Source organism: Aquarana catesbeiana, linkage group LG13 (genome assembly GCF_042186555.1).
Source record: "Aquarana catesbeiana isolate 2022-GZ linkage group LG13, ASM4218655v1, whole genome shotgun sequence".
NCBI classification, from domain to species: domain Eukaryota; kingdom Metazoa; phylum Chordata; class Amphibia; order Anura; family Ranidae; genus Aquarana; species Aquarana catesbeiana.
This window is the reverse complement of record NC_133336.1, coordinates 229,156,009-229,300,187: the sequence shown is the minus strand read 5'-3', so window position 1 is coordinate 229,300,187 and position 144,179 is coordinate 229,156,009. Positions and strand designations below refer to the sequence as shown.

The 144,179-nt window shown below is 44.3% G+C and overlaps 2 protein-coding genes across 2 annotated transcripts; both read right to left on the bottom strand.

Moving 5' to 3' along the window:
* Window positions 1-11,143: 11,143 nt before the first annotated feature.
* Window positions 11,144-45,695, bottom strand: LOC141116906 (low affinity immunoglobulin gamma Fc region receptor III-A-like). Its single transcript, XM_073609401.1, has 5 exons — window positions 45,630-45,695; window positions 42,975-42,995; window positions 37,911-38,174; window positions 11,640-11,711; window positions 11,144-11,606 (listed from the first exon to the last, which is right to left on the bottom strand). The coding sequence occupies exons 1-5, from the start codon at window positions 45,658-45,660 to the stop codon at window positions 11,509-11,511; spliced, it is 486 nt and encodes a 161-aa protein (XP_073465502.1). The 5' UTR covers window positions 45,661-45,695; the 3' UTR covers window positions 11,144-11,508.
* A 4,979-nt stretch (window positions 45,696-50,674) lies between these two features.
* LOC141116685 (high affinity immunoglobulin gamma Fc receptor I-like) lies at window positions 50,675-114,710 on the bottom strand. Its single transcript, XM_073609076.1, has 6 exons — window positions 114,587-114,710; window positions 105,716-105,736; window positions 67,171-67,461; window positions 64,518-64,787; window positions 58,142-58,435; window positions 50,675-51,656 (listed from the first exon to the last, which is right to left on the bottom strand). The coding sequence occupies exons 1-6, from the start codon at window positions 114,708-114,710 to the stop codon at window positions 51,565-51,567; spliced, it is 1,092 nt and encodes a 363-aa protein (XP_073465177.1). The 3' UTR covers window positions 50,675-51,564.
* Between the last annotated feature and the right edge of the window lie 29,469 nt (window positions 114,711-144,179).

Below are 144,179 nucleotides of genomic sequence, written 5' to 3'. Positions count from 1 at the left end.
ATGAAACCCTCAAAATGTATTTGTATATAAATGTCTCGCCAAGTCGCCATCCTCAGCTACTTACCTCTGTGTCTTTATCTGGAGCTGAAATGCAGCCAACAGCTGTTTGTTTCTTGCTGACAGCAGAAAATGTTGTCTCCGCCCCCATCCATCCAATAATAACATTGATCCCCATACTGAGCCCTTCATCCATCCCCAGATCCCCGTACTATCCCCAGGATGTGCCGTGTTATAGGGACTCACCTTTCACAGAGAGCGAGAATTCATCTGAGAACTCATACGAATCAGATCTATCAGAAAGTACTATTTGTTTAGAACATTTATAATGTCCGGATGTGTTTAGATCCACTTTCTGAATACGGAAGTCAGAGTCCGGGAATTGTGATTTTATCTCTTCATTATTCTTGTAAAATCTTGTTTGAAAGCCACTAAAATCCTTATCATGATGACATCTCAGAGTCAGGGCGTCTCCTTCATAGATGGCAGATGGAGGTCTCTGCAGGAGGACAAAATCTGGAAAAATGTAAAAAAAAAAACATGAGTAAAGTACGCAGTGCAAAATATAAGAAAAATCGCAATATCTGAATAACAGCAGCCTGACTGATATAGAGAAATCCTCCAGATATCCCAATTATGACAAAAATACAAATAATAGACCAGCTGGAGCTTCCTCCTATAGACTAAGAAAGGGGGTAATGGTCCTGTAAGACCCTTTCACACTGGAGGCGTTTTTCATGCACTTTTGGGCTAAAAATAGCGCCTGTAATGCGCCTGAAAAATGGCTCCCCTGCAGTCCCAGTGTGAAACCTGGAGTGCTTTCACACTGGGGCGGTGTGCTGGCAGAATGTTAAAAAACTCCTGCAAGCAGCATCTTTGGAGCGGTGAAGGAGCATGGTATACACCGCTCCTCCACCTATTCTGCCCATTGAAATGAATGGGCACCGCTGCCGAAGTGCCAGCCAGCTGCAGCAGCACTTTGCAGGTCGTTTTAACCCTTTTTTCGGCCGCTAGCAGGGGTTGAAGATTTTACTGAAGAACCATCCAGCATATCCCCAGATCATTTGATCACTGCCTTTTTGATCCCAGACTGCGAAGCTGAGGATCCAATAATTTTGGTGAGTGGGGACACCAAAGGGGGAGCCGCTTCACCGATTCAAAAGTTTTGGAGCACCGTTGCACTTTTCACTGAAGCACCTGAGCACTTTATGCAAGTTGACTGTCGCCTCCAGGTATTTCATTTCTAATGAGATTGTGACTCCCCTGGATTGAAGGCTGTATTTATCTGTATTTTATCATCTGGGCGTCCGCAGAACTTTTTTCGGTGGGGGCATCTGTCACGGAACGTCCCACACTCCGCTTGAGTGTTTCCGTCAGTATACCACTTCCTCCCAGTCTGGATACAGATATCAGGTAATCCAACTGCTCCCAAGCACAAAACAAGGCGACGCTTGTTTCACTGCTATCATTGACTGTTTTATTATCACACATGGACACAACAGATAAAATAACTCAGAGACTCTTCCCCCCCACCCTTGGAAAAGAGGGCGGGTTAAACTGTCCAAAGACAATGGACACACAGGTCAGGTGTGTTTAACTTCTCATCAGTAAACAGTCTTATCAGCCGGGGGCTGCTGGAAGAATCCCCTCTCCCTCTACAGGGACACATATCCCAAATGATCACAGCAAAGAGTCCACAACAGAATGAGACAACATACATTATATACATATATACACGACTGAGTCCGACTAGTACAGATCAGACTGGATTTCTCATTCACCTCACAAAGAGTATTGTTCCCTTGAAAATCCAGGGCCCATAATCAAAAGGCAAGAGCCGTGCATTCAGTCCTCTCCAACAGCCTCTGTCCTGGCTAGGTCTGTCACAGCATCATTTTAAGGTCACCCATGCTCCGCCCCTTTTTGACTGTCATTATCACAGTCAGAGACTGCAGACATAGTACAGATACACCCAGATACATTACACCCCCCATACACACAGATTACACACAGATACATTACACCCAGATACAAACCCCCCCCCCATACACCCAGATACATTATACTCCCATACACACAGACACATTACACCCCGATATACACAGATACATTACACCCCCATACACACAGATACATTACACCCCGATACACACAGATACATTACACCCTGATACACACAGACACATTACACCCCGATACACACAGATACATTACACCCCGATACACACAGACACATTACACCCCGATACACACAGATACATTACACCCCGATACACACAGACACATTACACCCCGATACACACAGATACATTACACCCCGATACACACAGATACATATACCATAGTTGCCAACAATCCCGATATTCCCGGGACAATCCTGATTTTGGGACCCTCGCCCCGATCGGAGGCTGTCCCGAATCGGGATTTTCGGGAAAATCAGGAATGTTTGTTTTTTAACTTTCTGAGCAGCTGGCTCCAGCAAAATGGCCGCCGCCGCCACTAGATCTTCCCCCTTGTGTTCAGTGGAGAGAGGAAAGGAACTCGATCCGTGCAGCCAATGAATCGGCTTCTTTAGCTGCAGGGATCGGCCCCTCCCCTCTCCACTGAACACACTGTGCCGGCGGCCAGACACAGCACACAGCCACAAACACAATGACGGCTCCCGAACAGCCGTCAAGAGAGAGGAAATGGCCGCCATGGAGGTGGATGGGCAGAGCGAGTATCTGCAGCATGGCAACAAAAAAAAATTTACAAGTTCCTCCCAGGGGCCGTAGTGCTGCCAGTCAGTCCCGCTGTATTATCACATAGTGCTCCCTTCTGCTCTAATGGATATGTGCTGGGGGGCATTATGGGAGGGTGTCACGGAACGCCCCACACTCCGCTTGAGTGCTTCCGTCATATACCGCTTCCTAAGTTCTGGAACACGAGTCCAATGGATCTGGCTATAGGAACCCCAAGAACTAGACAACACCAGTCTTGGAGTACATCAGAACTACCTTTATTTTGAGATCTCATAGACCTTTATACAGCAGGGATGACTCAAAGCTAACCTAATTAACATGACCTAATTTACTACAAAATGTACCCAGACCAGATGACAGTCTTGTGGGCACCGAGCTTCACACATTAATACAATTAACAATACAAACAACAATCTCCCCCCTCCTCAGCCTAGACCATTCGTCTATTAGCCAGGGCTGGTGGCTAATGTGATCAGCTCTCTCAATTAACATAAACACATGTTGATAACACCAGCATCTCCTCACAGGATGTGTCCCAGCAGAATGAATCAGTCTTATCAGCAGGGGGCTGCTGGAGGAATCCCCCCTCCCTCTTCAGGGACACAAATATACAGTAAGGAGTCCCCATACAATATATACATGACTGAGTCCGATTAATACAGTTCAGACTGGATTTCTCATTCACCTCAAATGCTAGGGCCCATAATCGGTGGGCAACAGGCTTGCACACAGTCCTCTCCAACAGCCTCCGCTCTGGCCATGCCCGTGACATTTCTCCCCGTTCGGCAGGAGACTAACACAGGAGGAGACCCCAGACGGGTTGACTCCGAAGTTAGTAAACAGCTCCAGTCCTCTACTGCCTGTACCCACACCGTACCCCAAATAAATTATTCCAAACAGACTATCACTCACCCAGCCAACCTCTCTGTCATGCTGTTGGGGATCGGGGCCCACTGCCCAGCATCCCTGGGGTATACAGGTGGAGACTGAAGTCCCATCCACCTTCACAGGAAATCCATCCTCTGTTAGTTGAGGGCAGAGTCCAGCAGTCCTCGGCCCTGTTGCCAGCCCTTCTGCTGGAAACTCCACACCATCTGTTCCGGCTAACTGTTGGAGAGGGAGGCCGACTGCCCCGCCTCCCTGGAACTCTGTAGTTGTTGCTGGTGCTGGGCAGAGGTTGGTAGCACTCTGCCCTGTTGCCAGCACTTCTGCTGGGGACTCCGCATCCTCTGCTCCAGCTAACTGTTGGGGCAGGCAGCTGGCTTCCTCCCCTCCCAAACTGTGTAGCTGCCATTGGGGAGGTGAGCCGGCTGCTTCCTTTTCTATTCCCTCATCTGGCTGCTGGGACGACATGTCGATGGTACTGTCTCCCAGGTACACGGATCTTTGCTGGGGAGGAAAGCCCACTTCCTCCACCCTGGCCAACTGTTGGGGAGGGACAACACACACCTCCTCTCCCTTCTCCCCCTGTATCTGCTGCTGGGAAGTGATTGCCATCTTCTCACCCTGAGCCTCCACAATTGCTGCAGATGTGGGGCAGAGGTCTTGGACCCTCTGTCCGGTTGCCAGCACTTCTGCTGGGGGTTTGCTAGGTGGTTCCTCCTCTACAGAAATGTCTATTAAATCCCCAGTCTCTGGAAGTGGTAAAAGTGTGGGACAGAGGTCTTGGACCCTCTGTTCAGTTACCAGATCTTCAGCTGGAGAAGTTTGTTTTAACTCCATAGATGCTGCTGGCAGAAAATCACATGTCCCTGTCAGTGTTGTGGGAGAAAGGCCGACTACCTCTTCTCTCAGGAAGGCCGAAGCCATTGTTGGTGCTGGGCAGAACACAGTGAACTTTGGCCCTGATAGCAGCTCTTCTGCTGGAGGCTCATCAGGTTGTTCTTCCTCAGCAGAAAAGTCTATCAAATCCCATGTCTCTGCAACTGATGTTGGGGAATAGGGGTTCACCATCTCCTGTCCATGGAACCCAGAAGATGTTATCATTTCTGGACAGAGGTTAGCAGAGCTCTGCCCTGTTGTCAGCACTTCAGGTTTGGGGACGGCAATCTCCGGATTTTCCACTGCCGATTCTCTGGCATGCTGCTGAACTTGTTCTAGCAGTTTCCTGTATGCCCTTTCCAGATGCTGTTCCTTCCTTAGCAAATGGTCCAGATCAGGTTTGAGCTCTGAGACCCCTGCAAGACCGAGCATAGACTCTCTATAGTCTCTCATGTCCTCAAGGTCAGGTTCCCCTTCATCGCCAAACATAAAAAGATCTGTAAGGTTCTCCCACAGCAATCCAGGGCCGCCAAAGTCATATCCCTCCGGAGAGCATTCTGTTGTCTCCCCTAAATATCCCTCCTCTGCGTGCCATTGCAGAGCCCGATATCGATTGTCCAGCTCTATCTCCTGCTGGACCAACCTGTCCAACTCAGTCACCCATTGCTCCTGGGGCTGCTCTCCCAGGAATGCCATCCGCAATGCCCGTTGGTCACTGGCCCGTTGCTCTTGGGTTGGAAAGCACTTGCCCTGTTTTATACCAGCGAGGCGGAGGGCTGCAATCCAGAGCTCCACCCGAATCAGCTGCCTGAGCTCCAGGTATTCATCCTCAGACACAGTCCTGGTGTACGTTGAAAGGATGATCCGCAGCAGCCCCGGGAATTCTGATGCCAGGTTCATATCTCCGCTGGGGTGACTGAAGTCTGCTATGCTGATCTTGGATCCAGTTGGAGGTTTGGATGTCCCAGACTTCAGACTTCAGGAAGCTTTCCCGCTGCTTGCCACCAATGTCACGGAACGCCCCACACTCCGCTTGAGTGCTTCCGTCATATACCGCTTCCTAAGTTCTGGAACACGAGTCCAATGGATCTGGCTATAGGAACCCCAAGAACTAGACAACACCAGTCTTGGAGTACATCAGAACTACCTTTATTTTGAGATCTCACAGACCTTTATACAGCAGGGATGACTCAAAGCTAACCTAATTAACATGACCTAAATTACTACAAAATGTACCCAGACCAGATGACAGTCTTGTGGGCACCGAGCTTCACACATTAATACAATTAACAATACAAACAACAATCTCCCCCCTCCTCAGCCTAGACCATTCGTCTATTAGCCAGGGCTGGTGGCTAATGTGATCAGCTCTCTCAATTAACATAAACACATGTTGATAACACCAGCATCTCCTCACAGGATGTGTCCCAGCAGAATGAATCAGTCTTATCAGCAGGGGGCTGCTGGAGGAATCCCCCCTCCCTCTTCAGGGACACAAATATACAGTAAGGAGTCCCCATACAATATATACATGACTGAGTCCGATTAATACAGTTCAGACTGGATTTCTCATTCACCTCAAATGCTAGGGCCCATAATCGGTGGGCAACAGGCTTGCACACAGTCCTCTCCAACAGCCTCCGCTCTGGCCATGCCCGTGACAGAGGGGAGGGTCTGCACTGGCACTGATAGAGGGGGGGTCTGCACTGATGAAGGGGGGTCTGAATTGAGGGTGTCTGCACTGAGGGGATCTGTACTGATGGAGAAGGGTCTGCACTGAGGGGGTCTGCACCGAGGGGATCTGCACTGAGGGGGATCTGCACTGAGGGGGGTCTGCACTGAGGGGGTCTGCACTGATGGAGGGGGTCTGCACTGAGGGGGTCTGCACTGAGGGGGGTCTGCACTGATGGAGGGGGGTCTGCACTGAGGGGGTCTATACTGATAGATGGGGGGACTGCACTGAGGGGGTCTGCACTGAGAGGGTCTGCACTGAGGAGGTCTGCACTGATGGAGGGGGGTCTGCACTGAGGGGGTATATACTGATAGATGGGGGACTGCACTGAGGGGGGTCTGTATTGAGGGAGAGGGGTCTGTACTGAGTGGGTCTATACTGATGAGGGGGGTCTATGCTGAGAGGGGTCTAAACTGATGGAGGGGTCTGTACTTAGTGGGGGGGTCTGTACTGAGGGAGGAGTGTCTATACTGCTGGAGGGGCGGTCTGTACTTAGTGGGGGGGTCTTGACTAATGGGAGGGGGGTCTGTACTGAAGGGGGACCATAGTTGGTGGAGGGGGGTTGACACCAATTTTTTTCCGCACCGGGTGACACCAGCTGTAGTGACGCCACTGGCTCTTGTCTCTGCAGCAATTTAACTTTAATGTACAGGGGGTGGGTAACTATATACAGGAGGAGGGGGGTTACGTATATACAGGAGGTGGGTAGCTATATACAGGAGGAGGGGGGTTAGCTATATACAGGAGGAGTGGGGTTTACTATATACAGGAGAGGGAGGGTTAACTATATACAGGAGGGGGAGGGTTAACTATATGCAGGAGGGGGGTTAACTATATACAGGAGGGGGGTTAACTATGTACAGGAGAGGGGAGGGTTAACTATATACAGGAGGGGGGGTTAACTATATACAGGAGGAGGGGTTAACTATTTACAGGAGGGGGTTAACTATTTACAGGAGGGGGTTAACTATGTACAGGAGGGGTTACTATGTACAGGGGGGGAACTATGTACAGGGGGGGAACTATGTACAGGGGGGATACTATGTACAGGGGGGGTAACTATGCACAGGGGGGTAATTATGTACAGGGGGGTAACTAGGGGGAGAGGGGAAACTATGTACAGGGGGAGGGGGTTACTATGTACGGGGGGGTAACTATGGCTCTGCCTGGGACACTCATTTAAGGACTGAGGCCGGGAACACTGGTGTAAAGACTGACTCTGCTGGAGGCACCTGATGCAAGGAGGGACTCTGCCGGGGGCACCTGATACGAGGACAGACTCTGCTGGGGACACCTGATATGAGGACAGACTCTGCTGGGGACACCTGATACGAGGACATACTCTGCTGAGGACACCTGATATAAGGACAGACTCTGCTGGGGACACCTGATGCAAGGATGGACTCTGCTGGGGGCACCTGATACAAGGACGGACTCTGCTGGGGACACCTGATGCAAGGACAGACTCTGCTGGGGGCACCTGATGCAAGGACAGACTCTGCTGGGGGCACCTGATGCAAGGAAGGACTCTGCTGGTGGCAGGCGACGTGGCTAGTGACACGCTCAGGGATCCCACTGATTCGGTATTATGGTGAGTTGAATGATTTCATTTTATATTACAATAGTAATAGTAGAAATAATGCGCTTCAATCACCCTGACACAATAACAATCATGGTGCCGGAATGATTGAAGCGCTAACACCAGGTGTTTGGAGTATCTTAATCTGCTGATTGTTAAACTTTCTAGAATACACATACAGTGGGGCAAAAAAGTATTTAGTCAGCCACCAATTGTGCAAGTTCTCCCACTTAAAAAGATGAGAGAGGCCTGTAATTGTCATCATAGGTATACCTCAACTATAAGAGACAAAATGTGGAAACAAATCCAGACAATCACATTGTCTGATTTTTGAAAGAATTTATTTGCAAATTATGGTGGAAAATAAGTATTTGGTCAACATCAAAAGTTCATCCCAATACTTTGTTATATATCCTTTGTTGGCAATGACAGAGGTCAAACGTTTTCTGTAAGTCTTCACAAGGTTGTCACACACTGTTGCTGGTATGTTGGCCCATTCCTCCATGCAGATCTCCTCTAGAGCAGTGATGTTTTGGGGCTGTCGCTGGGCAACACGGACTTTCAACTCCCTCCAAAGGTTTTCTATGTGGTTGAGATCTGGAGACTGGCTAGGCCACTCCAGGACCTTGAAATGCTTCTTACGAAGCCACTCCTTCGTTGCCCGGGCGGTGTGTTTGGGATCATTGTCATGCTGAAAGACCCAGCCACGTTTCATCTTCAATGCCCTTGCTGATGGGAGGAGGTTTGCACTCAAAATCTCACGATACATGGCCCCATTCATTCTTTCATGTACTCGGATCAGTCGTCCTATTCCCTTTGCAGAGAAACAGCCCCAAAGCATGATGTTGCCACCCCCATGCTTCACAGTAGGTATGGTGTTCTTTGGTTGCAACTCAGCATTCTCTCTCCTCCAAACATGACGAGTTGGGTTTCTACCAAACAGTTCTACTTTGGTTTCATCTGACCATATGACATTCTCCCAATCCTCTTCTGGATCATCCAAATGCTCTCTAGCAAACCTCAGATGGGCCTGGACATGTACTGGCTTAAGCAGGGGGGGGTGACAGACTCACCCGGAATAGAGGCTTTTGGAGGGGACTGAATGTGAGCCTCTTGCCTACATATTATGGGCCCTGGCATTTGGGGTACTCTTGAGGTGTTGTTACTTTGGCTTCGGGTCCTTGTCCCCCAGGACACACAGACTCTGGGGACCCTGTATTTGCCATAGTAGCAATAGTGAATGAGTCATACTGTTGGGACTCATACTGTGAGAAGATGCTAATGTCATTAACTCCACTCACCTGTCTGATGTCAGCTATAATGTGTTTAATGTAAATGAGTTTAGTCTGGCTTACCACAGGTTCTAAGGGTATTCACCTCATTGTTGTTTGTTCTAATTAACCCTGTGTTGATGTTTATGGTAATGTGTGTTGAATAGTCAATGAGCTAGGAGACGTAGTCACTTAGTCTGGGTAAAAGGATTAGTTAATTAGCTCATGTTAATTAGGTTAGGTTTTAGTCATTCTGCTGTGTATATATTTGTGTGAGATCTCAAATAAAGAGTCAGTCCATGTTAGCAACAAGCAAGTGTCGCCTTGTTTTATGCTTGAGAGCGGTTGGAATATCTGATATCTGTATACAGACTGGGAGGAAGTGGTATATGACGGAAGCACTCAAGTGGAGTGTGGGACAGTGGTGTGACAGGTGGTACGTCTGGCACTGCAGGATCTGAGTCCCTGGTGGCGTAGTGTGTTACTGATGGTAGCCTTTGTTACGTTGGTCCCAGCTCTCTGCAGGTCATTCACTAGGTACCTCCGTTTGGTTCTGGCATTTTTGTTAACCATTCTTGTGATCATTTTGACCCCACGGGGTGAGATCTTGCATGGAGCCCCAGATAGAGGGAGATTATCAGTGGTCTTGTATGTCTTCCATTTTGTAATTATTGCTCCCACAGTTTCTTCACACCAAGCTGCCTGCCTATTGCAGATTCAGTTTTCCCAGCCTGGTGCAGGTCTACAATTTTGTTTCTGGTGTCCTTTGACAGCTCTTTGGTCTTCATCATAGTGGAGTTTGGAGTGTGACTGTTGAGGTTGTGGACAGGTGTCTTTTATACTGATAACAAGTTCAAACAGGTGCCATTAAAAGAGGTAATAAGTGGAGGACAGAGGAGCCTCTTAAAGAAGAAGATACAGGTCTGTGAGAGCCAGAAATCTTGCTTGTTTGTAGGTGACCAAATACTTATTTTCCACCATAATTTGCAAATAAATTCTTTCAAAAATCAGACAATGTGATTGTCTGGATTTGTTCCACATTTTGTCTCTCATAATTGAGGTATACCTATGATGACAATTACAGGCCTCTCTCATGTTTTTAAGTGGGAGAACATGCACAATTGGTGGCTGTCTAAATACTTTTTTGCCCCACTGTATTTCTATTGTTGTGTAGGATCTGGGGCTGTTGTCCCTTCATTCCTTTCTCCCCCTTTCCCTCTCCCTCCCTTATTCATCTCAGACTCTAACCACACCCCTTTGAGCCACGCCCATTAAGCCACACCCATTTTTCGCTGTGGCATGCTAAGCGCGCTGCAATTTTATTTTTTATTGCTAAGCCACGCCTACAAACACATGCCCCAACCCCCTAATTATTATACGGCTCCGCCTGCAGCCAAAAAAGTGTCCCACATTTTTTTTTTTGCAATGTTGGCAACTATGATATATCCAGATACATTATACTCCGAAACAGAAAGACACATTATACTCCGAAATAGAAAGACACATTACACCCCGATACACACAGACACATTACACCCCCATACACATAGATACATTACACCCCAATACACACAGACACATTACACCCCGATACACACAGATACATTACACCCCAATACACACAAACACATTACACCCCCATACACACACAGATACATTACACCCCCATACACACAGATACATTACACCCCAATACACACAGACACATTACACCCCCATACACACAGATACATTACACCCCCATACACACAGATACATTACACCCCCATACATACAGACACATTACACCCCCATACACTCAGATACATTACACCCCCATACACACAGATACATTACACCCCGATACACACAGACATATTACACCCCGATACACATAGATACATTACACCCCCATACACACAGATACATTATACCTCCATACACACAGATACATTACACCCCCATACACACAGATACATTACACCCCCATTGTCGGTAAAATTCCATTCTCTCACTGATCAGTCAACTCCGGTCATGTTGATTAGAAGACAGATTTATTACAAATGTACCGATACATAGGGGTGAGCTCTGTACACAGCAAGGAGTTTCAGCAGAGTCACACAGGAACCCTTTTACACATGTCATTTTATAGCAGTATTTGGCAAGCTGCCATTGGCTAAGGCACACTGGGGACTCATGGTGCATCGTCAGCTTTATTGTCAAAAAAACAGTGTGTCCTTTCACAATATGCCCTAATATGGTAAACTTTTGCTAGTTCTTTAAATATTGTTGTAGGTGTTGGTCGGAACTAAGCAGATTGCATAAACAATAAGTCAGTGCCATTTTAGCTAGAAAAAAGCATATAAGGAACAAGGCAAATGTTGATATCACTTGTAATTCTTTACATATTTCTTATCATTCCCTCCTCTGATATCTATATTTGCTTCCTCAATTTATTACTTCAGTGCAGGTCCGTTCCACAACTGGGTTTTCAGACCTTAGCAAGTCCTTGACCTTGGCAAGTCCAGTCCATTTCCCAAACCAACCTTCAAGCCAATTTGTGAATGGATCATCAGTACCTGAGTTTTCCGCTAATTCATTCGATAAAGCTGTCAATCCTTCGAGGGCTCTAGTCACGGTTCCTCCAGGAGCTGTAATGTTAGAAATAAAGGTGCAATACATACCACCAAACATTTTACAGACCCTTCCTCTTTCTGCTAGGACCATATCTAATGCCATCCTATTCTGCCATGCCGTCAGAGAGGTAGGGGCTAATTGCTCTGTCAATCCCTTAACTGCATCCCTGGTGTAGTTTACAAACCTTTGTTGGTTATAATATATATAGTTAATCCAGTCAACATTTTTTGTTTACTGTCACCCACCAGAGAAGAGACTCAAATCCAGCTGCCACTTGGTTCCTAGCCTTAAACTCGCTCGCCACTCTACGCGGAAACCCCAATCTCATCTATGTAGATCTGGGGGTCAAAAGACCCCGCAGGAGAGGTGTCCCTTCTGCTCCTCCGGTGACCCTTCTTCCAAGGGGACTCTGACAGTAAGCGCAGAAGCATTACCAGCTGTACCAGGGCACAATCCCCTCGGGAATTGGCTGGGATGCTCGCTCTGAGCCTCTTGTCTCCGCATAACCACCAGACGTCCGCCCTCTGGGTGTCGTGCTCAACCCAGTTGTCACCCTCTCCCTTTACTATTTTGTTAATCCTCTCCATGCAGTAGTCATCCGGTAAAGACCCCAAATCTTTGCCACTCTCATTCCCCAGAAGTGCAAAACAAGTAAAGTTGTCAGGGTATACCGTGACAGCAGGGGGTATCTGAGGTCTCTGAACCTGGGGAAACAACAAACTTAATGTATGACAGGGTGTGTTGGTGTCAGGTTTGTATGTTTTTTGATATAGCTTTAGCATACACCCTAAACCATCTGGATCTATATTGTTATTTAAGGGAAAATCACTGTAGCCAGCTGGGGTCTGGCCCCTGCACAGACCAAGCAGTTCTCTTTTTTAAGGGTGTTAGCAGTATATATTAACCATTCAAGCCATTCATTCTTATCCTGGTATCCTGTTTCTAATGTTATAGCTTCTTCCACTGTGAGATTGGTGAATCTCACTGTGGATCCTAATACCTCTACTTTAAGTCAGTCCTCATTATCTAATTCTTTCTTCTTGTTTGTCTCATTCTTTGGTTTGACTTCAAGAAAGAATTTTCCCAAAGGGTCAGTTCCTGATATCCAAGCTCCTATACGGTATAACCTCTGATCTTCTAGTTTGGGGTCCTTCAGGGAAATCAATAATATATTGCAATTCTTTGATTCTGTACAGGGAGAGTGGGCCGCTTTAGTTATGGTTAATCTATTCTTTAAATCTCCTGCTGCTGGGATCTCATATCCCCAATCCTGCTGCAGTTGTCCACATGACTGAATCCCAAGTAGTACACCCGGTAGTTCCAGCCAGGTAGCACACGTATTTATCTGCCCAGGTCAGCTTACTTGCTTCTACCTTATCTCCACAATCTGTCATCTGGCAGAAATCCACCTGTATAGTACTGGTGGTTCCTTCAACAAAGGTGAAGTTCAAATGCTCTTCCTGTCTCTTCCCAATTGATTGGTTCCACTATCCTCCCGTGTCTCCTACCTCCCCGTATAGAGGCCTCTCCTAGAGTCACCAATGCTCCCACGAGGAACAAAATCCCTACCATCCTATCTGATGTGAGGGGGGGCCTAAATAGGGCCTTTTCTTCACCAAGTTTGAGACAAGCAGACCTTTTATCTGCCTGCCTTTGTAGTTGGACTTTCCCCCTCCTTCAGTCTTTCTGTCCCTACTCTGCCTATGTTTACCTTTTTACAGTGGGATTGGTGAATCCAGATACTCCTTTCAGCAATTCTTACTGCAGTGGGAATAGTAAGGAGTACTTGATATGGCCCGTCCCACTTAGGGGAGCGCCAATGCTTCTTTTTGATCACCTTGATGAGCACCCGATTTGTACTTTGTCTTCTCCTATGGGCTCTCCTTCTGGAATGGAACACTCTTGGTTAATTTGTTTCTGTTTTAATAACCTTGACATGTATTGTGCTAAGGTTCTCTCCCCTTCCTCTGTGTGGGTTTCATTTGGTAATAAATGTATTTTATAAGGTCTACCATACATCATTTCAAATGGACTCAGCCCCTCTTTAGTGAGGGTGATGTGCATACTTAAAATAGCTAGTGGGAGACAGTACATCCAATTTTTCCCTGTCTCTTCCATAGCCTTTTTTAGCTTGCTCTTTAATATCCCATTATGTCTTTCTACGAGCCCTGCTGACTGAGGGTGATATGCACAGTCATTCTTTACTTCTATACCCATCACTTCTGTTAGGTGTTTTATGATCTGATTTCCAAAATGTGAACCATTATCACTATAAATCTTCTCTGGTATCCCAAATCGTGGAATGATATCTTTTAGTAAGGCTTTGGATACTGTTAAGGCGTTAGCACTTCCTGTGGGGAATATCTCTACCCATGAGGTCAATGCATCAATGATTTCCAAACAATATTTCTTCCTTTTCACATTTGTCTAATTCAATAAAATCCATGCAAATGTGTTGGAATGGATATTGCGGTGTGAGGAACTTCCCTTTCCGTGGTCTTATGCCTCCCTGAGCATTGTGTCTTGCACATATAATGCATTGGGAACAAAAAGTTTTTTTAGTAGTTTGTGAAGCCATAGGCTGTACATACCTTATTTAACATCTCAGTCATCCCCCTGTTTGACACATGAGTTACTCCATGTGTCAACACTGCTGCATACCTAAATAAGGATTTTGGCAATACCAGCTTTCCTTCAGGTGATGTGTAGATGTTATCTATTATTGTGCAACCTTTTGTTTTCCGATATTAATTTTCTCCAGAGGATATATTCTGCTGTATATCAGTAAGGACTGTATGATCTATCTCTATGATTTTCTGTTCTGACATGTGTCACTTCTGCTTATCCAGTTACACTTGTGCCACTGGATTTTTCGTACTGGAGCCATCAACAAAAAGTGTCATGTCAGGATTAGATAACGGTACATCTTTCCAATCACTTCATGGCAGTACCTTTTCAGCGATGGCAGCATTACAGTCAGGGCTGGACTGGGACAAAAATTTGGCCCTGGACTTCACCCAGACTGGCCCACTTTGACAGGTCTCTCCCATGCCGGCTTGCCACCCAAGCCCCCCCCCCCCACTAGCTATTAGCCGTTCTACATTATTTCTCTTATAGGCAGTACCAGTGGGGAAGCTAGACATTATTTCACCTGGGGCAAAGAATCAGTTTGGTGCCCCCCCCCCCCCAATGGAACAAGATTAGGCAGGAAAGTGAGGCCGCCCTCCTTCCAGATCGTATGATGAGCTTCTAAGTGTTGACTCCTGAGCATCATGTCTGTATTCAGGTGCGCTGCATAACTAGCCAGGGAGAGGAGGTGAGCACTGCGGGGGGGACAGAGGACTGGAGGGAGGCAGCGGTCCACTGTCACTGAAATCGGCCCACTGAGCCATCGGCCCACCGGGAAACTCCCTGTAGTCCCAATGGCCAGTACATGCCTGATTACAGTCATGTTTATGACCATCAGTAGGAAGTGGTAGCTGTGTGGATGGGTTTAATGTAGTACATCTCTGTATTGTTAAGTGAGGTTGTGTCAAAAGTATTGTCATACAGTAAAGGTGTCGTGCTGGGCTCAAATGTATGGACCAACGGGGCGCGGTCAGTTTTGAATACCCAGAAATCCACGTTCTACAAAAATTTGTCATGCCCAAAAAAGACATCATTTGTTTCTTTGTTTCTGGCTTTGGCACCTGGTGGAGGGCTCAAATTCTCTCCTCATCCAGGTGTCGACCTTCTTTTGAAATATTATACCCTAAGTATTTGACCTGCTGTTGCCACAACTGGAGTTTAGTTTTGTGACGGGAGGGCCCGTGGAACTCAGAATACATCTTATGTCTAAGTCACCCTGTGCCATCCTGGCACAGGGTGAGTGAGAAAATATATCTTGGACTACTTAAAATGGGACAGTAATATTTGTCCACAATATCTCCCAGGATGTATGTAGAGACTATTATTGGTTTGGTTGATTCTGAACTCAACCTGGTAATTGAGTGAGCTGATCACATTAGCCTCCAGGACTGGCTAGGAGACGAACTGTTGATGAATAGGCTGAGGAGGGGGGGAGATTGTTGTTTGTATTGTTAATTGTAATTAGCTCCAGCTATTGTGTTTATACTACTGTGTGAAGCTCGGTGCCCACAAGTCTGTTATCTGGTCTGGACACCCTTTCGCAGTTAGTTTACCATTGAATCCCAACTTCCTTTCCCACTTAGCACAATATTTAACAGATTTTGGTTATTTGCTATGCATACATTTCTTATCTCCTTCTAATGGGGAAACTATTCCCCATGTCTCTGTTTTTTTTCCTTGCGTTTAGAATACAAGACTGGTAATTCTACTCTCGAACTTTGCCAAAATCTATATAAAACAGCAAACAAAGTCCAAACTCTCCAAACAGGAAATAAACATATATATATACACATATACATACACATACACACACACACTTACATATACATATAAAACAACTTATACCTTTACCTTATTTACTACAAAGTACAGTTGGTCAAAACAGTATTCTTAACGTTCTGATCAGAATTTTTTTTTTTTTTTACACACACTCACACAAAAGAGGAAGTGCACTTAGGTGTCCGTGAGGGGGGGGAGGAAGGCGTGAGTGAGTCCAGTTTTTTTTTTAACCACAAGTTTGCAGCCAGACAGATCATAAAGCAGGCCTTTTATCAACCTGTTAACCACCAGACTAGCAACCCTTGGATCACAGTAAAGCAAAAATATAAGACTCCCCACACAAAGTTAGCAGTAATGTTAAACATGAGGAGGAAAGAGCAAGAGTTAGTCTCATGATTTAACAAATGCAGCAAAAGGAACAGTGCAGGAAATATTGCTCTCGAGAGAAAAAGAGAAAAACAATCGATCTATGGGGGAAGTGTTTCTGATCAAGTTAGATTGATTCCTGCTCGTACATTCACTTCCTGTTTGTCCCAACCACCACTCAGTTAGAAAAAAACCTGAAATGGCCACTGTGACTCTCTGTAATCTATCGAAATTACGTGTAGTCACTATTCACAACAATTATCAATCATCTATCATCTTTCGGTACCTTAAAATTTTTTTAATCTGTCTCGGACAGCGGGCTACGTCTATTTACCATAGGCAACGTCCCCAAGTGCCTCTGTCTTCGGCCCCTGTGTCAAATCAACTTACAGTGCCGGCATACTTAATAAAAACCCAAATCACCTCGAGTAGAAGAGAAAAGAAAAGATCTGTCTTACCTTTCACAGACTCGGAGGACTGGATCAGAAGTCCAGGAGTAGAAGTCAGGTGTGGATCCCGGAACCGACCAGACTCTTTTTACCACTTACCTTGAGTGGGAGGACCTAGGTCTCGGCGAGAGGTAGTCTGATACTCACCGATATTTTGGACGGAACCGTTCGATCCACCACCTAATCCTTACTTCCGGCTCGAAAGGACCATGATGTCGGTAAAATTCCATTCTCTCACTGATCAGTCAACTCCGGGCATGTTGATTAGAAGACAGATTTTTACAAATGTACCGATACATAGGGGTGAGCTCTGTACACAGCAAGGAGTTTCAGCAGAGTCACACAGGAACCCTTTTACACATGTCATTTTATAGCAGTATTTGGCAAGCTGCCATTGGCTAAGGCACACTGGTGACTCATGGTGCATCGTCAGCTTTATTGTCAAAAAAAACAGTGGGTCCTTTCACAATATGCCCTACTATGGTAAACTTTTGCTAGTTCTTTAAATATTGTTGTAGGTGTTGGTCAGAACTAAGCAGATTGCATAAACAATAGGTCAGCGCCATTTTAGCTAGAAAAAAGCATATAAGGAACAAGGCAAATGTTGATATCACTTGTAATTCTTTACATATTTCTTATCACCCATACACACAGATACATTACACTCCGATACACACAGACACATTACACCCCGATACACACAGACACATTACACCCCCATACACGCAGACACATTACACCCCAATACATGCAGACACATTACACCCCAATACACGCAGACACATTACACCCCAATACACACAGATACATTACACCCCCATACACACAGATACATTACACCCCGATACACACAGATACATTACACCCCCATACACACAGATACATTACACCCCCATACACACAGACACATTACACCCTAATACACACAGACACATTACACCCCGATACACATAGATACATTACACCCCCATACATTACACTTACAATCATTAGTATGGAGAACTCCCCTCCAATCAATTTCTATATTGCAAGCTTCAGACAACATTAGAGAGAATTAAATGGATTACTAACCCCAGATACATTACACCCCCATACACACAGATACATTACACCCCAATACACGCAGACACATTACACCCCAATACACACAGATACATTACACCCCCATACACACAGATACATTACACCCCCATACACACAGATACATTACACCCCCATACACACAGATACATTACACCCCCATACACACAGATTTATTACACCCCCATACACACAGACACATTACACCCCAATACACACAGACACATTACACCCCGATACACATAGATACATTACACCCCCATACACACAGATACATTACACCCCCATACACACAGATACATTACACCCCCATACACACAGATACATTACACCCCCATACACACAGATACATTACACCCTCATACACACAGACACATTACACCCTGATACACACAGACACATTACACCCCCATACACACAGATACATTACACCCCAATACACGGAGACACATTACACCCCGATACACATAGATACATTACACCCCCATACACACAGACACATTACACCCCAATACACACAGACACATTACACTCCGATACACACAGATATATTACACCCCCATACACACAGACACATTACACCCCGATACACACAGACACATTACACCCCGATACACATAGATACATTACACCCCGATACACACAGACACATTACACCTCGATACACACAGACACATTACACCCCGATACACACAGATACATTACACCCCCCATACACACAGATGCATTACACCCCAATACACACAGACACATTACACCCCGATACACACAGATACATCACACCCCCATACACACAGACACATTACACCCCAATACACACAGACACATTACACTCCGATACACACAGATACATTACACCCCGATACACATAGATACATTACACCCCCATAAACACAGATAAATTACACCCCCATACACACAGATACATTACACCCCCATACACACAGATACATTACACCCCCCATACACACAGATACATTACACTCTGATACACACAGACACATTACACCTCGATGCACACAGACACATTACACCCCCATACACACAGATACATTACACCCCCATACACACAGATACATTACACCCCCATACACACAGACACATTACACCTCGATACACACAGACACATTACACCCCGATACACACAGACACATTACACCTCGATACACACAGACACATTACACCCCAATACACACAGATACATTACACCCCGATACACACAGATACATTACACCCCCATACACACAGATACATTACACCCCCATACACACAGATACATTACACACTCCATACACACAGATACATTACACCCCGATACACACAGACACATTACACCTCGATACACACAGACACATTACACCTCGATACACACAGACACATTACACCCCCATACACACAGATACATTACACCCCCATACACACAGATACATTACACCCCCATACACACAGATACATTACACCCCGATACACACAGACACATTACACCCCCATACACACATATACATTACACCCCCATACACACAGATACATTACACCCCCATACACACAGATACATTACACCCCAATACACACAGACACATTACACCCCGATACACAAAGATACATTACACCCCCCATACACACAGATACATTACACCCCGATACAAACAGACACATTACACCCCGATACACATAGATACATTACACCCCCATACACACAGATACATTACACCCCCATACACACAGATACATTACACCCCGATACACACAGACACATTACACCTCGATACACACAGACACATTACACCCCCATACACACAGATACATTACACCCCCATACACACAGATACATTACACCCCCATACACACAGATACATTACACCCTGATACACACAGACACATTACACCCCCATACACACAGATACATTACACCCCCATACACATAGATACATTACACCCCCATACACACAGATACATTACACCCCAATACACACAGATACATTACATCCCGATACACACAGACACATTACACCCCCATACACACAAACACATTACACCCCCATACACACAGATACATTACACCCCCATACACACAGATACATTACACCCCAATACACACAGACATATTACACCCTGATACACACAGACACATTACACCCCCATACACACAGATACATTACACCCCCATACACACAGATACATTACACCCCATACACACAGATACATTACACCCTGATCCACACAGACACATTACACCCCGATACACACAGACACATTACACCCCCATACACACAGACACATTACACCCCAATACACACAGATACATTACACCCCCATACACACAGATACATTACACCCCCATACACACAGATACATTACACCCCATACACACAGATACATTACACCCCGATACACACAGACACATTACACCCGATACACATAGATACATTACACCCCCATACACACAGATACATTACACCCCCATACACACAGATAAATTACACCCCCATACACACAGACACATTACACCCCAATACACACAGACACATTACACCCCGATACACATAGATACATTACACCCCCATAGACACAGATACATTACACCCCCATACACACAAATACATTACACCCTGCATACACACAGATACATTACACCCCGATACACACAGACACATTACACCCCCATACACACAGACACATTACACCCCAATACACACAGACACATTACACCCCCATACACACAGATACATTACACCCCGATACACACAGATACATTACACTCCCATACACACAGATACATTACACACCCATACATACAGATACATTACACCCCAATACACACAGACATATTACACCCCGATACACACAGATACATTACACCCCCATACACACAGATACATTACACCCCCATACACACAGACACATTACACCCCGATACACACAGACACATTACACCCCCATACACACAGATACATTACACCCCCATACACACAGACACATTACACCCCAATACACACAGATACATTACACCCCAATACACGCAGACACATTACACCCCGATACACATAGATACATTACACCTCATACACACAGATACATTACACCCCCATACACACAGATATATTACACCCCAATACACACAGATACATTACATCCCGATACACACAGACACATTACACCCCCATACACACAGACACATTACACCCCCATACACACAGATACATTACACCCCCATACACACAGATACATTACACCCCAATACACACAGACATATTACACCCTGATACACACAGACACATTACACCCCCATACACACAGATACATTACACCCCCATACACACAGATACATTACACCCCATACACACAGATACATTACACCCTGATCCACACAGACACATTACACCCCGATACACACAGACACATTACACCCCCATACACACAGACACATTACACCCCAATACACACAGATACATTACACCCCCATACACACAGATACATTACACCCCCATACACACAGATACATTACACCCCCATACACACAGATACATTACACCCCGATACACACAGACACATTACACCCGATACACATAGATACATTACACCCCCATACACACAGATACATTACACCCCCATACACACAGATAAATTACACCCCCATACACACAGACACATTACACCCCAATACACACAGACACATTACACCCCGATACACATAGATACATTACACCCCCATAGACACAGATACATTACACCCCCATACACACAAATACATTACACCCTGCATACACACAGATACATTTCCCCCCCGATACACACAGACACATTACACCCCCATACACACAGACACATTACACCCCAATACACACAGATACATTACACCCCCATACACACAGATACATTACACCCCGATACACACAGATACATTACACTCCCATACACACAGATACATTACACACCCATACATACAGATACATTACACCCCAATACACACAGACATATTACACCCCGATACACACAGATACATTACACCCCCATACACACAGATACATTACACCCCCATACACACAGACACATTACACCCCGATACACACAGACACATTACACCCCCATACACACAGATACATTACACCCCCATACACACAGACACATTACACCCCAATACACACAGATACATTACACCCCAATACACGCAGACACATTACACCCCGATACACATAGATACATTACACCTCATACACACAGATACATTACACCCCCATACACACAGATATATTACACCCCAATACACACAGATACATTACACCCCGATACACACAGATACATTACACCCCAATACACACAGATACATTACACCCCGATACACACAGATACACCCCCATACATTACACTTACAATCATTAGTATGGAGAACTCCCCTCCAATCAATTTCTATATTGCAAGCTTCAGATAACATTAGAGAGAATTAAATGGATTACTAACCCCAGAAAAGGCAGATCGAAGGCTCCAACAACAGCTGCACATGCCAAGCAGCTCAAATGAGGCTGGGGCCCCATGCGGTGGGTGTTTTTGGGGCCCCTATCTAAAAGGGAGCGCTGGGCCTCTCACACATGTTCAGGCAGAGCACACAACAGCCGGCAGTCCGAGCCGAGGAGGAGGAGAGGAGGGGAGATAAATCATCAGTGATCTGGTTGGGCTGAGCATTAGCAGACGCTGTCCAGGCAGCAGGTGAAAGGTAACAGGCAAGCTGCGGGAGAGCTTTGTATTCCCTGCCTCTGGCTGCGCTGCCTTACTTCAGCTCAGGGGCTGCAAACACCATCACTCCCTGACACTCCATGTTGTGTATGTGACTCCTGGCCCTGGGACATGCAGCTCGGCACCCTCAACTGATTGTGCACACTTGCCTATAGGTAGCACCAGCCCTGCCAGGGGGGGGCACTTGACCCCCCTTGCCCCTACCTGCGGATGCCCATGTCTGTAATACATCTTTAATCGAAGCTAAGTAAATCTCTTTTATTACTATACTACTTGTGTGTTGTTTTAATCATTGTACTTCATACACAAATCTAAAAAGTAAATATAAATGAATAAATGTAACACAGAGTCTAACCCCTTGTTACACATATCAGAAGTGAGGCCAAGTGAACAGGCATGATGACACAATCTGCTGCTCAAGTTTTCTCATGCAGACCGTGAAAAGTTTATTTTCAGAGAAGAAACCACCAGAATAGTTACAGTACATAGTTAGTCTGGTTGAAAAAAGACACAAGTCCATCTAGTTCAGCCAACAAAAAAAACAAAAAAAATATACAATCCTATATACACAATCCTATACCCACAGTTGATCCAGAGAAAGGCAAAAAAACCCAGCAAAGCATGATCCGATTTGCTACAGCAGGGGAAAAATTCCTTCCTGATTCCCCGAGAGGCAATCAGATTTTCCCTGAATCAACTTCACCTTTCACCTATAAATGTCAGTACCCAGACATGAGTTGGCTGTTCGCCCGTTCGCCGAATAGCGAACAATTTGGGGTGTTCGCTGCAAATTCGAAAGCCGAGGTACGCCCTTTAAAAGTCTATGGGAGCAATAAAAAGTGCTAATTTTAGAGGCTAATATGTAAATTATTGTCATAAAAAGTGTTTGGGGACCTGGGTCCTGCCCCAGGGGACATGTATCAGTGCAAAAAAAAGTTTTAAAATTGGCTGTTTTTTCGGGAGCAGTGATTTTAATAATGCTTACACCCCCATACACACAGATACATTACACCCCCATACACACAGACACATTACACCCCCATACACACAGACACATTACACCCCAATACACACAGATACATTACACCCCCATACACACAGATACATTACACCCCCATACACACAGATACATTACACCCCCATACACACAGATACATTACACCCCCATACACACAGATACATTACACCCCCATACACACAGACACATTACACCCCAATACACACAGATACATTACACCCCCATACACACAGACACATTACACCCCCATACACACAGACACATTACACCCCAATACACACAGATACATTACACCCCCATACACACAGACACATTACACCCCCATACACACAGACACATTACACCCCCATACACACAGACACATTACACCCCAATACACACAGATGCATTACACCCCCATACACACAGATACATTACACCCCCATACACACAGATACATTACACCCCCATACACACAGATACATTACACACCCATACATACAGATACAATACACCCCAATACACACAGACATATTACACCCCGATACACACAGATACATTACACCCCCATACACACAGATACATTACACCCCCATACACACAGACACATTACACCCCCATACACACAGATACATTACACCCCCATACACACAGATACATTACACCCCGATACACACAGACACATTACACCTGATACACATAGATACATTACACCCCCATACACACAGATACATTACACCCCCATACACACAGATACATTACACCCCCATACACACAGATACATTACACCCCCATACACACAGACACATTACACCCCAATACACACAGACACATTACACCCCGATACACATAGATACATTACACCCCCATACACACAGACACATTACACCCCAATACACACAGATACATTACACCCCAATACACGCAGACACATTACACCCCGATACACATAGATACATTACACCTCATACACACAGATACATTACACCCCCATACACACAGATATATTACACCCCAATACACACAGATACATTACACCCCGATACACACAGATACATTACACCCCAATACACACAGATACATTACACCCCGATACACACAGATACACCCCCATACATTACACTTACAATCATTAGTATGGAGAACTCCCCTCCAATCAATTTCTATATTGCAAGCTTCAGATAACATTAGAGAGAATTAAATGGATTACTAACCCCAGAAAAGGCAGATCGAAGGCTCCAACAACAGCTGCACATGCCAAGCAGCTCAAATGAGGCTGGGGCCCCATGCGGTGGGTGTTTTTGGGGCCCCTATCTAAAAGGGAGCGCTGGGCCTCTCACACATGTTCAGGCAGAGCACACAACAGCCGGCAGTCCGAGCCGAGGAGGAGGAGAGGAGGGGAGATAAATCATCAGTGATCTGGTTGGGCTGAGCATTAGCAGACGCTGTCCAGGCAGCAGGTGAAAGGTAACAGGCAAGCTGCGGGAGAGCTTTGTATTCCCTGCCTCTGGCTGCGCTGCCTTACTTCAGCTCAGGGGCTGCAAACACCATCACTCCCTGACACTCCATGTTGTGTATGTGACTCCTGGCCCTGGGACATGCAGCTCGGCACCCTCAACTGATTGTGCACACTTGCCTATAGGTAGCACCAGCCCTGCCAGGGGGGGGCACTTGACCCCCCTTGCCCCTACCTGCGGATGCCCATGTCTGTAATACATCTTTAATCGAAGCTAAGTAAATCTCTTTTATTACTATACTACTTGTGTGTTGTTTTAATCATTGTACTTCATACACAAATCTAAAAAGTAAATATAAATGAATAAATGTAACACAGAGTCTAACCCCTTGTTACACATATCAGAAGTGAGGCCAAGTGAACAGGCATGATGACACAATCTGCTGCTCAAGTTTTCTCATGCAGACCGTGAAAAGTTTATTTTCAGAGAAGAAACCACCAGAATAGTTACAGTACATAGTTAGTCTGGTTGAAAAAAGACACAAGTCCATCTAGTTCAGCCAACAAAAAAAACAAAAAAAATATACAATCCTATATACACAATCCTATACCCACAGTTGATCCAGAGAAAGGCAAAAAAACCCAGCAAAGCATGATCCGATTTGCTACAGCAGGGGAAAAATTCCTTCCTGATTCCCCGAGAGGCAATCAGATTTTCCCTGAATCAACTTCACCTTTCACCTATAAATGTCAGTACCCAGACATGAGTTGGCTGTTCGCCCGTTCGCCGAATAGCGAACAATTTGGGGTGTTCGCTGCAAATTCGAAAGCCGAGGTACGCCCTTTAAAAGTCTATGGGAGCAATAAAAAGTGCTAATTTTAGAGGCTAATATGTAAATTATTGTCATAAAAAGTGTTTGGGGACCTGGGTCCTGCCCCAGGGGACATGTATCAGTGCAAAAAAAAGTTTTAAAATTGGCTGTTTTTTCGGGAGCAGTGATTTTAATAATGCTTACACCCCCATACACACAGATACATTACACCCCCATACACACAGACACATTACACCCCCATACACACAGACACATTACACCCCAATACACACAGATACATTACACCCCCATACACACAGATACATTACACCCCCATACACACAGATACATTACACCCCCATACACACAGATACATTACACCCCCATACACACAGATACATTACACCCCCATACACACAGACACATTACACCCCAATACACACAGATACATTACACCCCCATACACACAGACACATTACACCCCCATACACACAGACACATTACACCCCAATACACACAGATACATTACACCCCCATACACACAGACACATTACACCCCCATACACACAGACACATTACACCCCCATACACACAGACACATTACACCCCAATACACACAGATGCATTACACCCCCATACACACAGATACATTACACCCCCATACACACAGATACATTACACCCCCATACACACAGATACATTACACACCCATACATACAGATACAATACACCCCAATACACACAGACATATTACACCCCGATACACACAGATACATTACACCCCCATACACACAGATACATTACACCCCCATACACACAGACACATTACACCCCCATACACACAGATACATTACACCCCCATACACACAGATACATTACACCCCGATACACACAGACACATTACACCTGATACACATAGATACATTACACCCCCATACACACAGATACATTACACCCCCATACACACAGATACATTACACCCCCATACACACAGATACATTACACCCCCATACACACAGACACATTACACCCCAATACACACAGACACATTACACCCCGATACACATAGATACATTACACCCCCATACACACAGATACATTACACCCCCATACACACAAATACATTACACCCTCCATACACACAGATACATTACACCCCGATACACACAGACACATTACACCCCCATACACACAGACACATTACACCCCCATACACACAGACACATTACACCCCCATACACACAGATACATTAAACACCCATACATACAGATACATTACACCCCAATACACACAGATACATTACACCCCCATACACACAGATACATTACACCCCCATACACACAGATACATTACACCCCCATACACACAGATACATTAAACACCCATACATACAGATACATTACACCCCAGTACACACAGACATATTACACCCCGATACACACAGATACATTACACCCCCATACACACAGATACATTACACCCCCATACACACAGACACATTACACCCCGATACACACAGACACATTACACCCCCATACACACAGATACATTAAACCCCCATACACACAGACACATTACACCCCGATACACACAGACACATTACACCCCCATACACACAGATACATTACACCCCAATACACGCAGACACATTACACCCCGATACACATAGATATATTACACCTCATACACACAGATACATTACACCCCCATACACACAGATATATTACACCCCAATACACACAGATACATTACCCCCCGATACACACAGATACATTACACCCCAATACACACAGATACATTACACCCCGATACACACAGATACACCCCCATACATTACACTTACAATCATTAGTATGGAGAACTCCCCTCCAATCAATTTCTATATTGCAAGCTTCAGATAACATTAGAGAGAATTAAATGGATTACTAACCCCAGAAAAGGCAGATCGAAGGCTCCAACAACAGCTGCACATGCCAAGCAGCTCAAATGAGGCTGGGGCCCCATGCGGTGGGTGTTTTTGGGGCCCCTATCTAAAAGGGAGCGCTGGGCCTCTCACACATGTTCAGGCAGAGCACACAACAGCCGGCAGTCCGAGCCGAGGAGGAGGAGAGGAGGGGAGATAAATCATCAGTGATCTGGTTGGGCTGAGCATTAGCAGACGCTGTCCAGGCAGCAGGTGAAAGGTAACAGGCAAGCTGCGGGAGAGCTTTGTATTCCCTGCCTCTGGCTGCGCTGCCTTACCTCAGCTCAGGGGCTGCAAACACCATCACTCCCTGACACTCCATGTTGTGTATGTGACTCCTGGCCCTGGGACATGCAGCTCGGCGCCCTCAACTAATTGTGCACACTTGCCTATAGGTAGCACCAGCCCTGCCAGGGGGGGGCACTTGACCCCCCTTGCCCCTACCTGCGGATGCCCATGTCTGTAATACATCTTTAATCGAAGCTAAGTAAATCTCTTTTATTACTATACTACTTGTGTGTTGTTTTAATCATTGTACTTCATACACAAATCTAAAAAGTAAATATAAATGAATAAATGTAACACAGAGTCTAACCCCTTGTTACACATATCAGAAGTGAGGCCAAGTGAACAGGCATGATGACACAATCTGCTGCTCAAGTTTTCTCATGCAGACCGTGAAAAGTTTATTTTCAGAGAAGAAGCCACCAGAATAGTTACAGTACATAGTTAGTCTGGTTGAAAAAAGACACAAGTCCATCTAGTTCAGCCAACAAAAAAAACCAAAAAAATATACAATCCTATATACACAATCCTATACCCACAGTTGATCCAGAGAAAGGCAAAAAAACCCAGCAAAGCATGATCCGATTTGCTACAGCAGGGGAAAAATTCCTTCCTGATTCCCCGAGAGGCAATCAGATTTTCCCTGAATCAACTTCACCTTTCACCTATAAATGTCAGTACCCAGACATGAGTTGGCTGTTCGCCGGTTCGCCGAATAGCGAACAATTTGGGGTGTTCGCTGCAAATTCGAAAGCCGAGGTACGCCCTTTAAAAGTCTATGGGAGCAATAAAAAGTGCTAATTTTAGAGGCTGATATGTAAGTTATTGTCATAAAAAGTGTTTGGGGACCTGGGTCCTGCCCCAGGGGACATGTATCAGTGCAAAAAAAAGTTTTAAAATTGGCTGTTTTTTCGGGAGCAGTGATTTTAATAATGCTTACACCCCCATACACACAGATACATTACACCCCCATACACACAGACACATTACACCCCCATACACACAGACACATTACACCCCAATACACACAGATACATTACACCCCCATACACACAGATACATTACACCCCCATACACACAGATACATTACACCCCCTTACACACAGATACATTACACACCCATACATACAGATACATTACACCCCAATACACACAGACATATTACACCCCGATACACACAGATACATTACACCCCCATACACACAGATACATTACACCCCCATACACACAGACACATTACACCCCGATACACACAGACACATTACACCCCCATACACACAGATACATTACACCCCCATACACACAGACACATTACACCCCGATACACAGAGACACATTACACCCCCATACACACAGATACATTACACTCCAATACACGCAGACACATTACACCCCGATACACATAGATATATTACACCTCATACACACAGATACATTACACCCCCATACACACAGATATATTACACCCCAATACACACAGATACATTACACCCCGATACACACAGATACATTACACCCCAATACACACAGATACATTACACCCCGATACACACAGATACACCCCCATGCATTACACTTACAATCATTAGTATGGAGAACTCCCCTCCAATCAATTTCTATATTGCAAGCTTCAGATAACATTAGAGAGAATTAAATGGATTACTAACCCCAGAAAAGGCAGATCGAAGGCTCCAACAACAGCTGCACATGCCAAGCAGCTCAAATGAGGCTGGGGCCCCATGCGGTGGGTGTTTTTGGGGCCCCTATCTAAAAGGGAGCGCTGGGCCTCTCACACATGTTCAGGCAGAGCACACAACAGCCGGCAGTCCGAGCCGAGGAGGAGGAGAGGAGGGGAGATAAATCATCAGTGATCTGGTTGGGCTGAGCATTAGCAGACGCTGTCCAGGCAGCAGGTGAAAGGTAACAGGCAAGCTGTGGGAGAGCTTTGTATTCCCTGCCTCTGGCTGCGCTGCCTTGCCTCAGCTCAGGGGCTGCAAACACCATCATTCCCTGACACTCCATGTTGTGTATGTGACTCCTGGCCCTGGGACATGCAGCTCGGCGCCCTCAACTGATTGTGCACACTTGCCTATAGGTAGCACCAGCCCTGCCGGGGGGGGCACTTGACCCCCCTTGCCCCTACCTGCGGATGCCCATGTCTGTAATACATCTTTAATCGAAGCTAAGTAAATCTCTTTTATTACTATACTACTTGTGTGTTGTTTTAATCATTGTACTTCATACACAAATCTAAAAAGTAAATATAAATGAATAAATGTAACACAGAGTCTAACCCCTTGTTACACATATCAGAAGTGAGGCCGAGTGAACAGGCATGATGACACAATCTGCTGCTCAAGTTTTCTCATGCAGACCGTGAAAAGTTTATTTTCAGAGAAGAAGCCACCAGAATAGTTACAGTACATAGTTAGTCTGGTTGAAAAAAGACACAAGTCCATCTAGTTCAGCCAACAAAAAAAACCAAAAAAATATACAATCCTATATACACAATCCTATACCCACAGTTGATCCAGAGAAAGGCAAAAAAACCCAGCAAAGCATGATCCGATTTGCTACAGCAGGGGAAAAATTCCTTCCTGATTCCCCGAGAGGCAATCAGATTTTCCCTGAATCAACTTCACCTTTCACCTATAAATGTCAGTACCCAGACATGAGTTGGCTGTTCGCCCGTTCGCCGAATAGGGGTGTTCGCTGCAAATTCGAAAGCCGAGGTACGCCCTTTAAAAGTCTATGGGAGCAATAAAAAGTGCTAATTTTAGAGGCTAATATGTAAATTATTGTCATAAAAAGTGTTTGGGGACCTGGGTCCTGCCCCAGGGGACATGTATCAGTGCAAAAAAAAGTTTTAAAATTGGCTGTTTTTTCGGGAGCAGTGATTTTAATAATGCTTAAAGTAAAACAATAAAAGTGAAATATTCCTTTAAATTTCGTACCTGAGGGTGTCTATAGTATGCCTGTAAAGTAGCGCATGTTTCCCGTGTTTATAACAGTCCGAGAGCAAAATGAAATTTCTAAAGGAAAAAAAAGTCATTTAAAAGTACTAGCGCTAGTGCCGGCTATTAATGAATTGTCGGTCCCGATAATACACATAAAAGTCATTGAAAGTCATTAAAAAAAAAAAAAGGGGGGCCCCCAGAATTCCATTACCAGGCCCTTCAGGTTTGGTATGGATATTAAGGGGAACTCCGCGCCAATTTTTTTTTAAAAAAGGGCGTGGGGTTCCCCCCATAAATCTACACCAGACCCTGCAGGTCTGGTATGGATTTTAAGAGGAACTCCGCGCCAAAATTTAAAAATAAAAATGGCGTGGGTGTCACGGAACGTCCCACACTCCGCTTGAGTGCTTCCGTCATATACCACTTCCTCCTAGTCTGTATACAGATATCCCAACCTCTCTGAGCACAAACAAGGCGACACTTGCTTGTTGCTACCAAGAACTCACTTTATTTAGAATCAAAATTACAAGACTTTATATGCCGTTGGAACCTCCTCTAACAATACAACTGTAACTTAATTAACATGAGCTAATTATCTAATCCTTTATACAGCCTAGGTGACTGAGACATGACCTTTCGCCCAGACTTGTGGTCACCGAGCTTCACACAGTTATATCAACACAATAGCAGTCGTCCCGTCTCCTACATTGTATAGAGGACAATGTCATTAGCTCATTCAATTAACATAAACACAGGTTGATGACACCAGCATCTCCTCACAGGATGTGTCCCAACAGAATGAATCCATTGAAAATCCAGGGCCCATAATCAAAAGGCAACAGGCTTGCATACAGTCCTCTCCAACAGCCTCTGTTCTGGCTAGGTCTGTCACAGTGGGGTTCCCCCAACAATCCACACCAGACCCTTATCCGGGCACGCAACCTGGCAGGCCGCAGGAAAAGAGGGGAGATGAGAGAGCGCCCCCCCTCCTGAACCTTACCAGGCTACATGCCCCCAACATGAGGAGGGTGTTTTGGGGTAGCCCCCCAAAGCACCTTGTCCCCATGTTGATGGGGAGAAGGGCCTCATCCCCACAACCCTTACCCGGTGGTTGTGGGGGTCTGCGGGCAGGGGGCTTATCGGAATCTGGAAGCCCCCTTTAACAAAGGGGACTCCCAGATCCCGCCCCCCCGTGTGAAATGGTAATGGGGTACATTGTACTCCTAACATTTCACCCAAAAAAGTGACAAAAAAGGTAAAAAAAACACACACAGCTTGGCACAAGTCCTTTAATAAAAAAATAAAAAATAAAAAATTCCAGCGATGTAATCCTTCTACGATCCACGAACGATACAGCCTCCTCCATAGGAGGCATCCAGCAGAATGACGTGTGACTCGGTTGACAGTTCTTAAATTACCGAGGGCGGGGCCACCCGTGATGTGGACGGGTGACCCCGCCCCCCTCTGACGCAAGGGGAAATGCCAGGGTTACCCACTGACATGTACGGGTGACCCCGCCCCCTCTGACGCAAGGGGTAATGCCGGGGTTACCCAATGATATGTATGGGTGACCCCGCCCCCTCTGAAATAACGGGGGTTTCTCGTGATGCGTCAGGGGGGCAGGGTCACCCGTACATATCACTGGGTAACCCCGGCATTTCCCCTTGCGTCAGAGGGGGCGGGGTCACCCGTCCACGTCATGGGTGGCCTCGCCCTTGGTTATTTGAGAAATGTCATCCGAGTCACACGTCTTTCTGCTGGACGCCTCCTAACGAGGAGGCTTTAACTGTCACCTACCTGGTGGGTGAGCCTGACATGTAGAGGAAGGCCTCTCGTACAGCTCCGGCTCGAGAGCCCCTGATAGTGGGACAGCAGGCTCAGGAGCACGGCGGGGTAAGAGTGCCTACGATCAGTCCAGAGGTCTGTATCAGCAGTAGCCAGGAACTCACAACAGGAAGAAGAAACATAGCAGGTAGCAGGCAGGCAAGATGGCAGATGGCTGGCAGACTTGGCAGGAGATAGGCAGAGATGCACCACAGGAAGCAGGAGCTAGAAGCAGGCTGGATGGCCAGAAGCAGGGTCAGACAAGCCGGGTAGACAGCAGACAGGCAGGGCAGGTAGAAGCAAAGTCGGGTCACAGGCAGCCTTGGCAACAGACGGGAAATTTAGGCATAGACAGCAGGCAGAGGCGTAGTCAGGTCACAGGCAGGTTCGGCAACAGATGCTAGGTAACAGGAACTGGAGACAGAGATCGGTCCGTGGGAAGCCAGGGGTCAGGGCAGGAAGCAGGCAACGGTAGTCGGGGGCAAGCCGGATCGGTAGCAGAAGTCAAACAAACAGGAATCAGGATTCAGGTAATGCTGTAGACCAAGCAGCAACCAGCCAGCGTTGAAGCTCCGTTTAAATAGACCGACTGGCGCCAGTTCTGGTGACAGGTGCGCGCACTCGTGCGCTAACGCGCGGTCGCGTATGTGCACGCGCATGAGCATCTGCAGAAGCGCCCGTGGTCATTCTGGACATTCTTGGTTGGCGCCTGCACACAGGTATGCACCTGGAAACAACAGCCGTACTCTGCAGACGTCTTCCCTGACAGTATCGTTCGTGGATCGTAGAATTACAGGATTATTATAGGATTACATCGCTGGAATCTTTTTTTTATTAAACGACTTGTGTCAAGCTGTGTGGGTATTTTTTTTACCTTTTTTGTCCCTTTTTTGGGTGAAATGGTAGGAGTACAATGTACCCCATTACAATTTCACATGGGGGGGGCCGGGATCTGGGAGTCCCCTTTGTTAAAGGGGGCTTCCAGATTCCGATAAGCTCCCTGCCCGCAGATCCCCACAACCACTGGGCAAGGGTTGTGGGGATGAGGCCCTTCTCCTCATCAACATGGGGACAAGGTGCTTTGGGGGGGCTACCCCAAAGCACCCTCCCAATGTTGAGGGCATGTGGCCTGGTACGGTTAAGGAGGGGGGGCGCTCTCTCGTCCCCCCCTCTTTTCCTGCTCCCTGCCAGGTTGCGTGCTCGGATAAGGATCTGGTGTGGATTTTTGGGGGAACCCCACGCCAATTTTTTTTAAAATTTTGGCGCGGAGTTCCCCTTAAAACCCACACCAGGCTTGAAGGGCCTGGTAATGGAATTTTGGTGGACCCCCACGCATTTTTTTTTTCAATGACTTTTATGTGTAATGTCGGGACCGACAATTTATTAATAGCCGACACTAGCGCTAGCACTTTTAAATGACTTTTTTTCTTTAGAAATATAATTTTGCTCTCGGACTGTTTTAAACACGGGAAACATGCGCTACTTTACAGGCATACTATAGACACCCTCCAGGTATGAATTTTAAAGGAATATTTCACTTTTATTGTTTCACTTTAAGCATTATTAAAATCACTGCTCCCGAAAAAACTACAATTTTTAAAACTTTTTTTTGCATTGAACCATGTCCCCTGGGGCATGACCCAGGTCCCCAAACCCTTTTTATGACAAAACCATGCATATAAGCCTTTAAAATGAGCACTTTTGATTTTTCACTTTCGAGTCCCATAGACTTTAACGGTGTTCGCGTGTTCGAGCTAATTTTTTGCCTGTTCGCATGTTCTGGATGCGAACCGAACAGGGGGGTGTTTGGCCCATCCCTACATATTGATCGTATCCCCCCCTAATCTCCTCTTCCCAAGAGTGAATAAATTCAGTTCCTCTAATCTTTCCCCATAGCTGAGCTGCACTTTCTCCAGTTCCCCCATATCCTTTTTGAGTACTGATGCCCAAAACTGAACTGCATATTCCAGATGAGGTCTTACTAATGATTTGTACAGGGGGGCAAAATGATATCTCTCTCTCTGGAGTCCATACCTCTCCTAATAGAAGAAAGGACTTTGCTCACTTTGGAAAGCACAGTTTGGCATTGCATGCTATTATTTAGCTTATGATCTACCAAAACCAGGGGCTCCTTCCATAGCAAACCCAACATTTTATCCACATTCTTATTTTGCCTATTAGAGCTATTCATGTGTGGCTGAGGACCATAGGTGTGCGCAGCCTATTGCATTAGGGTGTGCACCCCTAAGCGCAAACACACATGCCTTTCTCTGCAGCCTCAGCTGCACGGGGAAGTAAATGAATAGGAAGTGCTCTGTGCTGAGTGGCTTCCTATTCATTCACAAATGGAAGCATAGTAAATACAGTTTACTATGCTTCGGTAGTGAATGGACACAGTGAGCAAGTGTGTTCACTGAGTTCAGTTCATTTAGAAAAGGATGGGGCAGTAAATTACATATTTACTGGCCCCTTTCCTAGCTCTCCATCCTGAAACATTCCCCTCAGAAGCCAGGGGGAGAGGAGAGGAGTAGGGGGAATCGGCACCCTAAGTGATTAGGGTATGCCCAGGCACACCTGCACACCCCCTGCGCACGCCTATGCTGAGGACAGAGGGAGGTAGCTGTCATTAGAGCTGGAGATTCCTATGACAGGATTGCAACTTAAAGTGACATTAAGGCTCGGTTCACATATATGCGAATCAGATGCGTTTTGAACGTTTTTTTAAAACGAGTCCTATGTGAATTTGGGTCCAGTTCAAGTTCAATTTCAGGTAAAAACTTGCACCTGAATTGTTGAACAGAACCCCACCGGACTCCTGCACTGAAGCCACAACCCCATATGTGTGAACCCCACCTTATTAAGCTTCAGTTTTTTTAAATTAAAATGACAAACATGTTTTACTTACCTGCTCTGAGTAATGCTTTTGCACAGAGCAACCCCAATCCTCCTCTTCTGGGGCCCCCTGCCAGCGCTCCAGACACCTTCTCTTTAGAAAGTGACCCCCAGGAAAAGTGACTTTCCCTGGGGGGCACTTTCTAAAGAGGAGGAGCCTGGAGCACTGGTAGGGGGCTTGCTCCCAAGCTGCCTTATCTGCATCTATTGACACAGAGCAGGCAGCTCGGCCCCGCCCCCTGCTCGCCTGGCACAGCATTCGATTGACAGCAGCGGGAGCCAATGGCCCCTCCTACTATCAATCTGCCCAGGGAGGAAAGAAACAACGGCGAGAGCCTCTGCTCTTGTGCACAGCTCTGGATCGTATGGGGCTCAGGTAAGGATAAGGGGGAGGCTGGGGGGGAATGTGCAGTACAGAATTTTTTCAGTTTTTCACCTTAATGCATTAAGGTGAAAAACCTTAAAGTAGACCTATAGGCAAAATGTTTCTTTTCATTTTGGATAGAGCAAGGGAGGGTTATAACCCCTGTAAGATTTTTTTCAGCCATTTGCATCCCATTGCGGAGATATCCCTTCACTTCCTGTCCCATAGACAAACAGGAAGGGGACAACAATTTGTCCGGCTGCAGAAAGGCCACGGCTCGGTAGTGGGCTGCAGCAGAGGGGTTGACGACCCCTGCTTTAAGGCATAGCTCCTAACTGTCCCTGATTTAGAGGAAATGTTCCTGATTTGGAGGGACTGTCCCTGATTTGGAGGAAATGTCCCTAATTTGGAGGGATTGTCCCTGATTTGGAGGGACTGTCCCTGATTTGGAAGGACTGCCCTGATTTGGAAGGACTGTTTCTAATTTGGAAGGACTGTCCCTGATTTGGAGGGACTGTCCCTGATTTGGAAGAACTGTTCCTATTTTGGAGGGAATGTCCTTGATTTGGAAGGACTGTCCCTGATTTGGAGGAAATATCCCAAATTTGGAGGAAATGTCCCTAATTTGGAGGGATTGTCCCTGATTTGGAGGGACTGTCCCTGATTTGGAGGGACTGTCCCTGATTTGGAAGAACTGTCCCTGATTTGGAGGGACTGTCCCTGATTTGGAAGGACTTTTCCTAATTTGGAGGAATTGTCCCTGATTTGGAGGGAATGTCCCTGATTTGGAGGGACTGTCCCTGATTTGGAAGGACTTTTCCTAATTTGGAGGGATTGTACCTGATTTGGAGGGACTGTCCCTCATTCCCATCTCAGAAAGTTGGGAGCTATGCATAAGGCTTATGCTGCCTGCATTAGTAAATAGATAGGAAGGTCCTGTATATCATATTTGCCTGTTTTAAACTTTTTTGTTTTACATTTCTTCAGTGTCTTCCTGGTTTCTGGCCTGGGCAAATGATGTCATACATCCCAGGAGTCTTCAGGAGGGGAGGGGCTTTCTCAACTAAGAACACCCTCCTGCCCGCATGCCTGAGCTAAGGGCAGATGGATTCCATGAAGTAAATGAATCATCTGTCCTTACTCAAGATGGCCATGGCCAGAAAGGATAGGGGGGATTTTCAAGGGGGTAAAAGTGATTTCTCAACAAAATAAAGCATGGAGATGTGAGTGGATGGGGGGAGATTGCTTTGAATACTAGAAACTAATTAAATAGTGTTTGTGGTTTGTGGTGCTCAGATGAAGTGTAGTTCTACTGCTGGCTATATACTATTTTTTTTTTATTCGGCCAGCAAGCTGCACTAAATAAAATAAAGCTGGGCATAGAGGGATCTTCAGCAGGAACCAGCCAAGTTTCAATTTGCGTGTGGCCCTTCTCATTCAACAAAATCTGTGAGAATAGAATGTCCCTACAAAGTCCCTACAGGGGATGGAGGAATCCATTGTTTGTCTAACAGTCAATACCCAGCCTAATAGATTCCTCCATCCAAACAATGAATATAGATTGAGGAATTCCTCCAAGATCATACAGACATCATATAATGGAATTATGGAAATGAGGAGATAACTCACGGTCTGTAACATTTAGAGTGACGAGATCACTGATATCACCGGTATTGATCCGGCACTGGTAATCTCCACTGTCCCGCTTTGCTGAAGATTCCATCTGAAGGATCTGTTCATCTCTGTGTATTGTTCTCCCATCTTTGTACCAGTGATAGGTCCGGGGCTCCTCTGGTACAGAAGACGGCACATCACATCTTAGAGTCACTCCATCACCTTGTAGTATATTCCCCCAGTTGGGTGTGAAGGTCACCACCGGTCTGATGGCACCTCCTATAGAAGAGTCACACATAACCACTTTGATTGTACCAGGGCTTTTTTTCTCAGAATATAGGTGCAGGAACAACCCCCCCCTCCCCTCCAAGTTACCCCCTGTGCCCGCCCCCTACCCACCTCCAAGAAACATCCCTTGGTTCCGCCCCAACCCACCTCCCAGTACCACCCCTTTTAGAGAATACAGACCCACATATCATTTTGTGGTGCTAACTAATTTATATGGAATTTGTTAATGAAAACAAGAAAAGCAGTAAAATAGATTTCCCGCAGTCAGCAACAATAAACCCTTCAGCAACAATAGATCCACCCCAGCAACAATAGACTCCCAATGGTCAGCAACAATAGACCCCCCACCACACAAAAATAGACCCCCCACCAAGCAACAATAAACCCCCCCACCACGCAACAATAGACCTCCCACCAAGCAACATAAGACCCCACGGGCAACTATAGATCCACCCCAGCAACAATAGACTCCCAAAGGGCAGCAACAATAGATCCCCCACCAAGCAACAATATACCCCCCAGCAACAATAGATCCACCCCAACAACAATAGACTCCCAGCGGTCAGCAACAATAGACCCCCCCACCAAGCAACAATAGACCCCCCAGCAACAATAGATCTACCCCAGCAACAGTAGACTCCCAATGGTCAGCAACAATAGACCCCCCCACCAAGCAACAATAGACCCCCCAGCAACAAGAGATCCATTCCAGCAACAGTAGACTCCCTATGGTCATCAACAATAGACCCCCCACCAAGCAACAATAGATCCCCCAACCAAGCAACAATAGACCCCCAGCAACGACAGATCCAACCCAGCAACAATAGACTCCCAACGGTCAGCAACAATAGACCCCTCTCACTAAGAAATAATAGACCCCCCCAGCAGCAATAGATCCAACCCAGCAACAATAGACTCCCAACAGTCAGCAACAATAGCCCCCCCCACCAAGCAACAATAGACCCCCCCGCCACCAAGCCACAATAGACCCCCCAGAAACAATATATCCAACCCAGCAACAATAGACTCCCAACAGTCAGCAACAATAGACCCCCCAGAAGTAATATATCCAACCCAGCAACCATAGACCCCCCAGCAACAATAGATCCAACCCAGCAATAATAGATTCTCAACAGCCAGCAAGAATAGACCCCCACCAAGCAACAATGGACCCCCCCCAGCCATAATGGATCCCTCAACAGCCAGCATCAATACCCTCCAGAACCCCTTGCCATTTCATACTGTATATTCAGTGCTGGAAGTGTGTTCCCCTGCGTTCTCCCGCGTTCCCGCTGGAAAAAATCCCTGCATAGCACAATGTTTAACAATGCATCCTACAGAGAATTTATGTTCAAAGATCTAATATACACATTACACTTTACAATCCGTAAAGACAAAGAAAGTAATTAACATTCTAAAAAAATAACAAGAACTCAGTAGTGACTTAGGGCCTGGAGGATGGAACCACCATACACATTGGAGGACCCGGTATCCAACACACCCGGCAGCAAGATTGATTTACTAAATTATCAGAACATGTTCCCCCCCAAAGTGGATTTTCTCTGTGCAAAATGAATTTTCACTTAGTTTAGTAAATGAAGAGAGGTTGTGCTGACTTCAATCATCTAATCATGCTTTTTACATTCTTCTTGTACATGATTGGGTATTCTTTGCAAAGTGAATTTTTACATTGTTTCATCTCATTGACTAAAGCCGGCCATGCAGGGATCAAAATTTGGCATGTTCAGCAGAGACTGGCCAGAATTTAAACCCCTGCATGGGCACTAATGACACTGCGCTGATGGGCACTGATGGGGCTGCATTGATTGGCACTGACGAGGCTGCACTGATGGGCACTGGTAATGTTGGTGAGGCTGCATTGATGGGCACTAATGACACTGCATTGATGGGCACTAATGACACTGCGCTGATGGGCACTGATGGGGCTGCATTGATGGGCACTGACGAGGCTGCACTTGGTACCCACTTTTAACCACTTATACTGGGCACTTTCACCCCCCTCCTTCCCAGACCAATTTTTAGCTTTCAGCGCTGTCACATTTTGAATGACAATTGCACGGTCATGCTACACTGTACTCAAATTACATTTTTATCATTTTTTTTTTCACACAAATAGAGCTTTTCTTTGGTGGTATTTAATCACCACTGGGATTTTTATTTTTTACGCTACAAATAAAAAAAGAAGGAAAATGTTCAAGAAAAAAAGCATTTTTCTTAGTTTCTGTTATAAAATTTTGCAAATAAGTAATTTCTTTTGATAAATTTTGAGCAAAAATGATGCTGCTACATTTCTTTGGTAAAAATAACCAAAAATCAGTGTTTATTTGGTGTTGGCAGTGATGGGGGACAGACAGATGTTTTATGAGGACACAGACATGTGTATGGGGACAGGGGTGCTTGGTGTACTGTTTGTGGGATGATCTGTAAGGGCTCTCTGTGTAAAATCATCCTCACACAGAGAGCTGTATCACAGATCTGCAGATTCCCCCCCACCGCACTGAGCTCGGCGGGGTTTACATTGTGACGGCTGTGATGCGTCTCTGTTTACATTGTGATGGCTGGGATTGGACACAGCCGTCACGTGATCGGGAGGGCCAATCACAGCGCCCATGTTCCTATCTCTGCTCAGCTGGATTCTGTGATCATAATGATCACAGGACCAAGCCGCAGCGTGCCTTGTGGCCCTGCTGCGAGCACTTGCTCTGAGGGATGTTCCTGAACGTCCACTCAGGACAAGGAAATGACCACCCGGCCGTTTATGTGCAGTGGCCGGGTGGGAGGTGGTTAATGTACAGAGAGAAAGAGGTGGAGCTCTAAGAAGAAAAGGTGGGGCCTAAAGAGGAAAGGGTATGGTTTACAGATGACAGGGCGGGTCTTAAACAGGAAGGGCCATGGCAAGGGTGGGTCGTATTTTAATTAGGGAGTGCACAAGTTTAGGCAGGCCTAGGGCAGCACAAAACCTAAATACACCACTGACTGATGGAGTTATTGCAAATTAGTTTTCAAAGGCTTTTTTTTCTAGTGATATCAAGTGGACACTCTCCTCTCTCCTCACTCCTCTCTCCTCTCTCCTCGCTCCTTGCTCCTCTCTCCTTTCTCCTCACTCCTCTCTCCTCTCTCCTCGCTTCTTGCTTCTCTCTCCTCTCACCTTGCTCCTCTCTCCTCACTCCTCGCTCCTCTCTCCTCTCTCCTTGTTCGTCTCTCCTCTCTCCTCGCTCCTTTCTCCTCTCTCCTCACTATTCTCTCCTCACTCCTTTTTCCTCTCTCCTTGCTCCTCTCTCCTCGCTCCTCGCTCCTCTCTCCTCTCTCCTCTCTCTGTGGTCCTCTCATCTCTCCTCGCTCCTTTCTCCTCTCTCCTTGCTCCTCTCTCCTCCCTCCTCCCTCCTCGCTCCTCTCTCCTCTCTCCTCACTCCTCTTTCCTCTCTCCTTTCTCCTCTATCCTCTCTCTGCGGTCCTCTCATCTCTCCTCGCTCCTCTCTCCTCTCTCCTTGCTCCTCTCTCCTCCCTCCTCGCTCCTCTCTCCCCTCTCCTCACTCCCCTTTCCTCTCTCCTTTCTCCTCTCTCCTCTCTCCTCTCTCTGCGTTCCTCTCATCTCTCCTCGCTCCTCTCTCCTCTCTCCTCGCTCCTCTCTCCTCGCTCCTCTCTCCTCCCTCCTCGCCTCTCTCTCCTCTCTCCTAACTCCTTTCTCCTTGCTCCTCTCTCCTTGCTCCTCCCTCCTCTCTCCTTGTTCGTCTCTCCTCTCTCCTCACTCCTCACTCCTCTCTCCTCGCTCCTCTCTCCTCTCCCCTCTCTCCTCTCTCCTCACTCCTCTCTCCTTGCTCCTCTCTCCTCTCCTCTCTTCTCTCTCCTCACTCCTCTCTCCTTGCTCCTCTCTCCTCTGTCCTCTCCCCTCTCTCCTCTCTCCTCTCTCCTTGCTCCTCTCTCCTCGCTCCTCTGTCCTCTCCCCTCTCTCCTCTCTCCTCTCTCCTCGCTCCTCTCTCCTCACTCCTCACTCCTCTCTCCTCGCTCCTCGCTGCTCTCTCCTCTCTCCTCGCTCCTCTCTCCTCTCTGCTCTCTCCTCGCTCCTCTCTCTGCTCACGGAAGCAGCAGTGGGAGCCATTGGTGCCTGCTGCTATCAATCAAATTCTAGGAGCAGAGTTTGGGGGGGGCGGGGTTGAGACATACTGCGCATGTCAATAGACACACACAGCCCAGCTCAGGAGGGAGCCCACAGGTACATCTCTATAGGAAGCTGCTTCCTATGGGGGCGCAAAGCGAAGAGAAAGATCCAGGAGCGCCAGTTGGGGACCCCAGAAGAGGAGGATCGGGCCTGTTCTGTACAAAATACAGAGGAGGTAAGTATGACATGTTTGCTATTTAAAAAAAAAATAGGCTTTACAATCACTTTAATTATGTTAAATTTTCTCCAGCCCCCTTCTTAACATTTCATACAGAGGGAAGCTAAGTATCAAGTAAAGCAATAAAATGTAAGTAGAGATGGATTTGTGGCTATTCTATGTGATTGGGAACTTGTAAGATTAATATAGTGGGTGTTATTATCTCACTTTGGCTGCAAAAGTGAAAATGTACTTTACACCTCTTCTTGTACAGGGAGCTTTATTTCATTCGTTTTTTGGAACTGTATTAATTCATTGCAAAGTTAAAACAAATTCAAGTAATCAAATTAAACAATTTATCTATCAATTCCACATATTAATAATAATATTACCAAATCATTCATTTTAACTATTATTTTTTATTGTATATTCCCAATCCCAGTTTTGCACTTACCTGATTTTCCCATCATGAGTGCTGAAAAGAGAAAATACAAAATGTAAAATTTCCTATATCTAATCTATCTTCTATAATATCACCTACAGTCAGGCATGTACTGGCCATCGGGACTACAGGGAGTTTCCCGGTGGGCCGATGGCTCAGTGGGCTGGTTTCAGCGACAGCCTGTCAAAGTAATGGCTTTCTTGGTTCGCCCTCAACTTCACGCAGTGATGTGAGAAAGATGAGAAAAATACAGAGGAGAATAAGTGAAATAATAAAAGAGGTTAGTGAGGACTCCTTATGTTATGCTACTTATGTTTTTTTGCACAATTGCGTATAGTTTATATGCTGTTTTTGTGCTTGTTTGCACAATTAAAGTGGGCCGGTCTGGATGAAGTCCAGGGCCAAATTTTTATCCCAGTCCAGCCCTGCCTACAGTGTATCTCAGTGGTCCCCTCTTGTCTATGTAGAGCAGTGGTTCTCAACCTGGGGGTCGAATAGCGATTTGCCAGGGGTCACCAAATCCTGGGCTGTTCCTGAATCCCGCACCACTCTCCCTGCCTTTTCGCAGCTGCCCAGCAGGGCTGTCGCTGGAGCCAGTGGCCATCCAGCTGGGCAGTTCCTGGAGCCCACGGCTGCCCACTTAGCCTCTTCGCAGCCGCGGGCTCCAGGAACCGAATGGCTGGGGTGCAGAGACTAGAGGTAAGCTGACTGGTGAGGAATGTGAAGTGGCAGGGGCTGGAGGAGACCCTGATTTTGGCTATGAGACACCACAAAGTCGAAGATACAGTGAACCCGGAGACACAGTGAGTAACACTACCTGTGATTATAGTTGCCATTAAAAGTCCCCACTACAGTTCTCAGATCAGCAGATGATCTTGATCAAGGGCACCCAAGTTGGCTGATCAGAACTCCCACCAGTACTGCCACTGATCCCACCCCCCACCAGCACTGTCACTGATCCCACCCACCCCCCACCAGCATTGCCACTGACTGATCCCACCCCCCCCACCAGTACTGCCACTGACTAATCCCACCCCCCACCAGCACTGCCACTGATCCCACCCCCCACCAGCACTGTCACTGATCCCACCCACCCCCCACCAGCATTGCCACTGACTGATCCCACTCCCCCACCAGCACTGCCACTGACTGATCCCACCCCCCCACCAGCACTGCCACTGATGCCACCCCCCACCAGCACTGCCACTGATGCCACCCCCCCCACCAGCACTGCCACTGATGCCAACCCCCACCAGCACTGCCACTGATCCCACCCCCCACCAGCACTGCCACTGATCCCACCCTGCATCAGCACTGACACTAATCCCACTCCCCACCAGCACTGACACTCATCCCATTCCCCCCCTCCCACCACGGAGTAAGAGAAGGAATAAAAATAGAGAATACATGGAAGAAAGAGGAAAAAAAGGGGGAGGAATAAAGAAAAAGGGAGAGAAAGAATAAGAGAAAGAACAAGAAAGACAGCTAGAGAGAGATATGGGGGAAAAAACAAGAAATTATGATAGAGAGAGACAAAGGGGAAAGAAAGGAGAACAAAGAGAAGGAGTGGTACATCCTAAAATGTACCATAAGGGGTTTTAATACTGTACGAGTTGAAGAGACTCAGGGAGCGCTAAATGTCCATGGGTTAGGGGTGCAAATTACTTGTCTTGCCTTGGGTGCTGACAACCCACGCTACACAAATAATGTAACTGTTAGGGGTCCCCACAACTTGGGAAATTTTATCAAGGGGTCATGGCACTAGAGAGGTTGAGAAACACTGATGTAGAGTGCTGAGACCAAACCCCTCCTGCCTGCCTAGAGCCCCTGTAATATTTTAGTGTTCCCCTCCCTCCTGTCTGGAATCCTCTGTCAGCTGTAGATCTATTTTCTAAATAAACTGAACTGGGAAAAAGTGAGGTGAAGTAACAATCTAACTGATTAAACTTATAAATTGGACAAAATATTTATGTTTTATTACTGATTGATACAAAGGTTGTGTTTGCTGTGTGTGTATTCTGTGTTATGTATTGTGTATTGTGTTGTATGTTCTGTTTGCTCTGTGTTATGTATTGTGTTGTATGTTCTGATTGCTCTGTGTTATGTATTGTGTTGTATGTTCTGCTTGCTGTGTGTTACGTATTGTGTTGTATGTTCTGTTTGCTGTGTGTTATGTATTGTGTTGTATGTTCTGCTTGCTGCGTGTTATGTATTGTATTGTATTTTCTGTTTGCTGTGTGTTATGTATGTGCATCTGTGTATCTGTTTGCTGTGTGTTATGTATTGTGTATTGTGTTGTATTTTCTGTTTGCTCTGTGTTATGTATTGTGTTGTATTTTCTGTTTGCTGTGTGTTATGTATTGTGTTGTATGTTCTGTTTGCTGTGTGTTATGTATTGTGTTGTATGTTCTGTTTGCTCTGTTATGTATTGTGTTGTATTTTCTGTTTGCTGTGTGTTATGTATTGTGTTGTATGTTCTGTTTGCTCTGTGTAATGTTGGGTGTTTTGCACTTTGTGTTGTGTCTGTGTGGGTTATACTGTATGTGTGTCATGTGTTTTATGTTTGTTATGTGTGTTATAATTCATGTGTCTTTTTGTTAGTGTAACACACAAAATTCTCTCAGCTGAAACACAGATAAGATATAGAAGAAATGTGTTTGTACTTACACAGGAATATGATGATGATGAAGGTAGACATGGTGGACGTGTCCAGCAAGCTCTGAGCTTCTGTCAGTAAAGCAGAAGTTCTGACTCTTCTAACTTCCTGAGCTTTATATATAGGAAATGTCATAAATGGTAAAACTGAGGCAGAGGACATTATTCAAGAGTAACCCGGGTGGGGGTCGTATTTTGGAGATGTTGCGGAGGTTGAGGTGGCGAGTTTTGGACAGTGATTAGACGTGGGGCTTAAAGGAGAGTTTAGCTGTGCTATCGATTTTGACAGAGAAGTCGGAAGGGGTATTTGGGGGAGGAAATATCATGAGCTCAGTTTTGGATAGATTGAGTTTGAGGAAGTGGTGTGACATCCAGACTGATATATCTGATAGTAAATTAGAGATATGTGATGAGATGGAGGGAGTGGGCTGAGGGGTAGAGAAATAGATTTGGGTGTCGTCGGCATCGTCTCCCCCAGAGAATTGTAGAGATTACCGTTTTTAATTTTTTTTATTTTGCCTAGGCTTACAATTTAAAGCCCATTTTAAAATGTAATAAACCAAGGAACACATGTGTGTTATATATCAGTTCACAAGTCTTTTAATGAGGTGTCCACATTCATTGTCTGACAAGACTGGTACACTGCAATTTATTGGGGGTGATTTACTAAAACGGAAGGGTGCAAAATCTGGTGCAGCTCTACATAGAAACCAGCTTCCAGGTTTTGTTGTCAAAGCTTTACTGAACAAGCTGAAGTTAGAAGCTGATTGACTACCGTGCACAGCTGCACCAGATTCTGAGTCAGTGGCGGCCCGTCAATAGAGGAGTTACAGGCGCCGCCCCCTGCGTCTGGCCCCCTGATCTACATACAGGGATGCCGGACCATGGATTCCAATGGGGGGTGTTTTTTTTTTTTAAGCACGTGATTAGACCCAGAGGCTCTAATTGGATTCAAAAAAGGGTGGGCTCGGGGCGCAGAGCACTGCACTCCGAGCCCACCCAGTTGTGTGACAATAGCGAATGAATATTCGCTATTTTCACTCTAATCCTTCTCCCAGCCAATCAAGCAGCGGGTTATGAGACCCATTTCCCGAATGGCCAAAATGCCAGGCGATCCTATTGGATGACTAGGAGGAGGGAGGAGAGATAAGAGTGGAAAGCACAGCCTCTGGGGAAGACCCGCTGACCCACCAGCCACCACTGATTTATTGGCTCACCCGCAGCGGCACTCCCCGGCTCGGACAGGCTCAGAAGTGAGGAAAAGTAGGAGGCCCTCCATCTCGTGGGGGGGCGCAGTCTCAGCATTCATTTCCCCGGGGAGGGGGGTGGACTGACTCGTTTCCTGCCGGGGGGGTGGTGGTTGGCGCCCCCCCCGAATTATCGAGCACCAGCCACCACTGTTCTGAGTGCTCTAGTTTTAGTAAATCTCCCCCATTACATTTCTTTCCTGGGTTTGGGTACCTTTTAACTCCGTCACCCTGCATTGGCGGCTCCTGCACAGCTCACAGAGCATGCTCCCGGGAGCCCGGTGGTCTGTATGTCACCCGGGCATAGCGGATCACATTACCGCTGTGTCTGGGTGATAGGAAGTTGTTATACTCTGTGATTGTTATGTCTATTCACAGCAATCACATAGTAAACAATAGAAAGCAAAAGTAAAGATTGGTTCTCTCTGCTCTCATTGTGAGAGAGAACTGATGCTGCAGCCTGTCAGGCAGCTTGTACACTCATAAAACTGCAGTGCCAGCCTGCCCCAGTGTCCCTATTCACTGCCCCCAGTATCCCTAATCTCTGCCTCCCAGTGTCCCTGATCACTGCCCCCCCAGTGTGCCTGATCACTGCCCCCCCAGTGTCCCTATTCACTGCCCCCAAGTATCCCTAATCACTGCCCCCCAGTGTCCCCTATTCACTGCCCCCAGTGTCCCTGATCACTGCCCCCCAGTCTCCCTATTCACTGCCCCCCAGTGTCCCTGATCACTGGCTCCCAGTGTCCCTGATCACTGCCCCCCAGTGTCCCTGATCACTGCCCCCCAGTGTCCCTGATCACTGCCCCCAGTGTCCTTGATCATTGCCCCCAGTCTCCCTATTCACTGCCCCCCAGTGTCCCTGATCACTGCCCCCCAGTGTCCCTGATCACTGCCCCCCTGTGTCTCTGATCACTGCCCCCCAGTGTCCCTGATCACTGCCCCCCAGTGTCCCTAAACACTGGCCCCCAGTGTCCCTGATCACTTCCCCCCAGTGTCCCTGATCACTGCCCCCAGTGTCCCTGATAATTGCCCCCAGTGTCCCCTATTCACTGCCCCCCAGTGTCCCTGATCACTTCCCCCCAGTGTCCCTAAACACTGGCCCCCAGTGTCCCTGATCACTTCCCCCCAGTGTCCCTGATCACTGCCCCCAGTGTCCATGATAATTGCCCCAAGTGTCCCCTATTCACTGCCCCCCAGTGTCCCTGATCACTGCCCCCAGTCTCCCTATTCACTGCCCCCCAGTGTCCCTGATCACTGGCTCCCAGTGTCCCTGATCACTGCCCCCCAGTGTCCCAGATCACTGCCCCCAGTGTTCCTGATCATTGCCCCCAGTCTCCCTATTCACTGCCCCCAGTGTCCCTGATCACTGCCCCCCTGTGTCCCTGATCACTGGCCCCCAGTATCCCTGATCACTGCCCCCCAGTGTCCCTGATCACTCCCCTCAGTGTCCCTGATCATTGCCCCCAGTGTCCCTGATAATTGCCCCAGTGTCCCCTATTCACTGCCCCCCAGTGTCCCCGATCACTGCCCCCAGTCTCCCTATTCTCTGCCCCCCAGTGTCCCTGGTCACTGCCCCCCAGTGTCCCTAATCACTGCCCCCCCAGTGTCTCTGATCACTGCCCCCCAGTATCCCTGATCACTGCCCGCCAGTGTCCCTGATCACTGCCCCCCAGTGTCCCTGATCACTGCCTCCAGTGTCCCTGATAATTGCCCCCAGTGTCCCCTATTCACTGCCCCCCAGTGTCCCTGATCACTGTCTCCCAGTGTCCCTGATCACTGCCCCCCAGTGTCCCTGATCACTGCCCCCCAGTGCCCCTGATCACTGCCCCCAGTGTCCCTGATCATTGCCCCCAGTCTCCCTATTCACTGCCCCCCAGTGTCCCAGATCACTGCCCCCCAGTGTCCCTGATCACTGCCCCCCCAGTGTCCCTGATCACTGCCCCCCCCAGTGTCTCTGATCACTGCCCCCCAGTGTCCCTGATCACTGCCTCCCAGTATCCCTGATCACTGCCCCCCAGTGTCCCTGATCACTGCCCCCCAGTGTCCCTGATCACTGCCCCCAGTGTCCCTGATCTTTGCCCCCAGTGTCCCTGATAATTGCCCCCAGTGTCCCCTATTCACTGCCCCCCCAGTGTCCCCGATCACTGCCCCCAGTCTCCCTATTCACTGCCTCCCAGTGTCCCTGATCACTGCCCCCAGTGTCCCCTATTCACTGCCCCCCAGTGTCCCCGATCACTGCCCCCAGTCTCCCTATTCACTGCCTTCCAGTGTCCCTGATCACTGCCCCCCCAGTGTCCCTGATCACTGCCCCCCAGTGTCCCTGATCACTGCCCCCCCAGTGTTACTGATCACTGCCCCCAGTGTCCCTGATCATTGCCCCCAATGTCCCCGATCACTGCCCACAGTCTCCCTATTCACTGCCCCCCAGTGTCTCTGATCATTGCCCCCAGTGTCCCTGATCACTGCCCCCCAGTGTCACTGATCACTGCCCCCAGTGTCCCTGATCATTGCCATCAGTGTCCCTGATCACTGCCCCCCCAGTGTCACCGATCACTGCCCCCAGTGTCCCTGATCATTGCCCCCAATGTCCGCAATCACTGCCCCCAGTCTCCCTATTCACTGCCCCCCAGTGTCCCTGATCACTGCCCCCCCCAGTGTCCCTGATCACTGGCCCCCAGTGTCCCTGATCACTGGCCCCCAGTGTCCCTGATCACAGGCCCCCAGTGTCCCTGATCACTGCCCCCCCAGTGTCCCTGATCACTGCCCCCATTGTCACTGATCACTGCCCCCCAGTGAAATGTAATAATAAATGCAGCCAGCTCTGTCACCTGTCCCAGTGCTCACAAAAACACCAACATACACCATATCAATGTCCTGATCACCACCATACACCATATTAGCACCCTGATCAAGACCATACCCCATACCATCATCCTGATCACCACCATACCCCATACCAACATCCTGATCACCACCATACCGCATATCAGTGTTCTGATCACCCCATATACCATACCAGCATCCTGATCACTGACATACCCTATGCTAGCGTTCTGATCATCCCCTATGCCATATCAGTGTCCTGATCACCGCCATACCCTATACCAGCATCCTGATCACCGCCATACCCCATACCACTGTCCTGATCACCGCCATACCCCATACCACTGTCCTGACCACGCCATACCCCATACCACTGTCCTGATCACCGCCTTACCCAATACCAGCATCCCGGTCATCGCCATACCCCATACAACTGTCCTGATCACCGCCATACCCCATACCAGCATCCTAATAACTGCCATACCGCATATCAGTGTTCTGATCACCCCATATACCATACCAGCATCCTGATCACGGCCATACCTTATACTAGCGTTCTGATCATACCCTATGCTATGTCAGTGTCCTGATCACTGCCATACCCCATACCACTGTCCTGATCACCGCCATACCCCATACCACTGGCCCGATCACCGCCATACTCCATACCAACATCCTGGTCGCTTCCATACCCCATACTAGTGTCCTGCCCACTGCAATACATCATACCAGCGTCCAGCATTTATGGTCTCAACTGATCAATTTTCAGATATATATCCCATAGTTTGTAGACTCTATAACTTTCACACAGACTAAATAATATACACTGATTTGGGTTTTTTTTTACCCAAAAAATGGAACAGAATACATTTTGGCCTAAATTTATGAAGAAAGATTATTTATTTGTAAAGTTTTTTTTAACAAAAATTAAGCAAATTTTTTTTTTATATATAGCAAAAAATCCCAGTGGTGATCAAGTACCACCAAAAGAAAGCTCTATTTGTGTGAAAATAAATGATAAAAATGTCATATGGGTACAGTGTTGCCGCACAATTGTCATTCAAAATGTGACAGTGCTGAAATCTGAAAATTGGTCTGGACTGGAAGGAGGTGAAAGTGTCTGGACTTGAAGTGGTTAAAAACACCTTAAGACAAAACTAAACCTTTCTATCCTTTCGCAGTATTCAGCATTTCCCTCTTCCTCAAACACCATTGGCTGGGGTATATATAACTCAAAGTCTGTCTGAAGCTCCTCTCTTTCCCATCATGCTCCACTGTATACATAACATTGGTTGGGTTTTCATGGAAGATCCCAATGACTGAACCATACAGATGGTTGTATGAAGATTGACTAATAGATTCCATTGAAGAAAAAACCCTCAGCCCCGACCTCTTTATTATCCATATCTATCTATATCTATATGTAGCGCGCCTAACTCTGTTATATTGCACTGTCACAATGCATACAATAAGGGCATTACCAGTATACATATTTTTTTTAAAAACATACAATGTTTCTAATATTAGCTCATAAATGTCGAAGCTTGAAAATATTCTTGTGATGCCATCTTCATTTCCACATCAGAGCATCTCTGTATTTCCTTCCTCATAAACTCTCCTAATGGTGAGAGATCGGAGTGACCACTACTGTATTCCCCATAACTCAGGAAATTGTGTGCTGTGTGAGCTCCATAGAGATCTCTCTGCTTGTTATTATTATATTATATTGTTATAAAGTATCTGTGTGTATATTTATTCGTATAAACCAAATTAAATATCATTAAAAAAAATGTTCTTTCAGTCAACTAAAACTGCTTCTGTTTTCCTATAGTAAATTTCCCTGATGTTGGAAGCTTCTTGGAAGTTCTTCCTCTTCTCTACCACTTGTTGTGGAAGTAGATGAAGCATAGAGCGGCAGCTAATACAAATCCAGAGATCACCAGTCGTATTATATTATGCATGGTGTAATCTGGGGAGATAATCAGAGGATACATAGTCAAAATAAAGCATGAATCTTGTATAGAAATGATCTTTACTCTTTGATGTTGATCTACTGATGGAGTAGAGGCTGTTGACCTTGCAAAGTCAATCTTCACTTTGAAAAGTAATTTAATGTTCACATGTTTAATAAGGTGAAGCTGTGCTTACTTTAAGGCACAACCTTAGGATAAATCTCTACCCCTCCCCCATTCGCTTTTTAGAAAAATAAATACGGATAAAATAAAGACCTTTTTATTCTCACCAAACGCCACCATTTATGTCCCTCACCACCCCTAGCTCCTGGAGAGACAACTAGCAGATCCAGAGGTGCAGTCTGAGCCCACACTGATTGGTCACCTAGCCATTTCATCACTTGGGTCTTCTGAATCCTGAAAAGGAGTAGAGGCCATTGACCTCGCAGAGTCAATCTTCACTTTGAAAAGTAATGTTCACTTAGATTATAAAGTGAAGCTGTGTTTGCTTACCATCTTCATGAAAGACATCCCCCATCCCTTCCTTCTACCCACCTATCACTCATTCAGCACTTATTTAAAAAATACAATGCCTTACAAAGATTTTTCATTCTCACCCAACTCTGCCATTCACATGATCTTCACCAAGGCCACTTCCTGGACTGACCATCGGTGGATCAGAGCTGCAGTCTAAGCCCAAACTGAACAGTTACCTTATCATCCCATCACTAAATTCTTCAGGATCCTGAGAGGACTCATAATGAAGGGTCTATGTCACCCAGCCAGTGGCATGGACACCAGAATAATAACCCTCCTTTTCTGCAGGGAAGACAATAGAAGACTTGGAATCTAGGTTCAGGGAAAATAGCTCCTTTCAACTATTTTCTGGACCAGTTCTTGTGGCACAAATTGCTCCTCAGTAGCTGAGAAGATGACACGTAACCGGGTGGCCCCGCCCCCCTCTGACAACACGGGGAAAGCCACAGGGAAGTCCCGTGAATTCCCCATGCATCAGAGGAGGGCCCCACCCTCCGTTATATAAGAAATGTCAGAAGAAGCAAAGCGTCACACGGCTGAAGACTCCCACTGAGGCGGATCGTGCGGACGGAGCAGGGAAGAAGCCTTGAGGAAGATGGGGGACGAGAAGAGCGGAGGAAGAAGAAGATGGAGAAGAAGAAGATGAAGAAGAAGATGGAGGAAGAACGACCCCGAAAGAACACCAGAAGAAAGGAGATGGAAGAAGAAGCCGAAAGAAGAAGAAATTAATAAAGGACTTGTCAAAAACTGTCTCTTGTGTTTTTTAACCTTTTTTTTAACCCCCTGCCCGCAGATCCCCACAACCACAAGGGTTGTGGGAATGAGACCCTTCTCCCCATCAACATGGGGACAAGGTGCTTTGGGGGCTACCTCAAAGCACCCTCCCAATGTTGAGGGCATGTGGCCTGGTACAGTTCAGGAGGGGAGGCTCTCTCTCATCCCCCCTCTTTTCCTGCAGCCTGCCAGGTTGCATGCTCGGATAAGGGTCTGGTATGGATTTTTGGGGGACCCCATGCCATTTTTTTTAAATTTTGGCACGGGGTTCCCCTTAAAATCCATTTTGAGGGGGACCCCCACGCCGTTTTTTTAAAAAAATTTGGCGGGTTCCCCTTAATATACATATCAGACCTGAAGGGCCTGGTATGGAGTTTAGGGGGACCCCCACACATTTTTTTTTTATTTCGGTTCGGGGTTCCCCTGTGGGGAAATCCCATGCCGTTTTTATCAATGAACTTTTATGTGTATTGTCGGACCGGCAATTCATTATAGTCACGAGTAGTTTTAAATGACTTTTTTTCCTTTGAAATGTCATTTTGCTGTCAGACTGTTCTAAACACGGGAAACATGCGCCCCTTTACAGGCATACTATAGACACCCCCCAGGTACAAAATTTAAAGGAATATTACACTTTTATTGTTTCACTTTAAGCATTATTAAAATCACTGCTCCCGAAAAAACATCCGTTTTTAAAACTTCTTTTTGCATTGATACATGTCCCCTGGGGCAGGACCCAGGTCCCCAAACACTTTTTATGACAATAACTTGCATATAAGCCTTTAAAATGAGCACTTTTGATTATTCATGTTCGGATCCCATAGACTTTAATGGTGTTCGTGTGTTCGAACAAATTTTTTGCCTGTTCGCATGTTCTGATGCGAACCAAACCGGGGGTGTTCGGCTCATCCCTACTCCTGACTCCTGTACATTACATACTCCTCCTGACCCCGGTACATTACATACTCCTGACCCCTGTACATTACATTCTCCTGACCCCTGTACATTACATACTCCTGAATCCCTGAACTCTGTGCATTACCCACTGCTGACACCTGTACCTCTGTACATTACATACATACACCTGACTTCTACACTCTGTACATTACATACTCCTGACCCCTGTACTGTATATACTCCTGACCCTGTACATTACAAACATTTGAGCCTTGTACATTACATTAGGGACATAGGTGTGCGCAGCCTGTTGCATTAGGGTGTGCACCCCAAAGCTCAAATACACACAGCCTCAGTTACACGGGACAGTAAATGAATAGGAAGTGCTCTGTGGTGAGCTGCTTCCTGCTGATTCACAAACTGAAGTGTAGTAAACACAGTTTACTATGCTTCAGTTATGAATGAACACAGTGAGTGAGTGCGTTTATTGTGTTCATTTAGAAAAGAATGACTCTGGTAAATGACCACTCTCCATCCTGAAACATCCCCCACAGCAGCTGGGGGGAGAGGAGGAAAGCCAGCCGTACTGCCAGGCCAACCCGGGGAAGCCCAGGCAGTAGGGGGAACCGGCACTGCATGTAGTGATTAGGGTGTGCCCAGGCACACCTGGCACACCCCCTGCACATGCCTATGATTAGGGATGAGCTGAACAACCTCCTGTTGGGTTCACAGCAGAACATGCGAACAGGCAAAAAATTTGTCAAAACACAGAACACCGTTAGTCTATGGGACCCGAACAAAAGTGCTCATTTTAAAGGCTTATATGCAAGTTATTATCATAAAAAGTGTTTGGGGACCTGGGTCTTGCCCCAGGGGACATGGATCAATGCAAAGAAAATTTTTTAAAACGGCCGTTTTTTCGGGAGCAGTGATTTTTTTTAATGCTTAAAGTGAAACAATAAAAATGAAATATTCCTTTAAATATTGTGCCTGGGGGGTGTCTATAGTATGCCTGTAAAGTGGTGCATTTTTCCTGTGTTTAGGACAGTACCGAAGCAAAATGACATTTCTAAAGGAAAAATTGTCATTTAAAACTGATCGCGGCTGTAATGGATTGTTGGGTCTCGGCAATATAAAACTCATTGAAAAAAAAAGAGCATGGGATCCCCCCAGTCCATTACCAGGCCCTTTGGGTCTGGTATGAATATTAAGGGGAACCCCGAACCAAAATTAAAAAAAAAATTTTGTGGGGGTCCCCCTAAAATCCATGCCAGGCCCTTCAGATCTAATATGGAAATTAAGGGGAACCCTGCACCAATTTTTTGAAAAAAAGGGCATAGGGGCACCCCCCAAAATCTATACCAGACCCCATATGGATTTTAAGGGGAACCCTGCGCCAGATTTTTTTTAAAAAGGACGTAGGGGTCCCCCCAAAATCCATAGCAGACCCTTATCCGAGCATGCAACCTGGCAGGCCACAGGAAAAGAGGAAGAGGGGGGGACGAGAGAGCGCCCCCCCTTCTGAACCGTACCAGGCCACATGCCCTCAACATGGGGAGGGTGCTTTGGGGTAGCCCCCCAAAGCACCTTTTTCCCATGTTGATGGAGACAAGGGCCTCATCCCCACAACCCTTGCCCGGTGGTTGCGGGGGTCTGGGAGCAGGGGGCTTATCGGAATCTGGAAGCCCCCTTTAACAAAGGGATCCCTAGATCCCGACCTCCCCCTGTGTGAAATAGTAACGAGGTACAAATGTACCCCTACCATTTCACCAAAAAAGTGTCAAAATGTTAAAAACAACAAAACACAGCTTGGGACAAGTCTTTTATTACAAAATAATAAAATAAAAATGTCCCACAATGTCCATTCATCTTCTTCTATCAAGCTGCAACGGACTGAAAAAGAAAAAAATCCGTGACCAATGTGCCTCATGGGAGGCTCCCGCTATCTGACGCTTCTTCGCTTGTGACAGTTCTTATATACCTGAGGGCGGGGCCACCCGGTGACGTACCCGGGTGACCCTATCACCTCTGATGCCATGGGGACTTCCCCATGGCTTCCCTGTGGCGTCAGGGGGGGCGGGGTCACCCGGGTACCTCACCAGGTGGCCCTGCCCTCAGGTATATAAGAACTGTCACAAGCGAAGAAGCATCAGACAGCGGGAGCCTCCCATGGAGGCAGATCGGTGGTGTTTTTTTTTTTTGGTCCATCTTGGCTGATAGAAGAAGATAAATGGACATCGTGGGACATTTTTATTTTTTTATTTTTTTATTAAAAGACTTGTCCCAAGCTGTGGTTTGTTGTTTTTAACATTTTGACACTTTTGTACCCCGTTACCATTTCACACAGGGGGGAGGCCGGGATCTGGGGGTCCCCTTGTTTTTAGGGGGTTCCAGATTCCGATAAGCCCCCCGCTCGCAGATCCCCACAAACACCGGGCAAGGGTTGTGGGGATGGGTCCCTTGTCCCCATCAACATAGGGACAAGGTGCTTTAGGGAGATACCCCAAAGCACCCTCCCCCCCATATTGAGGGCATGTGGCCTGGTATGGTTCAGGAGGGGGGCTCTCTCGTCCCCCCCTTTTTTCCTGCAGCCTGCCAGGTTGCATGCTCGGAAAAGGGTCCAGTATGGATTTTGGGGGACCCCATGCCATTTTTTTTTACATTTTGGCGCAGGGTTCCCCTTAAAATCCAAACCAGACCTGAAGGATCTGGTATGGATTAGAGGGGGGCCCTACGCCATTTTTTATTTAATTTGGTGCAGGGTTCCCCTTAATTTCCATATCAGACCCGAAGGGCCTGGTATGGATTTTAGAGTGATCCCCACGCATTTTTTTTTTTAATTTTGATTCGGGGTTCCCCTTAATATTCATACTAGACCCAAAGGCCCTGGTAATGGACTGAGGGGGGATCCCACGCTCTTTTTTTCAATGCGTTTTATCTATATTGCCGAGACCTGACAATTCATTACAGCCGCGATCAGTTTTTAGACAATTTTTCCTTTAGAAATGTCATTTTGCTGTGGTATTGTTCTAAACACGGGAAAAATGTGCTCCTTTACAGGCATACTATAGACACCCCCCAGGCACAATATTTAAAGGAATATTTCATTTTTATTGTTTCAATTTAAGCATTAAAAAAAATCACTGCTCCCGAAAAAAACTGCCGTTTTTAAAAAAAAATGTTTGCATTGATCCATGTCCCCTGGGGCAGGACCCGGGTCCCCAAACACTTTTTATGACAATAACTTGCATATATGCCTTTAAAGTTAGCACTTTTGATTTTTCATGTTAGTGTCCCATAAACTTTAACTGTGTTCCGGCAGCTTTCGAATTTGCCGTGAAAATCGAATATTGTTCGCTGTTCGGTAAACAGGCGAACGCCCGAGCACCCGATGTTCGAGTCGAAATTACGTTCGACCTGAACATCTGGCTCATCCCTACATTACATACTCCTGACCCCTATACATTACATACTCCTGATCCCTGTACATTATATACTCCTGACCTCTGTACATTACATACTCCTCCTGAACCATGTACATTAACATACTCCACTGGACCCCTGTACATTACATACTCCTGACACCTGAACATTACATACTACTAACCCCTGTACATTACATACAGTACATCCAACCCTTGTACATTACATACTCCTGACCCCTGTACATTACATACTCTTGATCCCTGTACATTACATACTCCTGACCTCGTGTACATTACATACTCCTCTTGACCCCTGCACATTACATACTCCTGACCCCTGTACATTACATACTCCTGACCCCTGTACATGACATACTCCTGAACTTTGTGCGTTACCCACTGTTGACACCTGTACCTCTGTACATTACATACATACACCTGACTTCTGCACTCTGTACATTACATACTCCTGACCCCTGTACCTTATATACTCCTGACCCTGTACATTACATAAATTTGACCCTTGTACATTACATACTCCTGACCCCTATACATTACATACTCCTGACCCCTGTACATTACATACCCCTCCTGAGCCCTGTATATTACATACTCCTGAACCCCTGAACTCTGTGCATTACTCACTGCTGGCACCTGTGTATGTTACATATTCCTGGTGCCACTCTATACATTACATGCTTCTGACCCTTGTACACTGTAAAAAGGCTCAGATTTTAAGGCCCTCCCACTGCACAATTTTGTGATATCCACATTTCACTGATTGTGATGAATGATTTCCAATGGCAGCCCTCATTATATAGAGGTAATATGTGATGGAACAAGATGCTGGCTTATTGTTATGCGCTCACCGTATATCTGAATATAGAGCCCAGCACTCATTTTCCTCATTGTGTCATTCATCATCCTCACTTCCATCCTCACTTCACAGGTATAATTCCCAGAATCCTCCTGCTGAGCTGACAGCACTCTGTATGTATCAGATACATTGTATTCCTGCACAGTCTGTCCATCTCTGTAGAAGGCAAAGTGCAGCTCTGTGCCGCCTCTGAGCAGATCCAGTCTGGTGTCACATCTCACCGTCATCTCATCTCCTTCTATTACCCTGGACGGGGTCACTTTTATTTCTGGAGAAGAGAAGATCTCTGGAAGAGGAGATCAAGACATTGGCAATTTGTCCTGGAGTCAGGTCTCTATTTTCTTGATGTAAAGGTGGGCTTTGGTGTCATATCTGATGTAAGGGGGACTCTGGCGTCATATCTGATGTATGGGGGGCTCTGGTGTCATATCTGATGTAAGGGGGCTCTGGTGTCACATCTGATGTAAGGGGGGCTCTGGTGTCATATCTGATGTAAGGGGGCTCTGGCGTCATATCTAATGTAAGGGGGCTCTGGTGTCATATCTGATGTAAGGGGGGCTCTGGTGTTATATCTGATGTAAGAGGGGCTCTGATGTCATATCTGATGTAAGGGGGGCTCTGGTGTCATATCTGATGTAAGGGGGGCTCTGGCATCATATCTGATGTAAGGGGGCTCTGGCATCATATCTGATGTAAGGGGGGCTCTGGTGTTATATCTGATGTAAGGGGGGCTCTGATGTCATATCGGATGTAAGAGGGGCTCTGGTGTCATATCTGATGTAAGGGGGACTCTGGTGTAATATCTGATGTAAGGGGGTCTCTGATGTCATATCTGATGTAAGGGGGGCTCTGGTGTCATATCTGATGTAAGGGGGGCTCTGGTGTCATATCTGATGTAAGGGGGCTCTGGTGTAATATCTGATGTAAGGGGGCTCTGATGTCATATCTGATGTAAGGGGGGGCTCTGGTGTCATATCTGATGAAGGGGGCTCTGGTGTCATATCTGATGTAAGGGGGGTTCTGGTGTCATATCTGATGTAAAGGGGGCTCTGGGGTCATATCTGATGTAAGGGGGCTTTGGTGTTATATCTGATGTAAGGGGGGCTCTGGTGTTATATCTGATGTAAGGGGGGCTCTGATGTCATATCTGATGTAAGGGGGGCTCTGGTGTCATATCTGGTGTAAGACGTTCGGTGAGTGTTTTCATTTTGCACTTTTCATTTCGCACTTTTCATTGCACATTTTTCATTTTGTGCTTTTTAGTTCGTTTGTGAACGGCCATTCGTCAAGCAGACATGTTGTGGAATCGCAGGAGATAACATGTTATTTATTATTGGCCTTGGAGTTATTGCTTTGACATTTTTTTTTGGTTGGATAATGATTTGATTTGGTATATTTTCTATATTTTTGGATGCATAGAATGCACTTTTTGGTTAGGTTCTATTGGCAGATAGCATGTCTAATTTTATATGTTTTTTTTTTAATGCACAATAAAAAAAAATGTGTAGAATAATACTTGGCTATGTGTTTTACTTCAAATGACAGTTTGGGAGTAGGTAGTTACATTTAAAAAAATACAAAATTGTAAAAATACAAAAAATGTAAAATTGACAAAGAACACCAACATACAGTCAGGTCCATAAATATTGGGACATCAACACAATTCTAATTCTTAATATGTGCCTCCCACTTTTTAAGGGACCAAAAGCAATGGGGTAATTGGCTGCTCAGCTGTTCCATGGCCAGGTGTGTGTTATTCCCTCATTATCTCAATTACAAGGAGCAGATAAAAGGTCCAGAGTTCATTTCAAGTGTGCTATTTGCATTCGGAATCTGATGCTGTCAACTCTCAATATGAGATCCAAAGAGCTGTCACTATCAGTGAAGCAAGCCATCATTAGGCTGAAAAAACATTAGGTGTGGCCAAATCAACTGTTTGGAACATCTTTAAAAAGAAAGAATGCACCGGTGCGCTCAGCAACACCAAAAGACCCGGAAGACCATGGAAAACAACTGTGATGGATGACCGAAGAATTCTTTCCCTGGTGAAGAAAACACACTTCACAACAGTTGGCCAGATCAAGAACACTCTCCAGGAGGTAGGTGTATGTGTGTCAAAGTCAACAATCAAGAGAAGACTTCACCAGAGTGAATACAGAGGGTTCACCACAAGATGTAAACCATTGGTGAGCCTCAAAAACAGGAAGGCCAGATTAGAGTTTGCCAAACAATATCTAAAAAAGCCTTCACAGTTCTGGAACAACATCCTATGGACAGATGAGACCAAGATCAACTTGTGCCAGAGTGATGGGAAGAGAAGAGTATGGAGATGGAAAGGAACTGCTCATGATCCAAAGCATACCACCTCATCAGTGAAGCATGGTGGTGGTGGTGTCATAGCGTGGGCATGTATGGCTGCCAATGGAACTGGTTCTTTTGTATTCATTGATGATGTGACTGCTGACAAAAGCAGCAGGATGAATTCTGAAGTGTTTTCGGCAATATTATCTGCTCATATTCAGCAAAATGCTTCAGAACTCATTGGGCGGCGCTTCACAGTGTAGATGGACAATGACCCGAAGCATACTGCGAAAGCAACCAAAGAGTTTTTTAAGGGAAAGAAGTGGAATGTTATGCAATGGCCAAGTCAATCACCTGACCTGAATCCGATTGAGCAAGCATTTCACTTGCTGAAGACAAAACTGAAGGGAAAATGCCCCAAGGACAAGCAGGAACAGAAGACAGTTGCAGTAGAGGCCTGGCAGAGCATCACCAGGGATGAAACCCAGCATCTGGTCATGTCTATGCGTTCCAGACTTCAGGCTGTAATTGACTGCAAAAGATTTGCAACCAAGTATTAAAAAGTGAAAGTTTGATGGATGATTTTTAATCTGTCCCATTAATTTTGGTCCCTTAAAAAGTGGGAGGCACATATACAAACTGTTGTAATTCCTACACCGTTCACCTGATTTAGATGTAAATACCCGCAAGTTAAATAAGTATAGAAAGTGTAGCGCTAATAGTAAGACATATATATGAAAAAATTGTTGTAAACAATTCACACCTGTGTATAGAAAATGACAACCTCAAGTCTCTCCCACATAGGGGGAATGAGACACTGAAGTATAATGTGAAAATATCGTGATGTGTATTCATGTATAGCAAACCATCCTAAACATGAGTGACACAGTCTCTTGTGATAGGAGACCTAAACCGTGAACCAAAAAAATGTGAGAAAAAATAAATGATAAAAATATGATGCTAATATTGAAGAGTTTCACAACTCTAATTCAGGAGTGTGCCCACAATCTCCCAATCAAGTTCGTAATGAAAATAAATTAGTCCAACAAATATTGCAGGAATGGCGAAATCAGCGAAATCAGCCCAAAGGTGCAAAACCAGTGCAACACAGATGATGTAGTGATAATCTTCTCAGTGGTGATCCAAATCAAACAGAGGATAAAATACAGTGGGGGCCTGCCCAGGTGGTTTATGCGATCACCGTCATTACCAGTGTAAGCGAGCCATGCTTAAGATATGTAAAAAAGAAAAAACAGGGAGCCTCCACATGGTGTAAATCCAAAAAATCAATTGGGGTTTATTTGATCAAACAAGATCATCCGACAGTCAATATAAAAATGTAAAAATTAGAATAGATTCCAACAGCAATAGTTTAAAACGAGCGTGGTAAAAGTGGCTGGGTACAGCAAAGGGACCCGACGCATTTCGTCTAAGGAGACTTTTGCCACGCTCGTTTTAAACTATTGCTGTTGGAATCGATTCTAATTTTTACATTTTTATATTGACTGTCGGATGATCTTGTTTGATCAAATAAACCCCAATTGATTTTTTGGATTTACACCATGTGGAGGCTCCCTGTTTTTTCTTTTTTACATATCTTAAGCATGGCTCACTTACACTGGTAACGACGGTGATCACATAAACCACCTGGGCAGGCTCCCGGTCCCCCATCCAAGGAGGAGGTTCACCACCATATAAACCACACTTATACTGTCATCCATCTTATGACAGTTCAAGCTCGTTTGACTCACCGCCAATGGTCTGTGAGTCCACCGAAGTCGGTAAGAGTTTTTTATCCTCTGTTTGATTTGGATCACCACTGAGAAGATTATCACTACATCATCTGTGTTGCACTGGTTTTGCACCTTTGGGCTGATTTCGCCATTCCTGCAATATTTGTTGGACTAGTTTATTTTCATTACGAACTTGATTGGGAGATTGTGGGCACACTCCTGAATTAGAGTTGTGAAACTATTCAATATTAGCATCATATTTTTATTATTTATTTTTTCTCACTTTTTTTGGTTCACGGTTTAGGTCTCCTATCACAAGAGACTGTGTCACTCATGTTTAGGATGGTTTGCTATACATGAATACACATCACGATATTTTCACATTATACTTCAGTGTCTCATTCTCCCTATGTGGGAGAGACTTGAGGTTGTCATTTTCTATACACAGGTGTGAATTGTTTACAACAATTTTTTCATATACCGTATTTATCGGCGTATAACACGCACCGGCGTATAACACGCACCCCAAGTTTAGGAGAGAATTTTAAGGAAAAAAACTTTTAGGAGGGAAGTTTAAGGAAAAAAAAACTTACATTAAAATGCCCATCAATGTAGCTTCATCAGTGTTCATCTGCAGCCTTGTTAGTGTCATTGCAGCCTTTTCAGTGTCAGTGCAGCCTTGACCCAGTGTCCATTGCAGCCTTGTCAGTGCAGCTTTGCCCCAGTGCAGTCTTGTCAGTGCAGCCTTGTCAGTGCAGTCTTGTCAGTGCAGCTTTGCCCCAGTGCAGTCTTGTCAGTGCAGCTTTGCCCCAGTGCAGTCTTGTCAGTGCAGCTTTGGCCCAGTGCATCCTTGTCAGTGCAGCCTTGTCAGTGCAGCTTTGCCCCAGTGCAGCCTTGTCAGTGCAGCCTTGTCAGTGCAGCTTTGCCCCAGTGGTCAGTGCAGCATTGCCCCCAGTGTCCATGCTTGCCGCCGCCGCTGACATACACATAGCTGCATGTAGTTTTAAATATGGCGCTGCGGAGTTCGGAGGGACTCGGCAGAGCTGAACGAACGCCGCCGAGATACACATCGTCGAGTGTATTCGGCTCTTTCCGGCGCCGCTCACAGTCCCGCCCAGTCCCGCCCTATGATGGACATAACACAGGTCCAATGGCAGGATTGGGCGTGACTGTGAGCGGCACACAGAAAGAGCCGAATACACTCGACTATGTGTATCTCGGCTCCGAGCAGTCACTGTGATTTTGGCGGCGCTCGTTCAGCTCCGCCGAGTCCCTCTGAACTCCGCGGCACCATATTTAAAACGACACGCTATGTGAATGTCGGCGGCGATAGATCACAATTAGCAGGGATCGGCGTATAACACGCACCCACGATTTTCCCCTGATTTTAAGGGGGAAAAGTGCGTGTTATACGCCGATAAATACGGTATATGTCTTACTATTAGCGCTACACTTTCTATACTTATTTATTCTGCACAATTCTGTCCAATTGTAGTGTTGGCTGCTTTTTTAAATCTATGTGATTGGCGCTGTATTTTTTTTGATTACTTGATACCCTCAAATTAAAGCTGAAAGTCTGCAGTTAAAGCACATCTTGTTAGTTTCATTTCAAATCCATTGTGGTGGTGTATAGAGCCAAAAAGATTAGAATTGTGTCTCAGTATTTATGGACCTGACTGTAGTTGTATGTTTGATCTTAAAAACGACGGGATAATGGTGTTGTGGTAACTTGCCCAAATAAAAAAAAAAAATCATAATAATATTATTCTTGATATCACTAGAAAAAAAATCCTTTGTAAATTCGTTTGCAATAACTTCATCAGTATCACCAGCAAAGCAGCTTCATTATTATCCCATTAAAGAAGAAGAGAATTGTGCACTGCATTTCAAGATTTCATAATTTGCCGCTTCACGAATGTTAATTCTCCATTACGAACACTCGTTTACAAGACCGACCGCTTCCGGCTCGTCCTTGCTTCTGAGCATGCGTGTTTGTACTTTGGACTTTTGTCCGACGGACTTGTGTACACTAGCTCAGAAAATCCGACAGCACACATTTGTCTGCGGAAAATTTTAAAACCTGCCATCCAACATTTGTCTGCGGAAAGTCTGACAACAATTGTCCACACAGATGGATTTTCTGCCAACAGCCTGTCATCACACATTTCCCATCCGAAAATCCGATCGGGTGTACGAGGCTTTTCTAGCTGACAGCAGAAAATGTTGTCTCCGCCCCCATCCATCCAATAATAACATTGATCCCCATACTGAGCTCTTCATCCATCCCCAGATCCCTGAACTATCCCCAGGATGTGCCGTGTTATAGGGACTCACCTTTCACAGAGAGCAAGAATTCATGTGAGAACTCACGGTAATCAGACCTACTACGAGATGATATTTGTTTAGAACATTTATAATGTCCGGATGTGTTTAGATCCACTTTCTGAATACTGAACTCAGAGTCCGGGAATTGTGATTTTATCTCTTCATTATTCTTGTAAAATCTTGTTTGAAAGCCATTAAAATCTTTTAAATGATGGCATCTCAGAGTCAGGGGGTCTCCTTCATAAATGGCAGATGAAGGTCTCTGCAGGAGGACATAATCTGGAAAAAAATGTAAAAAAAAAAAACGGGAGTAAAGTACGGAGTGCAAAATATAAGGAAAAAATCGAAATATCCGAATAACAGCAGCCTGACTGATATAGATAAATCCTCCCGCTATCCCAATTATGCCAAAAATACAAGTAATAGACCAGCTGGAACTTCCTCCTACAGGCTAAAGCCCCGTACACAAAACCATGGATTTTTGTTCAAGGGATGTTGGCTCCAACTTATCTTGCATACACACGGTCACACAAATGTTAGCCAACAATTACGAATGTAGTGACGTACAAGACGTACGTGATATCTCCATTATGAATGCTAGTTTTACAAGACCGAGCGCTTCCGGCTCGTACTCGATTCCGAGCATGCGTGGACTTTTGTCCGATGGACTTGTGTACACACGATCGGAAAGTCCGACAACAAACACTTGTTGGCGGAAAATTTGAGAACCTGCTAGCCAACATTTGTTGGTGGAAAGTCCGGCCACAAATGTTTGATGGAGCGTACACACGGTCGGACTTTCCGCCAAGAAGTTCACATCCAACATTTGTTGTCGGAAAATCCGATTGTGTGTATGGAGCATAAGAAAAGGGGTAATGATCCTGGTAGTCACGCTGGCACTACTAGTACTTCTCACAATGGGGCAAACAGGACTGCGCAAGTATTCTCAACATTCTATGAAAAGGAAAGATAGGATTCCTTTGTAACATATTGTAGTATGGGTCTATATTCAGAATTCATTATAGTTATTGATTTACAAGAAACTTAGTAATAGTTTTATGTTGGTATATAAGTAGTCACTTCTGTCTATATACAACATGCTTAATGCATGAGACTTCTGTTTCATTATGCCATGGGAAGTTGGGAACCTTTGACCTTTTCTTTTCACCAGTTGTAGTATTTTTTTCCCTGCCATATATAACTGGGAGGCCGGGGATTGAATTTGAGTTTTGATTCAGGACTGAAGAAGAGAAAGTCTGAATCAAGTTGACTGTCGCCTCCAGGTATTTCATTTCTAATGAGATTGTGACTCCCCTGGATTGAAGGCTGTATTTATCTGTATTTTATCATCTGTAATACATCTTTAATCAAAGCTAAGTAAATCTCTTTTATTACTATACTACTTGTGTGTTGTTTGGGTAAATATAAATGAATAAATGTAACACGGAATTGAACCCCTTGTTACATATATCAGAAGTGAGGTTGAGTGAACAGGAATGATGACACAAACTGCTGCTCAAGTTTTCTCATGCAGACCGTGAAAAGTTTCTTTTCAGAAAAGAAGCCACCAGCATAGTTACAGTACATAGTTAGTCTGGTTGGAAAAAGACACAAGTCCATCTAGTTCAACCAACAAAAAAAACAAACAAAATATACAGTCCCCTATATACAATCCTATATCCACAGTTGATCCAGAGGAGAGGATTTTCCCTGGATCACCTTTACCTATAAATGTCAGTACCCAGTTATATTATGTACATTTAGGAAAGGATCCCGGCATTTTTTAAAGCAATCTACTGAGCTGGCCAGAACCACCTCTGGAGGGAGTCTATTCCACATTTTCACAGCTCTTACTGTGAAGAAACCTTTCCATATTTGGAGATGAAATCTTTTTTTCCTCCAGATGTAAAGAGTGCCCCCTTGTCCTCTGTGATGACCTTAAAGTGAATAACTCAACACCAAGTTCACTATATGAACCCCTTATATAATTATACATGGTGATCATATCACCCCCCCATGTATTTATACTTCGAGACCATGTCCCCCCTTATGTATTTATACATGGTGATCATACCCACCCTTATGTATTTATACATGGTGATCATATCCCCCCTTATGTATTTATACATGGTGATCATATTCCCCTTATGTATTTATACATAGTGATCATATCCCCCCTTATGTATTTATACATGGTGATCATATCCCCCCTTATGTATTTATACATGGTGATCATATCTCCCCTTATGGATTTATACATGGTGATCATATCCAAACTGCTAATGTCGTGTTTGGTGAGCATTGATTCTGAGCATGCGTGTTTGTAATTTCAACTTTTGTGTGACGGACTTGTGTACACACGATAGGAAAATCTGACAACAGACCATTGTCCGCCGAAAATTTACTAGCCTGCACTCCAACATTTGTTGGCGGAAAGTTGGACAACAATTGTCTGATGGAGCGTACTAACGGTCGAATTTTAGGCAAACGGTCTGTCATCACACAATCCCCTGCCGAAAATCCGATCGTGTGTACGAGGCTTTGCAGTCAATACCCAGCTTAATAGATTCCTCCATCCACACAATCAAGATAGATTGAGGAATTCCTCCAAGATCATACAGATATCATATAATGGAATTATGGAGATGAGGAGATAACTCACGGATTGTAACATTTAGAGTGACGGGATCGCTGATATCACTGGTATTGATCCGGCACTGGTAATCTCCTCCGTCCCACTCTGCTGAATATTTGATCTGAAGGATCTGTTCATCTCTGTGTATTGTTCTCCCATCTTTGTACCATTGATAGACCTGGGTAGATATCTTTGTACCATTGATAGCCTGTTCCTCTGGTACAGTAGACGTCACATTACATGTTAGAGTAACTTCATCACCTAGTAGTACATTCCCCCAGTTGGGTGTGAAGGTCACCTCCGGTCTGATGGCACCTCCTATAGAAGAGAGAGGAGATCACACATAACCACATCAATAGCACAATGTTCAATAATGACATTCTGAAGATGAGAGATTCTGTTTAAAAAGAATTAACATTCTATAAATAGAAGAAAAAATAACTCAGCGGTGAAGTAAATTCTGGAGGATGATAAACACCACACTCACACATTGAGTATGTTCCCTTTTGACCACTTCAGCTCTGGAAATTTTTACCCCCTTCATGACCAGGCCATTTTCTGCTATTCGGCACTGTGCTACATTAAATGGCAATTGCACGTTTATGCAACACTGTGCGCACATTACATTTTTTATCTTTTTTTTTTCACAGAAATGGAGCTATCTTTTGATGGTATTTGATCACCGCTGCGTTTTTTTGTTTTTTTTTGCAAAAGTTTTAAAAAAAGATTTTGAAAAAAAAATGTTTTTCTACTTTTTGTCATAATAAATATAAATAAAAATCAAATTTCGTCACACCTTTAGGCCAAAATGTATTCTGCTACATGTCTTTGATAAAGAAAAAAAAATCCCAATAAGTGTATATTGATTGGTTTGTGTGAAAGTTATAGAGTCCACAAACGATGAGATATATATTTGAAAATTGATCAGTCCTGATATACTGATGGCCGATCTCATTTCTTGAGACCCTAAAATCTCAGGACAGTACAGATCACCCTCCAAATGACCCCTTTTGGAAAGTAGACAGTCTCAGACATTTAGTAGGAAGCTTGGTGTGAGCTTTATGAAGTTGTAATTTTTTGTCACAACTTTTATTAAAATGAAGAAACGGAATATGCTATATATACAGTGGTACCTTGGATCACTGGAATAATTCGCTCCAGAAGAATGCTTGTAATCCAAAGCACTCGTATATCAAAGCGAGTTTCTCCATAGGAAATAATGGAAGCTCAGATAATCCATTTCAGTGGTACTGCTAGTGTATGCAGTACCACATGTAACCAGAGGTGCGGGGGTGCCGGAGACATTCAGAAACACTCGGAGAGCACTCAGAGTCGCTCAGATGCACTCAGAGAGGCTCGGAGACACTAGGGAACGGAGTGTTTCCGAGTATTTCCGAGCAACTCCGAATGGCTCTGAACAGCTCTGAGTGTCACCGGCGCCCCCGCACTTCTGGCCAAATGTGTTATTTGAAGAATAGTATAAATACCTAATATTCTTGTATCTCAAGGGCATTTCTAGATGAATAGCATTGATAGTCAGACTGACTTAAAAACAAAGTGTGAGTTTATTTTCACACAGTTGGCATCATAAATACAATGAAAAAAAGTATAACAGTTCAGTGTAGATAAAAATATATGAAATAGAATAAATAATTATAAAGCTGTAATAAGCTTATGAAAGCATGTGTGCTTCATGGCTGCTGCCTTCTGTCTCCATGCTGTCTTGTGTAACAAAAAAGGAGCAGGAAATGTTGTTCTTTGACTTCTGGGAGAATTCAGCTGTTCCAACGTGTCAAAGTGTCTTCATGTGAATATGTCTGTGTCATCTCTCCTAGTGGGTGGGTGTGTGTCTGTCTGACCTTCAATATCGAAGCGTTGGCTTTATATGTTACACGTGAACGTCATAACCTCACAAAAACTTAGAACCTTGTATAGCACACATTCATTTCTGCTAACTTCAGCAATATGCTATACAAAAGGAGATACTAACTCAGAGAGTCAAATATAGAGTTTGATTGACAATCCCACATGTAACACTTGTAGTAATGTGCTGATCATGTAATGTCATATAACCAAATATCTACTAATACTTACACATATTACCAACTTTAACTACATTAAGTAACTATACACTAATACTTATTAATATGACTGAGACTACACTAAACTAACTTAACAGGATATAAACAAATATGTATTATTCCTCTAACTACGTAAATACTGGTCTATTTTGGACCTCCCTTGACATTCTATACCAGATACCTTATATGTCATTCTCAAACTAACTACATACACCAGATACTTCTAGCAATACTCAGCTTTAGATGAGGATCTATTTTACTGAACATTTTCTAAAGGTCATTCACACATACTATATTTACTATGACTAATCATAAAACCAAATATGTTTTGCAAGCTTGCCATGAATATAATATAACACCTCCCTGAATTATGATTAATCATATTAAATTATTATTAATGCATTCAATTATCATTCATATCACATATACACATCCTTGTATCAAATGATCAGACACAATATTCCTCAGAATTGAAGCAGCTAGAAATAACTCTCCTTCTAAACGCTTTTCTCTTTACTTTTAACTCCTCTTAGATCTATCTATTCAAATTCTTAAAATAATCGTATAGATTTTAAAAATGTATAACAAAATGACTAATATCAATAATTAATAATAGTAATAATTAAAGTAATAAGTAAAGGATGTAACAATATATTTCCATATTTGTGCCCAAATAATAGTTTATGCAACTATGTTTCAAAAAAAGTAGAACGAGGTGGGACTTTAATTGTGCCTCAGAGGAGTATGAAAAAATAGAATGTAGATACTTTGATTATTGAAAAATATATAAACTTTATTCATCTGCCATAAGGCAGTACCTTCTAAGAATAAAAGACAGGTTAAAATAAATTACAGTCTTGGAGTTTGAAATTGGGGTGTGCAGGTCCCAGACAATTAGAAAAGATGTGGCTTACGCGTTTCGCGAACAGTTCCGCTTCGTCAGGGCCTTGAAAGTAGCACAATGGGATATCACATGAATTCTACAGATGAAGTATTAATAAACAATGCATGAGTGACATGATTTGCATAGACAAAATTGCAGATGAATAGAGAACAGGTATATTAATACATTTGTTTTACACGGATGTATATACATGTCATATCACATTAAACATTTGTTAATACAATCTATATGTTGTATTGTGAAGCATCTAACATATACATACAGTTACATTCTATAGTTATTAAAGTGCAGCGGTGTTTTCATATGCAGGGAGGGTTCAAATAAGGGTGCTCAACTGAATAGAAATTACACCCTTTCCTTATTCCTTCACACACATTGCTTTCTTCCCCTTCACTATTCCCTTTCCTCCCACTCCCCTTTCCATATTCAGTTTACATGGTTCACCAGATTCCTCCATCTGCACACAGGGGCCCCCTTTTTCTATTTTTCATCCGTTGAGGTGGGGTGGAGTGTCCCCACGGACTCCAAGGCCTACCAACGTCCCACTGAGCCGGAGTCCTCCAATTACAGTCTTCGAGTGAGTTGAAATGTATGTATTTAAATTAAACTGCCTATATCGATACATATAGAAAATTCAACCCTCATATGTAGACTTTTTCATATTTATTTTAATTTCTATTCAATTGAACACCCTTATTTGAACCCTCCCTGCATATGAAAACACCGCTGCACTTTAATAACTATACAATGTAACTGTATGTATATGTTAGCTGCTTTACAACACAACATATAGATTAATATGTATTAACAAATGTTTAATGTGATATGACATGTATATACAGCCGTGTTAAACAAATGTATTAATATACCTTTTTTTTATTCATCTGCAATTTTGTCTATGCAAATCATGTCACTCATGCATTATTTATTAATACTGTATCTATAGAATTCATGTGATATCCCACTGTGCTACTTTCAAGGCCCTGTTGAAGCGGAACTGTCCGCGAAACACATAGGCCCCATCTTTTTTAATTGACTGGGACCTGCACACCCCGATTTCAAACTCCAAGACTGTAATTTATTTTAACCTGTCTTTTATTCTTAGAAGGTTTTGCCTTATGGCAGATTAATAAAGTTTAAATATTTTTCAATAATCAAAGTATCTGTATTCTATTTTTTCATACTCCTCTGAGGCACATTTAAAGTCCCACCCCGTTCTACTTTTTTTGAAACATAGTTGCATATTCTTAGGGGATGGTGCCTCTGTAGAAGTATTTGTGATTCCACGTCCACCCCAACCCCTACACACAAATAATATTTCAGCTCTTTGGAAATATACATTACACTCTAAAACTTGTCATAACTTTCCATTGTTCTTTTAAGAGTGATATGTTTCTTAAGTTATGAACAAAAGTTGTTCTGTTAACTAGAATGATTGTGCAGTTGTAACCTAAAAATATTCAATATATGAATAAGATAAAACAAATAAAAATAATAATGATAATCCTAACTTAATATGAACATTAATATCAGAATAATTGGATAATCAAAAATGTATATGTGGACAAATGCTTCAGTCCTAAATGATTTATCTATAATAGATAGATAAAGTTTCATTTTTTGCTTCATGACATGTTTTGTAAACTTTCTTCTTCAAGTTCTGTTAGGTTAGAAAAACCTTGCTGAACAAGATAAAATAGTCAAAAATATGAAGTATAAATCTTTTGTCCAATATTCTTCCCAAAAGTATCTCTTCTTTAACTTTGAATTCCCTGATATTCTGTTTGCTCTTTATTGGAGCTTGTTATCCACCATATTTATTTGATTTTAGATGCCATTTCTGTAAAAGAGATGCAGTATCATTACTTAAGCAAAAAATATTTACATTAATTCTTGTACCTTTTTTTTTTTTCAAGAAATGTTTAAACATTATGGGACAATAGCTTTGTGAATTTGTGAAACTATATGTGAAATAACACTATCTTACATTTTCCTTCAAAGAGAACTTCTGTATGACAATGTACTGTCCTTATCTTGTCTAAGATGGCCTAAACTATAAAACATATGTACTGTGAAGATTAGGTATGACAGGACGCAACACCTCCTTTTGGTCATGTTACAAATCCCTGTTTTCACAAACAAAGAAAGGTTTTGTGAGATGACAATGGACTATGCCTTTGTTCTCATCGCTAAAAGATTACAAATATGTGTAACTGTATTCTGTGTTGAAGCTCTTATTCTAGTGTTAGACTGTTCTGCAGTAACAAGTACTGGTTCAATGCCCTTCTCAGTTCTTATGCTGGAAACCTGAGATAAAGACTTCTCAGATACAGCTGTATAAACATGTGCTGGTGTACTTTCCTGAAGATGTCTTCCTTTTACATCTGAATGTGCTTGGATGATAAAGCTCTGAACCATAGAGGATATGTTTTCCGACATTCTCTGAAACTATCTTCCTCAAAAATACCTTTTAGTGAGCAGTCAGGTGTTTGAATGATTTTGTTTGATTTCACTATGCTCTCTGTAGCTTTAATTGCATAGTAAACACTTAGCAGTTGCTTTACACCTGACACAAAAGTTTTTTCCAAAAATGATAAATCTCTGGAGAAATAGGCAATTCTTTTCTCCTTACCTTTTTGTAATTGAGAAAACGTTACTGAGATGGCCTTCTTAGATACATGAGTTTTCAAAACAAAAGATGCTTCAGAACAAACCTCTATTGTACTTAATGCTGCAGCATTCTGCAAATCTTTTTTCAACACTTTAAACGCATTTTTCTCATTTGGGCCCCATTGGTCAACTATATTACCTTTATTCCTCAAACGATTATGAGTTGTTGGAGTTGGGATTTCAGTGATATCTCTAACTGTTTCTTGCAACAATTGTCTCTTTCCTTGACTAATTTGCATGTGAAGGTATTTCACTTGACTTTTCATCGGCTGAACTTTTGCCGTGTTTAATTTTAGACCTTCAGCTTGTAACCTCATAAACAACTCAGACAAAAGAGCCATATGTTCATCGATATTCTGAGTACTCCGCAGAATCGTATTCCGTATTCGTATGCTGACAAATACAGTCTGGCCTAGAAAATTTTGAAAGTATTTTTGCTTTAGTTTCATGAACTACACCATCACCAATACCTAGGCCAGGTATTAATTGAGTGAACGTATAAGTCTCTTCTCTGAATGTGAACGCAAGTTTGCATTGACAAGTTTTAGTTAAAGGGATGGACAAATGACTATTAGAGATTTCTAGTACAGAGAACACTTTGTACTCAGCATTCAAATTTAACTTTATGTTAGATTTATCAGGAAGAACTGGGTTGTTTGTGATGTGTTTATTCAATGTCCTTAAGTCAACTAATAAAGAATATGAATTATCAGCTTTTTTGATAGGCCAAATACAGTTATTTACCACTGATTTAGCTTTCTTTACAATTCCAAGTTGTACAAACTCTTGAATAATGGCAGAAAGTGGACCAATTGATTCTAGTGGTAACTCATACTGATTAAGGGGTTCTGGATCTTTTCCCTCAATATTTAATTCTGTATTTTTCAAAGTTCCAAAGTCATTTTTGAACTTTGACCACAAACTTGGAAAGCATTGTACCACTTCTTTTGAAGCACAATTACCATCAATATCAGGCCACTTTTTTTCTGTAGACATATTGGTAATGGAACCAACATTACTGTATACAGAGGGATCAATAAACACTGATTTGGGCCATAGATGGATTTTTACAAATACTTTTATTAGCCAAATCAATCACCCACTTTTGTTTATTTATAACATCAATGCCAAGTATATTCTCTGCATCGTGACAGACCCAAATGTTAATATTAGTTTTCACTAATCCAGGTACTTCAAATGTTACATCAGATACCTGTCTAGCAGTGGAATTACCTGTATTATTAAAACCCACTATATTACACATAGGAGAATTAGGTTTCACAGGTATGTTTTCTTTGGTAAGGCTAATCCCAGATCCACTGTCAATGAGACAATTAATATTTTTACCATTCAGCAAACCTTGTATATATGGTCTACCATTCTCATCCAATATAATTGGTGCTACATATTGTAATGGCAGAGAAATTGAATCTCAATGTGATTCTATTTTTGGCAATGGCAATAAACCCTCTCTTTCAGTGACAGCTCCTTTCGCCATGTTGTCTGAACTGCTGTTAACAGTCAAATTACTGATCTGATTGACTTCAGTGGCATAATGCCTCATACACACGGTCGGATTTTCTGATGGAAAACGTCCGATCGGAGCGTGTTGTCGGAAATTCCGACCGTGTGTGGGCTCTATCGGATTTTCCGACACACAAAGTTGGAGAGCAGGAGATAAAATTTTCCGACAACAAAATCCGTTGTCGGAAATTCCGATCGTGTGTACACAAATTCGACGGACAAAGTGCCACGCATGCTCAGAATAAATAAAGAGATGAAAGCTATTGGCCACTGCCCCGTTTATAGTCCCGACGTACATGTTTTACGTCACCGCGTTTAAAATGATCGGATTTTCTGACAACTTTGTGTGACCGTGTGTATGCAAGACAAGTTTGAGCCAACATCCGTCGGAAAAAATCCTAGGATTTTGTTGTCGGAATGTCCGAACAAAGTCCGACCGTGTGTACGGGGCATTAGGCAATTCAGTCAAAATCTGTGGAGGCTAGTGCTCAAAATTTTTGGGGGGGCACAAACAAACTGAAAAATTCAGAAAAATACTTAAAAAAAATATCATTTGCAGCCTCACTGTGCCTATCAAATTCAGCCACTTCACCCATCAAATTCAGCCACTTTGCCCAGCAAATGCAGCCACTGTGCCCATCAAATGCAGCCCCTGTACCCAGCATATGCAGTCACTGTGCCCAGAATGTGCAGCCACTGTGCCCACCAAATACCGTCACTGTGCCCATCATGTGCAGCCACTGTGCTCACCAAATATAGCCACTGTGCCCATCATGTGCAGCCACTGTGCCCACCAAATACAGCCACTGTGCCCATCATGTGCAGCCACTGTGCCCACCAAATACAACCACTGTGCCTATCATGTGCAGCCACACTGTTTCTATACCATTCAAATTTTGACGTTCCTGTGCTATGGCTACTGAAGTTGGGTCAAGGTATTCACATTTTTTTATGAAAGCCATTTTCAAACCCGGCTCATAGTCATTATCTACTCCAAATATAATTTCATAAACCTTGCAAAATTTTATTTTAAACTCAAATGGATCTTCTTCTGCAGTAGTCTGTAATAGAACTAACATTTCTATGGTCGGTATTTGCTCATCGGTCATACATAGCAATAATTGTCACAGTCTATCTGTCACGTCATTTTGTTTTTCCTGACCTTCGTCATAAATAACAGGTGAATTAATTTGTTTAGCTAAATTAACAGGAACCCACAACTGAAATATTTAATTGCGTTGATCATTTCACAGATTAAAACGATCCGCAAACATTTCAAATAAGTCCCAAATACAGTTGCCCCAAAGTCATGAATAGGAAAGTCTTTTAAAACTTTCATAAGTTGGTCATGTATTTACAACTTTAGTTTTGCAGTTCTACATTAGGGATGAGCTTCGTGTTCGAGTCGAACCCATGTTGGACTCGAACATCGGCTGTTCGATCGTTCGTCGAATTGCGAACGATATGGGCCGTTCGCACCAAATTCGTGTGGCGCGTCACGGCCCATAATTCACTGCGGCATCGCAGTGCATTGCTGGCTGATGATTGGCCAAGCATGCACTATGACCTGCATGCTTGGCCAATCACAACGCCGCCTGAACAGAGAGCCATAATTGGCCAAAGCCAAGGAGGCTTTGGCCAATTATGGCTCAGGGGATTTAGTACACGCCCCACACTATATAAGGCCGCCTACACGGCGGCCCTGTGTAGTGTGTGTTCCGGCGTTCATTGGGAGAGAGAGAGAGACAGACAGTGACATTTGATTTGAGTTAGATAGATTAGGCAGAACAGTCAGTCAGTTAGCTGCACTTACAGTGTATTGTGTATATATATGCATCCCAGGTGTTTCATATATATATATATATATATATACACTGTATTCAGTTTAGCTAGATCCGTTCTTGTTATCTTCCTACTGACAGGCAGGCTTGTCTTGTTACAGTATTTACAGCTACCTGAAGAAAATTACTGGTGTTCCTTTGATCCTATTAGTACCACAGTCAGGCAGCTAGACTATTTACAGTTAGTGCAGTGCGTCCTGCTCACAGTGTTCAGCTAGATCCGTTCCTGTTATCTTCTTACTGACAGGCAGGCTTGTCTTGTTACAGTATATACAGCTACCTGAAGAAAATTACTGGTGTTCTTTTGATCCTATTAGTACCACAGTCAGGCAGCTAGACTATTTACAGTTAGTGCAGTGCGTCCTGCTCACAGTGTTCAGCTAAACCTACAAGTTAGTGGGGTGCGTCCTGCTCACAGTGTTCAGCTAAACCTACAAGTTAGTGGGGTGCGTCCTGCTCACAGTGTTCAGTTAAACCTACAAGTTAGTGTGGTGCGTCCACCTCACAGTGTTCAGCTAAACCTACAAGTTAGTGTGGTGCGTCCACCTCACAGTGTTCAGCTAAACCTACAAGTTAGTGGGGTGCGTCCTGCTCACAGTGTTCAGCTAAACCTACAAGTTAGTGGGGTGCGTCCACCTCACAGTGTTCAGCTAAAGCTACCTGTAGAAGGTTGGTGGTGTTCTCATACTACAGGCAGGCAGTTGATTTTGCTAGCTGCAGTATCAGTACATATATATTATATATATATATATATATATATATATATATATATATATATATATCCCAGCTTAGTGCAGCTACAGGCCATTAGTATGTCTGGAAGGCCAAGAAGGAGAGGCAGACAGTCACAAGCCAATAAGAGAGGGCAAGCAGGCTCTGTGTCTAGCGCTGGTCATGGAGACGGTGCATCCTCATCAGCATGTGGCCGTGGGACACGCTTGGGCTTTTTTTCGGCAGCTGGCCGTGTTGAGCCACAACATGCGGAAGACTTGGTCGAGTGGATGACCAAGCCGTCCTCATCCTCCTCATCCTCTCTCACCCATGCCCAGGGTACTTTGTCTGGCAAAGCAGCGGCCTCTTCCCTCGGCTCAATGTCATCAGTGACTCCTTCCCTAGCCCCACCATGTCCTCCTGAGGAGTCCCTCGAACTGTTTGACCACAGTGTTGGGCACATGCTCCAGGAGGATGCCCAGCGTTTGGAAGGCTCTGATGATGATACTGAGCTCGATGAAGGCAGTAACATGAGCGCAGACAGAGGGGGTGCCCAAGAAGGACAGCAATCTGGCAGTCATGCTCCCCCTGCTGCAGCATACTGCCAGGTTTGCTCCAGTGATGAGGAGGGAGGGGATGATGAGGTCACTGACTCAACGTGGGTGCCTGATAGGAGAGAGGAGGAGGAGGAGGAGGAGGCGGCACATCACCAATGAGGCAGGATGCCCTCCAGGGGCCAGCCTAAGGGCAGCACATTGACTGCATCACACCCCAAAGCTCCACATGTGCAGGGCGCTGCAGTCTCGGGCTCGTTATTCAAAAAGTTCTTTGGTGTGGGCCTTTTTTGAGACGAGTGCATCAGATCGCACCGCTGCTATTTGCAACATATGTCTCAAGCGTATCTCGCGTGGCCAAAACATCTCCCGCTTGGGTACCACATGCTTGACCAGACATATGTTGACCTGCCATGCAGTTCGTTGGCAAGCGTATCTAAAAGACCCACACCAAAGAACAAAGAGGACCTCTCTTTGCTCCTCATCAGCTGAGATCTCCAACCCCACTATACCTTCAGTCCTCTCTGAGACCTGCACTGAGAGGAATGAAGGTGTAGAATTAGGTGTGTCACAGCCAAGTACTTGTGGGCAATCTGCTTTTGGTACACCGACGTCAGATTGTACCAGGCAAATTACCCTGCCCCAGCTGCTGCACCGCCGAAAGAAGTTTGCTCCCAGCCATCCACATGCGCAGCGGTTGAATGCTAGCTTGGCAAAATTGCTAGCACTTCAACTGCTGCCTTTTCAGTTGGTAGACTCTGCCCCCTTCCGTGAGTTTGTGGAATGTGCGGTTCCTCAGTGGCAGGTACCTAAACACCACTTTTTCTCACAGAAGGCGATTCCGGCTCTCTACCGGCATGTGGAAGGCAATGTCCATGCCTCGCTGGACAGGGCGGTCAGCGGTAAGGTGCATATTACCGCTGACTCATGGTCCAGCAAAATGTACCCGTTCAAAATGACAAACAGATTCTACTTAACAACAAACCTACAGTCCCTGTCTTGTTTGCACTGCCTGTATACTGCTGTTCAGAGTATATAGAGCCTTGTGGCCCCACACCTTTCCTTATTTTAATTTGGGTGCGGGGTTCCCCTTAATATCCATACAAGACCCAAAGGGCCTGGTAATGGACTGGGGGGTACCCATGCCGTTTGTCTCACTGATTTTCATCCATATTGCCAGGACCCGACATTACATTAAACCCGCAAGCAGTTTTAAATGAGATTTTTTCCTTTAAAAATGACATTTGGTGCAGGGACTGTTCTAAACACGGGAAACACGCGCCACTTTACAGGCATACTATAGACACCCCCCAGGTACGATATTTAAAGGAATATTTCACTTTTTTTTTTTTACTTTAACCATCATTAAAATCACTGCTCCCGAAAAAACGTCCGTTTTTAAAAGTTTTTTTTGCATTGATACATGTCCCCTGGGGTAGGACCCGGGTCCCCAAATCCTTTTAAGGACAATACCATGCAAATTAGCCTTTAAAATGAGCACTTTTAAATTCGAACGTTCAAGTCCCATAGACGTCAATGGGGTTCTAACGTTCGTGCGAATTTTCGGTCCGTTCGCAGGTTCTGGTGCGAACCGAACCGGGGGATGTTCGGCTCATCCCTATTCTACATAATACGTTATGTTTCATTTCTATTTCATCAGTAGCATCAACATTCTCTATTTCTGAACTTTCTGGAATATAAGACGGTTGTGGCTTAAATTTGGATTCTGTCTTTTTGACATCTGTTGAAATTACAGCAATCTGTCTGTCATTTTGTAACTCTGGCAAAATATTTTTTTTAGATTCTAATTGTTCTTCAAGATTCTCTATGCAATTACAAAATATCTCACAGTTTGGACAACTAAGAGAATCTTGGGACACATTTTCATGTATTCCTGTGTTCTGTACATTGTTAATCTCCGTCTGATTTAGTGTACACGCATTTATGGCAGGTAAAATATTAATAATCATCTTATTAAATATTCTTACTGATTTTAACACATTATTTATCTTTTTCCGTAATTTGTGCACAGTAAATCTGGTTTTGTCAATCTGTGTATTAGCCTGTAAACATTCATTGTACATATATACCCATAGGCGACTATCATTTGGATAAAAAGACACTTCAATAATTTCCATAACTTTTACTCACTGTATTTAGAAGAATTTCTCATCTTCAACCGTCTGTTACTGGACTGTTGTCCACATCTGATGCAACACAAACGCCTCTCGGTTGATAGGATCAAGACCGTCTTTTTCTCGAGACTTGAATGTTCGCAAAACTGCGCTAATCTCTCCTCCCTCAGCAAGGATCGAGATTTTGGTAAAAATGGAGAAATTACGCCAGTGTCTGACTCGCCAAATGAAGAATAAGAACAATATCTAATATTCTTGTATCTCAAGGGCATTTCTAGATGAATAGCATTGATAGTCATACTGACTTAAAAACAAAGTGTGTCAAACAGTTGGCATCATGAATACAATGAAAAAAAGTATAAGAGTTCAGTGTAGGTAAAAATATATGAAATAGAATAAATAGTTATAAAGCTGTAATAAGCTTATGAAAGCATGTGTGCTTCATGGCTGCTGCCTTCTTTCTCCATGCTGTCTTGTGTAACCAAAAAGAAGCAGGAAATTACGTTCTTAGACTTCTGGGAGAATTCAGCTGTTCCAACTTGTCGAAGTGTCTTCGTGTGTCCACTTTCACCGGGTTGTTTGCCCTAATGATGGAGTCGATTGCTGCTGCCTTACGTGCCTCTTCTCTAGTGAAAGGTATTACAGTGGGCAATTTGGTGGAGAAGATGGCTCTATACGCAGACTATGTGGTCCTATTAGATGACCCCGCCACAGTTCTGCCCCAGGCCCTGTCCATTTTAGATCATATTTCTACCTTCTTGGGGTTGCGTGTAAATTGGCACAAATCCACAAATCCACAATTCTCCCCCTAGGCAACGATGTATGCCATGCTGCACTCGCCTCCACACCTCTTCAGAAGGTGTCTAGAGTCAAGTACTTAGGACTCACCATAACCAACTCAGCCTCAGACTACTTCCGGCTAAACGTGGCGCCTGTCATATCAATCTTTAAGCAAAAAATGGGCGCCTGTGGAATTTGCCTCTCACCTTGATAGTAAGAGTGAACCTAATTAAAATGAAACTGTTGCCCTTACAGCTACATACATTAAGAAATTCTCCTGTATGGATCCCCAAATCAGTCTTTAGGTTGATTCATGGTTTGGTGTCTGAATTCTTATGGCAAGGGAAGGTAGCTAGACTGAAACTTGGGGTGTTACGACAATCCTGGAAGGAGGGGGGCCTAGCCGTGCCAAATTTTTAGTATTAGTAGTAAGTATTTTCTGGTAGGACAGTTAGTGATGGTTAGTAGGTGGCTCACTGGCCGGTATGATGATGCTGCAGTTGCTCTAGAGGCGGCGGTGGTGGGTTCCTATGAAGCTCTGGCCCATTTGGTTTTTCGAGGACCCAGATCACCTTATGATTTAACCACATCCATGTGGTTAGTTCTCCATGCCTGGATAGTTGCTCAGGGTGAGGAATTTGGGGGCCCCTTTCTGCCCTCGCCTCATGCTCCTCTGTGGAGGAATCTCAATCTGCCCCAATTTTTCGTCTTTGAAGATCCAGTGGTCTGGACCAAATTTGGGATTAAAAGGCTTAGTGATGTCTCCACAGATGAGCGACTGAAAACCTTTGACGAACTGAAGTCTCTCTACCACTTACCAAACACCCATTTTTTCTGCTATATACAGTTAAGACATGCATACCAGAAGCAATTTAAACAGGTCACCGCTCCCTTTTTGGAGTCTGTCATAGAATCCATGTTGAGGGATGATGACCTTCAAAAACCCTTATCTAACATTTATAAATCCCTCTTTCCTGAGACTAATCGCTTGTTAGCTAGGTGTAAATCTAAGTAGGAGTTGATGGTTCCTGATCTGGATGCGGAGGACTGGGAGGATGTCTGGGATGCACCCTTTACCAGGCTAATCTCAGCTCGCGACCAGCTGATACACTATAAATGTCTGCATAGGGTGTACCTGACCCCAGCGAAGATAGCCAGAATTTATAATTCAGTGGCTTCTACTTGCTGGCGATGTTCCACAAGTGGAGATGATTTTATGCATATCTTCTGGGATTGTCCTGGTATTCAGAACTATTGGAGGGCGGTTCTGCAGTGTGTGCAGCAGGTGACCACCATCCCTTTAAATCCTTCTGTAAAACACTGCCTGCTCAGACGGTAGACGACCTGGCCCCTACTACGGCTATACGAACCCTACTCACCGTATTATTTTTCCATGCTAGGAAATGCATAGTCTTGTCTTGGAGGGGTACTACGCCCCCATCAGTAGAGTCCTGGAAGGCTTCTGTGAATAAGAATCTGCAATTTTACAAAGCTACATATTTGAACAGGGGGGCGCTTCTTAAATTTGATAAGATCTGGGGGGGGTGGATGGCCTCACCTCTCACTGTAACAGATTGAATTGTATAATTGTTTGAAGTTATCCTTTCTCCCTTACTAGTAGGTGAGATATGCATATTATCCCTCAAGGAGCGGATATGTGGTTCTCCTGTGTTAAAAGTATTGTGGGTTTGATACCTTGTATCCTCTTGATGGAACGGGTGGAGGGGGTTTGTTTTCACATGAATCACGGGCAATGTTAGTATTGGCGACTTAATGTAATGCACCTTGTTTTCTGTTTTTTTTTTTCATTCTTTATTTTTAGGACAGCTCACTGTATTGTGGTGAGTGGTCTTTACTGTTTATTGTATATTGTAAGTGTTTTTCTAAAAACAATAAAAAAATAATTTTTCAAAAAAAGTGTCTTCGTGTGAATATTTCATCTTTCCTAGTTGACAATCCCACCTGTAACACTTGTAGTAATGTGCTGATCATGTAATGTCCTATAACCAAACATCTAATAATATGAACACATATTACCAACTTTAACTACATTAAGTAACTATATACTAATACTAATTAATATGACTGAGACTACACTAAACTAACTTAACAGGATATAAACAAATATGTATTATTCCTCCAACTAGATAAATACTATCTATCTGGACCTCCCTTGACATTCTATACCAGATACCTTATATGTCATTCTCAAACTAACTACATAAACCAGATACTTCTAGTAATACTCAGCTTTAGATGAGGATCTATTTTACTGAACATTTGATCAAGGTCATTCACACATACTATGTTTATTATGACTAATCATAAAAACAAATATGTTTTGCAATATTGCCATGAATTTAATATAACACCTATACGTGCCGAATTATGAATTTGGAATAATATTCTAACAGTATTGCACACCCCAGAGGCTTGAATCCTGCTCGTCGTGCGAGACAAACAGAGTCAGGATTAAAAAAAAAAATAATAGCTGGTATTGTGAAACGCTCCTAAACCGCGTTACTCGCAATCCGAGGTATTACTGTATATAAATGAATATATTAAAAAAAAGGATTTTTTTTCACATTTTGTTTGTCACCAGTGCAGTACAGCATCATGATATGACTGGTGTGGCGATGCTCAGGGACACTGACTGGTGACAGTATGTTAAAAATAATAATAATATACATTTTTTATTACATTTTTTCATTGTTTTTACATTTTTTTCATTGTTTACTAGCTTTTTTTTTTAAATACTCTTATCAGAGTAGTTCAGTGACACCAGAGTACCACTGTACTACTCTGGGGTTTTTTTTCTTTTACATTTTGTTTGCTGCTACAATGAAGATTATTGTAACGGCAAAGTCTTTAACTGTCATGGATGAGTTAACCATTCATGACAGCTGTAATCACTAGTGATCTGTGATTTGCCACAGCTAAATACATCGGAAGCAGTTTCAAGTGTGCAATACCACAAGAACCGTTACCACAATTACTCTACACTATTCTCTGTCTATTAACCCTCTCTCTTGGATTACAATACAATAGCTAGCAGAAGACAGAAGACTAAAGACTACATCATTTATTGCAAGGCCTTGCATTCAATTACAATAAGGAATGACTGTATTACAAGACAGGGGGAGCTCCTTAGCAATTGTGTTGTGCTGGGTGGATAACTTTACCTTACTGTGTTCATTGCAGCGTGCTGGGAGGTACTCAGAGTCAAGACATTATCATTCTGAGCGTTGATCCCACTTGGAGACGCACCTGCAAGGGTCATCCAAGAGTTTCTTATATGTTAAGATTGTTGTGAATACCCACTTTGCTGTCGCATTACGTTGGTGTGACAGTACAGCGTCACACCATTCATTATTGTTTTACACCAGTTTCAGTAAAGAACACATTCTGGTTAATTACAATTGGTGTGAAGCGTTGTCCCTTTTTCCCTACAGGTGGAACAACGAATACCCAAGGTAATGGTAAAGGTACACTTTTGTTACATTGTACATTGTGTGATTATTCTGTGTTGCTAGCTTCACACCAACACTGCCCCACAGCTGTGTCAAGGGGATTGAGCCAAGTATTGGGGGTGTAAGAGGAGCAGAGTACAGGCCCAATTTAAACCAGCAGCTACTTCGGGGGTAAGTGCTACATGTGCTTTTTTTCAATGTTTCCTTGTCTGTGATTGGGTATTCTTTGCAAAGTGAAAATTCCCTTTGTTTCATCTCATTCACTAAAGACTCGTACACACGATCGGATTGTTGGCCAACAAAACCGCGGACTTCTGTCCGAACGGCGTTTGCCCAAACTTATCTTTCATACACCCAGCACACAATTGTTAGCCAACAACTACAAATGTACTCACGTACTACGTGGTTTTTCAGCTCTTTAGCACCACCCTTTGGGCTCCTTCTGCTAATTTCGTGTTAGTAGAAGTTTGGTGAGTGTTGATTCGCACTTTTCTTTTCGCGCTTATCATTTTGTGCTTTTCAGTTCGCACTTTTCAGTTTGTTCCTGAACGGTCGTTCGTCATCCAGCCATGTTGCGGAATCGGAGGCGATAACGTGTTATTTATTATTGGCCTTGGAGTTATTTCTTTGACATTATTTTTTGGTTGAATAATAATGATTTGATTTGGCATATTTTCTATATTTTTGGATGCATAGAATGCACTTTTTGTTTAAGTTCTATTGGCAGATAGCATGTCTAATTTTATTTGTTTTCTTTTTTTAATGCACAATAAAAAAATTGTGTAGAATAATACTTGGCTATGTGTTTTACTTCAAATGACAGTTTGGGAGTAGACAGTTACATTTAAAAAGTACAATGTAAAATTGACAAGGGACACCAACATAGTTGTATCTTTAATTTTAAAAACTACGGGATAATGGTGTTGTGGTAACTTGCCCAAATAAAAATTGAAAAAGCATAATAATATTATTCTTGATATCATTAGAAAAGAAAAGCCTTTGAAAATTTGTTTGCAATAACTCCATCAGTATCACCAGCAAAGCAGCTTCATTATTATCCCATTGAAGAAGAAGAGAATTTTGCGCTGCCTTTCGAGATCTCAGATCTAGTAACCCAGAAGCAATGTCATGACATCATTTCTGGATTACTGAAGATTTAAAGGCGTCAAATTTTTAAAAAATGTCAGTATTCAAAACAGCTAAACTTGCCATTTTGAATGCTTTTAAGTGCAAAGGAGGGATTTTGTGTCTTATAGACCCCAGATCTCTCTATGAAGAGGAATGTTTGCATTGTTACATTGTTTTACATGTTTACATTCCTTCTGAGAGCAATAAAAGTTATCAGAAAAAAAAATTAAAGAGACAGTGTAAAAAAAAATCCCATCCCTCCATGCTCATGCGCAGAAGGGAGCGCATACATACGTCGCGCCCACAAATGTAAAAGGTGTTCAAACCACACATGTGAGGTCTCGCCATGATCGTTAGAGCGAGAGCAATAATTCTAGCAAACAACCTCCTCTGTAGCTCAAAACAGGTAACTTGTAGAAATTTTTAAAGCGCCACCTCTGGAGATTTTTACGTACCATAGTTTGTCGCCATTCCACAAGTGTGCGCAATTTCAAAGTGTGACATGTTAGGTATATATTTACTCCGGGTAACATCATCTTTCACATTATACAAAAAAATTGGGCTAACTTTACTGTTTTTTTTTTTTTTTTAATTCATGTAAGTGTCTTTTTTCCAAAACAATTGGATTTAAAAGAGACCGCTGCACAAATACATTGCGACATAAAATATTGCATTGACCTCTATTTTATTCTCTAATCTCTGCTAAAAAAAAATATATATATATATATATATATATATATATAATGTTTGGGGTTTCTAAGTGATTTTCTAGCAAAAAATACGTATTTTAACTTGTAAGCAACAAATGTCAGAAAAAGGTGGGGGAGGATGTGACGCCGTTCGGCTGGGGGCGGGGCCTGAACATTGCGCCAAGAGGGAGCGTGGGAGGGTGATCCAAGGAGGATCGGTGAACCATAGTGTGAAAGGCTGCAGTCCCCCTCACTTCGGACAGCCCTAAACTACTGAGGTAAGGAGGGGGAGGAGGAGATCCCTATCTAAGTGAGACACATCAATTGGATTTTTCGTTTTCTCCCAGTCAGATTAGAAAGAGAGCGCTGTGATTAAAGATGACATCAATAAAATTTATATCATATAATGTTCGCGGGCTTAACATGCCAGCAAAGAGGCATAAAATCTTAAAGGAGGTTAAACAATACAAAGCTGGGGTAGTGTTCCTTCAGGAGACGCATATCTCTCATGATGCCAATGTAAGGCTGTACTCGAGAGATTATCCAACATGGTTTTATGGGGATTCTACAAGAAGAGCAAAGAGGGTAGCCATTGGGGTGGCCAGAGGAGTGCAGTTCATATTGGAGGAAAGGATGACAGACCCTGAAGTTCGATACCCTTTCCTAAAAGGAAAACTATATGAAATGGAATATATCCTGGCAAACAAGGTGGTATATAACCCCAGCCGAAATAAGTAAATATCAAATAGGGAAATCACCACACTGTTGGCGGCGATGTAAAGTATTGGGAACAATGGCACACATTTGGTGGGATTGCCCAAAAAATAAAAAGCTATTGGAGAGAGATTTTACAGCTAATAAAAGAAATCACCAATAGAGAAATACTAGAAGAACCTTGGACGTGCTTGTTTCACGGGACAGAAAGATCAACAAAACAATATAAAGCATCTGTGATCCTTCATCTGATCAATGCAGCCAAAAGTCAGATACCAAGACATTGGCAAGAAACATAAAGCCCCACAATAAAGCATTGGCTAGCAAGGGTAGAAGAGACATATAACATGGAATACTTGAGACACTGCGGAGAGGAGGGAATGGAGGGTGTAAGGAGATTCCATAATACATTGCATTATGATTGATTATTGATTTTACCCTGAGGATATATGTTCAGGTTTTGCTTATTTGCTTAATGATTAGAGAAATATCTTGGTATATGATTAGAGAAATATCTTGGTATATTTTAGTGAATATGACAGACTGAATCTTATGACAAGTATTACTTAATGACTGAATTATCTCACCCTGTCTGTCTATCCCTGTCTGATGCTTTCATCTTAGGAAACATCTGTCTGTTGCTGGGTATGAGAAGGCCAACAGCAGCTAAAATTAGTTTTTTTTAGGAAGTTGTGGTTGGCCAACTCATGGTCAAAAGACGATGACAGAAAGTAAGGAATCAATGACCTATTAACTTGAACTAAAGGGGTCAACATTTTAATATTTAAGATCACAAGATGAAGACATTACCAAAATCACAAGATTAAGAAATTACCGAATAATATGCTAATGAACATTTATGTGTATCATTTTGATTGGCCCCCAAATTGGGGCAGAGTCTTGTAAAGACAGCATAAAACAGCGAATCCTAAAATAAAGAATTGTAATCATTTCAGCATACCTAGTGTGTGTATGTGTTATTGATTAACCGCCGGCGAGGACCTCCACTGAGCCATCTCCAAGAGCCTAGGCCACAAAGAGAAGACGAAGCACCTAACAGTTTTGGTACCAGAAGTGGGGTGTTTTGAACAGGTAAGTCATTTTTAACTCCTTTTTACCTATTTTTGGTAACTGGTGTTGATGCTTGCCTTGTTCAAATAACCTTGTATATCCACCCACTTACATAACTGTGCCTTCGCAACGGGCTAGGCTGGCCCCTTGGAGGGTTAAAGAAGGGCTCGCAGGTTTTTTGGTTTTTTATAGTCTGACTAGGTTGGTCTGACTGCTGTGTTGAGTAGATATATGTGTGTTTAAAACTCGGGAAGTATAGAATACGCCCGTAGTATAAGGAGTGGCTAAGTGGACGCCCAATTTTTGGGGAAAATATTGAAAAGTGCACTTATTATACTTATTATAACATGTTCATATAATGTAACTTTATTTTGCCACTGTATATATAAGATTTTGCTTGTTTTTCTTTTAGGTACCACCGTAAGTATTTAGAGTGTATAGAGAATTAGAGAATTAGAGATAAGTGTATGATATATGTGTATGACAACTGAATGTAAAGTACTGTATTGATTTAGAGGATTTTTTTGTTAAAGTATTACACATATATGCACTAAATGAACCACATAGGGCAAGAACCTGACTGTAGTGAGATAGCGCCCGCCTGCCCACATTGCACCTTTGGTTTACTGTTCCTTAGTGTTGACAGGACGTGGATCCTGCTCACCACTAGACCAACCGGGTTCTCATACCGACTTGGTGCAAGGGGAGTATATCCTACCACAAGGAGGGGTTTCCTATACCGAGTACTGAGGGTTAACCTTCATAGCTATATCAGCCCCACAGCGATAACAGACGAGGGGACTTATTCCCAAGTCAGGGAACAGATTATAGCACAAACAGGTTGCTTTCATCTCTGTCCCTGTACTAGACACACACTACCAAGGTTATTAGATGGGGAATTCTGCAGCAACCCAGACCATGGCCAATCCATCTCCCTATGAGTATGTTAAAAACACACTACCGGGGCCACAGGTAGAACCGTTTTGGACACAGGTCAGAGAGAGGTGCCAACAGCTGGGGATACATGACCCAGGGCCAGTGGGACCCTGTTCTGAGGACGAGTGGAAGGAAGTGAGCAAGGTGTGTCAGGTGCACAAGCACTCTTATCCACCTGGGAAATGGGAAGACACCCAATACATGAAAGATTGTTACAAAGCATGGAACAAATGCTTAGCCAAGTATAAAACAAAGTATGTAACTAAAGCCCCCACACCAAAACCTGTAAACTCACCCGCCCTATCACAGCAACCCGAAGCACCCCCCCCTTATGTGATGGTTAAACAGGAGGATGGAACATTGGGTCCATGTCTTCAGCTGTATCCATCTCTGGATCCAGCAGTATTGGCTACCATGGTATATGGGGCAGCTGATCAGGCACAAGTTACACGATGGGAAAACGAAAGTAGGAACAGGGAAGAGGAAGTCCGGGCAGAAGGTATACGTAGGAGGGAAGAAGAGAGGATTAGGAGGTTGGATCCGAAGGAAAGGGAATTAGAAGAGAAGTTAAAAGAGTTTAAGAAGAGAAAGGAGGAATTAGAGGAGAAAATGTCTAGGAGGGAGGAAGAGCTAGAACATTACAAAAGAGAGCTAGATAAGAGGGAAGGTGAGATGAGAGAGTATTCTGCGATAACTAAGGAAGAAAGGGATGGAAAGACCCTGGAAGAGGGAGAAGAGGAAGGAGTCAGGAAGTTAAGCCCCAAGGAAAAGGAATGGGAGGAGAAACAGAAAGAATTTAATAAAAGACAGCAGGAAGAGGAAGAAAGGATACAAAGGAAAAGGGAAGATTTAGAGGCGTACGAGAGGAAACTAGAGAAAGAGGCAAGAAGGATTAAGGAGGCCAAGGAAAAGATAATTTCACAGCCATCCACCACACTCAGAAGCCAAACAAAACCGGCCATAAGCCAGAAACCCCCACAGGAGGAAAGGGAGCAGGGTGAATCCTCTACTGAGGAAAGAGAAATAGACATGGAACAGGAAAGTCTAGGTGCCGCCTTTAAAGCACCACTCATGCATATAGGGGAGACGGTAGTCCATATTCCCCTACCCCTAGGCACACTGTCAAAAATAAAGGAGTTATGCCCCAGCCCAAAGAAAAGCCCTAGGGAGGCTGGAGCTTTCCTTGCAAAATACAGTGCAGGGACAAGCCTGGATAAAGAAGATATAGCAGGGATCCTTAGTATAGTTGACCCTGACAGCCCAGAAGGGCATCCCGTAGATGCCTTATGGACAGCCCACATAGAAGAAGATAAAGATTGGGTATCTTTTTGGAAAGGAATGGGGAATCATTGGTCTACTATATACAAGGGTTCATCTGCACTTCAGGAACTTGTCCTAGCAAAACAGGGACCGAAGGAAAAGTTCTATGAATTTTGTACCCGGGTATATGGTCTGTGGAAAGCAGTAGATAACGCCAACCCCCAGTTGTTCACCACCACCATTATGGCTGGTGGCGATACGAAGGTGACACAGTTGCTTAAATTCACTAATCCAAAGTGGGCAGAACAACCCCCAGATGAATTTATGAAGGATGCTAGGTCACGAGAAACATCAGGGGTATTTGAGCAGAAGGGTGGCATTTTTCCCTCCCTGACACCAACCCAGACTCTGCCAACTGGTGGGACTCCGCCCACCCACATAATGACAATGCAACCTTATCCACCAATGCAATCTTATCCCCCAGATCAGGGTTACCCACCAGACCAGGGGTGCTTTAACTGTGGGGAACTGGGGCACTGGAAGTCCCAATGTCCCTACAGAATTAGAACAAACGCCCAAAGAGGAAGGGGTAGGAATCTTAACACCACCCCCCATCGCCTTCAGGATATCAGGTATCCTCACCCACCACAACCCCAACCACCCCAACCACAACCCCAATACCAGCCTCAGCCTAACAGGCCACCCCCACGCATTCCGATGCAGTGGCCATCCGCTCGGCGGACGCCACAATAGGGATGCCAAGAGTACGTCCCGTCCCTCAGCCTTGTGTGTTACAATCCATCATGGAAAAGTCTTCCGCAGGTACTATTGCGGGTAGACAATCACCTGATATGTCTATTGTTGGATTCAGGGGCTACATTCAGTAGTTTGAATGATGCCATATATGACACACCGCACTGCACTGAGGGAAACTCTATTGGTATAAATGGGACATCAATTACCCACCCCATCACTCCACCATTGCCCGTGGCCACTCCAGAAGGGCAGGAACTGTGTACCCAGAGTTTTGCTGTCCTTGTGGATTGTCCAGTATCTTTAATGGGGAGGGACCTACTCTCAAAACTGAATATCACCATTAAATTTGACAGAGGGGGCTCCCTCACTGCCAGCTCACCGTTCTGTGATTTACATGCTCCAAAGAGACACACTTTCAGGGGACTCTTTGCATCATTACCACCCACTCTAGAAACACATGCTATATGGGCAGACAACAAAGGGAGTGTGGGTTTTATTAACTGTACACCTTACACACCACAAATGCGTCCAGACGCTGAAGTACAATATCACAAGCAGTACCCCCTGCCACTTGAAAAAATTGAAGGCATCACACCATTAATCAATGATTACATAGCAAAAGGGATTCTGAAACACATTATAAGCCCCTGGAATACACCAATCTACCCTGTGAAAAAGGCAAATGGGGAGTGGAGGCTTGTACAGGATCTAAGGGCCGTGAACAAGCAGGTTATACCTCTGCCACCTTTGGTAGCAGATATTTCTTTCATTTTTTTGAAAATACCTGCTGATTCCCTTTGCTACACAGTAGTAGACCTGGCGAATGCATTTTTTAGCATCCCGATCGATGATGGGGTATTGCCCATGTTTTCATTCTCATGGGGGAGGGGAAAGCAGTTGACCTGGTCAAGATTACCTCAGGGGTATGTGGACAGTCCAGCAGCCTTCTCCATGGTCCTTAATGAGACAATTAAGTCATGGACTGCTGAGCGCGGGTCGGTACTAATACAGTATGTGGACGACTTGCTCCTGTGCAGTCGATCTGCTGAAGATTGTGCGGTCGATTCCACATCTCTGTTACATCACCTGGCCAGGTCTGGCCACCTAGCATCGCGGAAGAAGATACAATGGTGTCAAAGTCAGGTAGAATACCTGGGATGCATTCTGAAGGAGGGAACCAGGCTGGTATCCCCCAAACGTGCCGCAGCCCTGCAGGCTCTCAGTCCTCCAAGAGACAAAGCAACTTTGCTCTCATTCTTGGGCGCAATCGTATATTGCCGCCAATGGATCCCAGATTGTTCATATTATGATGGCATTCTGAGGGAGGCTACCTTGTCCACCGCCCCAAAGACAGTAGATTGGACAACAGAAAGGCTCTGTGCTTTTCAGGCCTTGTTAAAAAGTCTGACTCAGGCCCCCGCCCTGGGATTGATAGAATATGGCAAGCCCTTTCAATTATACTGTGTGGTATCGGGAAATTCTTTTGCTGCGGTTTTGACACAGCAACATGGAACCGGGTACCGACCAGTCTCCTATCTCTCAAAAAAGTTGCCTACCCAAGTACAAGGGATGCCATCTTGTCTACAAAACCTTGCTGCTTGTGCTATGGCAGTTCAAGAGGCTAACAAATCAGTATTAGGCCATGAATTGACTCTCTACACTACTCATTCAGTAACTCACCTCCTGCAAAACATGAACACGCAGCATATGACAGCACAGAGGCTTAGTGGGTATGAGATCACACTTCTGAATACTGATAACCTCACTCTCAAACACGCACCACCAAGTAATCCCACTGTCCGTCTTTTGCACTCTTTGCTCAGGTTACCGCGAGACCCTGATCAGAAGCACAATTGTGTTGAACAGGTTGCAGCAATAACCAGCCCTCGCCCAGATCTCACTGACATTCCCCTACCAGGGGTACAGGACGTCTTCATAGACGGCAGTTGTACTCGCCCCTCTGATGCAACATTCCTGACAGGGTACGCCATTGTCCAACTCCCTGATGTGGTGTTGGAAGCAAAAGCCTTACCACCCTCCTCAGCACAGGTAGCAGAATTGGAGGCACTCACAAGAGCTTGCATACTTTTCTCTGATGAGGAGGTAAACATCTACACAGATAGTAGGTACGCTTTTGGTGTCACGCACGACTATGGCGTAATCTGGGCGAATAGAGGATTTAAAACCGCTGACAACAAGCCAATCGCTAACTCTACACAAATTAAAGCACTCCTGCAAGCGATTCTTCTCCCAAAGAGGATAGCGGTCATCAAAGTAAAGGCACATTCATCAGATAACAGCAGAATTTCCAAAGGAAACGCGCTGGCAGACAGAGAAGCGAAAAAAGCCGCTGCCCTGTACATTGGTCAGCCAGCCCCCACAAAGAACATTTTACATCACCCAACTTTAAAACCGTTGTGGCACAAATACAGGGATTAGCTACAGAAGAGGATGTTTCTTTTTGGGTCAAGGATGACTTGACCAAGGACCAAGAAGGTCTTTGGTCAAAAGAGGGGAAGATATTGGGCATACCAGAATCAAGCAGTGTTCTCATACTTTCCTATCTCCATGGTCCAGGACATATAGGTACCACCGCCCTAACAAACATATACACAAAGTCTTTCTGCACGAACAACTTAAGTAAACAGGCAAAACTCCTCACCAGCAGTTGTCTGACCTGTGCACAAAACAATGTCCAAGGGAAAAATCATGGATTACATGGCCACCTGCCCCCACCCCTGGGTCCCCTAACAGATTTGCAAATAGACTTCACACACATGCCCAAACAAAAAGGCAATTTGAAATACCTTTGCGTGATCGTATGCAAATGGTCAGGTTGGGTTGAGGGTATTCCATGTACAGGTGAGACTGCCAAAATTGCTGCCAAATGCATACTGAACCATTGGGTTTGTAGGTTCGGAATACCAACGGCCATATGGTCAGACAGAGGGCCTGCCTTCAGCTCCTCTGTTACACAGACTTTAGCTAAGCTACTAGGCTTACAGTGGAAACTGCACATCCCTTACCACCCACAAAGTGCAGGAGTAGTGGAAAGAATGAATAGGAACATTAAAGACAAGTTAAAAAAGGCTACGGGGGGCACCATGAAAGGATGGTTGGATTACCTTCCTTCTGTCCTATTTCAGATCAGAACAACACCACATGCTAGAACAAAACTCTCGCCCTTTGAGATTTTGATGGGAGTTCCTGCAAACATAGAGCTGCCCCTCTTAGATCAAAACACTGACATTAACATCTATTCTCAACAGGAAATGTACGTGAAAAATCTGGTAAGTATGCTACAGGATATGAACGAACAAGTCTCTGTCACCTTTTCTCCTCTTTCAACAGAACCTACTCATCCCTTCATCCCAGGAGACAAAGTACTGGTGAAACAACTGGCACACAAAAAGAAGGTTGGACCCATTTTCTCTGGACCTTGGAAGATAGAGAAGGTTTCCAGAACTGCTGTACTGACCGATCTAGGAAACACCTGGATCCACGCCAGCCGGTTAAAGAAGTGTCCACAAATCAATCATCAGGGCGGAGCTAGCGCGCAGCATGTAAGGAGCGTCTGACCGGAGCTCCGTCTGCAGACAAACTATCCTGATAAAATCCTGGGACAGCGGCGCTTGTTTTTTCGGCCAGCGGCTGGGGATGTGTGCTGGGATACATCAGGCACCCTCAGGGATGGTAAAATACGGCCCTCCGTGCCCCAAATCCGCCGGTGAGCGGCTGGCACAATTCGCCTGGGGCTCTCAAAATGGCGCTGGAACACAGGAGGAGGAGGAGGAATGGCCGCCGCTGCAGAGATCCACAGGGACACCGCCTCAGGCATCCTCATCCTCAGCAGTGGACAGGGTGAGTCCTAAGCCCCAAAGAGAGGTAGTGATACACAGGGGAAGATCGCTGGACAGGTTGAAGGATCGCTGGGCGAGAGCTGACAGGGAGGTGGTGGGAGAGGAGGAACCGTCCCTGTCACAGATAATGGCGGCCATTCAGGGAGGCCAAGCAAAGTTACTAGATCATTTTGAAGAGCTAAGAGTGGAGTTCTCATTCATTAAGCATGATATGCAAAAACTGAGGGAGAAGGCACAGATTACAGACCGCCGTGTTACTGCCTTGGAGGATAATATAAGACCCTTAGATACTGCAGCACAGGTGACCAGAAAGACCCTATCTGAACATACTTTAAAGATGGCCGACATGGAAGACCGTATGCGAAGAAACAATATAAGGCTGGTGGGATTCCCAGAAGGAGTGGAGGGAAAGCACCCAGAGGAATATCTAGAGAAATGGCTGATTGCTAATATGGCGCCTGACACCTTTACAAAGATGTTTGCTATTGAAAGGGCCCATCGAGTTCCAGGCCGGGCCCCTCCAAAGGGAGCCCCTCCCAGGTCTATGATAGCAAAAGTGCTTCACTTCCGGGACCGGGAGAATATTCTAAGGGGAGCCAGAGTGGGCCCTGAGATGACTTCTGATGGAAATCGCATATCAATATATCCTGATTTCTCTGCCGTTACTCAGAAACAGAGAGCTTCATTTCAACCCATAAAGAAAAGATTAAGGGATCTCAACTTGATCTACAGCATGCTATATCCTGCTAAGCTGCGCATTGTGGAGAATGGAAAAACGCTTTTTTTCACAAATCCTACTGAAGCGTCTGAATGGCTAGACTCTCGTGGTCATCGGAGAAATAGAGCCTCTCCTAGATCGCCTTAAGGAAGATGAAAATGTGTGAGGCAACTGTCTTTTTGGGTGAGAGAATACTAATTGGAAAGAATACTGTCTGCCTATCTGACTGTATCTTGTGATATATCTCTCCCTGCCTTACTAGTTGACCCCTTCCCCCTTTTTTTTTTCTCCTTGCTATAACATTAATTTTTTTTTCTTCATGCTGAAAATATTGCTGGAACAGGAGATCTGTGTATTGTGGATGCAATCTCTTCCTGATGGTTATCCTTGGGGGGGGAGGGGGAAAGTTGATCCTTTGGGTCTGTCTCTGGGTCAGTTCTTTTTTCCCATTTGGGAAAATTTTTTTTTTTCTCTTTCTGGAGGACTTCTCTATAGATACTAGCGGCCCAAATACAAAAAGAAAAAAGGAGGGTGAGAAGGAAAAAAAAGGAAGGAGGAAAATTTTTTTTTTTTTTTTTTTGTTTTATATTGCCGCTGTCCTATGTTAAAAAAAGATATACAGTGTCTGCAGATGGAACTTGAAACTGCAATTTACTGGAACAGTTTTTTTTGCTGGGAGTAAAGTTTTTTTTCCTATTTTTCTAGGGAAAACTGAGTTTTTATTGACTTATTATTTTTATTGTTTTCTAATGCTAAGTAGTACTGTTACTTCCAAGTAACCTGCCTTATGTGACTAGTTTTGAGTTGCATCTCTGCTGCTAATTCATTGTGGTTATGGGAAAAAAGTGCCTGGTATGTTGGGACTGGGTGCAGGGAGGGGGGAGGGGAAGGGTTGGAAACTGTAATTTTTGGGTTTGTTTAAGTCTGTCTTTGGTGGGGGTGGTTCACATTTGCTGTTATTACAGGAAATTCTCTCAAATGTTCTGCGTGCATCGCCCGCTGCGAATACTGGGAGAGGCCTGGAGCCCATTGGGATGGCTGGATTCGACAGGTGTACTGGGGAGGGCCGCCTACTACTACAATTATAGATATGGCGGTTAGTCTCAAAATTTTGGCCTGGAACGTACGAGGCCTCAATTCTAAATTCAAGCGCTCCTTGATTTTTGATTATATTAAGAAACACAAGCCCCATATAATTCTATTCCAGGAAACGCATCTACAGGGCTCCAGGGTTCTCTCCTTAAAACGAGCACATATTGCCGGGGCTTATCATGCTACTTACTCTTCGTACGCACGGGGAGTTTCCACTTTGGTTACCAAGGCTATGCCTATTTCGATACATGCGGTTCGGACTGATATTAAAGGGAGGTTTGTGGTATTAGTAATCCAGGTGATGAATAAATTTCTAACGATAGTGAATTTATATGTACCTCCTCCTTTCTCGCTAGCTCATTTAGATGATATGCTACGGATAGTTTATGAGGTAGCGGAAGGGAGGATATATATACTAGGAGATTTCAATACTGTGGCAGACCCTGCTCTGGAGAGACTTGGGGCGGTATCCGGCACGTCGGCTCCTTTAGCGGGATGGTTGTCTGCACATGGTTTCAGAGATGTCTGGCGTTTCCATCATCCTGGAGTGCGGGAATATTCCTGCTACTCTGAAACGCACAAGACGCTGTCCAGGATAGACACCGTCTTGACTGAGGGAGACGGGATGCAGTTGGTTCAGGGGGTTTCATATTTGCCCAGAGCCATATCAGATCATTCCCCCATGCTACTGGAACTTAACCTAGGACCAAAGCCGGGTTTAAGGCTATGGCGAATGGAGGCGAGTTGGCTTCAAGAGGAGTATATTAAAATCAAATGTACAGAGGCGATCAAACATTTTTGGGCAGAAAATACTGGCTCCGCATCCACACTTCTCCAATGGGAGGCTTTTAAGGCCACGCTGCGAGGGGTGTTCATGACGGAGGTCCGAAGTTTTAAAAAACAACTGGCCTCAGAGGTACAATTTAAAGAGACTGAGGCGACACTGGCGGAAGCTGAATATGTTAGAGACCCTACTACAGAAAGACTACTGACTTTACAAACCAGTACAAGGGAGTACAAGACGATCCTCACAGATCGTACTACAAAATTAAATTTGGCACAACGCAGACGTATATTCGAATTTGGAGACAAGAATGGCAGGCTTCTGGCATACCTGGCGAGACCTGACTATATCCCGGTATATATTAAGGCGGTGTATGATGATTCTAGGATTGAAATATGTGACTCGGCCGCTATCCTGGATATTTTCGCTCGTTTCTATAAAAAACTATATAGCTCTTGTGCCCCCTTGGAACTGGAGAAACTGGGGAAATACATTGCTGACGTAGAACTACCTAGATTGACAGAAGAAGACAGTACTGCTCTAGAAGCAGGTATTACGGTGGAGGAGGTAGAGAAGGCGATTGCCTCCTTTCCGCCCAGGAAGGCACCTGGACTGGATGGCCTTCCCTCGGAATGGTACAATACTTTTCGTTACGGTATGGCCCCACGCCTATTGAAAGTTTTTAATACAGCTAGATCGGATGGTAGACTCCCTCCCTCTATGAGGGAAGCCCTGATTGTATTAATACCTAAGGGAGGTAAAGACCCTCGAGAATGTGATTCGTACCGTCCAATCTCGCTGATGAATATGGACACAAAAATCCTTGCAAAAATATTAGCTGGTAGACTGCAATCTGTTATACTAAATTTAGTGGACGCTGACCAAACTGGTTTTATACAAGGTCGTTGTGCACAGATGAATATTAGGAGACTATTTATAAACCTTCAGATAGCCCATGACAATTTGGGGACTAGAGTAGTGGCTTCTTTGGATACAAAAAAAGCCTTTGACTCCGTAGAGTGGACATATCTGTTCCACCTCCTTGAGTCATATGGTTTTGGCCCTTGTTTTATTGCTTGGGTGAGGTTACTCTATACGGACCCACTGGTAAGATTAAGGGTAAATGGTATAGTTTCGGATTCCTTCCCTATTTTTAGAGGTACCAGGCAGGGATGTCCGCTTTCGCCCCTCCTGTTTGCCTTGGCAATTGAGCCTTTAGCGGTCAAACTAAGAACCACATCGCAATTGGTGGGACTGAAACTGGGCAATTTTGAGGAGCGAGTTTCGCTTTATGCCGACGACATGTTGTTATACTTGCAGGATCCAGGGCCCTCATTATTAGAGGCTTTCCGATTGATTCAGGAATTTGGAGATTATTCTGGATTCCGGATTAATTGGAAAAAATCTTCCATTTTCCCTATTGATGAGGGGGTGGTGATCCCGAGGGAATGTCCCATTCCACTCTCCACATCTTTTAAGTATTTAGGGGTCGAGATCCAGCTTCCTATCTCTACGTTCTTGGAGAAAAACTTGACGCCGGTCATACAAAATTTTCGGGAGAAGGTGCGGAAATGGCAGAATTTACCGATTACCCTATTGGGACGGATAAATTTATTTAAAATGATCTTCTTGCCGAAATTTCTTTACATTCTCTCGAACTCTCCGGTTTTTGTGACTCTGAAGGTTTTTAAAAATATAGATTCCATTATTGTGGGTTTTCTTTGGGGCTCTAAAGCACCCAGAGTCTCCTTGGCGATTTTAAAACTACCAGTTACAATGGGTGGAATGGCGTTACCAGATTTGAGGTCTTACTTTCTGGCGTCGCAATTATCCTTTCTGCACTGGCGATTTTTCCCTTTAACACCCAATGCTACTGCCCTGTTGGAGGCTGCTGTTGCCTCCTCGCAGGAAACACTTCAAAATATGCTGTATAGGAAGGGGATACCAGGGAGAGAGGTGGGATCCGTAATGACACTACCGGGGAAAGTGTTCTATATATGCTCCAGACGTAGGAAGGATGATCCATTGTGGTTGTCACCGAACAATCCCCTATGGTATAATAAGACACTTGCAGAGTTTTTGAAATTAACTGACGGACATAACTCTTGGGCTAGACATGGCATAAAATACTTACATCATATATATCAGGACAATCGCTTCTGTACATTTGCACAGCTGAGAGAGAATTTTGAAATACCGAGGAACTGGTACTTTCGGTATGTCCAACTACACCATGCTGCGCTTGCGCAGTTTGGCGCTGATGAAATTATAGTTCAGAATACTGACTTAGAGAGGATTCTGATGGATCCGGACCCGAAAAAAAGAATTTCTAGATATTATGGGGCGGTGGGCCCAGGGGTGGGGACTACAACCTCTAGATCTATGGAACGTTGGGTCACGATTGTCCCTGAGCTGTCGGAAGAAATGTGGCAGGAGGTGTTGGATACATATCTAATATCAGTAGTCTCTTCCACGGATAAAATGATTCAATTCCGGTACCTACATCAACAGTACTATACACCTACTAGATTGTATCGAATGCATAGACGGGAATCGGCTATTTGTCATAAGTGTGGGAGGGCGGAGGGTACTTTCTTACACATGACTTGGGAATGTGTAAAGGTAAGACCATTATGGTCGCAGGTGACAGAATTCATTTCGGAACAGTTTGATTTGCCAAATATTTGCTCTCCCTTAAGGTGTCTCCTAGGGGTGTTTGGACAAGAACAAATGAGTACACACACAAAATTATTTCTGAGAATTTTATTTTTTGGAGTACGAAAGCTTATTGCCAGAAGATGGATACATGATGAACCGCTGACACTGGGGATGTGGAAAAAAGTAATTAACTCGGATGTCTTGATGTATAAAATGACTTATGAAGCTAGGGGGGCCTCAAAAAAATTTCAAAAAGTATGGTTTAGATGGGTTGACTCTGCTGATACCCTGGAAGGCGAGGGATAAATACTTTGCGGGGAGAATGTTTTTTGGATTTTTTTACCTATTTCAGGAAAGTGAATAGGCAAAGGACGGATGATAGTGAGCTCAATTTTTTTGTTTGGGCTGATGAGAGGGTGGTTGTTCCTTTTTTTCTGGTTCGCTTTACTTTGTGGGCCATTCTACCAAAGACAGACTTATGGGTGGGTGAGGGAGGGAGGGGAGAAGTTGCTGGTTGTAATATGCTGGTTGTTTTTATTTTTTGTCCTGGTTTAAAAAATGCACATATACTGATTGAGTGATAAGGACGGCGAACTCAGGAATCTACATGTATGAACATGGAAATATATTTTTTACTAATGAAGGTCAAATTTGTTCAATGTACGCCTCTATTATGATTTGTATGTCACGTCATTATCAGATGTAATGTATAAATTTTGACTCTGTGCGCAATAAAAACTTTTGATAAAAAAAAAAAAAAGAAGTGTCCACAGCAACCCCAGACCCCTGACCCTCCTCCAGCACCCCAAGACTCCTCTGACCAGGAACAGCGACCAGATTTGAAGGACATTCAAGAAGGCATAAAACAAATCTCTCGGACCGACGAGACGAATCCCCCACCAACAGGAAGAAACAAGAAACAGAACTTTGTACACAGTACCTGACAAAATGATTTCCACCTTTGTGTCAGGAAAAACATTATGCTTCTGGACATGTCTGATTCTGATAGTATTCATACCTACTTGGTTAATAACAAATTGTGTGTACCATCCAGAAGATTTAGGGTCACTAGAAGGGATATGTGGAAATGCACAGACAGCCAATACATCTAGTATAAAATATAAAAGAAGTATATCCCCCACTGAACCCCCTTCAGGTTTTACTGACAAGATGTTGTTGTTGAAGTTTAAGTACAGTTATGCACAGAAGTCTGGTTTTGAGAAATGTTGGATATGTAGCAAACTCCACCCCAGTACAGCCAGAATCCCATTGATGGCCATTCCCTTAAACATCACTCCTTTTTTGAATGGAACTCCCCCCATAGTTCTTGCCAATGTCATAAGAAAAAGTCCCAACAAGCCCCTCAGTTTTCAAATCGTGGGTAGAAGCCATGCTCCAGATTGGTGTTTCATACTGGGAAACATTTCCAGGGGAGCTGAGATGTGCAAATGGTCAAAACTTAATGTCTCCATGGCTTCCCTTACCGATAACTCACTTTTTCGCACCTCAGACCCAGTGATAAATGCTACCATCTATGACCTTTTTAATTCTAGTTCCCACTCCACGGTCGCACAGTTATTAGCTCTGCTGATGGCATCTGGTCATTCAAAGGGTGCAAGGACCGTTGTTAGTCAACGACCCTTGGCACTAGGTAACACAACCTACATCTGTTGTGGCAAGCTCTGTTACCCATGGATTCCTGAAGAACCCCAGGGATGGTGTTACCTTGCTAAAATAGTTCCTGTAATGGGAGTAGTTGGGGATAATGGGCAAGGACACCTACTTAAAGCTAGCACCCACCCAAGATACCCTCTAAAACATCTTGGAAAGAGAGAAATGTTCCTAGAAAAAGATATGACCTGGGCTTGGTTTCCTTCCTGGACAGGTTGGGGAATAGATCTGATGAAGAAACTAAATAACTACACCTCAATCATTGATGAGATCTTGGAAAAGGACTCTGATGACATCTCAAAATTAAACCTAGAAACCAGAGCAATTAGAAAACAACTAGGGTTACATGACCTGGCTATAGAAAGCATGAGTGCAGCCCTCACTGGCCTCTGTGAGATTACTGAGGACTATGAATGCTGCACTTGGATACACAACACGAGTATCGAGATCCCTGATTACTATGACATTATTGCACAACACAGAAAAGAGGTAAACAAGCTACAACAGGATGCAAGGGATATTGGGAAAACATGGGACCCTTTCTCTACCGGGTTCAGTTTGGGAGGTCTCACTTCATGGTTAAAGAACACTGCAATGACAATTTTTACCATACTGCTTTTCATATTGTTCTTGTATGCATGCTTCATGTTACTCAAATGCCTCTGCAAAAAGGGTAGCGAAACACATTCCGAAACCGTGAAGCTGACTTCCATTTCCAGAGATCCCACGGTATGGTACGAGAACCAGGGAAAAGAGGCCGAGGGATATGAATCCTTAAGGCGTGACAAAAAGGTAGCCGAGGGATATGAATCCTTAAGGCGTGACGAAAAGGTAGAATGACCATTTCGATGATATCGAATGGTCAAAGGGAGGATTGTAAGGAGATTCCATAATACATTGCATTATGATTGATTATTGATTTTACCCTGAGGATATATGTTCAGGTTTTGCTTATTTGCTTAATGATTAGAGAAATATCTTGGTATATGATTAGAGAAATATCTTGGTATATTTTAGTGAATATGACAGACTGAATCTTATGACAAGTATTACTTAATGACTGAATTATCTCACCCTGTCTGTCTATCCCTGTCTGATGCTTTCATCTTAGGAAACATCTGTCTGTGGTTTTTATCTCTGTACACTGTTGCTGGGTATGAGAAGGCCAACAGCAGCTAAAATTAGTTTTTTTTAGGAAGTTGTGGTTGGCCAACTCATGGTCAAAAGACGATGACAGAAAGTAAGGAATCAATGACCTATTAACTTGAACTAAAGGGGTCAACATTTTAATATTTAAGATCACAAGATGAAGACATTACCAAAATCACAAGATTAAGAAATTACCGAATAATATGCTAATGAACATTTATGTGTATCATTTTGATTGGCCCCCAAATTGGGGCAGAGTCTTGTAAAGACAGCATAAAACAGCGAATCCTAAAATAAAGAATTGTAATCATTTCAGCATACCTAGTGTGTGTATGTGTTATTGATTAACCGCCGGCGAGGACCTCCACTGAGCCATCTCCAAGAGCCTAGGCCACAAAGAGAAGACGAAGCACCTAACAGAGGGAATGATAAATAGATGGAAAGATTGGAAGTCGTTCAAGAGAACGATGAGATATGTGGAGGCGGTAGGAGCATAAGATTGGGTAACAAAACAATATAAAGCATCTGTGATCCTTCATCTGATCAATGCAGCCAAAAGTCAGATACCAAGACATTGGCAAGAAACATAAAGCCCCACAATAAAGCATTGGCTAGCAAGGGTAGAAGAGACATATAACATGGAATACTTGAGACACTGCGGAGAGGAGGGAATGGAGGGAATGATAAATAGATGGAAAGATTGGAAGTCGTTCAAGAGAACGATGAGATATGTGGAGGCGGTAGGAGCATAAGATTGGGTAAATAGGGAGAACTGGGGAACTGGGAGAAAGGGAAAGAAAAATCAGGATGGGGAGGGATTGAGGAGCGGGGGGGGGATTCATGGAGGGGTTGTAAAATGTATACATGAATTGTAATCATGTTGGAATTTACGGAATTTGTCTTTTTGTATGAGGATATAATCAAAATAAATAATTTAAAAAAAAGAAAAAGGCTTAGGCATGAAAGGGTTAAATGCTAACAGGTCCTATTACACTGTCACCCCCACCCACACATGACACGTTCACTTTTTGGACAGTCACACCCAGGCCACGCCCACTTTCTGGTGTAGCCCTTCCCCTAAATAGTCACACCCAGGCCATGCCCACTTTCTGGTGTAGCCCTTCCCCTAAATATGCAGACCCACCCACTAGCAACCACGATTTTCTCTTTTAATACCCTTGCTCAGCTAATGTGCATGTGCAGAAACTCGAATAGAGAGGATACCTGAGACATCCCAGGACACAGCATTTTTGGAAAAAAGTCTGAGATGTGGGATTGTCTGACGAACATTCCGAAAAAATATATTTCTTATCTTCCTAGTTGTTTATTTGGAGCAGAATTATACATAGGACCATGGGCGTAGCATAAGGGGTTGCAGGGGTCACAATCATAACCTCGCCCCTAGCTTCTGAGGGCCCCTGCAGCCTCCCTGTCATATTATCATATTGTCAACAAAGTCCAGCTCCGATCTGCCCTAGGGCCCCACAGCCATGCTCCAGTACTGGGCTTCCACTTTGCCTTCCACATTCCACACCCCTCTGTTCTCATTGGCTGGGAAGAAGCTGTGAGCCATTTCCTGAATGGAGAGGAGAACGGGTGAGAACAGCCTAAGATGGGGAAGTGTCTGGCAACATGGAATGGTAACCAAGCTCAGCGAGTTAAGAGGAGGTGAGTGCCGTCCTGTAGACATGAAACGACCGATGTCACTGGTGAGGTAAGACAGCGCTCAGTGCCTCCTAGTCACCAGCTGGGATTCTCTGTACTCCCCTACCCAGAAATGTCTGCTTACCCCACTTCCCTGCAACTGGGGAAAAGACACGCATCTCTGGTAAGTGACCTTCCCCCAACACCTGCCAACACTGACAGAGAAACCTTCAGTAATTGCTAAACCAAATCCCTTAACACCTCCTGAGGAGTCCCTGAGGGTCTGCAGGCTCCAGATTTTTTGCCACATGGCTTTGCCCCCCTATATCTAAGTTGCGCCCCCCCAAGCCCCCTGACCACCTCCTCAGCCCTGGATGCTATGCCTAGCCGCTGAGCTCCTTTACCATTACAGCGCTCTACACTGCTCCTCCTCCGCAGGGCTGAAATCACATTCCTTTACAACACAGCCAGTCAGCCATGATCTACACAGGGAGTATATGCCTACTGCAACTACACTGCCCTTATGACCAGAAAATTTCACAGGTCAGAAGGGTAACATAAAATCCAGATACACCCTGTGAAGGCTGACAGACTGTGTGTAAAGGAATGTGATTTCAGCCCTGTGTAGTGTTTGGGGGGGAGCTGTATACAGCGCTGGGATGAGAAAGGAGCTCTGCCAAGTGACCTGCCAGGGGTCCCTGTCCTCTGATTCTCCAGCGGTGATCCCTGTCCTCTGATGTAAGGGGGAACTCTGGGAACTCTTAAGCCCCTTTGAGTATCTTGGTGTGCGGTGGGTGTATCTGCACGCACAGTGGAAGTGGGGGGGGGGCTAGGTCAATTTTTGCATCAGGGCTCACATGCTTGAAGCTATGCTTCTTCATAGGACTCTATAGGTAGCTTTTTTTGTTCACAATAGATAGAGTCAGGGACAGTGTTTTAGAAATGTAGAATTTACCATCAAAGCCTTGATACCTTTAACTTTTTTAGGACAGAGTGTGCAAATCTATTTTACAACTGATAATGAGTTTAGCACAGTACAGACAGGGTTAATTATGGTAAACTCTTCACCCATCTCTTTAACATTACATAAATGAGGAAGTTAAGTAGAATTTTTAAGCAAGTAAAAATCTTCAAAATGTAAGCAGAGAAGTATTTTTAATTATTCTATGTGATTGGGAGCTTGTAAGAAAAAAAAAGTAGATGTTTTCCTACTGAAAATGTGGAAATATACTTCAACCTTTTTTTTTTCAGGGGGGCTTTATTTAATTTTATTTGCAACTTTGTTAATTGAGTGCGAAGTTAAAACAAATATCAGTAAACAAAGTAAACAAATAATGATAATAAAAAGATGGTGTGAAAATTCAAATTCAAGGAGCTATGCAGCAAAAAAAAAAAAAAAAACAGAAATGAAGTGATCAGGGAAAATGTGTGATAATGATGTGAAACAACAATAAAGTGCGCTAATTCAAGAAGCTATGCAGTAAAAATAAACAAATATGCATAAATGACTATCCCTAATATTAGAAAGAAAAAAGAAAATTCAGTAATATTCGATAATATGTGATATTAAGTGATAAAAAATCAAAGTAAACAGTTTATCTACACATCAATTATACACATTAATACTAATACTACTTGCTTATTAATTATTAAAATCAAAGTACACAGTTTATCTACACACACCATTATACACATTAATAATAATATTACTTGATTATTAATTTTAACTATTATTTTTTATGGTATATTCCCAATCCCAGCTTTGCACTTACCAGATTTTCCCATCATGAGTGCTGTGGAAAGAAAACACAAAATGTAAAGTTTCCTATATATCTTCTACATATCACCTATACCTAAGGAGCCCCCTCTTGCCTATGTAGACTGCTGAACAAGGTCTGTAAAAGACATGGATGAGCGAGTTTGGGGTGGAGGAACTTGACTGGCCTGTACAGAGTCCTGACCTCAACCCCATAGAACACCATTGGGATAAATCAGTGCCTGACCTCACAAATGGGCTTCTGGAAGAATGGTGGAACATTCCCATAGACACACTCCTAAACCTTGTGGACAGCCTCCCCAGAAGAGCTGAAGCTGTTATAGCTACAAAGGGTGGGCCAACTCAATATTGAACCCTATGGGCAAAGACTGGGATGCCATTAAAGTTCATGTGCGCGTAAAGGCAGGCGTCCCAATACTTTTGGTAATATAGTGTGGGAGGGGCTTTACAACCCCCTTTTGCCTGCCTGGAGCCCCTGCCATACTTTTGTGTTCCTCTCCCTTCTATCTGGAATCCCCAGTCATGTCAGCTGTATATATATTTTAGAAATGAGCTGAACTGGGAAAAAAGTGAGGTGAAGTAACAATCTAACTCAGGGATGCCTTGGGGTTTCCTCAGGAATGCCTTGGGGTTTCCTCAGGGATGCCTTGGGGTTTCCTCAGGGATACCTTGGCCAAATGCCTAAAAATTGCCCAAAAATTGTATACAAGCCAGTGGGTGGATGAAGTTTTTTAGTTACACAAAGCCACAGGTTTTCATGGTGCACCATTACAACCTTCTAACCACCGGCATCCTAACAACCAATGACACCATCCGTTAATATGGAGTATGTCAGTCGCCTGCACAGCATCCTGTTTTGACCCTCCCCTGCCCCTCTCCATCAGCTTTGGGGTCACATTAACAATAACTGATGGAGAAGAGAAACATTGGAATACTAGTCAGTCCCAGTGTGCAAAGATATATTTTTGGAAAAATAAATCACCTCTAACATTGGGTGTTCTATGTGTGGATGTTGCTGCATTATGTAAAACTATTAGAATAGTTTTTACATTTTAGAATGGGGTGTCTCGAGATTGTCCGTATTTTTTTAAAGGTTGAGAAACACTCAACTAACTTATTTCAATTATTTTAACCGCTTGCCGACCGCCTCACGCAGATATACTGCTGCAGAAGGGCTCGTACAGGCAGAATCACGTGCCTGTATGTTCCCCTTTAAGAGGCGGCCAGCGGGTGCCTGTGGCAAGCTCCGTGAGTCGGGTCGCGGGTCCCACGGACTCGATCGCCGCGCGGATACCCGTGATTGCCTCACGGGGAGGAAGAACGGGGAGATGCTAATGTAAACAAGCATCTCCCCGTTCTGCCTAGTGACAGTGTCACTTATCTCTGCTCCCTGTCATCGGAGCAGAGATCAGTGACGTCACACACACGGCCTTGCCCCTCACAGTTAGAAACACGCCCCTAGGACACACTTAACCCCTACACTGCCACCTAGTGGTTAACCCCTTCACTGCCAGTGTCATTTACATAGGAATCAGTGCATTTTTATTGCACTGATTGCTGTATAATGACAATGGTCCCAAAAATGTGTCAAAAATGTCCAATGTGTCCGCCATAATGTCGCAGTCACAATAAAAATCGCTGATCGCCGCCATTTAAAAATGCCATAAAACTATCCCCTATTTTGTAAACGCTATAACTTTTGCGATTATTGCGATTTTTTTTACCAAAAATATGTAGAAGAATACGTATCGGCCTAAACTGAGGAAAAAAAAAATAGTTTTTTATATATATTTTTGGGGGATATTTATAATAGCAAAAAGTAAAAAATAATGCGTTTTTTTCAAAATTGTCACTCATTTTTTGTTTATAGCGCAAAAAATAAAAAGCGCAGGGGTGATCAAATACCACCAAAAGAAAGCTCTATTTGTGGAAAAAAAAGGACGTCACTTTTGTTTGGGAGCCATGTCGCAGGACTGATTGACGTCCTTTTTTCCCCACAAATAGAGTTTTCTTTTGGTGGTTTTTGATCACCTCTGGGGTTTTTATTTTTTGCGATATAAACAAAAAAAGAGTGACAATTTTGAAAAAACAATATTTTTTTTCTTTCTGCTCTTAAACATATCCAATAAAAAAATGTAAAAAATCGAATTTCTTAATAAATTTAGGCCAATATGTATTCTGCTACATGTTTTTGGTAAAAAAAATTCCCAATAAGCAAATATTGATTGGTTTGCACAAAAATTATAGCGCCTACAAACTATGGGATAGATTTATGTAATTTCTATTTATTTTTTTACTTGTAATGGTGGTGATCAGCGACTTATAGCAGGACTGCGATATTGCGGCGGACAAATCAGAACCTAACTGACATTTTTTGGGAACCAGTGACACCAATACATTGATCAGTGCTATAAATATGCACTGTCACTGTACTAATGAAGCTGGCAGGGAAGGGGTTAACATCAGGGGCGTTTAAAGGGTTAAATGAATGCCTAACGTGTGTTGCTGTGTACTGTGTGTGCTGTTTTTACTAAGCGATATGCTTTGCGGGAAGTAAAAAACAGCACATTGCTGCTATCAGAAGAGAACCCTGTGTGTTTGTTTACCTACATAGGGCTCTCTTTAGTAATGTCTAGACCCAATCATCGTGTGCTGGCCACCAACCAGCGGCCGGCAGCTGCTGATTGGTTGTTGCTGCAGCCAATCGCAGCACAGCCGGGTGGCAGGGGAGCACGGGCTCCCTCTCTACCCCGACGCGTGGATCACGTACTAGGTACATGATCCAGTGCAGAGCGACCACCCTGCCACAGCATATCGAGGGCTGTCTTTCTGAGCGGGCACACCTGGGCACAGCCCAGGGGCCCCAGATGCACATGGGGCCCCATCAGGGCGGATTGGATCTAGAGCGAAGGCATTGGAATTGCCTCCGCTCCGCTCGCTGTAACACACAGCCCACCTCCTCCTAACCCCGCGCCTGTGATAGACAGAATGCGGGTCCAATGCTGGGATGTGTTCTGTCTATCACAGGTGCGCGGTTAGGAGGAGGCGGGGCTATGTGTGACAGTGAGTGGAGCTGAGGCAAGTTCATGTAAGCTGTAACAGCGGCTATCCGCTCTGTGATCTCCGGCTCTCCTCTTCCTTCCTCTTCCATGGTGAGGCTGCAAGGGGCACAGTGAGTCTGCAATGGCGGCACAGTGAGTCTGCAATGGGGACACAGTGAGTCTGCAAAGGCGGCACAGTGAGTCTGCAATGGCGACACAGTGAGTCTGCAATGGCGGCACAGTGAGTTTGCAATGGCGGCACAGTGAGTCTGCAATGGGGGTACAGTGAGTCTGCAATGGGGGGACAGTGAGTCTGCAATGGCGGCACAGTGAGTCTGCAGTGGGGGTACAGTGAGTCTGCAATGGGGGCACAGTGAGTCTGCAATGGCGGCACAGTGAGTCTGCAATGGGGGTACAGTGAGTCTGCAATGGGGGCACAGTGATTCTGCAATGGGGGCACAGTGAGTCTGCAATGGGGGCACAGTGAGTCTGCAATGGGGGCACGATGAGTCTGCAAGGGGCACAGTGAGTCTGTAATGGGGGCACACTGAGTCTGCAATGGGGACACAATGAGTCTGCAATGGGGACACAGTGAGGCTGCAATGAGGGCACAGTGAGTCTGCAATGGGGGCACAGTGAGTCTGCAATAGGGACACAGTGAGTCTGCAATGGCGGCACAGTGAGTCTGCAATGGCGGCACAGTGAGTCTGCAATGGGGGTACAGTGAGTCTGCAATGGGGGGACAGTGAGTCTGCAATGGCGGCACAGTGAGGCTGCAATGGGGGCACAGTGAGGCTGCAATGGGGGCACAGTGATTCTGCAATGGGGGCACAGTGAGTCTGCAATGGCAGGACGGTGAGTCTGCAAGGGGCACAGTGAGTCTGCAAGGGGCACAGTGAGTCTGTAATGGGGGCACAATGAGTCTGCAATGGGGACACAGTGAGGCTGCAATGAGGGCACAGTGAGTCTGCAATGGGGGCACAGTGAGTCTGCAATGGGGGCACAGTGAGTCTGCAATGGGGGCACGGTGAGTCTGCAAGGGACACGGTGAGTCTGCAAGGGACACAGTGAGTCTGCAATGGTGGCACAGTAAGTCTGCAAGGGGCACAGTGAGTCTGTAAGGGGCACAGTGAGGCTTCAAGGGGCACAGTGAGTCTGCAATGGGGGCACAGTGAGTCTGCAAGGGGCACAGTGAGTCTGCAAGGGGCACATTGAATCTGCAAAGGACACAGTGAGTCTGCAAGGGGCAGAGTGAGGCTGCAAGGGGCACAGTGAGTCTGTAAAGGGCACAGTGAGTCTGCAAGGGGCACAGTGAGTCTGCAAGGGGCACAGTGAGTCTGCAATGGGGGCACAGTGAGTCTGCAAAGGGCACAGTGAGTCTGCAAGGGGCACAGTGAGTCTGCAATGGGGGCACAGTGAGTCTGCAAAGGGCACAGTGAGTCTGCAAGGGGCACAGTGAGTCTGCAAGGGGCACAGTGAGTCTGCAAGGGGCACAGTGAGGCTGCAATGTTGGGCACGGTGAGGCTGCAATGGGAGCACAGTGAGGCTGCAATGTTGGGCACAGTGAGGAATTATACCTTAATTCTTGAGAGTAGGTGTAAAAATTGGGACAGGCTTGTAGGGGCCCCAGGGCATTACTTTGCCCAGGGGCCCATGATGCTGTTAGGATGGCCCTGAGTAGGGATGAGCTTCGAGTTCGAGTCGAACCCATGTTCGACTCGAACATTGGCTGTTCGCAAGTTCACCGAACAGCGAACAATTTGGGGTGTTCGCGGCAAATTCGAATGCCGCGGAACACCCTTTAAAAGTCTATGGGAGAAATCAAAAGTGCTAATTTTAAAGGCTAATATGCAAGTTATTGTCATAAAAAGTGTTTGGGGACCTGGGTCCTGCCCCAGGGGACATGGATCAATGCAAAAAAAAGTTTTAAAAACGTCCGTTTTTTCAGGAGCAGTGATTTTAATAATACTTAAAGTCAATCAATAAAAGTGTAATATCCCTTTAAATTTCGTACCTGGGGGGTGTCTATAGTGTGCCTGTAAAGGGGCGCATGTTTCCCGTGTTTAGAACAGTCTGACAGCAAAATGACATTTTGAAGGAAAAAACTCATTTAAAACTACCCGCGGCTATTGCATTGCCGACAATACACATAGAAGTTCATTGATAAAAACGGCATGGGAATTCCCCAAAGGGGAACCCCGAACCAAAATTAAAAAAAAAAAATGACGTGGGGGTCCCCCTAAATTCCATACCAGGCCCTTCAGGTCTGGTATGGATATTAAGGGGAACCCCGGCCAAAATTAAAAAAAAAAAATGACGTGGGGTTCCCCCTAAATTCCATACCAGACCCTTCAGGTCTGGTATGGATTTTAAGGGGAACCCCGCGCCAAAAAAAAAAAAAAAACGGCGTGGGGTCCCCCCAAAAATCCATACCAGACCCTTATCCGAGCACGCAACCTGGCAGGCCGCAGGAAAAGAGGGGGGGACAAGAGTGCGGCCCCCCCTCCCTCCTGAACCGTACCAGGCCACATGCCCTCAACATTGGGAGGGTGCTTTGGGGTAGCCCCCCAAAACACCTTGTCCCCATGTTGATGAGGACAAGGGCCTCATCCCCACAACCCTGGCCGGTGGTTGTGGGGGTCTGCGGGCGGGGGGCTTATCGGAATCTGGAAGCCCCCTATAACAAGGTGACCCCCAGATCCCGGCCCCCCCCCTGTGTGAAATGGTAAGGGGGTACATAAGTACCCCTACCATTTCACGAAAAAAGTGTCAAAAATGTTAAAAATGACAAGAGACAGTTTTTGACAATTCCTTTATTTAAATGCTTCTTCTTTCTTCTATCTTCCTTCATCTTCTGGTTCTTCTGGCTCTTCTGGTTCTTCTGGTTCTTCCTCCGGCGTTCTCGTCCAGCATCTCCTCCGCGGCGTCTTCTGTCTTCTTCTCCTCGGGCCGCTCCGCACCCATGGCATGGGGGGGAGGCTCCCGCTCTTCTCTTCTTCTCTTCTTCTTTTCTTCTTTTCTTCTTTTCTTCTCTTCTTCTCTTCTTCTTCATTTTCTTCTCCGGGCCGCTCCGCAATCCATGCTGGCATGGAGGGAGGCTCCCGCTGTGTGACGGCGCTCCTCGTCTGACAGTTCTTAAATAACGGGGGGGCGGGGCCACCCGGTGACCCCGCCCCCCTCTGACGCACGGTGACTTGACGGGACTTCCCTGTGGCATTCCCCGTGACGTCACAGGGAAGTCCTGTCAAGTCACCGTGCGTCAGAGGGGGGCGGGGTCACCGGGTGGCCCCGCCCCCCGTTATTTAAGAACTGTCAGACGAGGAGCGCCGTCACACAGCGGGAGCCTCCCTCCATGCCAGCATGGATTGCGGAGCGGCCCGGAGAAGAAAATGAAGAAGAAGAGAAGAAGAGAAGAAAAGAAGAAAAGAAGAAAAGAAGAAGAGAAGAAGAGAAGAGCGGGAGCCTCCCCCCCATGCCATGGGTGCGGAGCGGCCCGAGGAGAAGAAGACAGAAGACGCCGCGGAGGAGATGCTGGACGAGAATGCCGGAGGAAGAACCAGAAGAACCAGAAGAGCCAGAAGAACCAGAAGATGAAGGAAGATAGAAGAAAGAAGAAGCATTTAAATAAAGGAATTGTCAAAAACTGTCTCTTGTCATTTTTAACATTTTTGACACTTTTTTCGTGAAATGGTAGGGGTACCCCCTTACCATTTCACACAGGGGGGGGGCCGGGATCTGGGGGTCACCTTGTTAAAGGGGGCTTCCAGATTCCGATAAGCCCCCCGCCCGCAGACCCCCACAACCACCGGCCAGGGTTGTGGGGATGAGGCCCTTGTCCTCATCAACATGGGGACAAGGTGTTTTGGGGGGCTACCCCAAAGCACCCTCCCAATGTTGAGGGCATGTGGCCTGGTACGGTTCAGGAGGGAGGGGGGGCCGCACTCTCGTCCCCCCCTCTTTTCCTGCGGCCTGCCAGGTTGCGTGCTCGGATAAGGGTCTGGTATGGATTTTTGGGGGGACCCCACGCCGTTTTTTTTTTTTTTTTTTGGCACAGGGTTCCCCTTAAAATCCATACCAGACCTGAAGGGTCTGGTATGGAATTTAGGGGGAACCCCACGTCATTTTTTTTTTTAAATTTTGGCCGGGGTTCCCCTTAATATCCATACCAGACCTGAAGGGCCTGGTATGGAATTTAGGGGGACCCCCACGTCATTTTTTTTTTTTAATTTTGGTTCGGGGTTCCCCTTTGGGGAATTCCCATGCCGTTTTTATCAATGAACTTCTATGTGTATTGTCGGCAATGCAATAGCCGCGGGTAGTTTTAAATGAGTTTTTTCCTTCAAAATGTCATTTTGCTGTCAGACTGTTCTAAACACAGGAAACATGCGCCCCTTTACAGGCACACTATAGACACCCCCCAGGTACGAAATTTAAAGGGATATTACACTTTTATTGTTTGACTTTAAGCATTATTAAAATCACTGCTCCTGAAAAAACGGCCTTTTTTAAAACTTTTTTTTGCATTGATCCATGTCCCCTGGGGCAGGACCCAGGTCCCCAAAATCTTTTTATGACAATAACTTGCATATAAGCCTTGAAAATTAGCACTTTTGATTATTCATGTTCGTGTCCCATAGACTTTAACGGTGTTCGCATGTTCGAACGAACTTTTTTCCTGTTCGCATGTTCTGGTGCGAACCGAACAGGGGGGTGTTCGGCTCATCCCTAGCCCTGAGTATATCTATGGTGGGCAGTCTGCAAGTTTTTACTTACTGATTAATACAAGTTTGTGTTTGTTGTGTGTGTTCTGTGTGTTATGTATTGAGTTATATGTTCTGTTTCCTCTGTGTTATGTACTATATTGTGTTGTATGTTCTGCTTGCTGTGTGTTATGTATTGTGTTGTATGTTCTGTTTGCTGTGTGTTATGTATTGTGTTGTATGTTCTGTTTGCTGTGTGTTATGTATTGTGTTGTATGTTCTGTTTGCTGTGTGTTTTGTATTCTGTTGTATGTTCTGCTTGCTGTGTGTTATGTATTGTGTTGTATGTTCTGTTTGCTGTGTGTTTTGTATTGAGTTGTATGTTCTGTTTGCTCTGTGTTCTGTACTGTATTGTGTTGTATGTTCTGCTTGCTGTGTGTTATGTATTGTGTTGTATGTTCTGTTTGCTGTGTGTTATGTATTGTGTTGTATGTTCTGTTTGCTGTGTGTTATGTATTGTGTTGTATGTTCTGTTTGCTGTGTGTTTTGTATTGTGTTGTATGTATGTTCTGCTTGCTGTGTGTTATGTATTGTTTTGTGTGTTCTGTTTGCTGTGTGTTGTGTATTGTGTTGTATGTTCTGTTTGCTGTGTGTTATGTATTGTGTTGTATGTTCTGTTTGCTGTGTGTTATGTATTGTGTTGTATGTTCTGTTTGCTGTGTGTTATGTATTGTGTTGTATGTTCTGCTTGCTGTGTGTTATGTATTGTGTTGTATGTTCTGTTTGCTGTGTGTTCTGTATTGTGTTGTATGTTCTGCTTGCTGTGTGTTATGTATTGTGTTGTATGTTCTGCTTGCTGTGTGTTATGTATTGTGTTGTATGTTCTGTTTGCTGTGTGTTATGCATTGTGTTGTATATATACTGTGTTTGCTGTGTGTTATGTATTGTGTTGTGTTTGCTGTGTGATGTGAGTGTTTTGCACTTTGTGTTGTGTATGTTTTATATTGTATGTGTGTTGTGTTTTTTATGTGTGTTATAGTTCATGGGTCTCTTTGTTGGTGTAACACACAAAATTCTCTCAGCTGAAACACTGATAAGATATAGAAGAAATGTCTTTGTACTTACACAGGAATATGATGATGACGAAGGTAGACATGGTGGCCGTGTCCAGCAAGCTCTGAGCTTCTGTCAGTAAAGCAGAAGTTATGACTCTTCTAACTTCCTGAGCTTTATACATAGGAAATATCATAATTTCTAAAACCAAGGCAGAGGATATTATTCAAGAGTAACCCTGGGGGGGGGCACGGGGGGGGGGGGCACAGACACATGACAGAGTCACCCACATTCTCTCTTCCAAGACCCAACTGAATCAGGGCAGAAAAATTTAAATAGTAACACTTTAAATATGAAATTGAAAGATGTACTATACAAGAATGTTTTTTTTTCCTTTTTTGTGTATTTTATTGTGTTATACAAAAAAATAAAATGCATAATGAATAAGGTAAAAACACAAATATATTCTTTTGTGCTTTATTTCCATATATTGTCATTTATTTGTATGTTTAAAAAAAACAAATATTAGGAATAAGGAAAAACAATATTTTTGTACTTCATATTTAGTATTTTTGCCTCTATTTTTTTTTAACAAAAAAAAAAAAAAAGAAAGAAAAGAGTACATATAAATAGTTAAGAGCCATTTAAAGTCTATGTAACCCCCTAACAATGAGCTTTTCTAATTGACTCTCTTTTGTTCTGTTAAGTATACCACTAAAAGTGTTTTGTTATATCTGTGAGATCAGGTCAGAAAAATACCTGTTGGATCTTTCCTTTGCCTTGTGTGCACTCAGCAGTATTATCTCAAAATGTTTTAATTCAACCCTCCCAGACATACAATTTAAAAACTATTTTAAAGTATACTAAACCAAGAAACACACATAATATATATTGCATTAAGATATATTGGATTATATATTGGATATAATATAATATATTAATATATTGGATTATATATTGGATATATATTGCATTAATATATAATATTTTTGGTCATAGCCCTCTGACCCTGAGAGATATGAACCACATAAACACGTCACAAGACTAACAACATAAAATAGACCTGAAGTGTGCCCTGGCCTGCTGTACGGTAAGCCCAGGTCTGCTGGGCGGTATGCCAAGAGAAGGGCGCATACCCTAAGAAAGTAAATGGATTTTTCTGTAGAGAAATTGTTTTAAGAGAAATACTTTGAGAAGGAGAATGGGTGGGTGTGTACCGTGCACTGGAACTGACACAGACCACTGTGGGTGGTCTGATTAAATACCCCCCCGGGGTATTTTGTGTATTGGTATTTTTAATAACACACTACAGGGCAAGGTTGCTGAAGGCTCGTGACATTTCTGTTTGTGGATTGGGAATGTATCGAGCAAAGCAGGTGCATTTCCACCTGCCCATCTTCTTGATGACGTGGTCTGGGACTCCGTTTCGTGAGGCTGCTGATGCTGCTCCTATGCGAAAAGAATGTCCAGAAAAACGGCCGGGGTCCAGGCTTAAGTTGTGCAAAAGGATCCTGACATGTCTGGTGAACTGGTTGCTACTTAGGGGGCTAATCGGGAACGGTAGTAATGGACTGTCCTCCGAGGCATTGGACAGATGAGTCAATAATTGATCTAAAATGGCCACGGGGCACCAGGCATTGCGAGTTTTGAAAAGCTTGATGTCAACCCCTGGACTGGACTGTTGTGTTTTAGACACCGCAAGGTGCAAGATGAAGTGATTGTGGTGGCGTGTGAAGTGGCATCTATGTAACATCTTACACTGGGGCGTAGAAAGCCGTAGAATGCCAAGTAGATGGCTGCTTGGATGACCAGGCTGGGTAATAAGCCAAAGGGGAACGTGAGAGGATAGTGGACATGTCTCGGAATATGGCACTGGTGATAGGTAAGCGTTTACCGCTGATTTGGGGCTGTTGCTTGTGAATACTGTGCAGGATGGCCTCCGCATGGGTGGTGAACAAAGATGGTTTGGTAAGATCTTGTAAGGAGGTGAAATGTTGGATGCCAGCTAGGTAGAGTCTAATGGTATTGTGCGACAATGCCAGCTGTGTGTGGCAGTACGATATAAAGGCCAGGATGTGATGAAGATCTCCCGGTACTGCCCCAGGGTTTGAAGCTATAAACCTGGCATAGATCTTCCTGGTGGTACAGTACAGGGGGTCCCTGGGTTACAAACAGGTTAGGGACTGTAGGTTTGTTCTTAAGTTGAATTTGTTTGTAAGTCGGAACAGGTACGTTTTTTAAGTGTAGCTTCAGCCAAAAAAAATATTTTTAAGCTTTTTGGATAGCATAGGTAAGGGTTAACACCCCTGTAACATTTGTTTTGCTGTGTGTGCCCCTGTTCAGAAGATTTCACCTCACTTTCTGTCCCAATGACAATTGTATTTTGAAAATTTTGGGTTGTTGTGGAAACATGCCTTGGAGATAAAGCATCAGTGGAGGTACCTTTTCCCCATAATAACTCTTACAGGAGTGAATTCCCCTTCCTAGGGGTAGATTTCCTCTCACTTCCTGTTGTCTCCCTCCGTTTGTAAGTAGGAGTCGTTTGTAAGTCGGATGTTTGTAACTAGGGGACCCCCTGTAGGCTTTCAGGGTGTTGTGAGATAACGATAGGTTAATTAGTCTAGTAGCGTCGTGAAGGTGTCGTTTCAGGAAGGGCATAATGGCCAAGGATTTGGACCGGCCTTTATTAATGATACTGGCTGTGGCTTGGTTGTATGTGGCAAATGTCACTGTTTGTCCTGCCCAGTTGTTGCCCCAGACTTAAGCTGCTGCAACAATGGGGTAGATCTCGAATAACGAGGAAGATTGACTGAACCCGGGAATCAAGAGTATTTCTGGCGGCTATGGCCCTGCAAACCAGTGATGGCCAAAAATTGCCACAAAGCCTGTGGAGGCTGCGGCACCCGTGACTATCTGAGGTGAAGTGGGGGATGCTGACAGAATGAACATCGAAATACCATTCCAATTTGTGAGAAAGTCGTCCCACATGGCTAGATCAGCTATCGCTGCCTTGTCTAGGTTAAGGATTTGGTCAGGGTCTTGTACCTGGGAGAGGAACACCAGGAGGCGGGAGACAAAGGATCGTCCTTGAGGAATAATACTTATGGCAAAGTTAAGCATGCCAAGCAGAGATTGTAATTGCCTCTTAGTGCAGTCTTGAGTACTGGTGAAGGCACGAATGACCGTCCTGATGGGGTCAATTTGTCGGGAGGCAGGCTAGTCTGCATGACGCGAGTGTCGAGTATGACACCCAAGAAGGTGATGAGCTGTGCCAGGCCTTCCACTTTCTTTTCTGCTATAGGCACATTAAGATTGTGAAAGAGCTCTCTTAGGCTGTTTAGATCTACTGGGGATTTTTCTTTGAGTAGGAAGTCGTCTAGGTAGTGAATCACTTTCTGACAGGATGCGTGATGTGACAGGATCCAAGAAAGGGACTGAGCAAATGTGTCAAACAGCCACGTTCTGCTTTTGGAACCGAAAGTCAACTTAGTGGCGAAATAGTACGAGCCTTTCTACTTGATTCCGTGTCATCGCCATAGGCATGGTTCGATTGGTAACAACTTGAAGGCGTTCGAGATGTCCGCTTTAGACAGTCAGGCACCTGCTCCTACACTAATGATGGATTGAATAGCTAAGTGTACAGATGAATATTTAAGGGAGAACTCTTCTGAGGGTATGAGGGAATTTTAACTGGGTATGTGAGAGCAATGAGGCGTGGACAAATCATAGACAAAGTTTATTTGAAAACTAGCCCTTGACAAGCCCGATAGGGCTGACTCTCCATACAGAGAACGATTAATGTATGAAGGGACCGATCATGTACCCCCAGTCTAGTTTGGTCTGTAGCAAGGTGGTGATGGTATCTTCATCAGTAGTGGCTGAGAGCAGGTTCTTGCACTCATGGGTTGTGTTGGGGAGCGTGATGAGTCCAGTATGGAAGCGTGTAGTGAATCCCTGGATGAGGAAGGTGGCCAGTGAAGGTGTTGGGTGTGAGGAGAGGTAAAACCCGAGCCATCCGACGTGCATGCGGCCTAGTCACTAGGCATTAAGCTGCTTGACACCGCAGGTGTTTCTGGGGTGAGCTTTATTACATGCGAGGCAGATATGAAGGAGTTTGCAGTGAGGGAAGTTGCAACCCCTGAAGTTAAAATTATTGCAGATAGCTGCGTCCCCTAGTGCACGCATGTTAGCCATATGTGTGGAAGACTGGCAGTTAGTACAGAGTAGAGAGCATAGGCCAGTGAAATGGCGACAAAACAGCTCTGTATCGATGATGCTCCAGTTGGTAGTCACCTGGAACAGAGAGAGTCTAGCTGACCTAAAAAGGGGAAAGTGATAGAGAAATAGGTGAGTAGCCGTGTTGCTACTGGAGATGAGTGGCCGTTTTTAAGCCATTTGCAGAAATTCTTGCAGCAATTGCAAGTAAGTAGCCTTTTAGAAAGGCGAAACAAGCTAGCGGAATTTTGATTATGTAGGAATGACCATGCGCAACATTGTACAATAGGGATGAGCTTCGAGTTCGAGTCGAACACATGTTCCACTCGAACATCGGCTGTTCGCAAGATCGCCGAACAGCGAACAATTTGGGGTGTTCGCGGCAAATTCGAATGCCGTGGAACAACCTTTAAAAGTCTATGGGAGAAATCAAAAGTGCTAATTTTAAAGGCTTATATGCAGGTTATTGTCATAAAAAGTGTTTGGGGACCTGGGTCCTGCCCCAGGGGACATGGATCAATGCAAAAAAAGTTTTAAAAACGGATGTTTTTTCAGGAGCAGTGATTTTAATAATGCTTAAAGTCAAACAATAAAAGTGTAATATCACTTTAAATTTCGTAGCTGGGGGGTGTCTATAGTATGCCTGTAAAGGGGCGCATGTTTCCTGTGTTTAGAACAGTCGGACAGCAAAATGACATTTCAAAGGAAAAAAAGTCTTTTAAAACTATGCGGCTATTGCATTGCCGGTCCGACAATACACATAAAAGTTCATTGATAAAAATGGCATGGGAATTCCCCACAGGGGAACCCGGACCAAAATTTAAAAAAAAAATGACGTGGGCGTCCCCCTAAACTCCATACCAGGCCCTTCAGGTCTGGTATGGATATTAAGTGGAAAACCGAACCAAAATTAAAAAAAAAAATGACGTGGGGGTCCCCCTAAATTCCATACCAGACCCTTCAGGTCTGGTATGGATTTTAAGGGGAACCCCGCGCCAAAAAAAAAAAAAAAAACGGCGTGGGGTCCCCCCAAAAATCCATACCAGACCCTTATCCGAGCATGCAACCTGGCAGGCCGCAGGAAAAGAGGGGGGGGATGAGAGTGGTGCGCCCCCCTCCTGAACCGTACCAGGCCACATGCCCTCAACATTGGGAGGGTGCTTTGGGGTAGCCCCCCAAAACACCTTGTCCCCATGTTGATGAGGACAAGGGCCTCATCCCCACAACCCTGGCCAGTGGTTGTGGGGGTCTGCGGGCGGGGGCTTATCGGAATCTGGAAGCCCCCTTTAACAAGGGGACCACCAGATCCTGGCCCCCCCGTGTGAAATGGAAAGGGGGTACTTTGTACCCCTACCATTTAAAAAAAAAACTGTCAAAAATGGTAAAAATGACAAGAGACAGTTTTTGACAATTCCTTTATTTAAATGATTCTTCTTTCTTCTTTCTTCTTTCTTCTTTCTTCCTTCTTCTTCTTCTTCTGGTTCTGGCCCTGCTCCCTGTTATTTAAGAACCGTCAGAAGAGGAGACGCGTCACACAGCAGGTGCCTCCCACCATGCCAGCATGGATGCGGAGCGGCCCGGAGAAGAAGATGAAGAGAAGCAGAGAAGAAGATGAAGAAGAGAAGAAGGTGAAGAGAAGAGCGGGAGCCTCCCCCCATGCCATGGGTGCGGAGCGGCCCGAGGAGAAGAAGATAGAAGACACCGCGGAGGAGATGCTGGACGAGAACACTGGAGGAAGAACCAGAAGAGCCAGAAGAACCAGAAGAAGATGAAGGAAGATAGAAGAAAGAAGAAAGAAGAAAGAAGAAAGAAGAAGCATTTAAATAAAGGAATTGTCAAAAACTGTCTCTTGTCATTTTTAACATTTTTGACAGTTTTTTAGTGAAATGGTAGGGGTACTTTTGTACCCCCTTACCATTTCACACAGGGGGGTTTTGGGATCTGGGGGTCCCCTTGTTAAAGGGTGCTTCCAGATTCCAATAAGCCCCCCGCCTGCAGACCCCCACAACCACCAGCCAGGGTTGTGGGGATGAGGCCCTGGTCCTCATCAACATGGGGACAAGGTGTTTTGGGGGGCTACCCCAAAGCACCCTCCCAATCTTGAGGGCATGTGGACTGGTACGGTTCAGGAGGGGGGGCGCTCTCTCGTCCCCCCCTCTTTTCCTGTGGCCTGCCAGGTTGCGTGCTCGGATAAGGGTCTGGTATGGATTTTTGGGGGGACCCCACAACGTTTTTTTTTTATTTTGGCGCGGGGTTCCCCTTAAAATCCATACCAGACCTGAAGGGTCTGGTATGGAATTTAGGGGGACCCCCACGTCATTTTTTTTTTTAAATTTTGGCCGGGGTTCCCCTTAATATCCATACCAGACCTGAAGGGCCTGGTATGGAATTTAGGGGGACACCCACGTCATTTTTTTTTTAAATTTTGGTTCGGGGTTCCCCTGTGGGGAATTCCCATGCCATTTTTATCAATGAACTTTTATGTGTATTGTCGGACCGGCAATTCATTAATAGCCGCGAGTAGTTTAAATTACTTTTTTTCTTTGAAATGTCATTTTGCCGTCAGACTGTTCTAAACACGGAAAACATGCGCCCCTTTACAGGCATACTATAGACACCCCCCAGGTACAAAATTTAAAGGAATATTACACTTTTATTGTTTGACTTTAAGCATTATTAAAATCACTGCTCCTGAAAAAACAGACGTTTTTTAAAACTTTTTTTGCATTGATCCATGTCCCCTGGGGCAGGACCCAGTTCCCCAAACACTTTTTATGACAATAACTTGCATATAAGCCTTTAAAATTAGCACTTTTGATTATTCATGTTCGTGTCCCATAAACTTTAACGGTGTTCGCGTGTTCGAACGAACTTTTTTCCTGTTCGCATGTTCTGGTGCGAACCGAACAGGGGGGTGTTCCGCTCATCCCTATTGTACAAATAGATGGTGTGAGTTGTGTATGTTTATGCATGATAGAATGTAAGGCTGGGAATGTGAATCGTAAGTACTACTGTATTCGTATTGTCAATGCAACTAGTTCGAACTGGGCTGGAGTGTGAGCGCCTGTGGTGTTGTGAGGGATCTGAATCATTGAGCCGGTGATGCGACTGGACTCGGATCGGTTGGTGAAGCTTGTATTGCCGAGGATCCGAATCGTTGAGCAGATGATGCGACTAGATTTGAATCTGCTATAGATGCGGGGTGATGAGGGGGCTTGTGTGTCGGATCCGAATTGTAGTGCCAATGATATAACTGGACTTGGATCGACTTATGGTGATGGTGGTTGAAGGGGCTTGTGTTTGCCGAGGATCCAAACCGTAGTGCCAAAGTTTTGGATCGGCTGTTTGTGAGTGTTTGATATCCAGTAAGAGGTGTAGGGAGTCAGTTAGGTGAAGTGGGTGTTTCGTAGGAGGTGTAGGGAGTCAGTAGGTGGAGCGGGGGTTTAGTAGGAAGTGTGATGTATGGGACGCAGGTTCGAGACCATGCGCCGCTAATGCGACTTGATTCGTAAGTGACCTTACGTGCTATTCGTATAGTTCGTAATGCCTAGTCCGCTAACTACGAATGGTGCCGATCGGAGGGCTACCACGAGTCGTTACGTCGCGGATGCGACTAGGCTCGACTAAGGAACAGAGCTAGGCAGAAACTGCGAATACATGCGAATAACATAGTAAGACTTACGGAGCCGTAAGGGCGGTTTACGAAGGGGAAACATGATAACATAATGATTCAGCGAGTGTGTAACGGTCGACGAAACCTGCGAACGGGGAACTGCAACACGCTGTACGAGAGCAAGAACTCATGAACGAGCAGTAAGTTAGCAAAGTCGGCCTGGTGACGTAATACCGCGCACTGGAACCGACACAGACCACTGTGGGTGATCTGGTTAAATACCCCCCGGGCTCCTCCCATAATTTCAGGCCACCATACTGGCCTTCCTATATATTTTCACAAACAATGAGAAATAAACAGAAACAAAGTATTTCTCCCTCAGCGCTCATGCAAAAAAATATGATAAATAAAAATATATATTATACTATAAAAATGTAAACTGTATCAAAAAATATGTTAAAAAAACCAAATTCTTTAAACATTAGCAGTGCTTAAGAAGTTCATATGTGAAAGAAATTATAAATAAATATGAAAAGTTCCACTTGTGTCTTAATTGTGTACAGCAGGGTGTGGGGTGGTGGCTGATCCGTTTATAAAGAATGTTGAACACCAACTCTCTGCTGATCAAAATCCCAGATAAATCCTTCACCACATTGCTTTTATGGGAATAACCTATAGGTAATTCACTCACCAGAAGGTGATGGGTTAACAGCGTGCCTTCCACTGGTTTAATATCGATGGACTTAGTTCACTCAAATAGGACTGGATCCGTGAATGGATATTTGGATGGCTGTCAGCGCACTCTGCATACTTCCATCTAAATTAAGCTCATAATGAGCGAAGAAAAAGAAGTGCCCATAGCGTAATCCAGTGAATTAAAATACTTTATTTAAAAAACAAAGTGATCCCATATAGATGTACACTTACAATGTATTAAAATAATATAAGAATGTATCATAGATCGTTGAGTCCCGATATACCTTATTACCGCTGAGAGCGGTATTCCCGGGTAAGGTATCACAGAAGATCAATGGCGTGGATAGCTGTATGGTCATGCCCTGACGCGCGTTTCCTCAATGCTTTCGTCAGAGGACGTGAACACACAGCACAGCTCCCAGCTTTTATACATATATTAACGACCGGTAATTGACCCTTTCATGCTTGTATTTACTCATGACACCACATGGCCATTCATCGTCCTTATGCCAATAACAAAGCAATAAGTGTCTATTATCATAAGTATTAAAAATTACCCGACTTTAAAATATACCTCCAATACCAATTTCCATCTGCAACGGATGGATTGGTATTGAATCATGGTTACCTGGTGAGTGATAAAAAAACCTAGGCTGATCGTAAGCGTGATTGATCGTTCAATGTGTGGAGCCAGCTGCTCTCAGTATGCAAATGAGTGCAATAATCAGAACTATATTTGAGTTTATTGTAATTGAAAACCCCCACTAGTATTCACTCGATATCAGGATAATATCAATCCAGTAAGTTTAATACCAAAATGAATATCCTTAAGCCGAAAAAATAAATAGTCTGCAAATAAATGCATTAATTATTTTACACTAACTCCATACATTAGGCAATCACATATTAAAATTCAGTAAATGCAATCAACTATTAAAACATAAAAGTTCATAAAAATACATGTTTAGATATTCCAATATTGCACTAGCCCATGTGATACTATTAATTACATTCTGTCCTCATTAATCAATTGATGGACCAATCATATTTGTTTAAACAATAATAAAACATCATACATAATACCACTAAAAAAAACATAGAAAAACATAAAACCCAATTCTTCAGGCTATGTTTCCACTATTGCGTCCCCAAAGTCGCGCAATTTCTCCGCGATTCCTTGCTGCAACCCGAAGCAACGCATGTGCACTCCTGAGGTCCACGGACCCCAAGTTATGCCAAAGTGGGACCAAAACAGTGCAGGGACCACTCCGAAGCCGCTGCGACCCGAGGTCGCATAGACACAAACGGCACTCATCGGAAATCATTGGGCGCGACCCATCATGCGACCCTTCAATCCCAAATCGCATGAAAAGTTGCACTAGTGAAAACCTAGCCCCAAGGACCAAATATGCTAAAACATGTTTTAGATACTTCACTCTTATAATAAATTCATAAAATCAATAGTCGCTAATAAAACAATTTGAGTCCAGCTCGACGTTCATTCCTTTTGGACTAAGAGAGTCTGTCAAATTTGGTTTCACATTTGGATAATTCCCTTACCCTGTTACTACCTCGCTAATCGGGATGCATTTTTTCTATCCCCCAGAATATCAATCCTGAGGGATCACTTTTATGTTTCATTTTAAAATGCATGGAAACGCTATGTTCCTTGTAACCAATCCTGATGTTATCAATATGTTCTGATACTCGTTTACTTAAAGTGCGTTTAGTGCGTCCTATATACATGAGTTTACAAGGGCACTGGAGCGCATATACTACATGAGAGGACTTACATGAAATAAAAACCTTTACTGTAAATGTTCTAAGATTAGCCGTTGATTGAAACTCAGTTAATCCTCTTAATCTCGTGTGTACTTGTCGGCAAGATATACATCTCCGACAAGCATGAAAACCTGGGCTGTCCCAGAACATAGTTGGTCTTAATGGTGGAATTAATATTTTTTTAACTACTCTGTCTCCAAAGGATGGTCCTTTTCTATAAATAAAGACCAGGTTATCTGGTAGAGCTTTAGTTAATATTTTATCTGTGGTTAACAGGCCCCAATATTTTTAAAAAATTGCTTCTACTTCTTTATATTGTGAGTGGTAGGCACTAATGAAACCCCACTCATGTTTACTGTCCCTATGTTTGGCTTTTTCCATCAGACATCCACTTTGAGGTATTTGTTGTATTTCCTTCATAGTTCTGTTTAACGTTGTGATGTTGTATCCCTTTTCAGTAAAATGTGTTTTGAGAACCTGAGCTTGTATTACATAATCATCATCTTGCGTGCAATTTCTCCTGACTCTTGTGAATTGGCCCTTCGGTATATTTTTTAACCATGTTGGATGGTGTCCACTGTGGATTGATAAATAACTATTTCGATCTGTTTGTTTGAAAAAACATTTAGTCTTCAACTGGTGATTCTTAAAACATCACTGTCACATCCAGATAGTTGATAGTTTCTCGACTCCATTGACATTCCAATTTAATATTGTTGTTGTTGCTGTTAAGATCATCCACAAAAGAGATAAGGGAAGATTCAGAGCCAGTCCATATAAAGAAGAGATCATCTATGAATCTTCTGTAAAATAGAAGCTCTTTTCTACGTTGTCCATATATGAATTTATCTTCCCATGCACTAATGGAAAGGTTCGCTAATGACGGAGCAAATTTTGCACCCATAGCAATGCCCTTAGTATTTTCTCGAATACCAAAAGTAATTATGGCTTAGACAATAATCCAAAGCCATACCTAAAAATTTCTTTTGAATGAATGGTAGGTCATCTCGTTTGCTTAGTGCCCAATTTAAGGCCAATAAGGCGTCGTCATGTTGTATAATTGTATACAGCGACGCTACATCCGAAGTCACCAGAAATATATCTTGGTCATCCGGTATCTTGAGATTATTTAAAAGCTGTAAAAACTGTCTCGTATCCTTCAGATATGCTTTTGTCTTGGTCACACTGTCTTGTAAAAAGGAATCCAAGTATTGGCCTACTCTGCATGACACAGAGTTAATACTATTTACTATAGGCCTTGCAGGAGGATTTTGTGCGTCTTTATGTATTTTAGGTAATGTGTACACAGTTGGAACCCAACTGAAACTAGGCACCAAGTATCTTTACTCTTTTTTATTTAACACTCTCATACTGTAACCAAGCTCAATCAGATTAGTTAGGTCCTTCCTGTAATTATCAGTGGGATCATTCTTTAGCTGTTTATAAGTGTTTGTGTCTGACAACATATCGTTCAATTGTGAGTGGTAAAAAGTACTATCCAAAATTACCACCCCCCTCCCTTATCAGCTGGCCTGATAATGACATCTTTCTTTGTTTCTAGAGATTTTAAACCATCCTCAATATATTTCGGGTTCACGTTTTTTTTGGGTGTTATGCCGCGTACACACGGTCGGACTTTTCGTCTACAAAAGTCCAACGGACGCCGACGGACTAAAGCTGGCTGGTAATCCGATCGTGTGTGGGCTTCTCCGGACTTTCAGCAGACTTTTTCAGCCTCAAATCCGACGGACTTTAGATTTGAAACATGCTTCAAATCTTTACGTCGTAACTACGACGGACCCCGAAATCCGCTCGTCTGTGTGCTAGTCCGACGGACAAAAACCCATGCTAGGGCAGCTATTGGCTACTGGCTATGAACTTCCTTATTTTAGTCCGGTGTACGTCATCACGTACGAATCCGTCGGACTTTTGTGTGGTCGTGTGTAGGCAAGTCCGTTCGTTAGAAAGTCTGCTGCAAGTCCGCCGAAAGTCCGCAGGAAGTCTGTCGGACAGGCTGTCGGACTTTTGTAGACGAAAAGTCCGACCGTGTGTACGCGGCATTAGTTTCTCCACATCTCTTATCACCATCTGCTTGAACACTTCCACATGTTTGTTAGAGGGTTGGAGAGGATTAAATAGTGATTTGCAAGATGATGATTATGTAATACAAGCTCAGATCCTCAAAACACGTTTTGCTGAAAAGGGATACAACATCACAACGTTAGACAGAACTATGAAGGAAATACAACAAATACCTCAAAGTGGATGTCTGATGGAAAAAGCCAAACAAAGTGACAGTAAACATGAGTGGGGTTTCATTAGTGCCTACCACTCACAATATAAAGAGGTGGAAGCAATTTTTAAAAAATATTGGGGCCCGTTAACCACAGATAAAATATTAACTAAAGCTCTCCCAGATAACCCGGTCTTTATTTATAGAAAAGGACCATCCTTTGGAGACAGAGTAGTTAAAAAAATATTAAATCCACCATTAAGACCAACTATGTTCTGGGACAGCCCAGGTTTTCATGCTTGTCGGAGATGTATATCTTGCCGACAAGTACACACGAGATTAAGAGGATTAACTGAGTTCCAATCAACGGCTAATCTTAGAACATTTACAGTAAAGGATTTTATTTCATGTAAGTCCTCTCATGTAGTATATGCGCTCCAGTGCCCTTGTAAACTCATGTATATAGGACGCACTAAACGCACTTTAAGTAAACGAGTATCAGAACATATTGATAACATCAGGATTGGTTACAAGGAACATAGCGTTTCCATGCATTTTAAAATGAAACATAAAAGTGATCCCTCAGGAATGATATTCTGGAGGATAGAAAAAATGCATCCTGATTGGCGAGGGAGTAACAGGGTAAGGGAATTATCCAAATGTGAAACCAAATGGATATATTTGACTGACTCTCTTAGCCCAAAAGGAATGAATGTCGAGCTGGACTTAAATTGTTTTATTAGCGACTATTGATTTTATGAATTTATTATAAGAATAAAGTATCAAAAACATGTTTTAGCATATTTGGTCCTTGGGGCTAGGTTTCCACTTGTGCGACTTTTCATGCGATTTGGGATTGAAGGGTCGCATGATGGGTCGCACCCAATGATTTCCGATGAGTGGCGTTTGTGTCTGTGCGACCTCAGGTCGCAGCAGCTTTAGGGTTGTCCCTGCACTGTTCTGGTTCCGCTTTGGTGCGACTTGGGGTCCGTGGACCTCAGGAGTGCACAGGTGTTGCTTCAGGTCGCAGCAAGGAATCGCTGTGAAATTGCGCAGAAATTGCGCAACTTTGGGGACACAATAGTGGAAACATAGCCTAGAGGATTGGGTTTTATGTTTTTCTATGTTTTTTTAGTGGTATTATGTATGATATTTTATTATTGTTTAACCACTTCAGCCCTGGAAGAATTTACCCCCCTTCCTGACCAGAGCACTTTTTGCGATTCGGCACTGCGTCGCTTTAACTGACAATTGCGCGGTCGTGCAACGTGGCTCCCAAACAAAATTGACGTCCTTTTTTTCCCACAAATAGAGTGTTCTTTTGGTGGTATTTGATCGCCTCTTCGGTTTTTATTTTTTGCGCTATAAACAAAAAATAGAGCGACAATTTTGAAAAAAAAGCATTATTTTTTACTTTTTGCTATAATAAATATCCCCCAAAATATATAAAAAAACTGTTTTTTTCCTCAGTTTAGGCCGATACGTATTCTTCTACATATTTTTGGTAAAAAAAATCGCAATAAGCGATTATTGATCGGTTTGCGCAAAAGTTATAGCGTTTACAAAATAGGGGATAGTTTTATAGCATTTTTATTAATAATTTTTTTTTTTTTTTAATGGCGGCAATCAGCGATTTTTATCATGACTGTGACATTATGGCGGACACATCGGACATTTTTTACACATTTTTGGGACCATTGTCATTTATACAGCAATCAGTGCTATAAAAATGCACTGATTCCTGTGTAAATGACACTGGCAGTGAAGGGGTTAACCACTAGGGGGCGGGGAGGGGTTAAATCAGCACTAGGGAGTGTTTTATAACTGTCAGGGGGATGGGCTGTGTGTGTGACGTCACTGATCTCTGCTCCTATGACAGGGAGCAGAGATCAGTGACACTGTCACTAGGCAGAACGGGGAGATGCTTGTTTACATTAGCATTTCCCCCGTTCTTCCTCCTCGTGAGGCGATCGCGGGTATCCCAACTCACAGGGCTTGCCGCGGGCGCGCATGCGCCCGCTGGCCGCCTCTTAAAGGGCAACGTACAGGTACGTGATTTTGCCTGTACGAGCCCTTCTGCCGCAGTATATCTGTGTGAGGCGGTCAGCAAGCGGGTAAACAAATATGATTGGTCCATCAATCGATTAATGAGGACAGAATGTAATTAATAGTATCATATGGGCTAGTGCAATATTGGAATATCTAAACATGTATTTTTATGAACTTTTATGTTTTAATAGTTGATTGCATTTACTGAATTTTAATACGTTATTGCCTAATGTATGGAGTTAGTGTAAAATAATGAATGCATTTATTTGCAGAATGTTTATTTTTTCGGCTTAAGGATATTCATTTTGGTATTAAACTTACTGGATTGATATTATCCTGATATCGAGTGAATACTAGTGGGGGTTTTCAATTACAATAAACTCAAATATAGTTCCGATTATTGCACTAATTTGCATACTGAGAGCAGCTGGCTCCACACATTGAACGATCCATCACGCTTACGATCAGCCTAGGTTTTTTTATCACTCACCGGGTAACCATGATTCAATACCAATCCATCCGTTGTAGATGGAAATTGGTATTGGAGGTGTATTTTAAAGTCGGGTAATTTTTAATACTTATGATAATAGACACTTATTGCTTTGTTATTGGCATAAGGACGGTGAATGGCCGTGTGGTGTCATGAGTAAAGATACGAGCATGAAAGGGTCAATTACCGGTCGTTAATACATGTATAAAAGCTGGGAGCTGTGCTGTGTGGTCACGCCCTCTGATGAAAGTATTGAGGAAACGCGCGTCAGGACATGACCATACATCTACCTACCCCGTTGATCTTCTGTGATACCTTACTAATAATATATAATAATATATATATAATATAATAAGGTATATCGGGACTCAACGATCTATGATACATGCTTATATTATTTTAATACATTGTAAGTGTACATCTATATGGGATCACTTCCTATATATTGCATTAAGATATATTGCAGTTCACAAGTCTTTTAATGCTGCAGCCACATTCGTTTTCTTTTTTTTAGGCTAAGAACATTTTCAGCAAGTACCTTTACCCTTTACAAAATACCCGTTGATCCTGCCAGAAATGCAGTGACCTTGTCACTTCCTGTGAACTGTACTGTAATCATAAATAATGTTATCTTCATATCTTCTGTAAAAAAAAAAAAAAAAATCTCCCCTCCCATTTACTGAAGATGAAGATGGGAAGACATTGTTTTAGTCCAAATCAAAAGAGCGTCCTGGGGTGACAATGCCGCTCCTCCTATAAATACCAGTGAGTGAGTGATTGTTGTCACCCTAGTACAGGAAGTATGTTATTGGTAGGACCACCAGGTGAAAATAAAAAAAAAAGGGAAAAAAAATTTAAAAGGTAAACTAAGGCTGGGTTCACACCTACAGTATGCGAATTGAATGCAGGTTTCCCCCCATCCAGTTTGCATAGCAGGAGAATGTGATCGGCTCTATATGGAGCCGGGTCACATATGTCCTGGGGGCGGCTGCGGAGCGCACTGCACAGAAACACCGTGCGTCTTTGGCTCTGTTTCAGGGTCGAATTCAAGCCAAAGATTCATCCCTGAAACTGGGAATGGGGACGCACAGCGTTTCTGTGCAATCCGCAGACGGTTTAGGTGTGAACCAAGTCTAATGCAGTCACCACATGTCAAGACTGGGAATGCAATATATTATGGGAGACTTACTAAAACTGGAGAGTGCAAAATCTGGTGCAGTTCTAGATAGAAACCAATCAACTTCCAGATTTTATGGTCAAAGGTTAACTGAACAAGCTGAAGTTGGAAGCTGATTGGTTCCTATGCACAGCTGCACCAGATTCTCCAGTTTTAGTAAATCTCCCCCCATTACGGTTTATTCTTGGGTTTGGGTGCCTTTAAAAACACCCAAAGACGGAAACCCTTCTATCCTTTCACAGTATTCAGAATTTCCCTCCTCCTCAGACACCATTGGCTGGGGTCTACAGTGAGGAATGGAAAGTATTCAGAACCCCTTACATTTTTCATACATTTTTCACTCTTTGTTATATTGCAGCCATTTGCTAAAATCATTTAAGTTCATTTTTTTTCCTCATTAGGGCCCTTTCACACTAGGGAGGGAGCGGCGTCGGCGGTAAAGCGCCACTATTGTAAGCGGTATTCGGTCACTAGCGGGGCGGTTTTACCCCCCGCTAGCGGCCGAGAAAGGGTTAAAAACCACCGGAAAGCGCCTCTACAGAGGCGCTTTGCCGGCGGTATAGCTGCGCTGTCCTATTGATTTCAATGGGCAGGAGCTGTGAAGGAGTGGTATACACTCCGCTCCTTCACCGCTCCGAAGATGCTGCTAGCAGGACTTTTTTTCCCGTCCTGCTAGCGCACCGCTCCAGTGTGAAAGCCCTCGGGGCTTTCACACTGGAATCAAAGCAGCGGCACTTTCGGGTCGGTTTGCAGACGATATTATTAACGCAATAGCGCCTGCAAACCGCCCCAGTGTGAAAGGGCCCTTAATGTACACACAGCACCCCATATTGTACACCCAGCACCCCATATTGACAGAAAAACACAGAATTGTTGACATTTTTGCAGATTTATTAAAAAAAGAAAAACTGAAATCTCACATGGTCCTAAGTATTCAGACCCTTTGCTCAGTATTTAGTAGAAGCACCCTTTTGATCTAATACAGCCATGAGTCTTTTTGGGAAAGATAAAACAAGTTTTTCACACCTGGATATGGGGATCCTCTGCCATTCCTCCTTGCAGATCCTCTCCAGTTCTGTCAGGTTGGATGGTAAACGTTGGTGGACAGCCATTTTTAGGTCTCTACAGAGATGCTCAATTGGGTTTAAGTCAGGGCTCTGGCTGGGCAATTCAAGAACAGCCACTGAGTTGTTGTGAAGCCACTCCTTCATTATTTTAGCTGTGTGCTTAGGGTCATTGTCTTGTTGGAAGGTAAACCTTTGGTCCAGTCTGAGGTCCTGAGCACTCTGGAGAAGGTTTTCGTCCAGGATATTCCTGTACTTGGCCGCATTCATCTTTCCCTCGATTGCGACCTGTCGTCCTGTCCCTGCAGCTGAAAAACACCCCCACGGCATGATGCTGCCACCACCATGCTTCACTGTTGGGACTGTATTGGACAGGTGATGAGCAGTGCCTAGTTTTCTCCACACATTCCGCTTAGAATTAAGGCCAAAAAGTTCTATCTTATTTCTCACCATCTTGGAGTCCCTCAGATGTTTTTTTAGCAAACTCCATGCAGGCTTTCATGTGTCTTGCACTGAGGAGAGGATTCAGTCGGGCCACTCTGCCATTCAGCCCCGACTGGTGGAGGGCTGCAGTGATGGTTGACTTTCTACAACTTTCTCCCATCTCCCGACTGCATCTCTGGAGCTCAGCCACAGTGATCTTTGGGTTCTTCTTTACCTCTCTCACCAAGGCTCTTCTCCCCCGATAGCTCATTTTGGCCAGACGGCCAGCTCTAGGAAGGGTTCTGGTCATCCCAAATTTCTTCCATTTAAGGATTATGGAGGCCACTGTGCTCTTAGGAACCTTAAGTGCAGCAGAAATTTTTTGTAACCTTGGCCAGATCTGTGCCTTGCCACAATTCTATCTCTGATCTTCAGGCAGTTCCTTTGACCTCATGATTCTCATTTGCTCTGACATGCACTGTGAGCTGTAAGGTCTTATATAGACAGGTGTGTGGCTTTCGTAATCAAGTCCAATCAGTATAATCAAACAAAGCTGGACTAAAATGAAGGTGTAGAACCATCTCAAGGATGATCAGAAGAAACGGACAGCACCTGAGTTAAATATATGAGTGTCACAGCAAAGGGTCTGAATACTTAGGACCATGTGATATTTCAGTTTTTCTTTTTAATAAATCTGTCAACAATTCTGTGTTTTTCTGCCAATATGGGGTGCTGTGTGTACATTAATGAGAAAAAAATGAACTTTGATGATTTTAGCAAATGGCTGCAATATAACAAAGAGTGAAAAATTTAAGGGGGTCTGAATACTTTCCATCCCCACTGTATATAACTCAATGTCTGTCTGAACTTAGCTCCTCTCTTTCCCGTCATGCTCCACTGTATACATATCATTGTCTGAGTTTTCATGGAAGAGCCCAATAACTGATCCATACAGATTGTTATTTGAACATTGACTATGGAGAACCCACTGAAGATAAAAAACACTCAGCCCCGACCTCTTTAATATCCATTGGCAATCTAAGAACATTCTTATATATGGCGTGCCCAACCCATTATATTGTACTGTGATAAATCAAGATACAGCGCTAATATAATGAAGTAATAAAATAGATTGATCAAAAAAGATTAATGGTGAAAAAGACTCTCAAAAAAGAAAACTAATGCAAGTACCACACACAAAAAATGGACTAGCAGTGATGCACAAAAGATGAATAGATGGAGTATAAATTATCCAATGAAATCCAATAACGGTGAAAAAAATTCTCACACTAAATAAAGCTAAGCATAGAAAATGATAAAAGTGATACGTAATAAAAAATAAAACACATAATTGATATTATAACACATATATAAAAAAGGATAAGCAAATCACTAATGAAAAAAAGTCGCAAATCCAATAAACACAGTGTGAAAAAGTAAATCAGAAAAGGTCCATAAACAATGTAAAGATAAAATTCCAAGAAGAAGTGCAAAAGGATGCAGTCTCCAAGATGATTCACACCCAAGTGAGTATTAGCGCTCCTTACCGACTATAGATGACCACCATAAGGTAGTCTCACCAGACACAGGGAAATTCAGGTCTCCCGGGAACCTATTCCACCATCAGCAGTATACAAGTAAAATCACTGATTGGATCTTCCAACTATCCAGCAAATGTCTCTTCCCCATGTGTGCTCATTGAATGCGTTGTCAATTATTGATCAATTTTTTTTTTTTTCCTTAAAGATGAACTGATTGCAGTCTGCAATCAGTCTGGTGAAAGGAGCAGCCATTTCTTCTTAACAAAAGGTAGATCTCCAACTTTCCAGGATTGCCTATATCAACAGATGATCATTGCTGTGTTGTGTAGTTTGCAACTAATGAAGTTCATATTAGCGCTGCATCTTGATTTATCACATTGCTTTTGAGTTTAGTAGTAGACTTTTGGTGCTGGCTGCTTTTAGTTATTTTCATAAGATTTTTTCTATTACAAACGCAGCGTTAACCCTAGGGTTTTGTTTACCATTATATTGTACTGTCGATGCATACAATGAGGACATTACCAGTATAGATATTTTTCAAAAACATACAAAGTCTCTAAGGCCCCATTCACACTAACGCGTTTTTTGATGCATTTTGCATTTTGCAGAAATGCACGGGAATTTTTTAACATGGGTTCCTATGGAACATGTTCACATCAATGCTTTTTTGTATCTCTGCGTTTTTGGAAAGGGTCGGGGACTTTTTTTCATGCAAAAAGCAGCGTTTTGCATGTAATGGATTTCAATGGACAAGCATCAAAAACGCAAGTGCACCGTTTTTGCAGCGTTTTTGCAGCGTTTTTGGTGCGTTTTTGCCGTTTTTTTTTTTTTTTTTTTTTTTTTTTTTTTGTAATTTTTTTTAAGACTGTAAAAAAAACTGAAAAAAAAAAAAAAAAAAAACGCAAAATGCAAATCGCGGCAAAAACGCGGCAAAAATGCCGCAAAAACGCGGCAAAAACGCGGCTCAAAAACGCGGCAAGCATGAAAAAAAAACCTCCAAAAACGCTCAAAAGCAACATGCATAGGTGTGAATCGAGCCTAATACAAGATCATAAGCGGCAAACCCTGAAAATATCTGCCATCTTCATTTCTATATCAGAGCGTCTCTGTATTTCCTTCTTCATAAACTCTCTTGATGGTGAGAGATTGGAGTGACCACTTCTGTATTCCCCAGAACTCAGGAAATTGTAAGCTGTGTGAGCTCCATAGAGATCTCTTTACATTTTTACCATATTACATTGTTATAGAGTATCTGTGTGCATGTTTTTTTTTAATATATATATATATAAAATTGTTCTTTCATTCAACCATAATTTTCCATCTTTGTATTACATTTCCCCGATATCGGCAGCATCTCGGAAGTTCCTCCTTTTCTCTACCACTTGTTGTGGAAGTGTCAGAAACCATGAAATCAGACCGAGACAGAAGTACAGTTAAATCACACTTGTTGAATAAAAAAAGGAAAAAGAACAAACATAGTCAAAACATAGCCAGAGCTCAGTAACCAGAACGGATAGTCAGCCAAGCCAGAAGTCAGGGATCAAAGTAGTGGAACAGCAAGCAGGATCCAGAGCCAGAAGGGATGTCAGCAAAGCCAGTCTTTAAACAGAAACGAAACGCAGGAGATGTTTCTTGTGATGTTGACCAAGGCGAAGGCAGAGACCCTCTGGTCTGGACGGCTTAAGTAGGCAGGACTGACGAGCAGGATATCATCAACAGGTGAGTAGGGATGAGCTTCGAGTTCGAGTCGAACAGCGAACAATTTGGGGTGTTCGCGGCAAATTCGAAAGCCGCGGAACACCCTTTAAAAGTCTATGGGAGAAATCAAAAGTGCTAATTTTAAAGGCTTATATGCATGGTATTGTCATAAAAAGTGTTTGGGGACCTGGGTCCTGCCCCAGGGGACATGGAGCAATGCAAAAAAAGTTTTAAAAACTGAAATTTTTTCGGAAGAAGTGACGGGTGACCCCGCCCCCCTCTGACGTCATGGGTAATGCCACAGGGAAGTCCCTGTCAAGTCCCCGAGTGTCAGAGGGGGCGGGGTCACCAGGTGGCCCTGCTCTCTGTTATTTAAGAACCGTCAGAAGACGAGAAGCGTCACACAGCGGGAGCCTCCCATCATGGATGCGGAGCGGCCCAAGAAGAAGAAGGGAAGAAGAAGCCGCGGAGGAAGATGCCCGACGAGAACACCGGAGGAAGAACCAGAAGAACATGAAGATGGAGGAAGAAACCAAAGGAAGATAGAAGAAAGAAGATTGTCATGAACAGGTGTGACCAGAATGATGTGGTCTGCGACAGAGGACACCAAAACGTATATAAGTGAAATATAATAATTTATTAAAGTAAGTGAATAATATAGTATAACCACCTCTAATATGACACAGTGCAATAACCAACCACAGACAGAGACCCACAAATAACAACAGACAGATAAGTACAATAAATGCGAAATACCAGGATCATAAACAATAGCCAGCCCAGGGTCATACACAGCAGATCAGCAGATGGACAGGGGATGTTCCAGAGACATAAACGTAAGCCAGGCCAAGGTCATACACAGGGAAATTAGCAGATGGGGTATGGAACACAGGACAGGGAGAGGATGGATGGATCAGACTGCAGGCAGGGATGCAAGGTAACAGGTGGGACAGGATAGGGATCGGGACAGGCAGACAGGATCAGAAACACGGGTCACAGGTTCAGGGCACAGGAACAGGTTCAGAATCAGGATCAGATCACAAGCTAGCAGGTCAGGGCACAATGAAGAAAAAGAGGCAAACATGTGCATGCTTGCCGGGTATTTATAGGCCTGTGATTGGCCTCAAGTGACACCTGATTGTAGGAGGTACTGTCTGCTCCACACTGCCAGGATCCATTCACTGGTGGACGCCAGTACTGCAGCCCAAAGATGACATAACATCAGCAGGGAAAAGCTCTCCTGACAGTTCCAAACTGCCAGGAGACACCTGCTGGTGGAGCTCAATACTGCATGCCAAATGACAGATATTACCAGCGGATGGAACATTTCCTGACAGTATCCCCCCCTCAAAGGAGCTGCCTCCGGACGCTCCAACTGGTTGTATTTGTCCATAGTCTATGGCATCAAACAAAACAACAGATGGGGGTACATCAGGCTGGGCAACAGGCACTTCAGGCTGGGCATCAGGCACCTCAGGGCAGACAGCGGGCACATCAGGGCAGACAGCGGGCTCCGGGTCCTCAAGCTGGGCAGCAGGCTCCGGGTCCTCGAGCTGGGCAGCAGGCTCCGGGTCCTCGAGCTGGGCAGCAGGCTCTGGAACATTAGGCCAAACAGTGAGCACCGTAAGGGCAGGCTGGATCACAGGCACCAGCTCAGCAAGCTGGGTAACGGGCCCCGGCCCAGTGGGCTGGGTAATGGTCCCCGGCTCAGCGAGCTGGACACTGGGCACTGGTCCGGCAAGCCGAATAACAGGTACTGGCTTAACAGGCCGAGTGACGGACTCCGGTTTAGCAGACTGGATAAGGGGCACCGGTTCAGCAGACTGGGTAACGGGCACCAGTTCAGCAGACTGGGTAACGGCACCGGTTCAGCAGACTGAGTAACAGGCACCCAAACTTCAGGCTGAGACACGAGCACCGAAACTTCAGGTTGAGACATGGGCATGGAAACTTCAGGCTGAGATACTAATTTCAAGATATCAGGCTGGAAGGCAGGCAACGAGACACCAGGCTGGAAAGCAAGCACTGAGACATCAGGCTGGAAGGTAGGCACATTAGACCGGGAAGCGGGCACATCAGGCTGGAAAGCGGGCACATCAGACTGGGAAGCGGGCACATCAGACTGGAAGGCAGGCTCATCGGACTGGACAGCGGGTACCGAGACATCAGACCAGGCAGCAGGTACTGGACCTTCAGACTGGGCAGCAGACACAGGCACATCAGGCAGAACAACAGGTGCTGGCACAACAGGCTGAACAACGGGTGCATCAGACTGGATAGCAGGTACTGGAACTTCAAACCGGGCAGCCGGTACTGGAATTTCAGACTGGGCAGCAGGTACAGGTGCTGGCACAACAGGCAGAACAGCAGGTACTGGCACAACAGGCTGAACAACAGGTACATCGGACTGGGGAGTAGTCACTGGAGCATCAGACTAGAACATGGACACTGGGATGTCAGGCTGAGCAGCAGACACTGGGACCTCAAACTGGACAGCGGGCACAGGCATTGGTACAACAGGCTGAATAGCAGACACTGGCACCTCAGGCTGGGCAGCGGACAGGAGCACCTCAGGCTGGGCAGTGGACAGGAGCACCTCAGGCTGGGCAGCGGACAGGAGCACCTCAGGCTGGGCAGCAGATGGTGGCACATCAGGCTGGTCAGCAGACGGTGGCACATCAGGCTGGGCAGCGGATGGTGGCACATCAGGCTGGGCAGCGGATGGTGGCACATCAGGCTGGGCAGCGGATGGTGGCACATCAGGCTGGGCAGCAGACGGTGGCAGATCAGGCTGGGCAGTGGACGGTGGCACATCAGGCTGGGCAGCAGACGGTGGGACATCAGGCTGGGCAGCAGACGGTGGAACATCAGGCTGGGCAGCAGACGGAGGCACATCAAGCTGGGCAGCAGACGGTGGCACATCAGGCTGAGCAGCAGACGGTGGCACATCAGGCTGAGCAGCAGACGGTGGCACATCAGATTGGGTAGCAGTCAGTGGCACATCAGGCATGGCAGCAGACAGTGGCACATCAGGCTGGGTAGCAGACAGGAACACATCAGGCTGGGCAGCAGACATGAACACATCAGGCTGAGACACTGGCTGGAAAGCAGGCAGAGATTTGGCAGAATCAGATGGGTTATCAGGATCAGCTGGCATGCAAGCAGACTGGAGCAGGTTGGTTGGTGTGGAGGCAGGTTGGGTTACTGGCAGGATCGTTTGGGTTGGAAAGAACCTCCGTTTCTTCTTTTGCTTAACTGCTGGAGATCTGTAGGTGACTGCAGGACTGCAGGTAGGAGGTGAGGCGTACTGAAGAGAAGGGCTGGGATATGACAAGGAAGAGGGAACAGTGGCCAGAGGAAGTTCTTGTGGGGAAGTTGTAGGTAGCAGAGAAGAGGCAGGCGGGTTAAAGGCAGGATAAGTGCAGCGGGTAGAGACAGGGTATTGATATTTGGTGGGAAGCACGGTATATTGGGCTGAAACGGAGGTTGCCATGGGTAAAGGGGAACTTTTTCCTCCTTTCTCCTGGGCAGGCAGGTGTCTAATAGCAGGTCCGGGTTGTGAAGAGCTGACTGAGGCTGGAAGTAATAAGTCTGACCATGCCTGTAGGACAGGTTGAACATACTGCCTGTCTAACCAGGGACTGCACCGAATCTATACAATCCACTAGCACCTGTTTAGGACAAGCTGAAAAATGCTCCAGAAAGTATACAGCATCATCCTCCAACAGCCATACCAGAGAGTCCACCTGATCACTACTGAAGGGGGGAGAAAAATCATCACTTCCTTTAGGACTGCTAGACAAGGCTAGCTCAGCACACACCTGTATCAGGGGCTGAACGATTTTAAACAGTAATCTACCCTGGTCAACCAGAGAATGGGCCAGACGGATAAACTCCAGGAGCTGATCCCTGGCCCACTCTTTCAATACCAGACGACAGTAATTGTTATCCTCCAACACCAGTGAGGCAAGGAGAACAACTGTTTCTGATTGCATTTTAGCAGCAGTAACAGCACTACAATGGTTCCTCTGCACAGTCACTTCTGGTCAGAGATGGCCTTGGTTTACTGTCATGAACAGGTGTGACCAGAACCGTGTGATCTGCGACAGAGGACACCAAAACCTATATAAGTGAAAATATAATAATTTATTAAAGTAAGTGAATAATATAGTATAACCACCTCCAATATGGCACAGTGCAATAACCAACCATAGACAGAGACCCACAGGTTCAGGGCACAGGAACAGGTTCAGAATCAGGATCAGATCACAAGCTAGCAGGTCAGGGCGCAATGAAGAAACCGAGGAAAACATGTGAGTGCTTGCCAGGTATTTATAGGCCTGTGATTGGCCTCAAGTGACACCTGATTGTAGGAGGTACTGTCTGCTCCACACTGCCAGGATCTATCTGCTGGTGGATGCCAGTACTGCGGCCCAAAGATGACATAACATCAGCAGGGAAAAGCTCTCCTGACAGTTCCAAACTGCCAGGAGACACCTGCTGGTGGACCTCAGTATTGCATGCCACATGACAGATATTACCAGCTGATGGAACATTTCCTGCCACAGATAGAAGAAAGAAGATGGAAAAAAGAAGACTTTAAATAAAGGAATTGTCAAAAACTGTCTCTTGTCATTTTTAACATTTTTGACAGTTTTTTTGTGAAATGGTAGGGGTACTTTTGTACCCCCTTACCATTTCACACAGGAGGGGCTGGGATCTGGGGGTCCCCTTGTTAAAGGGGCTTCCAGATTCCGATAAGCCCCCCTCCCGCAGACCCCCACAACCACCGAGCAAGCGTTGTGGGGATGAGGCCCTTGTCCCCATCAACATGGGGACAAGGTGCTTTGGGGGGCTACCCCAAAGCACCCTCCCAATGTTGAGGGCATGTGGCCTGGTACGGTTCAGGAGGGGGGCGCTCTCTCGTCCCCCCCTCTTTTCCTGCGGCCTGCCAGGTTGCATGCTCGGATAAGGGTCTGGTATGGATTTTTGGGGGGACCCCACGCCATGTTTTTTTTAAATTTTGGTTCGGGGTTCCCCTGTGGAGAATTCCCGTGCCGTTTTTATCAATGAATTTTTATGTGTATTGTCGGCACTGCCAATTCATTAATAATTCATTAAACTACTAGAGTAGTTTTAAATGACTTTTTTTCCTTTGAAATGTCATTTTGCTGTCAGACTGTTCTAAACATGGGAAACATGCGCCACTTTAAAGGCATACTATAGACACCCCCCAGGTACAAAATTTAAAGGAATGTTACACTTTTATTGTTTCACTTTAAGCATTATTAAAATCACTGCTCCCGAAAAAACGTCAGTTTTTAAAACTTTTTTTGGCATTGATCCATGTCCCCTGGGGCAGGACCTAGGTCCCCAAACACTTTTTATGACAATAACTTGCATATAAGCCTTTAAAATTAGCACTTTTGATTATTCATGTTCGAGTCCCATAAACTTGAACGGGGGTTCGCGTGTTCGAACAAATTTTTTGCCTGTTCGCATGTTCTGGTGTAAACCGAACAGGGGGGTGTTCGGCTCATCCCTACAGGTGAGTAACTGTGGAGAGAGATGGGAGCTGGCAATTAGCTGACAGCTGAGTGGCCAGCTCAGAGAAGGAAGGGCTGAGCCCAGCCCTGGCAGGAAGTAGATGAAGCATAGAGCAGCAGCAAATACAAATCCAGAGATCACCAGTCGTATTATATTCTGCACCATGTAATCTGAGGATATAATTAGAGGATCCATAGTTACAATAAAATAATTCTGTAGAGAAACGATCTGCACTATTTCACGTTGGTGAAAGGAGTAGAGGCTGTTGAACTTGCAGAGTCAACCTTCACTTAGATTACTGAATATGGAGAAGTTGTGTATACTTGAAGGCCCATCCTTGGAAAAAAATTGACCCCCCCCCCCCATCATCCACTTTAAAAAAAAAATGCTTTAGTGTGGTACCCTCCTTGTTAGGTGCTAGGTTAGGTAAATTTAGTTTGTTGCTCTCCTGTAATCAGTGGATCTGCTTGTGATTACTCTGGTCTGCTCTGAGTTTCACAGGCTGAGGTTTTAGCCACTAGGATTGCTTTTACGAGAAGGTGCTCCTCCTCCTCTAAAACAAGATACTGGGAAGATGCCTGCAGCTGCAGGCATCCTCCCAAGATAGCCACTGAAATTTGGGCGACGTAGAGGCAAGTTTTACCTCTTCTTTTGAAGTGAGATTTATTTATGTATTTTTTGTGACTGAGTTACTTGAGTGTAAAGTTAAAACAATAAAAATAATCACAGTAAAAACTGTATCTACAAATCCATTTTTACGTAAACTGTTATTACTCCTTAATTCTTTACTATCATTTTTTTTTAGTGAATTTCCAATTCCAACCTTTGCACCTACCAGATTTTCCCATCATCAGTGCTGTTAAAAGAAAATACAAAACTTAATTAAAAAGTATACACTGGAAAATTAACATTCTTAACTTTTTATTGAGTTTTATGTTTCTTTCTGTCCTGACAAGTAGTTCTGTTATTTTTACCCTTCCTGTAATAGGGTGACAACAGACTTCTTTTTGTAGTGAACTTGCACAGCAGTGTTGTCACCCTCTGGACAGGGCAGTCTTAGATGGATATTTATTTTTCAATCGGTTTAAGTAAAACACAAACAAATTAAAGCCCAACTCCATCTAAAATGTTTAAGCTGTTGCATTGCCATTTTCTTTTTCTTATGAAAGAAAAAGTTTGAGATGAATATATGAATAGATGTCAGTAAAGTTATGCTGTGTGCATATCACAAATATGTAGCGCCCTCCTGTAAAGGTGCTAGGTTAGGTAAATATAGCTCTTTAGCTCCTCTTTAATCAATGGAGCTGCTTGTGATTGCTCTGGTCTGCTCTGAGTTTCAATGGCTGTGGGTTTGACTGCTTCCTCCTGCCTTCTGGTTGGTTCTGGGAAGTAGTGGGCCGGAAGAGTCTGAATATTTATGTGGTCCAAGCCAATCCCTGGGGGAGGGTGCCCCGGTTGGCGGCTGAGAGGGAGCATAAATAGTTTGAGGCCTGGAGCAGAGGGGTTCTTGTTCAAGAGGAAAAATTTCCAGCCTAAAGGGCTGCTGCCCTTCCGGGCAGTCCATCTGTGCTTATTCATTTGCTATTTAAGGTCCCAGCTGTGTTAGCTGGGGTTTCTATTCTACTGAACTTTGCTGGAGATGATTGAGGGATTTATCTGAGGGATCTGGTGTGAAGAGCCCACAGGACACATGTCTGGCTGATACAGGAAGAAGGCATCCACATGTCCAAGGAGTGTGAGTTTAGTGAGGATTAGTGAGTGGAGACCGGTGTGTGAGATACCAGTGACTGTGTGCTGCTACTATCCCTCTGGGATCAGTGATCAGCCTGTGTTGAACGGTGGACATTTCCAATGGTGTCCCCGTGAGGTTCAGTCCATTATGTGCTGCTGAAAGGACTGTGCTAGGAAGCTTTTTTTTCATGTTTTTCAAAGATGTTTATTGAAACATAATAATAATTTACATGAACATCAATGTGAATTGAATACAATAAACACATTTGTACATAGTGTTTCAAATGTAGGAATATAACAGACATATTAAACAGGTAGAAACAACAGTTATTTTTATTTTCCCATAGGTTCACTCAAAGGTATCATGGGGTAGCTAGACTTGTTATTTAGTGGGTCATAGTATTTCATTTATGACTTCTACATCAATATGTCTGAGATTGCTCAACTACTGATATTTCTAGCTTTGTTGGATAAGCAAGCCTGGTTATGATGTTAAAGTATCAGCATAATCCTGAGGAGGAGTATCTTGAATTTTGGAGCGTGTATACCTTAAATAGAGGTTAGACCTCATGAGCGAACCCGTTAGAGTATTGTATAATTCGTCAGGTTTCATGGTGTGCTTCACGCTGTTATAGGTTAGGCCTGCTGGATTCTGGTCTTCGGACCTCTATCAATCCTCTATGACAACTAGAGCGTAATCCAAGGCCTTTCTGGATGATGGGGTATATCTAGAAGGGATGTTTAGGAGAGCCCTCCTGGGTCTGTTATGGGGTTGGGTTATCTTCTTCATCAGTTATCTCCCTTGTCGGGACTGCTAGGAAGCTTTAAGTAGGAGAAGTGTCCTCAAGTTAATATATAACATTACTGGAGTATCCCACGGTTACCCAGTACCCTGTCCAATTTCAAGTTATAATAAAGGATACCCCTAGACTATTTACTGAGCCATACGAGTGTCTGAGACTGTGTGCCTGGCTGTGAATATACTACTTTAGGAAAGAACCTTGGGACCAATCAGCTGGCCCTTTAGGGGGGGTGGGAGCTTCAAATACAATGTAACCCATGGCCCTGAAATTATCCTTATCAGCCCAACACCCTATTGCATTTTGGATTCAACTTACAGAGGTCTGGTTTCCAGCATATATCAACTCTGACCCTTCTTTGAAACACAACAACATGGCTAAATGGAAACACTGTAAAGGGAATTTATGATAGAAGAATGGAACAGTATATGGCAATCTGCTTTTTATGTGTAGACTACAAGGAGAACCAATGGAAGATTCTCTACCACTGGTACCATACCTCAGCCTTTCTATACTCCCTCAATCACAAGGTTGTTGGTGGAGGTGCCATCAACAATCGGGGACTGTGTTCCATGTTTTCTTGACTTGACCCCAAGAGATCTCCAT

Bases quoted from the DNA above. Each gene is read 5' to 3' on its own strand.
- LOC141116685 (XM_073609076.1), bottom strand. From the start codon at position 114,710: ATGATATTTCCTATGTATAAAGCTCAGGAAGTTAGAAGAGTCATAACT. The intron at 67,462-105,715 runs GTAAGTGCAAAG...TCTCTTCTATAG, and splicing joins ACTCATGATGGGAAAATCTG to GAGGTGCCATCAGACCGGAG. The intron at 58,436-64,517 runs GTGAGTCCCTAT...CTCCTCTTCCAG, and splicing joins ATTCTTGCTCTCTGTGAAAG to AGATCTTCTCTTCTCCAGAA.
- LOC141116906 (XM_073609401.1), bottom strand. From the start codon at position 45,660: ATGTCTACCTTCATCATCATCATATTCCTGT. The intron at 11,712-37,910 runs GTGAGTTATCTC...CTAACATTACAG, and splicing joins CACTCTAAATGTTACAGACC to CTCCTGGAGGAACCGTGACT. The intron at 11,607-11,639 runs GTACTGATGATC...ATTGGCTTGAAG, and splicing joins TGAATTAGCGGAAAACTCAG to GTTGGTTTGGGAAATGGACT.